This window comes from Melanotaenia boesemani, chromosome 8, assembly GCF_017639745.1.
Source record: "Melanotaenia boesemani isolate fMelBoe1 chromosome 8, fMelBoe1.pri, whole genome shotgun sequence".
Lineage (NCBI taxonomy): Eukaryota > Metazoa > Chordata > Actinopteri > Atheriniformes > Melanotaeniidae > Melanotaenia > Melanotaenia boesemani.
The window spans coordinates 21,171,511-21,315,689 of NC_055689.1; the positions used below are offsets into that span (position 1 = coordinate 21,171,511).

The 144,179-nt window shown below is 36.2% G+C and overlaps 4 protein-coding genes across 7 annotated transcripts; 2 read left to right on the forward strand and 2 right to left on the reverse strand.

Annotated features, from left to right (window-relative positions):
* Positions 1-7,427: 7,427 nt before the first annotated feature.
* Positions 7,428-20,691, forward strand: tmie (transmembrane inner ear). Of its 2 annotated transcripts, XM_041993067.1 has the most exons (5): positions 7,428-7,457; positions 7,583-7,930; positions 10,629-10,746; positions 14,289-14,438; positions 20,303-20,690. In XM_041993067.1, exons 2-5 carry the CDS (start codon positions 7,820-7,822, stop codon positions 20,605-20,607), a joined length of 684 nt encoding a protein of 227 aa, XP_041849001.1. In that variant the 5' UTR covers positions 7,428-7,457; positions 7,583-7,819; the 3' UTR covers positions 20,608-20,690. The 2 variants fall into 2 exon arrangements, with proteins under 2 accessions (XP_041849001.1, XP_041849002.1); XM_041993068.1 differs by lacking the exon at positions 7,428-7,457 and having other exon boundaries at positions 7,691-7,930; positions 20,303-20,691.
* Positions 20,692-20,780: 89 nt separating this feature from the next.
* On the reverse strand, positions 20,781-79,017 carry pth1r (parathyroid hormone 1 receptor). Of its 2 annotated transcripts, none has more exons than XM_041993065.1 (13): positions 78,447-79,017; positions 50,471-50,576; positions 42,168-42,278; positions 41,887-42,008; positions 37,652-37,746; positions 35,720-35,906; positions 31,183-31,336; positions 30,747-30,807; positions 28,133-28,199; positions 27,894-27,988; positions 24,742-24,883; positions 24,371-24,412; positions 20,781-24,285 (listed from the first exon to the last, which is right to left on the reverse strand). In XM_041993065.1, exons 1-13 carry the CDS (start codon positions 78,513-78,515, stop codon positions 23,923-23,925), a joined length of 1,614 nt encoding a protein of 537 aa, XP_041848999.1. In that variant the 5' UTR covers positions 78,516-79,017; the 3' UTR covers positions 20,781-23,922. The 2 variants fall into 2 exon arrangements, with proteins under 2 accessions (XP_041848999.1, XP_041848998.1); XM_041993064.1 differs by having other exon boundaries at positions 42,168-42,281.
* A 10,686-nt stretch (positions 79,018-89,703) lies between these two features.
* On the forward strand, positions 89,704-92,756 carry myl13 (myosin, light chain 13). The gene is made up of 5 exons (XM_041992569.1): positions 89,704-89,880; positions 91,331-91,358; positions 91,755-91,904; positions 92,109-92,282; positions 92,354-92,756. Exons 1-5 carry the CDS (start codon positions 89,779-89,781, stop codon positions 92,458-92,460), a joined length of 561 nt encoding a protein of 186 aa, XP_041848503.1. The 5' UTR covers positions 89,704-89,778; the 3' UTR covers positions 92,461-92,756.
* A 5,037-nt stretch (positions 92,757-97,793) lies between these two features.
* LOC121643770 (corticotropin-releasing factor receptor 2) lies at positions 97,794-141,312 on the reverse strand. 2 transcript variants are annotated; one of them, XM_041991292.1, is made up of 12 exons: positions 141,118-141,312; positions 140,843-140,962; positions 111,033-111,118; positions 110,159-110,265; positions 109,175-109,292; positions 108,854-109,007; positions 104,937-104,997; positions 104,783-104,855; positions 104,196-104,281; positions 100,043-100,178; positions 99,593-99,634; positions 97,794-97,980 (listed from the first exon to the last, which is right to left on the reverse strand). In XM_041991292.1, the coding sequence occupies exons 1-12, from the start codon at positions 141,236-141,238 to the stop codon at positions 97,840-97,842; spliced, it is 1,245 nt and encodes a 414-aa protein (XP_041847226.1). In that variant the 5' UTR covers positions 141,239-141,312; the 3' UTR covers positions 97,794-97,839. The 2 variants fall into 2 exon arrangements, with proteins under 2 accessions (XP_041847226.1, XP_041847227.1); XM_041991293.1 differs by lacking the exon at positions 99,593-99,634.
* Positions 141,313-144,179: the final 2,867 nt, after the last annotated feature.

Here is a 144,179-nt window from a genome sequence, read left to right on the forward strand (position 1 = left end):
GATGGATGGATGGATGGATGGATGGATGGATGGATGGATGGATGCATACATGGATGGATGGATGGATTACTTTTTAAATTTATATAATTAGTTATGTTCAGTAAACCTGTGTGCAATCATGTGATCTCAGTGTACATCCACCACGTGAAAGGGTCTGCAACATTACTACACAATGACAACCACCAAGAAAGCAGCACAGAAAAGACATTAAAGCTCCTCAAACACATTGGAGACAAACATTTTCAAGTATGAATTATATCTGGGTCATAAAAAAAATAAAAAAAAATTAAATGATAGATAGCACTGAAATCCTTAAGGAAAATATATTTCAGTATAACACAGAACAGAGACTGGGGTAGAGGTTTGCCTTTAATCATTCCAATTACCCTTAGTAGAAAAAACAAAACTCAAGTCTTGTAATCATCCAATCAAAGCCCTGACCACAATCTGATTGAGAATCTATATAACCCTTTAATGCTCGCGCTAAGAAAAAAGCAATTGAAAAAAATTTCCTTGAATTTTTACATTTCCTTGGGGCAATATGAATAAGAATAGTTGTTTTCTAAACATATGGTTAAGATAACAGTAAGTAATATCGTAACAATTATTAAAAAGTCAAAACTTAATACTTAATTTTTTTTTTTATTCATTATAGTCACTGAGACATTTGCTCTACCAAATGGCAGAGCAGACAGTTAAAGGATCAAAGGTAGCTGTGTACCAGTGAGATCCAAACAAATTTACTGAGACATACTCAAGGAGGTTTGTACCACTGACTGCAGGAAAAGGGGGGGGCTCCACAGCCTATTGACAAAGACAGCAATGCTTAGACAGCTGCTATCTTTTGACAAACTCTGCAACTTAAGGCTGCTCTCCTCCCTGGGTTGCTTTTGTAACCTGGCAGGCACTCTTGACATGTGGCTCTCCCTCATCTCATTCCCTCAAATATTTTGATTGAATTGCTTACTACAATTTGTTTTTCACCTCAATTCTGATGCTGGTAAAAAATAAACAAACAAACAAAAGGAAAAAAAAAAAAAAAAAACTTTTTATTTCATTTTACAATTTACTCTCTTGACATTGTTGTATATTAATACGTCTTTAAAACTACCACTGTCGGAGAAGAGAGACACACTGTGCATTTAAACTTTGTGCATGTGTAGTTGTGTGTATATAAAGATAAATACAGAGGGGACTGTGCTGATTGCATTTGTGAGGCAGGTGGAGCAGTAACATGGAGGCATGTCCCTTTGCGAACAAAGTTGTTTAACAAGTCCCTTATGTGCTGACACAATTGAATTGACATTTTGCTCACGGGTACAATCACTGCCTGTAAGATCAACAGCCTTCTGGAGATGTGTGCTTGAACTCACCACATAAGCAACTAGATTTACTTTTTTCTAATAGTTTGCAGTAGAGAAGGATAGAAATAATTGGGGGAGACTAAAGAAGATGACATTCCTGCTGAGGCGCAACGACAACCCAGGAGAGCTTATTGCTCACAGAAACTATGTATGTGCATTTCATTAATGTAAATATATGAATATTTGTTTTGGCTCTCACATCCACTGATTATGCTATGTGTCTGCAAGTTCACATATTGTAGCTCAATGAAGTGTTTCATCCAAAATTAGACTATATGGAAGATAATCAGGTTAGAATAAAGTAAAAAAAACAAGATGCCCTTTGATTTTATTCCAGACAATACTTATTTATTGAAATGGGCTACCATTTAAAAATTTTTAAACATGTCTAGTTTTGTTTCCAGCTAACTGGTATAAACTCAACAAGTGGTACCAAAATATTTGCTAAGGAGATAATTGTTAACTCTAAAGATATGCTGTAATTTAGAATTTGTAAGGCATGTTTAATTAAATGCAGTAAATGAGAATAAGAAAATCTTTAGTTGACCAAGAATGTAAGATTACAAAGAATATACCTTCCTAATTCCTGTACAACATTACAGTCCAATCCTCTTTTTTTCTTTCATTAAAGGAAAGGAAAAAACATGTGGTTGCCATTGTGCTCTATAGAAACGTAAATGCTGCACATACAGTATAGATATACAAGGACATTCCTCACACAGCCGGAGATTCTGTCCAGCATAGTCCATAAGGACAACTAACTCTAGAAGGAAGCGGTTTTCTTGTCTGCTTCTCTGGTCCTAAGTGGAGGCTCTACTACCTTTCTCGTCCTCTCCCTGCTGGTTCTACTCGTTAATGGCCCCAAGTGGGTTTGGCTTGCTCAGTAGACAACCATGTAAGAGCAAAATGTCAAACACTTAGAGAATCTTAAAAAAAGACAAGTAATTTGACCTTCTGTGTTTCAACCTGGGAAATAAAACATGTTTTTAATAAAACACATTTTTATAATAATAATCCAGCACAAAACATTAGTTAGAAAGTTCTCATAAAGTAATGAATGTCTTCAACTTATGAGTATTTTATATTTTATATATATATATATATATATATAAACAATGCTGACTTTGGGTATGTCTTCAATCATACAATATCACTCAGGTGTGTTCTTTAGACTCCCCACATTTACATTTACTTTTTTTTCTTTTGTCTTTTTTTTTTAACAGTTGTAATGTCCAACATCACTTCCACTGAGGCGAGTTTTGCCACACTGTGCCACAAAGTGATCCACCTCAACTTGGGCTCTTGTCCATCACAGCTGCAGAGTCATCAGAGTTTTCCTGCAGATGACAGGACTCCAAGGTGTATCAGTCTGAGGTGGTAAGTGGTGTTCCTGAGCCACTGACCACCTTAGGGTTGTTAACTGTGATTTATTCATTGATTTTTTTTTTTTTTAATTGCAATTAACCACATTGATATGTGCAAAATTCAACAACGAACTGATGAGAAGTGAATTGCACACTTATTTTAAAAGTGCTGCTATATGAACAAAAGTGCATTAGATTTTGGTTTACAAACACTTTAACCAAATAAGATGCTTTTTAACAGCAGTATTCCCTTTACACAGTAGCAGTTAAATTTTTCCTGTAAATTTCAACTTAAGCATTAATATCATAAAATCAATTATACATGACAAAGAAGGATTACCATTTCAGTATATTTGTCTTGTTAAAAGGTAAAAAGTCAGCAGGATAAATTTCAAAGCGATGTGAACCTGCCTTCCTTCTAAACACAGATCTATTTAATAATGTAAGTAAATTTCCGGTTTTCCTACTGTAAAAAGCAACAGTATATTCTCAGTACTTACATTGTTAGGGTGGAAGAGAACATACAAAAGAGTGTGTACGTAGACTCGAGCTCTTAAAATCACCAACCAAGTCTGTAACCTTGAAGTGCTGATAACATCAGATCTGACTTTCAGCAGCCACATGTAAGCTGTCATTAAACGTTTAATTCAACAGAATTAAAACTTTAGTTTCCCAGAAAGACCAGGAGAAATTCATCAGTGCATTCATCTCCAGTATGCCGGATTAGAACAGGACTTCCTAAAAAGAGCATTAAACATCTGCAGCTCATCCAAAATGCTGAAATGCATGAAATCTTAATGGTAACTTTTTTAACTTATACTGCTTTCAGTCATTTTAATGTTATTTATGATTTTATTGTGATTCTTGCTAATTGTTGCTGCCTTTCATTATTTCTTAATATCTGTGATGTTTTTAATGTTTTATGTAAAGCCCTTTGAATTGCCCTGTACATGAAATGTGCTATACAAATATACAAATGGTTTAATATAAAATGCTCTAATAACAATTTAAACAGGATTACGAGACACTTTTTTACTAATACTTACTAAACATTGGATACTTAATTGCATAAACAGAGTTTATTTTTTATTCATTCATTTGTTCATTATTCGTTTACAGAGTGCTAAGCAAGGAGCACAAACAGTGAGGTCTTTTATTTGCAGCTGAATGGATGTAATCCAATTGATAAGGCACTGGTATTGTAATTGCATGCAATGACTCAGACAAATGCCAATGTCTGGGAGCTATTTTTGCACAGATGCAGACAAGAGTTGTAATTATCAGCAAAATGCCTCAGGCTGGGGCTCTTGGCTGCTACAACAGAATACATTTCTCCTTAATCAGAATAACGAAAGTCAGATTCAGTCGTGCCATGTACAACTGTCATCCATTAATACAAATAATGCAAATTGCTCCAGTTTTTATACTGATTACAAGATGATTCATAATATTTCTAGTGAGATATTCTACTTTCATGTCTTCAAAAGACATGAAGATTAAATACTCGTTTTTTAACATCTTAAGCAAGATTACTTTAATATGTTTAAAAGAATTAAAGAGAACCACGCTACATAAGGACAATACATTTCTTTTTTGATGGTGTGGTGGTGATGGAACAATGTAGGTCAAGTTAAGGCCTTGAAGAACAAAAAGAAAAAAATCCAATAGAGCTGTGTGTACTCTCAATAGACTCTGCAATAGTTATACACTAAAATAAACCAAATAGATTGATACTTCAAGTTTGTATAAAGATAATTGGGCTACTTTTCTTAGTTCTTGAAAACGATTTCAAGAACCAAGAAACAGAAACTCTTAAGGTTACCATGACCTGAAAGACTGACAATCTACATCAGCATAAAATATATTTTCCTAGAATTTCTTAAGGTGTGCCAGGTTAGGATGAATATGGTTAGAAAAATGTACATGTCATGATTCCTCTTGGCTGTGGGGTTTTGGTTTTGCTTCGAGTTCTTGGTGGGGCTGAGCAGGTATCCAGGAAGTCCAGGGAGGAGTCTGGAGAGCTCCTACAAGCACACCTGCAGCTCATCTGCTTTCATTTAGAGCTGGCTTCTTAAGGACCTGCAGTAGCCCCCATCTTTTTTATTTTTACTTATATGCTTAAACATAAATGTGGAATATAAGGGCATGGTAAGCATTTTGAGGCATACTTTAATAATAATAATAATAATAATAATAATAATAATAATAATAATAATAATAATAATAATAATAATAATAAAAACTCCACTAGCATGCAGTGAGTGACGTCAGTTGACCTGGATGACTGACAGGTATAGTACATCACTGTTAGTGAGGATGTGGATGGCAAACAGTGTTATGGCCTCAAGAAGACAATATTATAGCAGCACAGAAAAGTGTTGGAACAGAAATATTGTATAAATATGCATGCCGGTATTTAGAATTTCTTAGTACAATGTCCAACTGACTGGCATGCAACACTAATGTGAGAAGAAAAAAAATAAATGACATTAATTCTCAGAAAGCAACAAAGTATGTCTTCCCAAGCACATAGGACAGTCTAATTTTGTATTAGTATTTTGCATCTGTCTAATGGGATTGTCTAATCAAGATATTGTATTAACAATTCATCAAGTTTAATATCTGTACTGATGAGAATTATTCCCAGCCATTTGGCTCCATATGGGAAAATAATGAGTTCATGTTTCATATTACGTATTATTTTCTGTCTGCTCAGGGGTGGTGACCAATAAAAAAAGCTTGTAGACCAAAAGTGCTCATGGCCAAGGTTTTGACACATTTTGCCATGTTTTATAAACCCAAAAATTATTCCTGATCTACACAATAGTTATCAGCATGGCTGCAGAAGGTTGTTAAAACTTAAAAACCGCTGCCATGCGGCAAATTTGACTGGACTGTGGCGCTGCTTATCAAATGAGGAAGGAGATGGATGTGATCTAAGTGTGAGAACGCCTGTCAGTTTTGTTGAAAGAAAGCCCAGCAGCTTTGTAGCAGTCAGTTTATAAGCTTTTTATTAGTTTTACCAATGAACAGCTATGTCTTCGTGTTGTATTGCAAGTTAGGGTTATTGCAGGTTGAGCTGCTTCATTCAGACACACTGCAGGGAACTTGTGATGACCCGTGATACACCACCGTTCGGAATTTTCTGCTTCACCTTGTCCTGCTCCTGACAGCAAATACTCCTCTCCTCTGTTGTCATGCTCACACACAGACTCCATGTGCTCTATTCCCACATCCATTAGCATCTACATGTAGCATCCAGGACAGTAAGAGTCCATTTGATTTTGTCATTGAGCATGAATGCACAACAATCTTTGGAACGTCACGTCACTTCCTTAAAATATGCAAATATAAGGATTACTATTCATCACCGTATAGACAGTTGTTGCAATATGTATATCACACAGGCTTATATCAAGATTAAAATAAATTTTTGCTATATTATGCAACTCTACTATGTTCCCTTTTTAATGGTCTTTGTGAGGACACAAGCAGTAACCAAAAATTCTGCACCAAAAGAGTCTGATTTTCCTCTCAGAATTTTGAGGAGAATAAGGAGAGCTACATCAAAAAGTGATATTGAACTCACGTTTACAAACTGGCTAGAAACAAAGCTCAACCTTTTGGGTAAATAAAAATGAACAAATACATAGGCAGGTGACAAATTAAAGGCAAACTCAGAACCTTTGATTTTCATATTGAATGGATCTGGTTAAGTCCTGTCTAGTTTGGATTACTTTTCTTCTGAGTTGGAAGAACCACTGAGAATCAGTTCAATGTTAAATGTGTGTCATCATTTTTATCCTGTTATAAAATATTTCTGTCCTGATGGAAGGTTTCTGTCCTGGATGGGTCTCCTCCTGGATGACAATGGGTGACATTAAGGGGCAACTTAATTTTTTGATTTGCTAAAAAAAATAATAGAAATCAAATACCATGGCCTTTGCAGTCATGATACCTCATTATAGTTGAACACAGCTGAGTCAGTGCTCTGTATCTTGAAACCGAAACACCAAGTGTGAAAGTAAGCTTTGGATGAATAGTAATAGGATTCCAGAATCAATGCTATACTAAATAAGCCTCTAATTAGACCCTTAAAATGTTCTAATGTTGTCAGTAGTCTGGAGGATTGTTCCTGTTTATTTGCTAATGTAGCCACTTTTTCTTCATATAAAGATTATTTGCACCCTGCTGCATCCCAAGTACATCAAAATCTTATTTATAGATCATCAGACTTAAACTAAGATTGTTTAAATGTTTTGCCTCTGCTCCATATTTATTTTTCATATATTCAATTGAGTATTTTTTTTTTTTTTTGTCAAATAGAACCCTTTTACTTGACAAATTTAAATAAATGGAAAAATTCAAGCGAAAAGATTATCTGAAATAAGAGTAGCCAGAACAAACTGGAAATAATTTCACTGAACTGAAAACAAGTGACTGCAGCCAAAGCAGTTTTTTTTTTCCTTGGGCAAGTGCCCACTGAAAACACTGGACTCAGCAGCAGCTTGGCTTATCATATTTTGCCACCCTGAAAGGATGAGGCTGTGAGGATTTTTTTTTTTTTTTCACTACAGCCTTCTGAGGCAATAAAGAGGATGACTCACAGCCATTTGCTTCTCTGTCCCTGCACAGGTCAATGTCCTCATAGTCAACTGCACTACCCATCCCCCCTCTCCGAGTTAACTGTGTGTCCACAGTAGGATGAGCTGGCTGTAAACCACACCAGGTCTGTTAATTAATTAATGTACCTTAACTGTGGGGCTGGCTCCCTCCATGGTAGTGGAACAGTTTTCAGCTGACTGCAGTGGTGACCAACAGTGTTGTTTTTTTTTTTCTTCTTTTCTCTTTTAGTTCCTGCAGTGTTTTGATAGAAAAGCAACAGATATAGGAGCAAAGAAGCCAACAGACAGTTGTGGATGGGAGGAGGCCTTCAGCAACAGTCACTATTAATCACCTATAGGGCCATTGTGGTCCTGTCCTATAAACGGCGCCAGTGCAGGAAGGCAGGCAGACAGAGAAAGAAGAAGAGAGCAGAAGGAAGAGGGGAAGAGGGGGCAGGGTGGCTGCAGGGAGAAAGAGGGGGAGAGAATGGTTGGGGAACAGCCTGTTTCCCCATCTCAGCTCCTACTGTGGGGCTGGGGAGCAGTGTTGCTGTCTCAGTGTTTGTCCTTCGTGTTCTCACAGATACCGGATCCTGAGGTAAGAGCCTAATGGCACACTGTGTCCTCCACAGGTCCCTCTCAGAAATATCCCAAGGGTTTTCCTGAGATGGGCGCAGGTGTTTCGCTATGTTTTAAAAGGTAGCTTGCATGAATGTAATTTATGGCATCCGCTTGGTTGCCAGAGTTGTTGCTTGCCTTACCATAAGCATTGGGTGAAGATGTAGTCAGACCTGATGGATTACATGGTGCTGATGCGGATAGCCAAGTCTAGTCCCGGAATAACCAGCTGTTGTTTTGCTTTCAGCAGAACAGAGGAGAAGAACATTTCAGAAAATTTACACAATGTCTTTGCCAATTATATATGCAAAATAGCAGCTAAAAGACAATACATTTTTACTTTTTCTGGAACTGGGCAATTTGTGCAGATCTGTGTGCAAACATAACAGGAATGTAACACATGACTGACAAAACATACATTTATAAAGCTAAAACAAGTCAGTTGTTGCAGTAATGAAATAAAGCCACATTAGATTCAAACTTTAGAAACAAATTACAAATTGCACACTGCAACTGAAGTGTGCTTGAATAAAAAAAAACTATCAGGGTAATGTACTTAATTGTGCTCATGTGTACAGTGACAAGAAAGCAACAGATAATAGAACATCTTTTTATTTATGCGTTTAAAAGCCCATTCACCAAGGGGCTATCCACACCCACAGAACTTCGATGTGCAGCGAATAGGCTTTTTAAAGGAGATAAGAGGAAGAAACTGTTAGAGACAGCACCCCTCTGGGTGCTCAAATGATGCCTTCATAGCTTTTATAAATCAAGTAAAAGATGCTTGAGCTTGTAACAAAAGATGGTTAGTGACTATATGCATTAAAATGTAGGACTGATCTATGTTAACAGGCAACAATAAAGACATCATAAAAATGGTTTTAAATATCACTAAACTGATTCTAACATACAGAATGCATCAATTGCATCAGATATCAATTTAGTAAATTATTACTTCATAATTAAGCAGTTAGCAGTTAAGCTCTTCCATGTGGAATCACAAACCATATATTTTTCTCTTTTTAGATGTTAATACCCTTCCAGTTACTACAAATCTCCCTTACTTACTCTTCCCAGAAAGAAAACAAACCAACCAACCAAGCATCCATCATTAATTATAGTTTTGTTTGTGTGTTGGAAAATATGTCACAACTTGAAGTCAGTTTTGTTGCTATTTTCACAAAAAGAAAACTAGAAGGGTTATGGCCACTAAACTTTATACATTAAATGCCCATTCAGTGGAGGGGGTTTAGTCTTGCATAATCACTCCTGAAGAGAGAAAAAAAAGTAATTTAAGAGCAGTACTAATTATCCTAATTAGTTTTAATTCCTCTTTTTAAACTCAGTGCAAAAGGAGCCTTTTTGTTTGTTTTGCTTTGTGCTTAACTGCGTAGGCCTTCTTGTGTCCTTGTCAAAGACTATGTGCCCTGAAGCAGCTTCTGTCATTGTTGCCATGTTGGCTTGCTGAAACCTAGCATGTCTTACATAAACGAACTAATGAATTAATGAATGAACAAATAAATAAACAAACAAAAATGAATGAACAAATCTCTTCCTGCGCTTGTGCAGATTTCGTAAGCTCTGGTAACATCTGATGGTTTAATAGATCTCCCATTCTTTGTCTTGCAGAATTGACTTTGCAGATCTCACCATTTGTTGAATATGAATAAAGAAATGCTTATAAACAAACAAAAGTGACAAAAGAAAAATTAACAAAAAGTACATCAGTTCACTTCCACATTAGATCTCCTGAAAACTGTGCAAGCCTTAATGTATACACAGGATACTTTTTCCTGTCGGCGCCATCTTTTTTTTTTTTTTTTTTCAAAAGATAGCGCTATCATTCACATAGGCAAATCTAATAAGCATCAATTTTTTAATGCATTGCCTACTGGTTTATGGACAAAAGTATAACATTTCCACAACAATCTGGCATCATCAAAATAATCAATATACAGTAGACAGGGAACAATCCCAATGATGGTTTTATCTGGAAAGCCTGCCTGATCAAAGCCACAGATCTACTCATTGTTCCCTGAGCCCAAGCCCAGGGAACATGTTGTGAAATGTTTGTTGTGGATCCCATATCGACATGATGTTGCCCTGGAGAAAACAAAGAGCTCTGAGGGCATTTTATAGGACATGCTGGAACAGTCTAGAAAGCAGCTTTACATGGTTTGTATTGGCTACTTGCAGAATCAACTTTGCTGATCTCACCATTTGCTGCTAATGAGTAAAGAAATGCTTATATACAAACAAAAGGGACAAAAGAAAAATCAACAAACAGTACGTCAGTTTACTTTCATTTATTGAAATGATTTCATTGCAGTGATCCTTTCATTATTTAGAATGAAAGATGAATTTTTACAAGGACTTCAGCTGTGTGTTAGATGGGAGACATAAGCTGAAAAACTTCAGATAGCTTCCCTTTTAATAAATAAGTTGTATCTTTCATTTCTTCTCTATTTTTCTGTACCTCTAACACAAGTGAAAGAAAAAAACAATCCTTTAATCTACTTTTATTTTTTCACCCAGAAAGGTAACTGAAGATCTAACTCAGTGGTTTCACTGACAGATCATACTGAATGAAGTGTGAAGAGTCACACAGAAAACAAAGCATGAGTTCCCCTAAGATTTGAGCTCTCTCCCTCTCTCTTTTTTTTTTTTTCTTTCTCAAGCTTTTACCCACAGATCCTCCAAAGAAGCCGGACCCTGTCACTTCAGAGACAGTTGTTTTCTGGGGGCTGCGGTTATGGCAGGTCATTGGCATCTTTTCAATGTTTGTTTTGGCAGTAGGTTAGTATGTCTCACAGAAACATTTTGTTATACAAACTCTCCTTCAATGTAGTCAACAATTGTGAGAAGAAACTGCACACCAAAGAAAGCCCTAAATTATGTCATCAATCACATTGTGATTAGCTAAACTGTTATTATTGTTTTGTATGTGAGGAAAAACTGATAATTTCCTTCCAGTGCCATTAGTGTTAGTTTAAACTTAATCAAATATTGGGTCATAATGTTAAAAACTAAACAGTTGCACTTACCAAGGCACACCTGGTATACCAAAGGTACATTCGGATTTGTTACAAAATGACAACAAAAATTTTGTACTGGTTTTAGTTTAAAATCATATGAACAGTTTTTCTCAGCACTACTACAATTAAAAATAAAAAAAAAAAAAAAAAAAAAAAAAAAAATCACCCTGCTAACATTCTATCGATGCTAACACTATCATATTTAGGAGGTACTTTTTTTTTTTTTTTTTTACCATATATACTTAGTTTAGCATGTTTCAATTTGCAGTTTAAATCTAAATTAATTAAATAACCACATTTTATACTGTATATGTTAGGGCTGGGTTAAAAAATCGATTTATCAATTTTAATTGATTCAAATTAAATAAACCCAATACTGATTTATAAAACTTGGAGATAAATTTTTAAAAATATTCCCTATTTCCTGTAAGTTATCCTACTCTTGCATGACTTACCCAGACTCGCGAGATAGTAGCATATATACACACAATTGGTTTCCTGTGTTGCCTCCTTCCTAAATCAGCTTCTCTTGCTAAGATCATGTCAAGTTCAGATGTTTTCATTCACCAGTGTGAATTACGTTCACTTGTAAAGTATTTTGCAGCATATTACCGCTTAGCAACTGATGCTAAGACTGCGGGTACTCATATTAACAGCTAATGCTAAGGGGCGCAGTCACATTCACAAGAAGAAGTGATGTCACCATGCAAGTAGTTTAAAATAAATCTGACATGGTTTATATTTCCTCTAAAACAGGTTTACTCTTCATCCTTTTATCAAACAGTAAACAGTCTGGTGCTATTTATCTGATTTACATGACGGCATGTTGTAGCTGCGCCTGCTCTCTGTGTCCAGCAGTAAGCACAGACATGCACGCACACAACTTTTTATCAGCGAACAGAGTGCACGCGTCGGAAAACAAGTCAACCAGCTGAAAATCAGACAAAAAAATATGAGAATTTTCTAAATTCTGTCAGGCAGGTGGAGATGGAAGCATTTTGCTCCAGTGAGGAGCAGATGGAGTATTTCTCCTGCTCCGGTGTTACAGTAATAGTGTCACGATTGTCATGGCATGAATCAACCCCAATTAAAGGAATTTCTGAGTTGTATTACGGCTTTAAATGGATATATATATATATATATATATATATATATATATATATATATATATATATAAATTAACATCAACACGTTATCTGACATCTGAACTTTCAGAATATTTAGAGCGATTCCACTGAATGACACAGTTTCATCAGGGGGGGATCAGTAAGCCTTAAGATGTTTAAAGAATTCCACAACATGATTAAACTAAAGCAAATTCACACAAAAGAACATATTTTATGGAACTTTATCTTCCTACTGCATCGAAGCAGGATGCAGAAGATGGTGGATTCAATTGACTTATTAAAGCCTTCAAGTAAATCTGTTTGCTTTTATTTTTTCCTTTCATACGTAAATATGCCTCAAATTTCCACCAGAACATTTTTTGCTGCAGTTGAAAGTGTCAGAAGTCCAATTGTTACTCTGAGCAAAGAAAAAGAGCTTTTTCAACATCAAATTATGTGTAGACTGAAGGTCTCTGAGGGGACTCTGAAGTGCTTTGTGGAAAATTAATCACTTGTATCCAAAGCACAATCAATCAGGACAAAAGTGCCTGCACTATCAGAAGATCAGCACATCAGACTTTATTCACTGGGAGACGGAAAAAGAAACTTTGTCATAGAAACAGAATTTTATTAAAAGAAAACTAGAATCATGGATTAACTGGGTATAGAAATTGGATAGATGGGTGGATGTAACAAGAGTTAAATATACTGTTGTAGCCTTAGACATATCAGTATTTTGTGATAATTCATTAAAAACTATTTATTGATAAAAGTCAGAAATTAATATTGTTACATTTGAAACTGTAACAGGTGTATGAAAGTAGAGAAAAGCAGAGGATCAAACTACATTGTTTCAAACAAAGAATGAAACGTGGTGAAATGCCTGTACTTACTTAACTCAATGACATTTTTGGCTTTGTCTGCACAACATTACCTGGAAAACAATAAAAGATCCCAATTAACCAAAATAGTGATCTCAAGTACGAAAGAACTGAACTGGTGGGAAGTTTGAGCAGAGCACAGGGAGAGAAACTACATTACCAAAAGTTTCTACTATGCTTACGTCAATAGCTTAAAACAGGGTTTCTAATATTGTACAAGATTGAGGCCAAATGTAATAAATAAATAGATAAAAATACATACCTTCATGTAGTTTCTCTCCCTGCGCTCTGCTCAAACTTCCCACCAGTTCTGTTCTTCTCACCATTGTCTCTTGGGTGAAAATGCACCTCATTTCTGTATTTGCAAAGCATTTGCACCTGTCGGCCACCGTAGTTATAGTTCTAGAGGGTGTTTCATCTCTCAGCCAACAGTCTCACCCCAAAACATGCAACAGCTTAAAAAAATTCTGATAGTCATCAGATGTACATGTAGAATTATGTGAAATGCGTTATGAGTAATGTTTGCCACTTTTGACATGCCAAACATAGGCAGAAAAAAATAGCCATTTAAGACAGTCGGGCAGAAGCACTGCAGTTGAGGCCGGTCAGACTTTTTAAATTTAAAACTGATTACAGCTATGTATGAAAGTACACCACGGATATAAATTGATAAGATATAAATTGAAAGATATATGGCAAGAATGAAACATGAAACAGAAACTGTTAGAATTTTAAATGAGATCCGGCATGTTTACGATCAGCCATATTATCTTATAATTTTATAAATGGTATAATAACATATATGTTATGAACTGAGACCATCTCAGGCCTTCACAGGAGGAGAGGTGAAATAAAAAAAAACAAAAAAACAAATACATCTTAATTTTATTTCTCCCCAAGATAAATGAATCTTAAACCATATTATAGACAGTGTTGTCATTACCACCCTGGTAACAGAATAGGCTGACCTAACAGATATAAATAAATTAAGCTCAGTTTTGTAACACTACTGAGTCAGTGCAGCTTATTGGTTTCTGTATACTGCTATGAAATTTAAGACATTTCATTCCATGACAGTTTCACAAATAGCAGCCAGAACGTGTTGGCACAGAAATCAGAAAACCAAACACTGCTCACACCTTTTCACACAGATTATTCAGTTAAACTAACACATTTTTAAACATAAAATCTTAAAAGAAATAATTAAGCAGTGATCTCACGCATTGAGGCACCACCGTTGTATTGCCTTCAATAAAATGTTATGGATAAATATGCTAAATTCACAGTGTCTATATTTTTGTTCTTATCTCCTTCAGTTATCACTCTGTGTTGTATATTCAAATGCCGAATCCCAAGAACCAAAAAGGAAATAGAGGCACGACATGCACAAAGGCAGGCTGCCAAGAAATATGCCAACACATTAGAGACAGTGCCACCCCTGAATGAGCTGACTGAGATCCCTGGATGTAAGTACCTCTCTCATAACATGTTTCAAATATTCATGTGACCAAACTGGATTGGTAAGAACAGGAAGCAGGGGCCTTAACTTTGATGTAGTTAAATGGAATCGTTCGACTTGTGCTTTCTCGCGCCCCTGCTTCTTAAGCTTCAAACACAGGTTGCTCCACAAGAGAAGAATAGCATGTGAATGTTTGATTACTTTTCCATACATTATTCCCACTACAACAATGAAACAGACATGTGCTTTGTGCTTCTGTTAAACCATGGGATGGGATATTTCTTTTTTTTTCAGACTTTAAATTCTCTTTTTCGAATGTCTTCTTCTTATGTAAAAAAAAAACCTAATTCTTTGCTGCCTTTCACTCTGTTTTTCTAAAATTTAATCTTCTCTTCTCTTCTCTTCTCTTCTCTTCTCTTCTCTTCTCTTCTCTTCTCTTCTCTTCTCTTCTCTTCTCTTCTCTTCCTCTCCAGCTAACCCTGATGCCTCTGCAGTCCAGACAGTATCTGAGCAGGTCCCTGCTCAGAGTGCTAGCAGCAGTCATCTCTCAGTAGCTAGGGTCAGCGAGGAGCACTCCACTTCTCACACTTTGCCAGAGACGGAATGATGCTTTTATCCTTTTCTTCTGCTCTTATCTTCCTTCTGACACCCTTCTTTGGATTAATCGCTTTACAACACAGTGTACACAGTGGCAGCTGCTCTTGAAGTCCTTTTCATGTGTTTATCACAAATGCTCAATTTGATTGCACATTCAGTCCATCTGGTTTTCTGCCAATGCCAATGCAGAGTTTAGGAAAAGTCTAAACAAAAGAAAATACATCTCTCATTCAGCTGCTTACCACATCCTTTTTTAAATGTAGCTAGAAAAAGATAGCACAGTTTTTTAATCCCCATACTTTCCTTGATAGTGATAAGCAACACAATGTGGATTTTTCAACCATTGTCTAAGACAAACTGACAACGGTTGCAAATACACATCATGTTACTATTGCAAATTTTTTGTCCTTGGGGAAGCTTGACTGTTGCAGTTAGCACTTTCGTATTTTGCAAGGTTCCCATCTTCCTATAGTAATACATGATTAATATTGTACCTGATGCAGGCATATTAATGAAAATTTAAAGAGCAAACAAATTTTTTCTTCTACTCAGAAATTCTTAGACAGAAAAGTGATATGTGTAGCCAGTGCACATGATCATGCATGAAGCACCTCTCATGTTTAATGTCTGTGGACAATTTATATCTGTTACCTTACCTGTCTGTTCCCTAGTTGAAGATTAGCTTTGAATAAAGCCGATTGTTCACACTGTCTGCTGTTAGTGTAAATTAATGATCACTGCTGTCAGGACAGGTTTTATCAGTTGAAATGTTCATACATCTATTCTTTAGTGTGTTACTTATTTGTATCTCCGCCATCTTTAATTGCCTGTGGCTTTTTAAACTAAATAATGGAAACAAATATAGACTGGCATCAATCTCGGCTGCTCATCTCTGTTGTACGCTTGTGTGAGCATGTTCAGTCATTGTTCATTGTGAAATTAATTCTTCTTGCACAACAAATGATTCAAATAAGGTTTGCATTTGAGGGGGAATAAAAACAATATGATTAAGCCACTGTTGTGAAAACATCCATATCTCTCCCGTCTCTAGTGCCATCACGGAGAGCTGATCCAATATGCTTTGGAGTAAACACTTATCTCTTGAACTACATAGCCAATTAACCATGTGGCTGGGAAATGGTCTGGAGATGAGGTTTATACTCACTGCAGCTGTAATAAAAACAGCGAGGACACATATTCTGCAGTGGATCTCAGCCCTGAGCTCAATACAAAGTACACTTTGCTTTTTGCCTCTGGAGTAACTAAACAGGAGGGCAACGTATCCATGCAAATGTGTAAATTGCTGCAATTCCCGTGCAAGCTGAGCTCATAATGCACTGACATTAATGGTTACATCTGAAGAAATAAATCTCTTAAGATAAAGTAAAATGAATTAATAATCAAAAATTGATCATGTAGTTGCTCTTCAAGTGTAACCAGCAATGAAACTGCTGAATATGATGGAATGGTTAATTACAGCGCTATGCTAAAACAAATAGATAAATAAATTCAAACTGAGTTAAAATAAAATCTAAAACCGTGAATGACTAACCTTAAATGTGAGAAAACATGACCTGGTTTCCATAAGGCAAGAAGTAAGAGATAACACAAATATTTTATGAAAGATTACTTTTTTATTCAAATCTTTTAAGGTTATATATAACAAAGCAGGAGAAGGGCCTGAGGCAACTTATGGGGTGTTTGTAAAACATCTTGTATCATAGTCTGTAAATGCTTTTTACAACCAGTTGTCAAACATGCAAAAATTCTTCCTTTTCTTTAATTAATTAATTAATTTTTTTTTCATGTATTTGTTATTTTCTGCCCTGCGATGAACTGGTGACCTGTCCAGGGTGTACCCTTCCTCTGACCTGCTATAGGCTGGGTTAGGCTCCAGCTGCCCTGCGACCCTTTATTGAACGAACAGATAATGGATGGATGAGTGTTTTTTGTTTGTTTGTTTTTTCTTGTTTGTTTGTTTTGTTTTGTTCTTTTTGTTTTTGCCAAATCACTGTAAAAAGCTTTTAGCTTTGTGATGATCTTGTAGTCTTTTATGCACGTTTCCCCTACTTTTTTCTAGTTAAATATGGCTTTTTATTTAGCCTTTTCTGCAATCCCTTATATATATATATATATATATATATATATATATATATATATATATATATAAAAGAAAAAAAAAGTTCTCTTGGTTTTCTATGATTTACAAGTTGACTGCCACAATTCCTTCTGGCTGCCATTTCATAATTAAGCCTCAACTTCATGAATACGCCTAACACTGCGCTTGCTGTCTTCCCTCAGCCCTCTCATGCTTTGTAGGCAGTCATTATTTGAATTTTTACTCTGTTTGGCAACTGTATAAAGGCCAGGACTGATTATTGTTAAGGATGACGTTTGAAGGGTCAGAGTACTGTATCTGTAAGGCTTTAAAATTTACATTTCTTGGCCTGTCCTAATCATGATTGTGAACAAGCCATAGCTCTAACAAGCTCAGGGAATTGAGATCTTGTTAAAAAGAATGTTTTTGTGAAGTGAAATAATTGCAGCTGTGTCCCTTTCCTACTTACCACCATAATGTTGCAAAAACTATATAAATCACAGGAGTGAAACATTCATCTTTGACATTATTTCTTTTGAAGAGCAGCTAATCTTCTACTCACTTAACTATTCACAGTAAATGATCATTTGATTTGTTGTCTAAATCTTTGTATGTCACTTCAAATGTTAAAAATGAGCATGGAGAAATGCCCGCCGCTATCTCACTAAATCTTCTCAAGACACTTAAAACATTGCATTCAGCAATACAACAATTTGAAAGAAGTAAAAGTAAAAACCTGTATGACTTTAGTTTATTTTTTAACATCTTCTACATTGAGTATGTCTTTTTGTTTTGATATACTTGAATGTGCAAAGCTGTTAAAATGATTTGGGATAAAAATAGTATGAAGTAAGAAAAATAATGAGCCTGTTCCTTTTCACAGCCAAAATCTCAAAACAGAGAAAAAAGCCACAAAGGTTCAGACTCTATCCATTTTAACTTTTTTTCCATATCCCTGAAAAGCCCTCACACCCTGAAGGAAATAACAGGGACTGGAAATATAGCTATAGTAAGAAATAAAGAGCTGTGGAACAGTTCCACCAATTTGGCATCTTCACATATCCTCCATCAGCTCTCTCCAGACCTGCTGCTTCCCCAAGTACAAAGTGCATAATTTCCAGTAGCTGAATATTAAAAAGTTCTCTGTGTCACTAAAGACTTACACCATATATATTTCTTGTACATCTATCCCCGACACAGCTGAACTGTCAGGAAACGTAATAAGAGGTTCTTGGAATTGTAAATGGATCTGTTTCACAATAGCAGATGTAAGGTATGTGAAACAGTTTTGTTTGCAAAAAAAACACCTCTCTTCTATAAATTATGTAAATTAGAGTTGGGATTATATATATATATATATATATATATATATATATATATATATATATATATATATATATATATATAAACTGGCAAGACAAGCCTTTTCCTGCTGCAGTGATGCACCTGCTCCAAATGTTTTCTGAAACTCATGCTGATATTTAATTAAAGAATGAAGAGGGAAGAAATAGGGCATAAACAAAGCGCTTCAGTTAAAAACTATGAGGCATGAGGAAAAATAGCAGGAAAAAACAAAAGTTCCTTCAAAACACAAACATTGTCCTTGATTATATAAAGTCAACTATGTTCACCAAAAACATCAAAACAGGGAACAAAAATAATTTCAAGTTTACTGCGATGCCCTCTGGCAGCTTTTGACATTTGCTGTGTGTTAGTCATTTAGCTTCTTGGCCTTTGTGTGTATGAACTGTAGAAAACTGTTTGCTACTGGAATAAATCATTCTAAAATATGACAAACAGGAGACTCCACTTACCTTTAAAAAAGATCAGTTGTGTAGTTTCTTAACTTCACAGGCAGAGTAAAACATATTAATTAAAAAAAAAAACAGTCTCAATATATATTAGCTGCATCATAAATTAAGCTACGTTTGAAACATTAAGGTCTTGATAAATCTGAACTTTAGTATTTCTAACACACAGAAAACATAGAAAAGAGGAAGAGGCTGTAGGGAACTGGAGTTCGTATAAGGCTTGGCAGACTGAAAATATTACTCTTAACCACAAGTAGAATACTAGATATCGCATTAGCTATGTATGTGGTAGGAACCCACTTTCTAGGCACATTTTATTCATATGTTGTCATCAAAGGGTGTGTTGGAGGTTTTCTAAAGACCTTCTTCAACATTGGACTCATAGTTGGTTGTAAAATGGGTCAGACGCAGCCATCCATTTGCAGCAACCAGGTATAATCAGGCTATCAGATTACATTTAACACCATGTCTGTGTGCCTAAAGGTATACATACAACTTTTTAGCTAAGATCAGATTATTGTCTTGAGCTTGAAATCATTAGTGGATTTTCTTGGAGACTGTCTAGGTGATTTCCCACTTTAGACGTGTAAAGGAAAACCAGCTTTCAGCAAGACAGAGGTCATGATGGCGTTGGTTGTCTGTCTGCCTGTTAGCAACATAACTCAAAATGTTAGAGATGGATTTTGATCAAATTTTCAGGAAATCTCAGAAATGGAATAATTAACAAGTGATTAGATTTTGGGGGTGATCCAGATCACTGCCTGGATCCAGAGAATTTTTTAAAGGATTCTTTACCATGGGTAGATAGGGATAATTCTGCTATGAGAGCTTTTAACTAAAAAATAATGTCTACAATCATTGGCAAAAAAATTAAATAAAAATAAAAATACATGGGCTTTGTGGCACTCCAAATAATTCTAGTTTATTTATTTATTAAGAAAACAAAAACAATACTAAAACATAGATGATCCAAGGCGGGACAGACAGGTTATCGAACCTCAAAATAAGGGAGACTATAAGGAAATAAAGACAGTGTTCTCTAATACTGAAAATAAGAAATAAACCTCTCTCTTTGCTTTTGTCTTTGTAGATTCTCATAACCATTTGTGTTATGAAGATGGAGATATGGAATTAATTATTTCTCTTTTTTCCCCCCTCGCCTTTGAAGTGCACTTAAAACAATCCTATTAAATTAATAATTAGATTATGCTTATTGGAGCGGCTTATATGAGAAGTACTTTTACAACCTGCCTGCTTAGCAAAAGATTATGTTGAAGTAATTGTCCCTCACCATTTCAGGCAAGACCATAATGGTCCCTGATGCTATTGGAAAGCCTCTAACCTTTTCATTTTGTTTTTGTGTAGCTGCAAAACCAGAGGAAAAAGAAGAGGTAACAACAGTGTCTGGAAAAGTGGAGGCTGAAAAGGGAGAAAAGAAAACCAAGGATGGCAAGAAAGAGGGCAAAAGTGCCAAAGAGGGAAAAGGAGATGAAAAGGACGGATCAACAAAGAAGAAGGGTGAAAAAGGTGAAAAAGGTGAAAAAGGTGAAAAAGGTGAAAAGGGAACATCCAAGAAAGAAGCTGGAGATGGCAAACGGAAGAACGGTGAAAAGGAGGAGAAAGGAGGAAAAGGTGGTGCTAAAGGAGGAGGCAAGAAAGCTCAGAAGTGAACTCTACCATCTTATGAACACTGAAAAAAAGGATTTCATATTTCACTGCAAAAAGTTTGTGCACTTTTTTCTAAAATGAAATTTATACATTAATGTATTTAAAATAAAACATTTAAACATTAGAAAAGGTGTTACAATTATTTTTGGACAAGTCAAAGTCATGCAAGTCAGAATACAGTAGAATTATAGATTTATTGTCTTATTCACAATTCACCAATGAACATAAGAGATCAGAAAAAAACAAACATTTTTTGCAAAGTTTACACTGATATTTACAACATGCCTCCATCACAATGAAAGAAAAGATGAGACGTGTTGAAGCAAACACTGCCCACACACTGTAGCCTATATACTGCAAAGCATGAAGACTAATGTTGGCTCCACTGAGTACATTTCTGCACAAGATAAATAAATGACAAAAAACACACTTTATACTTCAATGAGAGGTATTTAAAACAATGAAATACAACATCAGCTCTATGATTAATGGCCATTTTGTACACTTAATTCCAATCAATCAAAACATAATCATTTTACAAGCTACAATCAGAGCAGAATATGGTAGTTTGGGCATATTAAAGTGCTCAAATAAATTTTCCAAGTGTTTCCTGATAAAAATATTTCATGCTCTGATACTTTTTGATCTTATTACACAACAAAAAACAAACCCTTTATGGGTTTAAAAATGAAGCCAAATTTAATTTCCACAAAACTGCGTGGAACGCAATAAAAACAGGCTGAAAGTTAAATACAAAGAAAATATTTTGTGTGGCATGGGAATACTTTGTCATCTAGTGACAAAATCATCACTCAGACTCAAACTTTTTATTTTTCCATCTCTGTGGCCTGCAGCCACCAGTAATTATAGATATAGCCAATCCACTAAACCCACTCTTGTAACCGTGATGAATTCCCATGGAATTGTTAAAGCTGACTGTCAAAGACAGAAGTTCAAATGAGAGGTGGATGCTTCACAAGTTACTGTTCTCTATAATTCAGTCAAAGGGTTTAAATGACATGATTGTGTGTTCTCCAACACTTTAAAGTTGTCTCTCACCCTATCTTTGTCTTTCCAGCCACAGATCAATTTCCCCCCTGAAGAAGTGTATCTCTAAAAATGGGTTAGAAATATTTTTTGATGAAAAGCTTGCGTAATGGCAAAAACAGCAGGGCACAGTGAACATTTTCAGAAATGTGGTCTTTCAGAGTATTAGATCTTACTCATGTGGTGTTTGCAAGACAGAAAACAAAAATAGAAATAATCATAACATAAAATGTGATCCAATGTAAAGCTGACTTACCTGTGTTTGCAATATTTTTTTAGAAAAAACAATGGAATCCTTTTGCACAAAGGAGCAAACTATAAATCCCATTAGTTAAAGTTTGTTTTGGTCTTTTAACTGCAGGTATTTTAGGGAGAAAACGTGTACAAGATGGACCCGTCTGAAGACAGCTTGTATAATAGTCTGAGTTAAAAGTATGATAGTGTTTATGAGTGTGGTCTAATTCTTCTGGCATGCGTTTGACAGTATGATATAGAAGTATAATGATACATCCATCATTTTAATTTGGGCATTGAATGCAGAAGGTTCAGATAAAACCTTAAAAAAATAGCAAAATCTTCGGAAGATCTGGGAAATGGAATCATAATTTAGTGTGAAGAGCATATCAGAAAAACAAACAACAACAAAAAAAAATCTAATTTGTGGTAAATTATTTTAGATCTTAAGTTAAATTGAGAATTCAAGGCAAGTAATTAAATATAACCTTAAGATAGCCTTTAAAATGAATGGCACTGGTTCATAGCTGCAGATAGTTAGGAATGCTTTATTTCCAGCTTAAAGAAGATTTGCTCTGGTAAACGATGTGCTGGATGATGATACAAATTTATTTTGCCGTATAACCTTTATTCTCTGAAGGCATAGCATACCTTTTCTCTTTGGCATAAGAGATGATGTGACCTACATTGCCAGCCATGCAGGTTGAGTGCAGTAATTTTCAAGATAGAGTTAAAAATATCTTGTGGAATGCTTTAGTAAATAATAGTATGAATACCCACTGTCACCTGCAAATATGTCCACCAATCCTGTTTGGACTATATACATGATCAAAGATGACCAACATTCTAAAAACATACATATGAGCAAAAATACATTACAATAGCTTTATAATATTAACACTTTAGCTCACAATTAGAATGTATTTCTGATCTTTGTAAACATTGTGACTTGAATATATACATAATAAAAGCAGCACATCATTGGATTTTCTTTAAAATGATTCTGTTTTACCTTCATATCCACCACAAATGTCACTCTTTTGCTTCCAGAGAATTAAGATTTTCTTGGATTCTTGGTTTAATTAATATTCCACTTGAGTGAAAGGCTGCCTGCTGCACCAAGTGATTTTTAAAAGGGTTTCATATTTTAAAATGCTTGTGACAACACATAATAGATTTTCTATAAGAGCTGAAAACTGAACAACTTTTAAAGAAATATTCCTATATTGGCATTCTTACTTTGGTTATGCGTTAAAACGTTTCAAAATGTGAACCCAATACATTCATTTCTACCATTCAAAATCTATTATATTTAGAGGAATGAAAACTTGGTTGAAACTGTGGAAAATGTACAACATTAAAAAAAAAAATTGTTAAAAATCAACACAGCCTTACATAACGCACCGGCATCCTCTGAAAAGAAATGCAGAGTATGCTGAAACATCATTTAAAAAAATATAAAAAAAAAAGGTGTGCAACAACAGAGGACTACCATTACCTGAGTACCTTCCCTTTTACACTGAAGTGGATCTAAATCAATGCAGAACATATGAGATACAATGCCACCAAACATGAACAGATGTCTTCAAAATAGTAGTAAGCCAGGAACACACTTAATGCAAATCTTGCCCACGTTCCTGTTGCCATGTGCACTTAAGACCCACCTGGTTTTAGAGCAGGTGATCAAGGCTGTTCTTGGCAACTGCTGCACCTACCAAACCAAACCCCTGCTTAAATTATGCACAAAAGATGACCACAAGACATTTGCCACAGAAGCACACAAATGTAGATAAAAAACAGTCATGGCAGTGGAGGAGAATTAAGAAACGACAGTCTGTTTTAGCCTTTTACACATTTTCTGTGGCAGGTGATGCACCCTTTATGCCTTGAGCCCCATTAGTTGGCAATGTTCTGACTCGATTCACAGGAGAAAAACTGGCAGTGTTGATGATTGCAGTCATCCCCTTCAGATCATCCTGAGAATGTTTTATGATGCGTCTTTCCATGTTTCATCTTAATACAGAGTTCCCTAGATGTCACATGACTGTCTCCCTCTCCTCTTCAACCACAGGTGAGGGCTTCTCGTCCTCCCTCAGCCGTGTATGAGCAGGTTGCTCCTCTTTGGGAATGTGGAGCTCTTGCCCCGATGAAGGTATAGAGTTCTCTGAGACTGAGCCATTCTTCACATACCCAGGAAGGTTCCTGTGCCCATTCACAGGCACTGGTCCCAGCCTTGTGGTAAGATGAAGGGCCAGTGGTCCCCTGGCAGTGACATTGGTAACACTTGTGTGTGATACCATAGGTCCATAGCTGTAAGTGTTACTGCCACTCCGCGCTTTTCTTTTAAAGTCCAGGGCCAGGGTTCTCCTGCTCCAGGACTTTTTGATCTCAGCTTGTACCTTCGAGGACACAAAATAATTTAGACCTAAAAGAGCAGTATATTTAAAAAATAAAATTAAAAAGTAAAACTTTTTTAGTTCCTACCTCTCCGTTGCAAAAGCAGTATATAATTGCGACAAAAAGTCCCTGAAAAAGAATAGTAATTTTACTCACATTATCACAACTCAGCTACGTTTAGCATGCACTTAATGACATTTTAGCTGTATAATTTGGCATTATCTCTGATATTTTTCCTCATCAGTTACCCCTGCCATTTTCCTCATCTTAATTAGGATCTTACCACAAATCAGGAGCTACACAATGCAGAGGTTTGAAATTCTGTAACTGTCTTTTGGTGATAACCTTTATCCTGAGGACATGTTAAATCCAAAGAGGTCAATCAGATTTGAAGGGCGGACATAAAAGACCCTCAAAGATAAATTTGCATTTCCAGGATTTTTACCGGATTTCCTTACCTGGAAAGAGCTGAAAAGCATATCATAGTGCATCTGGATCATCCATGGAATTTCAGACATCTCTGTATATGGCATGGAAATGAATATGATGTAATGGACACCAAACAGTGGCATCAGCACCAACGTGGACTTCAAAAGTTTTCTGTAATGAAACATATCGTAATCTTAACCAAACAGCAGATCCACATTACAGAACAAAAATACAGTATTCAAAACTCTTAGCAGCCCCAGTTCAGTTATCAGAGATTTTAGCTTTAAAATAGCTTTTACTTGACCCTTACATTTAGTTCGGGTCAAAGTTGACCAGTTATGACATTTGACACCAGTGAAAATACCATGACACAGACAAAAGATCTGCAAACACCTGCAATGTAATAAAATAAACTACAATTTAATAAATTTGGTTTGAAGGGTGGTGGTAGGGGACTCTCAACATTATAAAGGTACATGAGGGGTCATTTCAGTGACGGACATCATGGCAGCAAGACATAATGTGCAACATGCTGTTTGTCTGATTCTCCATAAGGAGGAGGAGGTTAATAGTGATGTGAGGAAAATGTGTCAGAGCAGGGAGACAAAATGGAAGGAAAAAAACAACAACAGTGTTATTTGTTGATCTTTACTTTACACAAGAAGCCAACACTAACCAGAAAGTTCATGTCATTATTAAATTAAGTAAAATATATCTGAGTTATTATGGCTTTTATGTTTTTATGTTTTATGTAAAACAGGACATGAAACTGTGTGATAGATGTTTTTCTCCAAAAACTAGTGTTGCAAAATCTAAAGAATACACTTGCCTGCTCTCTGAAACATTTGTTAAGAATTAAGCATGCATTTATCTTTGTGACAGCAGTTGTTTAGACATTCTAAATAGATCTGTAGTTTAAAGTTTAGTATAGTCACTATGAAGGAAATCTTAGGCAGGGTCCAAACTGACCCAGATCATATTATGAAGGCACAAAAAGCTTTTTTTGGACTGGTTCTTCCATTTTTGGGAATCTCTGACTTAAAGTCATTATACCCTGCATTTTTGGGATTTTTAAAATATGAATGTCCATTGTATGTCATTAGCTTGGGAACAGAACATTTAGTTTTACTGACCCATCTGCATGGATTTGTCTGAACTGGTTTAATTTGAAGCCTTCTGCTTCTTAAACAACAAACAATTGAAAACCACTGGGCAGTGCTTATGCATGTTACTCTCATCTGTTGGTTAATGTTTATGTAGTTTTGCTGTTTATTGTTTTATGTTGACATGTGTTACCGACCTCTTATCAAAATCAACAGTGTGAAAGAAAACATGATCCCAGTCGGTTTATTTTGGTTAATAAAATATATATATATAAAAAAAAAAACTACAGGAGAACGCTATCGGGAGTTTCTCCAGGCAGTTTCCTTACTTCACAATGTCCTTAGGAAATAGCAGTTAAAAAGATTGGTGGAGATCAAAAGGAAGTCTGGAAGCTAAAGAATACTTTGGGAGAAAATGCACATAGGATTGCTGGAGAGGCAGATTAAAACCACAATATTCTTGGAAAAACCTTCAGGAGGCTTTAGCAGAATCTGGAGTGGAGGTACACTGTTTTACTACTTTGCAGCAACACCTGAACAAATATGACCTTCATGGAAGAATCAGAGGGAAATCTTTCCTGATTCTTCAACACCAAATTCCAGAGAGGAAAAAGAAATCAAAACTTCTAAACATCTAAGCCTGAAGTCATTTGGAAACAAGTTCTGTGGACTAATGAAAATCAAAAGGGCTGCAGAAACTGGAACTAGTGTGGGCTTGAATTTATTCTGTTTGGGATTATCTTGTAGCCAGTAATAAGTGGAACATTTACAGGTAGAGGGGGAATGGATTCAAACAATTACCAGCAAACTGTAGAAGTAAACATCACGTGTCTGGATGGCTGCTGCAACAAGACAGAGATCCTAAAAGAAAACTCAAAATCTACACTGCCAAACCTAGATTGGCTGCTGTTCACAAACCCCGGATCTAAGTAATGTTACATGTCAGAGACTTAAGAGGAGCAAACATAAAATGACCCAAAAATCTCACTGAAGCTGAACCCTTTGGCAACAAAATGGGTAAAAAAAACAAAACAAATGAACAGCAACTTCAAACAACAATTTAAAGACTCCTTGCTGGCTTCACTGAAATGTCAATAAAAAAAAATCACTGTCCAATAGGAGAGGACTTCTCAAAAGACACTCCTACCCGAGAGGTCTGTGCCAGAAGCTCCCTGAAAAAGTCAGGGAACACAAAGGAGAGTCAGGAAGTGTAACTGCAAAGATAGCAGCGAGAGCAAAACTCTGATCAGTTATGATGAAACCGAGGAAAGTGATGACAAAATATATCTTGCCAAACAAAGAGACGATAAAGACTTTACACAATTGCTCTAAGATCAGGATTGCAGATAGTAAGTTTCACTTTTAAAACTACTTTTTCGTTTTCACTAGTGTTTTTCTTTGTTTTTTCTTAAAGTCTTAATTTTATAGTGGGTATGCATCGTTTTAGTGTTGTGTTGCAATTTCTCTTCCTAATCTGAAGGTGGCAGCAGGGGTGGTGTTGGCCAGTAAATTCAGCAGGAAGGAGTTCTTTTGATGGTTCACTTCCGTTCCGGTAGGTAGTTCCTCTTTTAAAATAAAACAATGGCGTCAAATATAGTGCAGTGTCTTCTTGAGCTTGTGCAAGCAAACAAAGAAATAATTCCATCAGCCTCTCATCAACTTGATCCATTGGGTGTTGTTTTAAGAAAAGGCGGTTACCACACAAATTCAGGGAGAAGATCCAGAAATCTGGTAATTCCAAATTGACCAATCACATGGGAGTACCTCCACGTAATAGTCTGCGTAGCAGAGGTGCATGTCAGGTCTAGAAGAGGTGCTCGTGGAGCCTCTGCGGACCTACGGCAGTGAGGCTGTAACCGACCTTACGCAGATGCCATGCGAGTATAAATCCAGTTTAAGGACAAGAAAGGGGATGTCCTATCTTTTACATCTAACTGCATCTAATTTTCTAGAGATAAGCAAATGAGATCACAACCACAGTGGTTTGATGTTGGAAATTGGGTTATTTGATGAATAAATCTTTATTCTGGTAAAACTTCTAAACCTAAATTTATTTTTCCTATATAAATATACTGTACCTGTACTGTTGTCTGGTGTCACACCTTCCAGCATTTGTTTCTCGTAGTTTAGTTGCCAAGACTCTGATGATGTTCAGAAATAATACGAAATTAACCTGAAGAGAAAATAGGAACATAATGATATGATTACATGTCACTGCAAACATAATAAGGTTACCCACTGAGCAGCTATAAAGCAACAGGTGCCTGTAATTTCCTGCACAGCAAGGGTAAAGTGCAAGCTCTGAATATTTACTCACCACCACAGCCACCATGATAGGCACTTGATATATCCATTTCAAATCTCCTGCGCTTATGTCCCAACACCTGCAGAAAATAAACAACACAAGAGGGCTGGTAAGAGATAATCAAGGGTTAAGCTGGCAGATGAACCAGAATCCCTCTGTTTCTCTCTGGTGATCTCTGACATCTTTTTACAATATAATAAGACTTTGAGATTATATAAAGCATTGTCACTATATTCCCCTGTCCACCAGATATATCTAACACATCCAGAAGCATCATATGAAACCATGAAGAAACTAATTTCATTTAATTGATCATAGCCAGAATTAATTAAGGTCATAATTCTAACCTTAATTCATCTTTAATTAATTCATTATCCCTGAGTTTCACATACATCTTCTTGATGATATGGCTTTCAGAGGTCTAAAGACTTAATCACTTCATGTACAGCACAAAAAAAAAAAAAAAAAAACCTAAATATTCCCTTATTTTCTATTTTTAGCTGTTACATGTCACTTCATCTTTTAGCAGCAATACGTTTTTTTTTTTACCACAAGCATTGACAGTGCTTTATTTAGGTTGATTTAAATACATAGCCTCAATTTTACCAATTACTGCTGAAGGCACACGCTTGAGCTGTAGTAACTGTCATGCTTGGGTTGCTTTTCTGCCCGAGAAGACCTAGGCAGGCAGAATTGTCCTTCTGTTCGCCTTCTGACTAAGAAAATGCATAGCTTAGTATTTTGCAGATGCTGGACATAACACCAACCTAGCTGTAAGCTCTGAGCTCCAGAGTCTGTTCATTGTTTAGGGCAACATGGACACAGAGGAGAGCGATTTTCAGAGGGGTTTGAGGTATCACTCCAAGGTTGGTTTAGGGCAGTTTCCTCTCTGATGGCTTTGACCATTCAGAAGTTTAAGATGCATTTTCTTGAAGTATATCTTTAAAACCCACCCTCTAATTATGTGTCTATAAATGCAGCAGGCAAAGAGAGTCTGAGTTTGAGTTAATTAAATTTAAGGGTTTTTTTTGTTTGTTTGGTCAGCATTAAGTTCTTAGTTAAATATATTCTCCTTCCCCACCCTCTTTGTAAGAGACATAAGACATTCTTTGTATAGTCATATTTGAGGAAACAACCATTTCTTTTTTTAATATACTGTATTTTTAACATTTTGAGTGGTTTCATACAGTTTTGTCCAAATTGGCCAGAGGTGTAAACTTGCATGATTTCCTGTTTTTGTCTCAGTCTAATGATGAACCTAAAACCTGACCAGAGGGTATTCCACCTCTTATCCAATAGCAGCTTAATAGAGAAACATACTGTAATGTGACAAAGTACCCCTGTTTTTCAAATTCAAGGCTTTACATGTCAGAATATTATATATATACTGTATATATATATATATATATATATATATATATATATATATATATATATATACATATACACACAAACAGTGGCCATTCAGTAGCTTGCAGAACCCCTTAGCAACAATGACTTATAGTAATTGTCTTGTGTATGCTCTCAAAATGATTCTCCATTTCACTGAAGTTTGCAGGTTATTTATTTTTGCACAGATCTCAAAAGGGCCCATCACAGAATTTTAATCAGTTTGAGTTGTGGAAAATGAGCAATATCAAAAACCTTATTTCTTTTCCTTTTTAGACATTCTGCTGTAGGCTTTGTGATGTACTTGGAACCATTTTCCTGTTGCATGACCTACAGCTGTCAGACAGATGGCCTCGCATTTGACTCCAGAGTAGTTTGAAATACAAGAGAGTTCATAGTTGATGTCTTAGATGTGTCAAGGTCCTGTGGCTGCAAACATACCTAAAGAATTAGTCCTCCACCACTGTGTTTGATAAATGGTGTGAGCGATTTTATTCTTTTTTTTTTTTTTTTGTCGAACTTCATGGCTAAACATCTCTACTTGTTCTAAATGACATTGGATAAAGGGCATTGTTCCAGAAATATTATGGTTTTAAATGCAGCTTTGCCAGACTGCTGCATGTTCTTTTAAAACAGCAAAGGTTTGGCCTTTAAAACAAGCCAAACTTGTTCAGTCTTTTTCTGATTGTGAGCTCTAACATTTAGCATGCTAAATGAGAACTGTAAAGTTTGAGATGTTGTGCCTGGGTTTTTAACAATTACTTTTAACTCTAAGGGAACTTCCTGGGATATTTCAAAGAAAACTAGAAACTATCTTCAGCATACATTTGAATGCTGCAGACCAACAAACTTCCACAACTCCTACAATTAATCACAAGGATTTAATTAGCTGCACCTGGTTGTTACTCCCCTTCTTAACTTTTATGAAAGCAGTAAGGTGGGTTATTTTTTCACACCAGTTTTTTTATGTATATAAATAATGATACAGTGTACTATGTCATATGTTGTTGGTCTAAAGTAATATTCACTTAATTTCAAAATCTGGTGAGATTAAGACGCTCTTTTAATTTCTTACATGCAAAATCTTAGAATTGAAAGGAGGGGTGTATTTTCGATTTCACATACTTGTATCATCAGTAAAAACTGCACCATCTGAAAAAGAGAACTTCTGACTTTAGAATTTCTGCATTAAAGTTTAACAAGAGTGACATAAGCTTAAATCATGCAGATATCTTACTCTGTGTCAGCGTACGTGGCTCTCAAGGTTGCCCAGATAGTCACAAACACAGCTGGCACTCCTAAAAAAATTAAATCAAAACTACATTAAATTGCTGTCATAAAACAGATTTTAATAGGATAAAGTAACTTAAGTATTTAATTTGCTCAAAGGTTACTGTTTAAGTGGAACTGGGTTGCACAGCATCCACATTGTATGCGCTGTGCTTATGTAATCGATACGCACAGTGTGTACAATGCAGGAACCGTGAAGCCCACATTCATGCTGCATCTCTGTACAGATGAGTCATTCCCCACTGCTTTCACTTGTTTTGCATATTTCTTTGACCATTGAAAATTAAGTACCTTATATTATATTTTATTTGCATGGGATTAAGGCTAACGATTATAGGGTAATCATGTGAATGTAAGCACAATGCAAGTGAAGCAGAACTTACCCCATCCAATCAGGGTAAATCCCCAGAGATACTTTCTGTCCGAGAAAAAGGTCATAAAGATGAGGCTGTGGAGGTAAAGACCCTCCACAAGGATCCAGTAGTAATTGGTCGCCAGGAAGTACATGAACAAGGTCACGATCACCTTACAGCTAATCTATAGACAAACAGCAGACAAGGAAAGGCAATTAATCAGTTTCCCCATCGACAAAAACATGTTTTATTTGTGGAGGTTTTCTTTAAACACATAACATATATTTAATTTCTGTTGTCTCCACTGCATATTTCTCTTGCATTTTGGCTTCAACAACAGCTGATATTACAGTACAATCAAGAGAAATACTTTTGAATGTTTTACACCTCCCTCTTTTGTTATTTAGGTTGACTGATTCTGATCTACCTCGCACTTCGTGGAAATACAGTCTAAAGGAACCAAGAAACACTCAGTCTAACATAAAAACACCCTTTAAAATGTCACGTTTGCAGTTCAAACATCATCTAACAGTTGTGAGTGAGCAGGATTTGCAAATGGAGAACATCTGCAGTAATCTCTTCAGGAATTTTCCACTCCAGGCTGCTGAATACATGCTCCTTGGTAAGCAATTAAATACATTTATTCGAAGACCATTGAATCAGAGAGTAGCAGCTGATTCTGAACATTGCCACAGTCCTCACTGAGGCTTGTGATAAGGGCCACTCCACCTCTCTTATGTTTGTACTGGTTTTCCCTGCAGCAAGCAAGTGATTTTAAAGGACTACAATTGGCTTAAATAAACACTGAATGGATTAGTATCAAAATTAATTTCTTGCCTGCCGATACATTGTGAACCATTCTCATCTCTCAGGTTGTCTGGGAGAGGTTTGTTCAGTGTCCCCTATGGTTAAAACTATTGCACTCCATAACTGAAATAAGCTTAAAGAAAGGATGGGGAAGCTGAAAATAACTGCCTGCTCCACCTCCTTTAAACCAAGGCATTCATTATCTCTTTCTGTTACTAAATTACATGTATTCTTAAATTTACTACATGATATATATATATATATATTTGTTATTAGGTGTCAAACATTAATGTTCTTTCTCGATCATTTTACACTTGATGTAATATTCTTGCTGTTATGTGCATTTTATTGTCTTTATGTTAAATGGTGTAACAGCAATTCTTACATTATTCAAGGTCAGTAATGTTATGCAATTCATTTGAATTAGTTTTACTCTACAGAGCACTGATTATAGCTGATTATGTTTTCAAATCCTGGGATGGGATTCTGTTCCAGCGTTTTAGGCAAAACATTGGTCAGTCAGCAACTTTAGTCCAGACTGAAAATAGCCCCCTAACTAATTAACCCTCCAATCCACAGACTTTTTTTTCACATTATGACACACTGTTACATAAGCAGCTTAAAATCATATTGCTTTTAACTTCCTCACGGAGTAAAATGTACAATCACACACACAAAAAACTGTTTATTCATCTATGAAAATGAGTTATTCACAGATGTCTAAGTATGACTGAATTCAGTGTAGGTATATATTTGATGTTTATGCTCTTTAATCTTGCCCAACCTGCTGTGACCTAAATTGGTCAGAGCAGTAATCACTAATCACAGCTATGCGCTTACGATTATTGCAGTGTGGTTATTACTCACTGGTCCCAAGGGGGGCTGGGTAGCTTATTTTCTCCAAAGTTTTTTTTTTTTTTTTTTGTTCTTTCCCCCAGCTGAAGCAGTGCTGGTTCTGAACGAAAGACTTAAGAGCAAATCTTACAAGCTTTTATTTTCTCAAAGTGTAGGAATGTTCTCTAGGAGAGTGCATTCCTGTAAAGTCCAGATAGGCAGACTAGACTGAAGTGTTTTAGCAGCAGAGGTGAGTTAAAGTAGTTGGGTTAACTGCCTCAACTTGTGTGTGTTGAGACAGTTAACCCTTGACAAACATAGTGAATATTACTGACTATTAGTTTTGTAACAGAAGAGCACTATTACTAATTTTGGGTTACTTATAGCTAGACCCTACAAATTTTTAAAGGGAAGACTTATGAGATTTTTAAAGCATTACATAAAAATGTGTACTCACTTGAAATAACAGGGTGTTAAATATATCCAGGGGTGAATGGATTTCTATTGAAAATTCTTTTGGCATCTCTGGTCCCAAAGACCTTGTTGACTACTTGATTTGCCACCACCAGCACTCTTCATTTGCAGAGGCAGAATTAGCCTGACATGCCCAGTGGACTGTGTTCCTCCTATTTTGCAATTATATGGTTGACATTTTCAGCTCCCAGTTATCTCTTTTGAAAACAAATAGATTATTGATTGACCACCTTGAACTTAGCTACCCAAAAGTCCTAATTTAACCCATTTAATTGATTTTATTAATTTGAAATCTAGTGACATTTTGAGTTAAAAATTCCAGCCTTCTTAGTATAAAAAAAAAAAATAAAAAAAATTAAAAATTATCACCCTCTTCAGTGCAACTGCAGCTTGTGAAAGGTAGCTTGCTTACATGTTTATTTATTTTGAAATTTATTTGAAAAGAAAACTATATTAAATGTAAAGTTACATTATTAAGAAATGCAACCATTGCTATGCATGTATGACTTCTAGCCATAGCGAATTTGCAGTCCTCGTCCCTTTCTGTGTCCTTATAAATGTGTTGATCTATTTAACATTCAGCTCAAAGCAGAACTATGCCTCTTTAATGCCTCACAGTGTCTTTAAAGCTGGACTGGATTAATGGAATAATTAAATCAATAAAGTCCATAAAATTTAAGAGTTATAAAACATGTTTGCATTTAGAGCAGAAAAACACTGAAACATGTTAAGAAATATAGAGGACTGATATGATAAAATGGCTTTGAGAGCAGAGAAGTTTTTACGATGTCATCTCAAACTCTAAAGCATGAGTGAAAATCAGTTGCTCTCATCCGTAAAATTAATAGCTTTTAAATGGCATCTTTGCTTTTGTTACCCACAGCCTAGTTATTTTTCTCTGTTCCATACAAGGCCTTAATTCATTATCTAAAGTTGTGGAGGACAAAAGCATATTTATATGAAATTCATTAATAAAGTTGTACTACTTGGAATTTTAAATAGATTAAATTAAAAATAGATGGACTCTTTTATGTATGTTATGGAGTTTTGAAAAAGGGAGTGATTAGAGCATCATATAAAAACTGTTTTCTAAACAGTTTTCAAATGCCAGTTGTGTGTTTGATATGAATGCATAAAAAAGAAAAACTTAAAAGTAAAATCTAAGCGATTGATGTGGCTGTCTTTATAATCTTTTTCAATGGAAATTAATGCATTATTAATGCATCATTAGAATACAAAAGTGGTAACTATAAAAAGTAAATGAACCCAGGATAAGAATATTGGAAAACTGGAAGTATTACTGCAGTAAACAGCTCAAGTTCAACTTGTTTTCATTACTTTATGGACCTCCCATGGATATATTTGCCTTGTTTTAGTAAGCAGTTAAAAAAAAAAGCTCAACACAAGAGTTGTACACATTAGTGTTTGTGTTTGAAAAGAGGTTAATAATAATCCAGTTAGTTACATGCTGATGTATTGATAGGATGTGAAGTAGTCCCAGCAACCAACACGGGTTTAGTCATCCATTGATTTAGCTCTAGATGAGGTCAAAGCTCCTCATGGCTGCAGAGGTCGCTGCTGTGCTCTCATGCCATGATTAATTGAAGACAATGCCCTTTTTCTACGTTTTGTCTTAGTATCATCTCTTCCTTCTGTCGTCAGTTTGTGATTCCACAAGCACTGCTGGGAAACATCAGGGGTTTTACAAATAGACACGAATCACTGATCTGAACATGACCTTTTATTAATTTAAGAATTTAAAGATTTTCTACTGCTCATGATAATCGAGTTCCTGTCACTGATGGAAAAAGGTACTGGAAAAATGACCCTTTTCCATAGGGAATGGTCTCCATGTATTTTAGAATATTTCAAATAAAGGTTTGTGTAAATGAATGCACCCTGCTAAGGCACAAACAATGAAGTTCTGTCACTGTTTTACATTTATTGTAGCATGTTCTTTGAAAAAGATGTTCTAATACAGCATTACCTAATTTAAAGATTTACAGAATAAGATGTTTACCCTGAATAAATTGCACAAACTGTTTATGTATTAAAGCACCCATGAAAAGTATACAGTCTTTAAACTTTTTTATTTTTTTTGACTCTTAAAGGAAAAGCCAAGGACTGGCCTAGTAAAACGTTGGCACAGTGACAAACAGTATATTTGCTCCAGCACTGGAAAAGCAGGTGAGACTTTGCAAAATACATGTACCACTTCCACCTTGGAAGCAAACGTGGAACACCAAACTACACTACAAATTAAATTATACGTGCATGCAAAGTAATCAAATGTAGGTGCTTTGAGAAATAATTCTTGGCTTTTTTATATATTATTTGACACACTGAAAACATTGTAACATGAAAACACCTCTTTATCTTATAGTTCCCTTCTATTTTTATTCGTTAAATAAAAAACTGTATTGTGACTCCATCTATAGGTGTGTTCACTTACAAACTGTGTTTTGTTGGCTGGGGGAGGTTCAGTAATGGACTTGAGGTCTTCCACTGTGAATCTTTCAATGTTCTCTAATGGAGATTCAGAGTAGAGAACAACATCTTTCCCAAAAATGCTGATAGCTCTTAGCATGTAGGATACAAACAGATGCATGTGGATGTAGTTTCTGGTGCAGTGCAGACGCCTGAGGAGAAAACAAAACAACAGTAGCAATGTCAAACTGTGGATCTGTTAAAAATCGTGCCTGTGTTCCATGTTAGTTTGCACACCTTTCATGTAGGCATGCAGAAGTGTTTTAACACATACACAAATTATCCTCATCCTAATAAGAGCCAGCTGAGTTCCACGCTGACATTAACACATTCTTGAGATTTAGGAAAAACACACAAATATCAGATTGCTTTGCTTAAAGTGAGCTGTAAAAACAAATTGCAAGCATGTGTTGAGAAGTTGCAAAGATTACCTCTGTCAAAAATTCTCCCAGGACATCCTAAACATTTACTGAAGACTGGCCTTTGCCACCTTTATCCATTGCACTTAATTTGTTGGATCAATAGCCAAAAAGGCTATTGATTATAAAAAAAAGGCTAAGTTAATAAAATAGAAAGGGATAAAAAAGTTGAAAGATTAAAAGCTAAAGATTTATTAGGACCAAATATTATAAAAAAAATATATTTGTTAAACACTAATATGAAGCTACTATTATTTTCATCTATTTTTTTTTTTATACTAAATTCTCATTAATGAGCTGACAAGGTGCCTTCAGAGAGCTATTGATTTAGGAAAACTAATCTAGCGTACATTTCCCAGGTGAAAAAACTTGAACACAAGTGCTAATGTAAAATATCCCTTTGCTCTCCCTGGAAAACATTTATGAGTTTTCCTTTCTGAAAGCCGATGTGTTGAAGGGGAGACATGGTTGGAGCACTTCGGAGCTCAGTGCCAGAATGTCAGATGGGCCCCTGGGATAACTTATTAAACTCATTTGGCCCGTAGATTTCCTGGTGCCAGTTGGGAGCATTCCTAAAACCTTCTGACTGACTGCTTGTACAGTAAGTCATGCCGGTGGGAACAGTGGTAAACACTGCCTTTACATCGATTCTTGATACTCTTATGTGCCCCACAAAATAAGCAAAATGGTCCAAATCTGACCTTGGTATTAGCTTATTCTTTATGCTGGACGTTACATCTAAAATAAAAGACACAAGATAAGGTTTACATACAAAGCATCTGCAGAAAACCATTTTATGTATTTAGGAAAAGGTTGTTTAAATTAAATATTTTACTCTCATTTTTTTGTAATTGGTTGTGAAGTTCTTTTATCTGCTTTATATTTGTCTGTAGTGAAGGTTAAAGAATTACCTCTCCCCGTATAATGGCTTAGGAATCTATGTAAACTGTGGGAAACCACAAAATCAGAACACAACTGTTAGTAGTTTACTAATGAAATGTGAAATCGGCATTAAAATAACAAATAATCTAAATGTCAGACAATGCGACATGGATTACTATAAGCCTACAGGCACACTACTCCTCAAAAGGCAGATGTATTACGGTCTCTTAAAAGTCAAAGAAAAAGTCAGAGGTAAGGTTTGATAGTTTGCATGCTTTAAGTTGTTGCTGTGACACAAAGTGGCTTGTATTGCATGATTAACAATTAGGAAAATTGTGCAAATTGACCAAAGAGCCTCTTTTATCCTTAAAATAATCACAAAATGGACATGCTGTCTGCTTCCCAGTATGCTTACAACTAATAAAACTAAAGTTAAAAAAAAGATGGTAAACAAGCCATCAATTAAACTTTTAAGCTTCCCAATTATCTCTTTTGCTATTTCTCCACCCTTCATTTTTTGACCCACTGTCAAAATCTAATTATCTTGGGAACACCTGAGGTTGAAACGTTCAACTGAAAAAATTCCATAGACTCACCGAAAATATCCCAAGATGACAACGGCCACCATGAGTGATCCCAGAGAGATGGAGTACCCAACTGTGTAGATGATATACAAACGGTGAAAGACCCCCTGTTGGAGAGAGATCATTTGTTAGAATGTCAACAGGGCACCAAAAATGATTAAAACAGTAAATGAGAGGTTTAGCAAAAATCCCCTGTTCATTAAAATGTTAAATGAAGTGGAGGTCTTAGCTAAAATATGGGATTTTCCTAAAGAGAAAAATCTCAAGCTGGGTTATCATTTTAGAAATATTGATGGAAAAATATCAACACTAGCATGTTAACAAATAAAAAGAATTAGTGTTCATTTATAGTTCATATTGTAGTGATATTTTAGTAAAGCTTTTTCTTGATTTAGATATGAAAAAATATGAGTGTCAATTAAACACATTGAAGCAGAACTGATTCTCTTTTACTGAACAAAAGAAAAAAAAAGTTATTTCCTAAATTTGTAAGTTTTCCTTTAATAATCACTAATTAGCAACAACCAACAACAGCAATCAGTTAGTAGAATTTATATTTTATTTTATTTTATCTAATCATAGAACTTAAAATCAATACTTATATAAACTCTGTTTCGATAGGTTTGCCCAGCTTGCCCAAAGACAGTATGCAACTTGGTCTCATTATAACAGAAGTAACCAGTAAGTGGCAACATCCATGACTAAAAAATATATGGCACCATAATTTCAAAAGGAGCAGTTCCTTAAATGGGTTCCTTGGGAGACAGGCATGAATTGCAGCTGTGAGCCTATGATTATCCATATTATTGTGTCCTCAGACAGATTCACCCCGTTCAAGATTGGTCTGCCTACAAAACCTCAAGATGATATCAGCCAAAACTCAAGCCTCAGGGCGGCAGTCGGTTCCACAAACAAATGCAGTGATGTCAAGAGAGTATGTTCTCATTTGAAGGTCTGATGGATGGTGATGGAATCAACAAGTGCTTAAATTAAAATAACCATAAAGGTTGTTCGTTCACACCCTTAAATATGACCTATAGTGGTGTTTAATAAAATACAAGCAAGGAAGGAGGGAAATTTGCCTCATAAGTGTTTCCACCTTGGAGCAGACAACAATCCTGTTTCTTTTAACAAGCTACCAACTCATTATAAGGAAGCAGGAGGAAAGGTTAGATGGTGGTGTTATGCACAGCTCTTTGAATTATTCATACATTTTTAAATGAGCTCAAAACCAACATATGACAAGCTGTTTTTTTCACATCTGATTAACATTCAGTTAATACCACAGCCCTTCACTAAAATACTTAATCACTTCCTAGATGGTTTCTAAGGAATATCATTTGTCGATTTCACAATTACGTGAGTAGGGTAAGAAAATGATGAGTACTTTTCTTTTGATAACATGAACATCACATTGATTGATGCCATTTATCTTGGTTACATGTCAACACAACATCTAAAAAAAACTAAATAAAATAAAAAATAAAAAACTCATATATATATATATATGGGGCACAAGAACCCCTTGTGATGCAACCAGATACTTCACTGCTGTTATCATTTAGCATTAAGATCTTGGGTCTGGAAAACGCATGTCTCAGATGTGGCGGTGGTCTGCGGTATGGCAGTTTTGCTGTGTGTGCTTTAGTCTGAGCATATGTATTTGCCATTAACTACTGGAACGTTTCCCCAAGGGAAACTTGAACAACTGAAGTCATGATGGGGCAGCTGTACTGTGTTGTGTCATGGTAAAAATGTTTTTTCTTTTTTTATATACTTTTTCCTTCACTATGTCCTAAATAGCATGATTTTTTAAAAACAAGGACTAGAACGCGGGAAAATGGGACATTCATATCATTCTCATTGTATTCAAAGGTACAATGCCATGCTGAAGTATTTAATCTTTTTAGGAATAATCATGTTTTGTTGCCTTCCAACCTGAAATTACAAGACATTTTGTGCAGTTGTGTAATTTTATCAACACAACATACCCACCAAGTATACATCCCCACAAAGTTAAAGCCACCACTATTGCAGCAGAAAGTCTCCTGGGAAGTTTGACACATCTAGCTACTGGGATTTTTACCCATTCCTGAAGGCAAAACGCTTCTATCTCCAACAAGGTGGATGTGTTCTGATTTTGGTGTACATCAGTCTCTAAACCATTCCACAAATTCTCAGTGAGGAAGAGGTCCGTTCTGTAACTGTTTCATTCATAGATATTTAAATATTAACTCTTAAACCTCAAATCTATTTAGCAGTATGCTAAGGTTCACTGTTGTTCTGCATTCTGAACTTTTGTCAGTCTTAATTCTAAGACTTAGACAAGTTTTTCAAAGGAATTTGTTTGTTTCAAGCACTATCCATCATTCCTTCAACTTTGATGATTTCCTTAGCTTTAAAAAAAAAAAAAAAAAAAGAAAAAGACATGTTTTTAGTCTCTAACTTCTGATTTTCTCAACATGTTTGGGGAGTCCTCTTGGCTTTTAATGAGCTCAAAGCAGGCCAGCACACATGGATAAACTGGGTGGTTCAAGCGGGAGAAGTTAATTAACATAAATGCTATTTATAATGTGGAAAAACAAGGGAAGTAAAATAAACAAAATAATTACAGTATTCTCTGCTTGTTACATGCTTTTAATAATACACAGAGGGAATATCACACAAAATAATACTGACTGAACGGGCACGTCAGAAAGCATTATCTCCAAATTAGCTCTGACTCTGTAATTGATGTTTTCTTCTAAACCGTTATCACAAAAAATAAAAAAGAAATTAAACCCAAGTGTAAAGAGTGAGTACCCTCAATTTTCCAAGAATAAAAGAAAGAATAAAAAAGCATGGCCACAATTAGTATATCCATGCTATTTTCAAGATCTGTATCCAGTGAAAGAAAATTATATTTCAACTGTCTATAAAAGCATTTCTAACTTTTAATATTTGTTTAATGTTTCATTGAAAAGATGAAACATTAAACAAATATTAATGATTAAAGTGACCATTGTAAAGAATTGGTAGGTAGAGTTTAACAGGCCTGTGCAGAGCCCTGACTTTGACCCCATCAAACACCTTGAGGATACCTGGGATGGGTTGGTACCTGGGTTTGAATTAAAGGGAAGCTCAGCTCCCCTGAAAGGCAGAGGAGCTCCCCTAAAGACATTTAGCTGATACTTTAAAGGGGAGCCCTAAAAATAGCTCACTTTTGCTTTTTTAATAAGGTTGTTGATGTTTCTTGAAATTAATAGCATTAATTTGTTAACATTGTGTCTTTATTCATTAATTTATTTTATTGACGAATCCTTCCAAATGACGCAGGTGATCTGCTCTGTTTTCTTCAGCACCGTGGACAGCAGCATTGGTTGTTTGCTGTGTGCTGTGACCGTCCGTACAACAACCACTTCCTTGCTTCCTTTTATGGTTGTTAAAGAACTCGCCATCCCAGTTTCTGATTAAACAAGCTGCATACAGTAGCAGCAGATGTTTTTCTTTGGTAGTAACCATATTTTTTGCACTAATATATATATATATGTGCGTGACTTGCAAAGTCACAGTGCACGCCCAAAAATGAGGCTCCCCTGAAAGCCCTGGTGTAATTTGAGCCCTGGCATGTCTTATCATTAATCAGTGCCTGATCTCAGGGCTGTTATTGTGGCTAAACTAGAGCAAATTTCTGAAGCTGGTTTCCAGAACTTGAAATAAGATGTGCAAAAGTCCTGCTTTGGAGAAATGTTTTCGCATTAATGTAATTTTGTTCATGATGTAATTATATGATTGCATGTATTCATTTTAGAAAAGGAAAATGAAGAAAATTTAAGAAAAATAAGTATTACAAGTTTAGAGCCGAGACTTTTTTGATATGAATGCTCTCTAGCAAGATTAGCAATTTCCTATTAAAACTAACCCAACACTGTTTTCAGTTTAAATTTGAATGGAAATTTAACTTATTACAGACATATTATCGCAAAGTAACCACACTACATTTCTGCCACATCTCAATATATCATCAGAATTTTAAAAGTTTATGCACATTGCACATTACTGAGAACTCATACTGCAAATGTGTTAGTCATTTTAAAGGAATTGTAATTGCATCGTAAAATGGTGCAACACTAAATAGCTGTAATATCTAAAGAGAGACAGTTTAGTTTGGTGATGCATTCACTCAGACTATTGCTCCTAATTAATTTAAAGGGAAGGCATTGTTGTTGTGTCAATGGGTATGTACATGGAAATAAGATGGATCTCACATTATCATGGCTATGGTTGTAATGGGGGAAGAATTTTGAACATTCGCTATAATTGGCCCAAGTCTTGTTGGCTGAGGCCTGCTGCCACGTTCCATTGTTGTCACACCGACGGTATGCTTTTCCTAGACACCAGGGGAAAAAGAGAGTTTTTAATTAGATATTTGAAGCTTCATAATTGTAAAAATGACTTATGAGCTCTCAGAGGGAGTTGTGGTTATGATTTTATATGCGGTAGCACAGGAGTGTCACCACCTGCTGAATATATCAGAAGCCAGTTTTACCTTCATGGTTGAAGTCATGGATATACTTTGGACAGGGGATAGATACAAGATTTCCAGGAAGTCCTTTAGGCCAGCAAACAATGCCATCCCACTCTGGTGAGCAGAAACCATCTGCTGAGAGAAAAACAATGTTATAAAGGGGCCACAAAGTGCTGTTCTCCCATGGTGCAGCATCAAAAGATCAGCGGTGCTGTTTGTTTTCAGCGATTCTGTTGTCCTTTAAAAAGTAAACCGGATGCATGACCTGCGTGTGTTTATGTAAATTAGCACTTCAAGGCAGCTTTGGAGTTTGTGGCAAGTCTGAGTGTAAATGAGACCTTTTTCATTTCGCTCAAGGAAAGCATGGGTCATCCAAAGAACACACATACATACACCACTTCCCACCTGGTACAGCATAATCGAGACTTGCAATCATGGAATTCCCAGCATGCTGACAACAAGTTGTGCATTGAGTCCAGAGTGTTGGTTAGGGCTTGATTGTTAGTTGCTCTAAATTTCCATAACTGCTCCATTGTTGATAGCATCATGCTGGTTTTATGTTGTATGGAAATGAATTTCGCATGGATCTCATTTAAAAGATTTGCTCCAACACTGACTGCACTGTTGTACTCTAAGTAGATTATTATATATGAATAAATTGCTGTGTGGTAATAGTTTACTTCTAAATCCTCATCACTGTATGTTTTTGCACATTTTTTTTTTTGTTGCATCATATTCAACTTGACTAACAATGTTAATTTCATATGTTTAATTTTGTTAGATTATCCAAGCATGTAATACTCTACATTTTTAATGATTGTAGACACAAAAAACCCTAATAATAACTAAAATCATAGAACATTTAACAAACAAATCAGAATGAAGTCTCTCATTTAATCTATATAAAAGAGACGTAAAATACTTCAACATAAAAGATGCAACACATGCTCATTAAATCACTTTCAACATCAACAAAAAAAGTGGGAGTAAAGTCCCTTTCTCCAGAGTCCTGGCATAGCCCTCCCATTTGGCTTGGCATTTATGTTGTATTATTGAAAACAGCTGCCTCACTTGAACCACTAATAAGTAGCTAAGGATAAAATTTAAATGATCCACTCTTTGCAGCAGATCCATTATTTTCTCATTCCTGTAATCAAACTAGCACAGAAACATCTGACGCTATGGCGACTTGCTTTTTATTTGCTTGTCAGTGGGAGCATGAAATTAAAGAGCAGACTGAGTGGAGCTGACTGATTTCTACAGATCTCTGGTGGGAGAAAAGCAGAGTTTAGTTTTGAAAATCACACTGACCACACATCCTGAGAGTAAAAGTAGAATTGCAGCTCACTTTTGCCATAGGTTTTATTACCATAGGACCACCTACTAACTGGCCTAAATTAAGTACTAAACACACACAAGTATGTAATTTTCCGTAAATTTCTTAACCACGATTTTTAAAAAAAAGTGACTATGAGGGGACTTTGGTATTAGTGATGTCGCTGGAGTTTTTAAAGGGCTTCCTCCCCCCCTCGTTTATTTCTGACCTGCAGATGTCAAAACACATATTGCATTTTCTCCTGATACATGCAACCTTTTATAGTGATTGCTTATGTTATTCTACACCGGAACCACAAGCTGGAGGGCTGAGCTATTTTCACACTGCAAGGTCTGGGGATTTGAACCCACATCCCTCCACTGTCCTTTTCCAGGCAAGCCTCAGTGTTTCCCCACAAAGAAAACCTTGTCTCAGCAATGTAATGATAACTTTTTTTTGTATTTCAAGAACAAATATTAAGTTAAAACAAATAACTCAAAAAGTGAAACACAATAGAAATCTTAGCCTCACACAGCACCAAATCTTTCCTCTATGCATCTGACTGATTACTCTTAACAAGGCCTACATTTCAAACTGCACTCATTTTAAAGTAGTCATCAGTCATCATCTCCCACAATAGCTCAGAAAACCACAAGAAAAAAATGCATGCAAGGAACTATCATCTGTTAAACCTAACCCACAGCTTCAAGGTCACACCACAGCAATATAAAGAGTGTTCATTTACAAAAGTCTCAAGAGTAAATTTTGCTGGTTTGCATGGTTGCATGAATTGCACAAAATAGCTCAAACAATGTTCACCATTTTCATTAAAAAGCAAAAGTTATGGTTTGCATTAACTTTATCTAAAAAAAATCTTGTCTACATGACTTAAAAAATCTAATCATGCAGATGAAATTAGGACATAAGGTATGTGTTAAACCAGGCATACCACCATGTTTGGTTGACTTTTTTTTGTTGTTGTTGTTATTAAAGTAATATGTTTACTCTAATTTCTTTAGCTGTTACAAGATTGAAAAGACATGTGCAACCTTCCAAAAGAGGTCAGAAAACAGTCCCCACATGCAGGATGAGTCAGTGTAGCACAGCATCATCAGGTGTGCAGGTCACCTCTCTCTTGCTGATCTACTGATCTATCTCCCAAAACAGACCCTCAAGCATTTTACAATGTCTCTGTTCGGAGATTCCTGATGGGCTTGTCAGAGCCCACATCCAAAATCACAATCCCCCTTGATGCACAGACACTTAAAAGATGTAGATGAAAGAGGGCACAGGGATGTGGTGTTAAGTAAAAAGGCTTCAGCTGTTAACATCCATTTTCTATACCTGCTTATTCTAATGAAGGGCTGGGGCTGGAGTGTATCCCAGCTCCCAGTGAGAGAGGGAGGTAGGGTACACCCTGGACAGGTCACCAGTCCATCACAGTGAAGTGTTTTCTGTTTTTCTCTTTTATTTATTTATTTATTTATTTATTTATTTATTTATTTATTTATTTATTTATGTTTCAGCCATTGAGATGGGTGTTATTGTGATGATATTAGGGTGGATAATAAATACTTTAAAACTTGGTTTCCTTTTATCTAAATTATTGAAAGTTCACAGTATTAAGTGGCATCAAAAGTTTCTAATTATATTTCTTCTTATAAGCCCATCTTAATGAAGTATCTGAGATGTCTTTAATGACTGGTGAGGAGAACAGTTTGGTTCTATGAATTCATGGAGTAGTGCATTTTGTATCTTCAATAAAGTGATCAAATATGGTTCTTTAGCCAATAAAGGGTTACCTTTGGCTCTGTTAGCACTGCAGGCAAAAATGTCTCAAAAACAGACTACTTTTGCCCATATGTGACCCTTATTTGATCTTTTTATTACAGTCTGAATTGCATAAATCAGATTTTTTTTTCAAATCTGACACTTTATGTGGCATTAAATATGAGACATATCCAATCTTTTTCAAAGCAACCTCAGTCTGAACAGTCATGTTTCATGTCATCCAACTTTTACGTCGTTAAAGTGAGACAGACGTCAGAAATCTCTGCCATGGCTGCACAAAAGGTCATTGTTAAGATTTGTGCTCTTTTTTTGCTATCTCCTTCTTTCCCTTAGCAGTCAGCCATAAATTTCTCAGTTCCGACTGTGCAAGAACTTCCAAATTAATTTACAAACATGTGTAGCATCCATATTTACGTTTACTTAAGCAAGCTGCATGTGACGTCATGTCTTTTTTTGCACATGCAGATCACTTCAGGGCCTTGTACAGATCACACCTAAATGTGACGGAGGTCACTTGTATATGATCATGTGAACAACCACACAAACAAAACAGATTTAAGTCCTGCAGCGTGAACATACGCTTTATTACTGATTACATAGAGACATCAAGCTACAGGCATTGCCCCATAATCCATCTGAATGCATGAGAAGAATGTACAAGGGTACACAGGAAGGTGAACTTTGGTAATAGCTGACTTTTTCATCTGTTTGATCACTCTTTAAATTAAGCCATTGAGTTGTTATATGTAGAATACATATAACAACTTAGGTGGTGGCTGAGTTGCTCGACCAGCCTATAAGGACTTTGACTTAACACAAAGACCGTAAGGGGGACAGCAGCTGTCACTACCTGTGAGAGCTACTCAAAAACTGTGAAGTCACATTGTGTACAAGCAGAGGGCTGGAAAGCTGCACATTCCTTCTTACTTCCTCTTATTTCTTTATTTTATGCCATCATGTCTGCTCTCCCTTCCGCTTGGTGACCCAGAAATCACAGACAGGTGGAGGAAAGAGAAGCAATAACAAAGAGGACCTGCTAGAAGAGCCATGGGAAAGTGTCTATATACAGGTGTATTTTTTTCAAAGGTCTTTTTGGCAACTGTGACAAATTACGTCACATTTTGAAATAGGTGAAAGTAAAAACCAAAATGAAAGTGAAGCCATGGGCAATGTTATGCTGATGTGACAAATATCATGTAGGTGGTTGATACAGCTGTGCCATGTTATGTTTAATTGCTTTACCATCAGAGTTTCAGAGCAAAGATGTCTAATTTTGCTAGACACATAAAGACTCAAATCCTCTCAGGATGCAAGGAAATGATGTAGAGAAAGGAAACTAGTCTGCACAATCAGAGACAAAATGGGGACAGATACCTTAGTGTTCAACTGAGATCACTTGATATATTAACTTTATTTATAAATGACTATTATTCTACTATAAATAAACAGAGGCTATTATTTCTAGTTCATAGAGAATTCCTTTGGTTCTCCTCCAATAAGGTCAGCACTGATCTTGGTCTACTTGCAGTGACTGTCCCTTGACAATGGTAAGAAGGTGCTCAATGCTTTTATATGGTCCAATTGTCAGACTTCAGACAGAAGACATTATGTGCTTTAAACCGTTTATGGTTGCATGACTCACAACCCTGAGTAGTAAATGGTAAATGGTCTGCACTTATATAACATCTTTTAACCTTAGCAATGTTCTAAGTGACTTACAATGTGCTTCTCACTCATCTACACTTACATACACACACGCAAACACACACATACACAACAATGAAGACAAAAATGCCTCTCAAGCCCTCAAATGAACATTTTTCAAATTTATGAAAAAATTTGTTGAGGACAATCAACACAAATTATATTTTTTCTTGGTATTAGAAGGAATGACTGATTAGATTAAATTAGATTTTAAAAGGGGGTGCGGATCACTGCCTGGATCCAGGATTTTTTTTTAAAGGATTCTTTACTATGAGGAGAAGGGGATGATTTTGCCATTAGAGCTTGTAACTAAAAAAATGCCCACAATTGGCAAAAAAAAAAAAAAAAAAAAAAAAAAAAATCCATCTATTATCTATACAGCTTCATCCATTGAAGGATTGCAGGGAAGCTGGAGCCTAACCCAACATTTTAGCCGGTAAGAGGCAGGGTACACCCTGGACAGGTCACCAGTACATTGCAGGGCCAATATAGAGAAAGACAACAACCATTCGCACTCACTTTATTTAGAGTGATCAGTTAACCCATGCATACATGGAAAGAAAATGCAAACTCCACACAGAAAGGCCACTGTGTGAACCTCCCCCCAGCCGAGGCTCAAACCAGTGACCTTGTTGCTGTGAGGCTGCGGTGCTAACCACCACACCACCGTGCATCCAAAAAATAAATAAATTAATTAATTAAAATGGCTTGGTGGAGGTCTGCTCTCGGAGTGCTTCTAATAATTATTATGTTGTTGTAAAGACCAGTATTTATTTAACTGTGTAAGTCTTTTTAAAAGTCCTACAAATGCAAAGATCAGAATGAAAGGCTTCCATTTCTAGAAATGTCGACATGTGGGACGTTATCTAAAATGCATCAAATATATACATCTGTAGTTTGCCCATTAGCTTAGAACGTAGACACAAGTATAAAGGCTATGTTCTTCAATGTCCTCATTGACTAACTTATGGAATAATATACAAACAGGTGAGGATGTCAGGACTGGATATAGCAGGAGCATCCACCAAAAGCTTAGACTTTTCAAGCAAGGATGGGATTCTTACATCTGTGGTGCATAATGTGAAAAGATTAAATGAGCCTAGTTAAATGTCAAAGACAGAACCACAGTTGGAGCCATGCGACCTTCATGCTATCCGGTGGCACAGTGTAAGAAACCATCATGCTACCACGTTCAATATAGACACATTGACTGTTGAGTACCTTGAAAAGCAATTTTCACTAAACACATTCCACCACTATGCAGAAATATAATCTCAAACTATATTACTGAGTTTTTAGGGCAATATTTCAGATGGACAGAAAACACGGACATGTGTTCTGTGGTCAAATGAGTCTGCTTTTTAACTTGATTTTGAGAAAAGGATCATATCTTATTCTATGTGCCAAAGATAAGAAAGACTATCAAGAATATTATCAGCAAAGGGGGCAAAAGTCACTGTAAGAGAAGCCAGCAACATAACTTCATAGACTCAAACTGGGTGTGCTAGACTGACCTGCCTGCAGTCCTGATGTGCCTCCTACTAAAAATGTATGACACGCAATGGAGAGGAAAATCAGACAATACTCACCATAAACTCTTAAAAAGCTCAGATTTCTCTTAAAACAACACTGACCATTAGTAATATCTTCAGTTTTCAAACTATTAGTGTAATAAAAAGGAAGGATGGTGCAACTTGAGGCACTTCGAAGACACGTGTGTTTATCTTCTAGGTGCATTTTATAGAATGTCTTAACTGACATGTGCGAAGGATACATTACGTCAAGGCTGCAGAAAATGCTCCAGTATGGTTTAATGTCACAAATGTTTAAAATGGCAGCATTGAAGCTCATACTTCAACTAGTATGTTTGGAGGCGTATGCTGCAGAGTGATATCAGGACTGCCAGTCGCTACAACAGGCTAAAATGGATTAAGCATGATGGTGGTCAGATGAGCAGCACAAACTCTAATCTGAGAGTTGTTGTGCTCCACTGATTACTCAACTCTGCATTAGCATGTATGGGCATCTTGTTGAGTTTAGGAGAATGAACAGTGTGGCTGATATACCCTGGCCAGACACAGAATTCTTTTCTAAATGGTAGCATTTTTTTTTTTTTTCATTTATTTATGTTTTTAAAACTAGTATGAGATTTATGGACAGTTATCAAAACCATAAGAAGTTGGGAAATACCACACAAGGAATGTCACTGTAGGGAATAGTCAACAATGGCTTTTGTGTTCTAAGCTGGTACGTTTTTAATTATGTGTTTCATTTACAAGGGGTATCATCTGGAGGGTCAAAGAATTCAAGGCAACCACAATACACTGGAGTTGACGTGAAAATATTACGATTGGTTTGGCTGTGGAATCCAAAGTTCTCTCTGAACAATCAACTAGGAAAATGACAGTAACCGCAGATGCAGTAGATGCTGGGGTCTGCTGGAAAATGGGGTTGTTTGGATACCCTTAATACACAAATACAACCAAGGATCAGCTTTGCTCTCAATCCCAGCCTCATGAAAGCCACAGGGAGGCCAAAGGAAGTAGTGTTTTTAAACCTAACCATCAATGCACATTGAGCTGCCAAACAAACTTCTAAAAAAATGGATTTTACACATCAGCAATGTCTAAAATAGAGCAAAAAAAAAAAAAAGAAAAAAGAAAAAATTCAATCATATTTTTTAATGAAGCAAGGCAGCTTCTGCAAATAGCTGAAGTCTGCACAGCACTGGCTGATTAGAAGTGTTTAAGTTCCCATTTAAACAAGTCAACAATTACATTCAATCATGACAACAAAACGGTCTTTACAGTCTAATGCACTCTTGTGGTCGTCATGTTGTGCTGCTGGGAAATGCAGTTTATCCTCAGCTCTTGCCAAACTAGTGTATGTGATGTTTTGTTTCTCCTCTCATTTCACCTTCATCCTCCTGCTTTTCCTGCCTGTCTGATGGTCTCCCCGTGTTTTCTACTCTGAATCCTCTGTTCTCTCTGTTCTCTATAACCCTCTGGGGGATTTATTACACCCCCCACTGAAACTTTCTCTCAAGCTGGAATTTACTAAGAACCCCCACCTCCTCAGTGGCTCAGTCTATTTTTTAACAAAAACAAAACATAAACAGAAGAAGAAAGACAATGAAACATTTATGTTATATAAGGTTCATAGTTCTTTCACATAATCATCTCAAAGAAGGTTGTACATTATTGGGGGGGGGATGCAGTGCAAACATCCAAACTGTAATCCCCTTAACACTCTATGCTGGGATTGGAAAAATCCCAATTCGGTTAATTTAACAAAGAATGAACAAATAAAAGGAAAAAGACACATCTGTCAAACTGTAAATGGCAAAAACGAAGAAGAAATGGTGTAAAAAGATGAATTTAACAGTATTTCTAGACAGCCCTCACTTCTGCAGTCCAATTCCTTATGTTTAATTAAATTAATATGACATGGTTAACATGTAAACATGCATTGCATTGACAATAAGCCATGTGTCTCAAGACTTTCAAACACTTACCAGGAATCTTGGGATTTAACGTGATGTTCCTCTCACAACTTTGTTTCTCTTCAAACACCAGGCTTATCTGCTCTTCTCTTGTCACCACATCATCTGCTGCATGGACCTGCAAAACAAGACAATGATGAAGATTAAAGAAAACAAAAGGTTCAAGTATTAATGGTACTGCAATGCAAAATCCATGATAAAATCCAAACACTAAGTTTGATTAATTACATCAACAAGCAACATGATGGCTTCTTTGGGAAACAATAACGCAAAAGAGAAACAAGATAAAAATAAAAGTGTGCTGTTAATATTTGGTTGTGCTGTGACTCCCTCTAGATCTGAAACAAAAGTTCAGCTTTTTGATTTATAGCAATATTGAGAATAAAATGAATAACTCAGCTGATACAGCGGCATGATTTACTCCTCACATCTGCTTGTAAACCCAGTAACTGCTCTTTGTGCACCTGCTCATAGTGCTATGAACAGCAAAAAATAAATAATTGTAGTTTCCCTCAGGAAAGTGTACTTCAAAATGCACACTACTGACTTTTTATCATGAGAGCAGCATGGTTTTCTGGGATGTAAGGCAGCCGGCTCTGCATCTAGAAGGTCAGATGGCAGATTACGTTAAGCACATCAGTGTATATGTTAAAGCATTTATGAGCTAAGCAGCATATTTATTTCTGTCTTCACTGTGATTAAGCAACAGTGGGATATGCATGTTTTTTCATCTTGACTAAATAGTATCAGTTTCACATGCTGCTTATAGTCGTAGCTCATGTTCTAGAAGTTGTGTCTGAGATATTGTGACTAAATACATTAGAAAAGTTCAAATATTTTTTCCTAAAATGTTTCTTACAGATTATGTATTTTCAGCTTTTGAACTTAGGATTTGTGAGCAATGTGGTGCCTTAGGTGTGTATTTTTTTACAGTCAACAAAATATTTTCCACCCACCGGCATGATGTTTGCTCACAGATTTCTTTTAGACAATGACAAAGATGACTGAAAAAAACAGCCGCATTCATTTGTAATAGAGTATGACAACAAAGGTGGGAATGAAAACAAATAATTCAGTGTTAAAACTAAAGCACACACATAAATAACTACAATTTCTCTATGTTACCAGTGTATTCGCTGATATACTGCAGCAAAAAAATGGTAAAATGGTTCTCACACAATTAAAGCAGCTGACTCTTGGCTTTAGTTGTATTTGTCAGTTTCAGGCACAACTTGAAAAGAAATCTCATTTTACTTTCACACAGTTTCCATATTGACAGGAGAAAAAAAAAACAGAAGCTAATGGAAACATAGATATGCATAATTCAACTTCTAAACAAGTATAACACTTCCTGAGAGTTATATTGTTAAAAAATGTTTGTCATCATACTAAATATACACAACATAAAAACATGTAAAAGTACTCTATTGTGAATATAACAATAAAGTCTTTCGACCCCTGTAACATGCTGTGAAATAAAATGTGCAAGTTAGAGAACTTAAAATTAAACTGTAAACACTAAACTGTGTGGCTTTGCTGCATACATACCCACAATACCCCCATCCATCAATATTTTCATTACTTTCAGTGCTGCAATAAGGATGTCCAGTCTGAGAGCTGAATAAGGTTACAGAATGAAGACGTTTATGGCTTTGCACAGTAAACAACCACAGATGGAACAACATTTGACCACAGGCGAACAAGGATAGATACTACCTGTTTACTGTACTAACTATGCCAACATAGAATATTCCACTGACAGCGACGTTCACTCTATTTTCATCTAAATAACAGCTTGGTGTTCCTCAGGTGAAAGCTGATCCAATATAAATTTAGACAGTTAATAAAGATGCTAAAAGTACCCTTCACGCATATAAATCACAAAAAAAAAAAAAAAAAAAAAAAAAAAAAAAACACCCTCTGTATATGTGCATTTTCTTATTTATATGATGGTATGCCTCTAGTCAATGCCATATGTACCCAAAATGTCAACTAGATTTTTGTGTCAGTTACAGACACAACACATCAACGCTTTAAGAATGAAACCGTAACCTTCACAGCCGAGTTTAAGCCCCTGTGAAACATTAAACTAAAACAAGGTGCTGTGTTTCAGGGTTTGTTTTCTTTTTCAAAAAACCTAGACAGATTTTTTTCTCTCCCTCTGCAGACTTGCAGAGACATAGAAGGGTATCGTTTACCATTTCAAGAGAAGAATCCTAGGTAATAAGTGTGCCCCCTGATTATTTCTGAAAACTATTCCTCTTCCACTGGCCCGAATCCAAACCTCTAAAGTAAATACACCCTCTCAAGGGAAGAAACATGGACATTCTTATTTACTGTATTTCATTCAAACACACAGTATTCTTTTTGTCAACTGCTTTTGAATGTGTGCCAAAATGAGAATTAGAAAAATACACACCATATATTTGTGTGTTTTCATCACCGGTCGCTAGAATATAAACTTCACTTGATAAACCACAAGTTTGTATTTGTCTTCGCAAACTGCGGCTTGATGAGTTTAACTGCAGCTCTCTGCAAGAATATAAGACCAATATTGAGAGAACTGTATTTAGGCTGTTCTGTCAAGAGAGTGCTGAACCACGAGGACTTAATACTGACATTATGTAGTTTGAAAGTGTAACCCTATTTATGGTTCATTTTTAGCTTTCAGTTTTCTATCACTCACATTTTATTATATATATTTTTTTGTATTTTTGTATTCAGTACAATAAATTTATTGGTTAATTGGTTGAATTTGAAATATTTTGTTGTAAAAATAAGACTGTTTTTTTTTTAAACAAAAGGAGTCATGTGTATAGACGCCCTGCATACACTGAGTAGAGACACTGGGTTTCCAGTACAGTGCTATCAGCCCTCACGGTGGACAGACTTCTTCTTATTCTTCTCCTTCTTCTTTCAAGAAAGTTGTAGTTAACCAGTCATTTCCTGCAGTGCCCTGTACTGCAGCAGACAGTCAAATGTTGAAGTTTTGTGAGGTAAATTTTGATTTGAAAGCATAAAACATAAAGTTGACAATACAAAAAGTTAAAATGGACCATAATAACCTCAGAGTTAACGCTCATATGGCATTCACAGAGCAGCTGGATCAGCTGGATCACAATGACAAAGGGAAGAGTTTTTTTGAGTGGTCCAATAAGCTCCACATGGGTTAAAACCTTCCTATGACCTCTCTAAAAAAAAGAGCTAATACAGTTTTACTCTTTAGAACAGCTAAGCAGATACTGAAAAGGAAATGGTAGCTTTAGCTGAGATTACTGTCAAATCTATTAAAAAAATTGAATAGTTGACATTCTTGTTCCTGCCCATACTTATTTTTGCTACTTTGCAGAAAGATTACAGCTTAGCTTAGTAAAATACCGAGCACATTATGGTGAAAACTCCAGTGTAGTATTATCAAGTGATAGAAAACATAGCCTGAGTATGATTTATTTTAGAGTGTAAAAGGTGATGTAAATGGTTAAATAGGGAAAAGGCTCTCATGTGTAGACTACAAGGCTGCAAAGCAAACATTGTGTGTTTGGTGAAAGTGGCAATAGACAGCAGAGACTCCACAGAGATAACTGGCTCTTTGCTAACTGGATGAGAGCCAAAACAACAGCTGGGTTTAAGCAGCCTCTCCATCCTCATCTCCAACATTAACAAAACGCATTCAAATGCAGTTTGGAACCTACAGCAGATCATCAGAGGTGATGCTTGATAAATGCTGCAGTCTCAACATCAGTGGCGGATTTTACATGTTCTGGTACACTAATTTCCTTTTTGCCAATCAGTTATATCAGATTTGGACCAAATGTATAGTTTTTGCATGTTTTTAATAATGCCTGTCTGGAAAAGTCATTGCACAGCATGATTGTATTACAGTTATAAAGAGATACATTATCAAACACCCAAACATCTAATGTTAAGTCATGAATCTGACTTAATTAAGGGGTTATTTGATGTCTGTCCTTTCTGCAGACATTTGGTTAAAAGAGTGGCACAGAGCTTATTTCTTTATGATTGATTCATTTTAATTTTCATTTAGAAGTTTTTCCCAGTGCTATAGCAATCAAGCAGCTCGTAAATAATCTAGTCATGAGAGTGCATTGAAAGAATCCAAAATACACACAAACACGCACACACACACTGGCATTTTGACCAGAGGCACAAATGCATATTAATTCCTATCACTACAGGCTACTAATGCATTTCCCTGTTTGTAAGGATAAGATTCTTTAGATAAATGCTGCTATAAAGTGGAATTTTCCTTTCCAGATCACACTTCATCACACAGATGATAAATAATACACTGATAATATTTACTTTGGTGGCTGCAAAGCGCCTCTATTATGGAAATACAGTTGAATGTTTGTTTTATGTACTTGTTTTGGTCATTTGCCATTATTTTCACCATAGGCTAACATTGACTTCCTTGTTGTTGGCGTGCATTCAAAGTTTGATCCCAAGGGCTTTTGGACTTTCCTGTATGTATTTTTTTTCTTCATAAAATAGTGGAGTCCAAAAAATTATAACTTCACTGAATTTAGTTTTTAACAGCCTGTCCACTATCTGGAAAAAACATGAATATGTAAACTTCTGACATATTGCACCACATGAATGTTTTAGCGGATGAGGTTCCTGGATATTCTAAACTCTATGAGTCAGTGCCACTCCTCTTCAACTGTGCAATTTACATTTGATGATAAAACCCACAAACCACAAGACTGGCTGTCCTTTGGAAATGCACGCAGACCACATTCTAACTTAAAGCAGCATTTAGTTCCTAATTATACCCTGCTTCGGTTGTAAGCCTGAAGAACAGCCCTTTTGTCCCAGATGGAAACATTGTGTGTTCTCTGTGAGGAAGCATACAAGGCAGATAGCTGTGAATGTGTTGTTCTCTTAAATTAAAAAAGATAACTCTTCCATTATATAAGCAATTTAATGCACCAAGTATGGGATCCTGTACAGCAACGCAAAAGCATCATTTTAATTTTCATCAAAAGCTTAAAACTATACAGTTATGCAACAATCAAATCCTTTAGACATTTCATAATAAGGGATGTCACAAAACAACTAATAATATATGACTGATTGCTTGCACATCAGTGGGTTTCATAGCAGGACAATGAGTTTCAATAAATGTAAATTTATGCATGGATTATGAGGATTATATATAAAAAAATCTAGATTTTGAAGTGGATTTATAATCCATAAAAGCTCCCTTTTTTTAGATGCAACAGATCATGTAGTTTTACTACACAGACTGTGGTATTAGTGGAATGTGATACACTTTCAGTCACAGCTTAAATAAACAGTAATCCTCTGAATGACTGCAGCTGATGATAAAACATAAAATCATGTCAGTGTTCAGGAAATAACATGTATCATAAGAAATAGACTGTGTATTCACATTGGATTATTTAGATTAGTATCTGTTAAAATGATAGTTATTTCACTTTTATTTTCTTTCATTTTTTTTTGTCTCATTGACTTGGCAAACTGGAGCTGTATTTTCACTATGCAAACTTTTGTAATGACACATAAATAGGGGCTTATGTTGTGGGTCATTCTTATCATAAACTTGCAAATAGCACTGACCTACAATAACTGAGACTACTAAATAGGTAAGGAAGCAGAAAGTAGGGCTCTACAATATTTATTAACATGGACACATTCTAATGGACTCATCCATTTTTAAATGAGACGTTTACAAAAATACACGCAGTAGCACGAGAAACACGTGTTAAGTCTTAAAATATCTAAGAGCTTTCTCAAGGTAAATTCTTTTTTTTTTTTTAAACACAAAAGGTTTCATAAATGATTGATGACTGTGAGCTGAACATCAGGTTGTGTGGCTTTAGTGGTTCAGGTAAAGTACAAATGTTTCTCTCTTTCGACCTTAAAAAAAGAGCAGACCCACGTAATTTATAAAACCTTATGCCAGAGTCCTGTCTCACTGTAAGCATTACAATTAGATGCTTGAAAGCAGGTTTTAAATCCCAATTAAACTTGGGCATCAACAAGCAAGAGGTGTTAGAGACTGTTGCTGAATGAATGTCAACCAGCACCGAGCTTTCTCAGCATGCAGATCCTTCTGCAATCCTCAGTGTGGTACAATCAATCAATCAATTAGAGGTGGGACATTATATAAAATGAGACGAAAGAAAGAAGAAAATTACATAAACATTTTATATAGACTTAGCTATCCCTTTTATATCTCTGGCAGTATTACTCTACAAAAACATGAGACAGACCAATTCATTTTTTCACCAATTCACAAATGTACCTTAAGTAATTGTTTAATTTATTTGGTTAAAATCAAAACTTCATAAAACATCTTCCACATTTATTAAAGCCACAATTAAAGGTTGAAACAAACAGGAGCTTAAGAGAAATCCTATGGACAATACTCTGAGAAGCAATTAACCACATAAGGTGTTCATGAAGAGTGACTGTAAATACTCACTGAGCTAATCATCAGTTTTAAATATTTGGAAATTTGGAGCCTAGTATTAAAAGGTGCCACATTTAGAGGGCAACACTCCAATCATCATCTTCTCCCCTGTTAACCAAAGGTGCACCAAGTATCCTGTGGTCTGCAGAAAAAGATAAAGATGCTGATTTTGTAAGACCACTAATTTTGACTGTTCCCAATAAAGCTAGTAGATTGTAGACTAATTAGGCACCCCTTAATTACCCAAGGTGTTTCTCGTTGCCTGCTAATACTGCACCCTTCCGTTGTGTTATTTGAGAGGCTGCTGAGCGGCACCTTGATTGAAGTGCTTTTCTGGAGGGCCACTCTATTGCACATCACAAAGCAAAAACAAAGTTATGACAGAGTTCTCAAATTTAATAAAGTGGGAGAAAAGAGCAATAGACACCCACATACACTATCAGCAAAACACACACTGCCATTAAAGCCTTATTAATACTGACATGTGACTACATGAACTAAGATTTAGTTTGGAATAAGCTCATATATCATTATAATATCCTCTAAATACTGCCAAACCACATATTTCCCCACAGCTTAGAAATTAATAAAACATGACAGTAATTACAGTGACCTTCAAAATGATATCTACACTTTGTGTTGCAAGCCGGTAACCCTAAAGCATCCCTGAAAGGGTTAACATAAATAAATCAGAATGTAATTCCAAGCTTCGATTTCAGGAAGAACAACATTCAAGGAGCTCACTTGACAGGATGTCAAGCAAAAATCACATTTGTAGGTTTAATCAAGGAACAATTCAAGATTATTTTTTGTTTGTTGTTGTGAAAAAGGGAAACAAGGCCCCTCTTCTGCTGATATATTTAATTTGTCATTTTCTAAAAAGACTGTCTTCCTATGAGAAATGAACATCTAAAGGGTCCTGACAAGCTCTGGCAGTAAGTCATATCTTCCTCAGGGATTCTCACACCAACTTGTGTCTCTCATCTTATGTGGGAAGGGTAAGACAAGGCATTTCAACTGTCTGTCATAGTGGACGACCTTACGATCATCAAATCCCGGGTTCTGGCAGATCTGGAGAGAACTGCTTGCAGTACAATTTATTTATATTGCATAAGCTGCACTGAATAATGAGCAGTTTCATCCACTGATAATTTAAGGGCTTAGTAAAATTTAGGTAAAAGTGGCTTTACTTTCTCCATAATTGTATTTTAATAGTCATTTCATGAGTGTGGATTTTTGTTGAGTACATCTTTGTGCTCATATGGTGTACGTAGTTATGCATTTTATATTCCCAATGAGCTGCTGTCAGTCTTGGCAATCTTAATGAAAAATCTCAAATCTCAAAAGTTTCCTCCTGATAATTGAACTGAAAAGAAGATCTGCTTTTTAGAAAAATTGCATCATTGAATATATAAATAATAGGGCCTTCCAAATTTTCTTACTTCACCTGAACTAAGCAAGAGAATGCCAGACTGTGAAACGACTAAAATGATGTTTGCTGAAGATCCACTTTGAGTTCTTCTCACCAGAGACTCTCCAGTACAGTATGTACGCATGATAATTATGTGAAGTACTCTGCCCAATAAGGTGCCATTTTTCTGCTGCCTGTGCACAGTTTGCTCTGCTGTAAAGTTTGTTCATGTTAATAATGTAGTTTTGTGTTTTAAAATGTTTTCATTTTATTCATTAACAACTAACTATGCTCCTGGTGCACAGAAGGCATTTGCCTATTTAGCCTCAAAATAATGTAACTAAATACCCCTAAATGTTCAGCAAACACCAACACTTTATTTAAAATCTTGTCTTAAAATACATTTTTATTTCTTGGCTTTTAATTATGTATGGGAGTCTATTTTTATTATTCATTCATTCATTCGTTCATTCATCCATATGCTTATATTTGGTTTTATTTGATATGTCTGCTGTCTTTATCGCTATTTTTAATGTGCATTAAACAAACAAAATTTTTGACCTAAAATTATCTTTAAAAAATTGTTTGCGTAGGAGCTCTTCCTGAATTCCAAGAGTGCTCTTTGGATAGGACTAGATAGCACAAAAAAATTCAAGGCATTCTCCCTTAAAAGTGACTATTAGTGCCTTTATTTCTATGGCATGGCCTAGTGACTTTTTAAAACACCAACACATTTCAGCCCATTCAAACAGAAAAATGGACTTGATGAGTTTAAGGTGTCTTTATATTTAAATTCCAGTGATAGGAATTCTCCACCTGTAAGGGAACTTTCCATCAACAGCATCAACATCCTCCTATAGAAAACAGAAAAAAACTACAAAGAACTACAGACATGACTATTACACCAGAAGATAGCATAATATCAGGATGTTGCCATTAAACCAAAAAATACCCAATAGTCAAGAACAATACTGTTATCACTGTTTTAATGTACATTAAAGAGACATTGTCTTGAAATTACGTCCATCTTAAAATCATGTATCGCACTCTAACGTATAGTGCATTCTAGTGTTTAACTTTTTCAAACATGTATTGCAACAAAGGTAGTCGCCATGTCTCAAAAAAAGTGCGTCATCCAGTTCGTGGAGCGTTCACTCAGGTGAAGAGATTTGTGATTTCATAAATAACACAAACTGCATCCCATCAAACTCAGATATCGTTCCTCTGTGTTTAGAGGGAAGAATGGTTCTCACAGGGGGAACGGATCTCGACGGGGAAAGTGGCCTCAAAGGATGGCCTCAACACAGCACCGGCGTTTGTCACCGTAAAAGACATCTCATAAAGCCTTTCCATTGTCACGGTAAACACTGGCTTTCCGTCGCAGTATAGCCAGACTAAAAGCCAGAGTTTACTGTGACTATGAAAGCGACTGAAACCATGTAAACATACACTTCTGTACCAACAAGGCTGGTGTCTTTTAGCAGAAACTGCTGTTATGCTGCCATGGTAACGAGCAACACTGTCTAACAAAACCGAATCAAAAAATCTTTATGCTTATTTAGATAGTAGTGTAGACTTACTTGTTGAGGAAAAAGCTGGCAACTTTCAGTACCCGATATAAAATCCCCTCCTTCTTGAGCTCCTTCCACCTGGGGAAGGCTAGCCTGTTGTTGATTCTCCTTTTTTTGTATGGTCTGGCCACGCTGCCTTTTAAGTGTCCTTTTACGCTTTTTTGGAAATGGTTAAAATGGCTCGCGTGCTGCTGCTGCATATGCATGGTTCTATATTTTTGTGACTGTACCAGATTTTCCAACTTGCCAGGGTAGGAAGCCTCTCTCGTTTATCTTCTTCTCCCACGTCTCAGTCACTGTGCGCTGACTCGCTATACATGCAAACATTGACTTTGTCTAGAAAACAACAGAAATTGTTACACAATGTCCCTTTAAAGAAAACATGATTAGACCTGACTTATTAAGGTTAAAATTGTTATTTACTAACATATGGCAGGATATTGTCAGGTTAAATATGTAAAGTCAGAAATTATCCAATTTAAAAGGAATCCCTTATCATGTTTTTAATCTAGCTGCTTTTATTCTGAAAACTATCAACACTACAGTATGTATTTGTTTAGCAAAAATCTCAAATCACATCTAAATAAAAGGTGTTCACATGAGTTAAACAACATCTCTGTGGAGAATTGTTGTTTAGAACAAGGATCATAATCCCAAAAACCACCATGCAGTCTTTTTGTGAGGTTGTCCACTCTAATCAAAACTAATATTATAGATACCTTCAATAAGTATTTCATTTACGTTGCTCAGTTCCTGAAAACATATTTAAACGGTTACATATGGCAAAACGAAATTTTAAAGCTGTCTAGTCCTGCCCACCCTACCTGTGCAGTTTTACTCCTGTTTAACTCCAAAAGATAAGATATAGAACCTTTTATAAGTACGATATTATTGTAGAAACTTATCCTCCAACAGGCTAACCCCAACTGTAATATCAATGGGTTTCAATCTAGTAACTTAAAGAGACCTATAAAAAATACATTTTTAGTGACCCCGATCCAGACTGTTAAAATGTATTTGACTTTTTAAAGAACTTTCTTTATCTGATAATTCTTAGTAAACACACGCAAGCTTTAAATCAGGCCAAGATACTAATGATATATCAAATCCTTGTTTAGGAAAAATTATTGTGTTGCTGTGTTTGTTGATTTGCCCGAAATGTCTCACTCTGTTTATCCAAAGCACCTACTACAGCACAGTTCAACGGCAGGGTGTAACAAACTGGTGATTAAGTACAGCCGAGGACACTTTGTTAGTGTGTAATTTTGGTCTTTACTGGCTGAGGAAAAAACAAAAACAAAATAAAAAAAAAAAAAGAGAAATAAAACAGAAACAGGTTTTCTAGGAATTTCTGGGAAAATCTCAACCAGCAGTTTCCTTTCTGAGCATGACAGAGATTTACCAAATGAAAACTTGTACATTATCCTGCTGCAGAATCCAAACATCACACTGCCCCTTTACTATAAGCGCGACTGTGTCCTCCTGAATTGCTTAGTAAGCTAAAATGAAAAGTATTAAACAACATAATTGCTTCCATCACATGGAAACAATCCATGATTCTGCTGCTGAGTGGATTACCTCAGTTTACTGTCTGCGCCACAACTGTCAAGCTGGTATGGGTATCTCTATCGCTGATTCATGCTGGACTTCAAATGTGGTTATCTTCACATGCATGCTTCCTTTATGCCTAAGACATTACCAAACTACTCTAGTGGACCAAGGAGAATTCTACTTAAAGTTTTGTATTACAGATACTTACATCTTTGTAAAATGGATTTTAAGTGGTTTAAAATTTTTGTTTAAATAAAAACAATAACAAAGTAAACGGAAACCTCACCCCCAAGAGTGAGTACATCTTTAACCCCCTTCCTTATCCTTATCTATTTTTTCTCCATCCATTTTCTATACCTGCTTTTTCCTGTGGAGGGTCGGAGGGGGGCTAGGGAGAATTTAGAGACGACAATAAACCTAGAGTGCCTAGAATTCATGAATAAGAAAAAAATGGAGTTAATCCTGATTACATAGATTCAAATTCAGATGATACAACATAATCATCTGCATTGTATTGTAATATTGTATATTGTATGTAAAAATATACATACAAAGATGGCAAATCCCACTATCCTGACATCAGAAGATTTCCATACTGACAACCATTTCTTAAAGTAACAAACAGATTAATTAATAACAATTAATAAATAATAATTCATTTTTAATGCTCAAACTGATAATATACTGAAAAGGTTTAGGCCAAAACTAGCCTTTTATTTCAACATAATGCTTTCCTTCTTGAAAGTAAATTGCTTAAAGATCATTTTGATATGTATCAGTGATGTGATTTGCATGTACCTATCTTCACCCCCACTTAAAATGAAAGGATTCTTCAAAAAAGCTGTGTTGTGTTGGTGATAAATGTAGGCTCGCAAATGCTTCACATTTGCATGAATCAGAACTGTACTGCATCGCAGGAGAAAATACATGCTTGTAATTATTGCTAAGATATTTCTAGGTAACCTATCTCCTTGCACTCTACTACAAGCTTTGCATCCCATTATGAGATTGACTATATGCCTAGCTCTTTTTTTTATGTCCCCATGGTGCACTCAAAGCTTGATAAAATGCTTTTTCTTTGTAATGCTCCCTGGGCATGGAACGAGCTGCAAGATACCTTTACTTTAGAAACACTCTCTGCAAAATACCTTTATAGGTATTTAAAAAGAAATTGCCCTGAAGGATATATTTTATCTTTATATTTATACTTGTATAAATAGTTATACTTGTATTGCTTCTAAATATTGTAAAATTGTTACATAAAATGGTCTGGTGCTGCTGTCTTGAAAATGAATCCCTTGAAAAAGAGATCATGTATCCCAGTGAAACCTTTCTGGCTTGATAAAGGATAACTAAAAATAACTTCCAAACTAAAGCTTGCAAACCTTTTCACTCTGTTAAAGCAGTCATTTAACTAAACTGATTCTATAAAGCTGCTAAAAGACATGCTGCAATAGGAATTTGTAAATGTGTGTTCTTTTGATCATTTACATCCACTGGCTTGCAATGTGTCTCCATGATTAGGTGTTCATATGTTTAAGGGAGAATTCACACCAGGATAGTCTGAGGGACTCGGTTCTATTGGGCAGGGAATGCCTAGAAATTTTGCACCTTCATTTCGTTTGATTTGTTTTCACACAACACTCAAGCAGACCAACCTGCCTGAACAACGATATTATTTCCCGAAGCAACCACTGACCAAGAAGAAAGAAGAAGAAAATCAGGCTCATCAATGAGCCAGGGTCATTCACTGAACGTAAACAAAGAAGCAACAATAATTTTTTTGCAGTCTTGGGGTGTCTGTTTTTACTCTGGTTCTGTTCAAACCTATACAGTTTTCATTAAAAGCTGCTCAATATCCAGCATGTTGCACTATGTGGTCTACATCTCTTTGATCCACTGTATGGTCTGTTTGCTTTCACACTGCAAGTGAACTGCTTCAGGGTTCACTTGCAATTGAACTGAGACCCCCGCTTTTCAAGTAGACCAGAGTTTCCTACTATGGTCTGCAACAGAATGTGAATGCAGGTCCACACTGCCCCAAACAAATTGTACTATCATAACCTTAATGTAACCAGATAACCAATTCTCATTTACAATGAGGATATGGGCCAGAGGCAACAATAAAAAATACAATATGTCTTACAAAATGCTGTGAGTCAAATTACAAAGTATTAAATACATTACACAGTTTAATACAATTAGAAAAAAATGCAATAAAACAACAACTCCAAACATTAAGGAGCAGTTAATAATAGAAGCAGCATTCACAATTTTTTGCAACAACTTTGTAAAAGAGGAAAATGGACTGATAGTCGTGTTTTAGATTCTCTTGTAAATGGTTTCAGTCATTTGAAGCTGCAAACTGAAATGTGAGGTTGCCAAAAGCTCTGTGGGCTTTTGGGATAAGTAAGGTAATGTAGTTAGTGGAGTGTAACTTGCGATCACTGTTATGTATAATGAGTACAGAGCGGAGGTAAGCAGGGGTTTTGCCGATTAAGGTTTTATAAATAAACTGATACCAATGAATCAGTCTACGGGAGTGAAGTCATGGCCACTTGACATGAGAATACAAATTACCTTGATTTTAAAGGGAAGTGGACCAGGGTTTGTTTTAAGTGGACCATACAGGGCCAGTGTGAATATGTTCTAAATCAAGATAATGCAAAACTACTCACATCTGTGGCATTAATTAAGGAAAAGTAATCCTCAACACAGGATTTTTTGTTATGCTCTGTGCTTGCTTTATTGTTCCTTATAGCTTTATGGTATACAAAGCAACAGATTTTTCACTAACTACATTAAATTATTAAAGGTTTTCCTTTGCTAATAAAAACAAGCTTAACTACATCTTTTTGTTTGTTTGTTTTTACAGCACCACCCAGCTCCAGTATTATCTATAGGACTTGTCAGACTGAGGACAAAAAGGATAAACAAGAATGGATAAAATAACAAGTGATGCAGCAGAATTGGAGACACTGTGTTACTTACTCTGGACTTTCCTTTGTCCTGTCAAAAACTGTTGCCTGCACTAACTTTAACTGACAGTTCAGTCAGAGGTACAAATGCCCCAAGCTGCGATGTAGAGCAGTAAGAATAGGTCTGTAAAAACACACATTTTTTGGTCATCTTTTGCAAACACTAAATGAAGTAGCATCATTTAAATTAAGAATGGCAAAGTGTTTTTAAAAATTAATATAATTATACAATATCCTGTTTTAGGAATGCTATAACAAACATAATAAGCGTTGAAATAGGATACATACTTATTTATGCCTTATGTTTATTTTATTAAATGTTTATTTATGTATGCATTTGTCTTTGTAGATGCATAAAATGTTTAAACATTCATTTGTAGACATTAGCTTGTCTAAGAGGATTAGTTCAAAGCCAATCACAAATAAAAACACATCTGCAGTTAATAAATAAATATAATTAAAATGAAATGAAATTAAAACAATACCCTAATTCCAGGGAAAAATTATAAGATATGATGTAAAATTCTAGAATAACTTTTCTCTGTAAAATATAAAGTGAGGTGATTTTCAGCTCCTATGCTTTATAACATCTGATCAGGGCCAAATAAGTGACGCTCATGACAGAAACATAGAAAGCTGAAACATAATCAAAGTTTGGTTGTGAGAAAGTGAAAACTGGAAATTGTCATATCTGAAAATTGAAGATGCTTTGATCAGGTAGAGAACAATTATGTACTGTTAGTTTGATTGTCATGAACTTTTTGCTTATAAATGTTTAGATGCAAATTGTTCTTACTGGAATTCACGTTTAAATTCCCGAGAAAGTCAGTGATTATAAAGTAGTTCAGTAAAAATTGGTATGTTGCTACCATTATTTTTATGAAAGTATGGTAACATTACTACATCACTGACTTTAGCCTGCTTCATTGCTGTTTACATGATAAATGTTGTTAAAACCATTTTTTAGAGATATAATTATTTCTATTTTGAAAAGACATTTTCAAGAAATTCAATTTGGATAAGAGATGAAAATAAATGCAACAACAATAAATTGTATTAAATCTTCCAAAATAAAAAAGTCAGAAAGGAATCCATATGTACAGCATGAGCTACATTTAAATATATTTCTTGAATTGCTTCTGCTAACTTCATGACACAGTTGCTGAAGCAGTAAATAGCAGAAGTGTAAATAATAACCCACAGATGCTGAGACTGGAGTAATGCTCAAATTCAAAATTGATCTTGTGTCTGTCAGAGATAAAAACCTTTGATTTTTAAATGATAAAGTTAGTGTGATATCAATGAAATAATATGCAAATAATAGATTGATTTAAAACAGTAATTAAAAATATTGCTATGACACAATCACCCAAAAAAGTATCATGAATCCTTGAACAAGTTATTTTAAGTTCAGTCTGCCAGTCATTTTATACTTTTCACTACACTTATAGGACCACAGCGATGGCTGAAGCCTGCACCAACTGTCACCAGTGTATCAGCGAGAGAAATTGTGGATTTTCTTAAGTTTGGGGGTAGAACTCGTGCACAGCATTTGTGATAGCTCTTGGAATAATTCATATGTTATTCAATAGACTATCAACAACACACTTGGAAATGTCAGTCCACAAACACTATCTTTTGTGGATTGTAGATCCATCATCATCATCATCATCATCATCAACTTTGCCATCACATTCAGGGTTTTTGTTCTCATCGGCTGCCTCTTTAAATGCCATGAAGTTAACACAGGGAAGTCCGGCCAACGTTTGCACTGTTATCTGAATTTAAATTGGCCAAGATTTCCACTGCAGTGCAGTTTAAGTATTTCTTACTTATTACTGGAAAGTCTGGAGCTGTGAAACTGCATACTTACAAAACCATAAGCCTCAGAGTTTTGCAATGAAACTAATAAAGGTTCTTTTAAGAAATCCTCCTCCTCTCAGGCATAAGCCATGTGCCAGGGGAGAACTCTTGCCCAGAATCTGAGCTGCTTCCAATATACGTAAACAACTAGATTACACATGTGAAATCCTACTCTTTCTGCATTTGTTAATTTAGGAAGTCACTCAGAATATTCTGAAACTCATATTTCTTATTCCATCTAGGTGAGTTGGATGAGAGAGGAGGCTTCAGTATATTTGAAATTCAATCTGCTTACAAACAGTCGGGGGTAGGGCTGAGTTGAATTGTCCATCGATGGCAGAGGCATCTGCATAGCTGAGAATTTTCACATGTCAACTCCAACTGAGCTACTCTGAGACTCCAAGCATATTGCCCGCAACTAAGTCTGCATCACAATACTGATAGAGTGGGTAGCTCATAGGAAAAAAATGCTGCATAGAACGCTAACTTATCACAGGCAATCAGTGTGTCCCTGACTTCTTGTGCTGTTGAGTTAATAACATGCCATGTTCCTGATGCTTTGAAAACAGCGATTTTGCATCCTCAACACAGAGTTTATCAACAATAGAATCAGAGAGGAGAGGAAATGATCACTTTGTAAATGCACATGAGAATGAATTTAACTTCCCTGTGATGTTAATGCAGTTTAGCTAAAGTTCTATAGCATCATTAAACTCTGGCTCAGTTGTCTTCAGTAATCTTTGTCAAACTGAAGCTTGTTATCTTTTGAACATGTGCCATTCAAAATACCACTGAGCACAAATAAGCTGATTTGAATGCATCGTTAAATCCTCATGATTAAAGAAATAAAGGCAGGGAATGCGAAAAGATCTTACATTGCTACTCAGTACACAGCCAAAATAAACATTGTTGTGAATATTGAAGTGTATAGGGCAGAAGCACATCATCAAAATATCTTCTTTTCAGTGAGGTCTAAACTGGCATTGAGTTACACATTCTTCAAGTGGAAAAGTAAAGAAAAAAAAAGGCAGAGGTCATGCTAAGTCAAGAAAACAAACCCTTTCCTCAGTCAAACACAGCCATGGTATAGCCTTACCATGCTGGTGAAATTGAAGACTCCCTTATTAACACATGCGTTATGAGTCTGACTCAGAGGCCTCCATAAAAACCAAGAAATGTGTCAGTCAATACAAAAAAAAGATAGGCGGGGAGCAAAGAAAAAGTTGAAGAAATCCATTTATTCTGCAGTTATCTCAGGAATCCTCCTAGCTACTGTAAAGCTCTGTAGTAAAACACTAAGCATAAAGATATGTGTGTGAAGGGAGCTTTTCCACTACAAGTTGTCTCTGTGAGCTGACTCCCGTGCTGATCCTAGGAAAGTTCAGGCAAACATGTAAACTGTCCAGTGACGACAGCAAGTGACTCGCATTCTACGGCTACAAGCCACTCACAGCAGCTGTGAGAGTTTACACCTCCATACAGCTTAATAACACATGCTGTAGAGGCAGATTACAAAACAGCATGTCTCAAACCTGCCAAACACATAATCCAATTAGGCTGGGGAAATGATATCTTAACCAAAGTGATAAAATTATTATTTGTCCACTAGAGGAGACCCTCTCAAATCTTTGTAGATTTCTATTTCCTTTGTCTTTCCTGCACAGTTACATGACAGTCTCAAGGTTGAGAGTGAAAACATCATTTTTGCCTTGTTCTCAGTGACTCCACGATGTGACATTTTACTCAAGAACTGAGTGTAGAAGTGACTCCAGCTATCCTAGAAACAAATGAAGTGACATGAGGCAAAGTGCCATACAATGAGCATTATATCACACCCCACAACATAAAAATTATCTAAATAAATCACTTATCCTACTTGTTTTTGGTTGAATTGTTATTTTAATGAGATTGTGGTTTTAAGTATTTGGTTGTTGTGATTATCTTCAAGGATAAAAAGTCCTTTTTGACAAGTGATGATTCACAGTTATAAGATGCTAGTACTTTATAAGAGGCGCAATGTGTTTAAGTCTTGTTTTTATCTATTTTACACACAGAGACCCTTAACAATAGCAAACTGTACAAGATACACTATGTAACACGTAACAGTGTAATATCACGTAACAGTGTTACACATAAACTAAATTATTACAAAATGATATCAGTTGTCTCAATGTGGGATTAAGAAATAATGTCAATTTCTTCATTCAGCAACATTTAATTAAAATTCTGTTATTTTCTCTATAAAGAAAAGAGAAGAAAAGAAAAGGAATAAGGAAAGATAAGAAGAAACTGAACCATGCTTACGTGTACAGAAAAATAAACACTTAACTATAGACTAATATGTTATAAGCATAAGCAATGTCTAAATATAAATATAACAAATAAATATAGTAAAAGGTGCAATTTGTCTGGTTCGTACCCAGAGGTTTGAGTAACTGTAAGTGGGAGAACTTAAGCTGTTGCACACAGTCAAATAAACTTGAATAAAATCAGGTATCAACAGAGTAATAGTGTGAGAACAGAGTCAGAATGTGTGATGCTGTAAATGCCATCAGCAGTGGGACATACAGTCACTGAAATAAAAGGAAATGCACTTGACATGACAGTGGAAGCAAAATAAATAAATAAAATGCTTCGCTGAAATCAACATGCTCTCCGTGCTGACAACTGCGGGAAGACAGGAGGAACTGGCCGTCTCACAAGTAGACCTGAGAATTCAAGAAATAGCCTAATTGGAGCGGTGGCACTGACAGGTGTCCAGTTGGGCGCTTCACTTTGGCAGCGATGCTGCTGTCAGTGTCTCCAACCCCCAACACAGACAGCAATCCACTGTCAACACATCATGGACTTAACCCCCACCCCTAGAAGTGATGCATTTAAAGACACATCAACAATTTAAGGTACATTTTCATGTTCATGTTGAAGTTCTACTGTAAAAACACTGTAAAACTAATTTCACTACGTTTTTTCTCCTTTTTAAAAAAGTCTATTAAATTTTTTTTTTTCAACTGCTTCAAAAGAGCACTTAACCTATTTTTAGTTTTGGTTTAAACACTTGAACAAATTTCAAAGTCTAATTATTATAATTTGACACCCCATAAAAATTAGGGTTGTCAAATGATTAAAAATTTTTAATCATATTAAATCATGATCAATCACCATTCGTAACTATGCCTGAAATATGCCAGTTTTTACTGTATTGTATCAACAGAACAAACCAAAGCTCACTTGGGTTTTTCCTTGCTTTTTTACATTAGATGATCACTTTACCTTTAATATCCAGTTTAATATTACGTAAACAAAAATATCTCCTTTGTGCCAACCTTTTCCTGGCCAGTACCCCTACAGCCATCTTAATTAACAACAGGAGAGGAGGAGGCTGCCACGCTGTGCAGACACAGAGACAAACAGGACAATGACACTTGTGCGAAACTACGTTATAAGTATTTTTGTTTGTTGTCTTGTTTTATTTTTTTTATTATTTTTTTAAGTGTGGGTGTTAACTCCTTTGACCAGAAAAAGTGTCTATGTTAAAACATCTTCAAACCCTACAAAATTTGAACGCAATTAATTACATAAATTAGTTACCGCCGTTAATGCATTATTTTTGACAACCTTAATAAAAATATAAATGAACTATTCTTTATGTGTTTTTATGTATACTTTTTAATAATGGTTTAAAGCAGTTGACTGTACTTGTCATTTACTTAATGTTGGTTGCTACTTTGTTTTACTTGTGTTTGATAGTTAATGTCTGTTTTTATGTGGTATATTATATAAATTTGTGGTTGTGCGCCCTTCTTGGCCAGATAACTCTTAGAAAAATGATTTCTAATTTCAATAAGGTTTTTATCTGGATAAATAAAGGAGAAATTAAAAATAAATTAAGTCTAAAATTTAAAATGTCTAGTATTAAAGAATCATTTTTAAGTTTATATAAACTGATAGGAATGAGCATTTCAAAATACAGCAAATAAGAATTAAAAACTAAACAAATTAAGCAGGTGAAGGGCTAACAGTCTGAAGACTGTTGTCATCAAGCCCGACTGCATGACACTGCTAGAGCTACAGACTAAACTTTTTTTTTTTTTTACCGTTCTGTTGAGCATGACTGTACAAAACATTTGAAGAGGAACAAAGCGGTATGGAAGATTGATTGATTACAGATTTTAGGATCCAGTTTCAGGACTGCGGGAGATGTGGGCACACAAAACATGTGTAATAGTTGCCGATATCATGGAAAGATTCATCCAAAACATGTGATGTTCAGTTATAATGTTAAAATGGTGAGTAGCTTGGGATAGTACAAAAAAAATAATTCTTCAGTGAAACCAATCAAATTGCCTCTAGATCTTCTGTACTTATCAACCTCAACATTGAAACATGTATATCGTATATGTTCCCCTTGGGCTATTAAAACAGCTCTGATCCATGCAGACATGAAACCCACTAGAGGTGTTCTGGTCTATCAGGTAACAAGATGTTAACACTTTGACCTTACAGGTGGGTCTTCTATGGATGGGAGGTGTCTTTTTTTTCTAGCACCTTCCACAGGTATTTGATTGGACTGAGATCTGGGGAATTTTCCCCCGATATATCATTTAATACAGTGTGGCTGGCAGCTGAAAAAGGTCCCAGTCCTGAGAGATTCCTCGGCATGAAATAGCATATGTTGTTAGCAACAATGTTTAGATTTGCAGTACATGTCAAACTAAAAGGACACCTTCTTCTATTGCTCTATTGTCAAGCTCAAATACCCATTATAGGTGATGTCATGAGTGAAGATGGGCCCTTTGATCGATCTACAACAGCACAGCATCATACATGTCAAGCTGAGTCCCACAATTTGCCCTGACACCTTTATATAGCCAGCAAGTCATGTTATGATTGCTTTTCTAAGGGTTTATACAATACAGGCCATCCTTCCCTTCATATAATCATCAATGAGCCTCGTGTGCCCATGACCCTATTGTCAGTTTCCTCAACAAGACTTGCTGTTTTAGAGATGCTCTGATCCAGTCATCTACCCATTACAGCTCGGTATTTGTCAAAGTCTTTCAGATCTTTTCACGTGCCCACTTTTTCTTCTTTTGTTTTCCATCAACTTGAAGAACCGATGTTCATGCACTGCTCTTCATAAGTCCAAAATCTTTTCATTGTAACAGTATGATCATAGTTGTGCAGGAACACAGTTCAATCATTTCTATGATGGTGGTAAGGACTGATAGTCACTAAAAATGAAAAAGTTATTGCCACACCAACAAATATAACTTTTTTCCACTTATTATCCAATATCCTAGGATGGTTATTGCACAACAGGAAAATGGTTTTCAGATGACTGATAAAGTATTGATCAACCTAGCACAGCTGCTATCAGGGTACTTTCAGCCTCACGGTTTGTTCTCTTTGAGAAACATGACAGCTACAAACCTAAAAGATTTGAGATCTCTAACAGGGATCATCCTAATTATACTCTGTTTAAGTCTACAAAAACATACCCTTGGCACCTCATTTTAGTTTCTAAAAATCTACTCTGATCTCATCTGGATGTATAATTTATAATAGCGCAAAGAATGCTTAAAATTCATTCATCCACGTTTTGCTCTAACAATGGTGACTGTGAACTTATGCATTAGATCATCAATAGATATTTGTTGTATTTTTTCTGGGGTGAATTTTCATAGAGAGACACAGCCATATGGCCTGGTGTGAAGTGTCTTTCCATGAGATTTGCTAAAGCTTTGCAGTAATTACCGATCTGCTCCATAGATCCAGAGCTGCCAAAGTTGGACTAAATGGATAAAGAAAGATATAAAAAGTGCTAAGACTTTTTTTTTTTTTCTGTGCAGGGAACTATGAGTGGTAAATGAATATACATGGTATGCAAGCAACAACAGCATCTTCTACTCCTTTAGAGAATTACAGAAGTCAGTGTAAGGTATGGCTATGCATAAAATGTACACACATACACGGTTATATAGGTGTCTTTGTGAGGACATTAATTTACATTATGCATCCTCTGCTCCTTAACCTACGTAACCATCTATAAGTATCAGAAATCTACCATGAATCTACCCTGCAAAAACTGACAAATGTGCAGCTTTTATGTAAAAATGAAAAAAAAAGTGCAAATGTAGAAAACATAAAAAATGGATTTGCTATAAATAACGCTGTTTTCAGGGGGTACTATATAGGACATGACTGGGGCACACTTTTTGTCGCAATGATGACACATTTTATTTAAGTTAACTACAGAATCACACTGCTAAATTTGCAAAGACAAAAATCTTATCTCAGTTTGTGGCAATGTTTTCCACCTTGCACCTATTTTCATCTTGAAAGTTGAATTTATGTTAAGTATATTTGAGGGCTGGTTTTTCCTTTATTTAAAAAGAATTCAGTGGGACACTGAGCTACACAGAGTGTACCACTAGATGCAGTCCTAGCAAGGTTTTACTGCCTCTCTGTCTAATAATGGGGCCTAATAACAAAGAGAATCAAGATCAATGCCACATGCATATGTATACATGTCTGAGCTCTTGAGGAAATTAAATTAATTTCATATGCACTGGTCATTCCTGTTTAACTTGTAGACAAATCTAATTTTTATTCTTTATTTAGTCTGTATAACAATGTAAACTAAATAATATAATGAAATTCAATTCACTTAAAGAATATTTTCTTCATTTCCAAAGGGAAACCTGTACAAATTATAATTAAATAAAATTTCAGATTTAGATTTTTTTTTTTCCCTTGTATTTCAATCAAATTATATATGTGTCACCAATACTTAAGTCTCCATGACATGGCCAGCACAATGCTATTTGCCTCTGCATAGTAGAAGCTAAGGAGCCAGCCCTGCTTTCTATAAAATCCAGTGGTGTATGTTGATCATTTCTAGAGGCCTGATCAATGACACCATTCTGCCACAATTTTGGAGGAATGCCAATGTATACAAGGAATACGTGATAAGCAAGTTTTTATATATTTAAAAAAATACTATTTTTTTAAAGCCAATAAAAAAGTATTCAAAACTCTTATCATAGCAGGATCAGATACTGATGTATACTGTCAATGACATTTAACATTTAAACGTTTATTTAAATGCTGATTTCATGGAGACTTTTACCATTTACCATTTACCACCAAGTATTATTAGGAATCTATTTTATATGTTGAGCCTGTCTATCCTGACCCTTCCATACAGTGGTATGCTGTTGTTGATAAGTTCTAATACGTCAAAGGAAAACAACAAAACTGCCACTGGCCACATCTGAAAACAAACTGGGTCTGGGACACTTAAGAAGTCTCTGCTACTGATTACAATAAAAGTCTATTTTATATTTTGTAAATAAAATTAGTAAATTAATTCTGAATAACTGAGACAAAAACTCATAAATACTTACACTGAATTATCTTGACCCCCCCCCCCCCCCCCCCCAATATGGCCTGTGCCATAATCTTCTGATCTTTACAAAGGCATGTGATCCTCTGGTAAAACTGAAGATTTTCTATCTGTTATTTCTTTTAGGTGATTTAATGCATTCCAGTTATTTTTTCATCTTTGCTTTGGAGCTTTGTGTGGCACAGAAATACTTCTATATGAATATGACAAATCTGTACATCTCTGAAGACAAAGACGGGCTGAAATGGAATTAAATTTATTTTTTGTTTTGTTTTGTTTAGTTTTTGCAAGCCATTTTGCTTTTGTTAGATTAAGTTGGTACAAAAATCTAAGAATGATTTCATATCACATTGAAAAGTTCAGATAGTGATAAAAAGGAATAAAAACGGTTTTGTATATTTCCAATATGAAAAAAAATGTATTATCTAATTAAATGCTTAAAAATAAAAGGAATTCATTTAATCTACAGTGAAAGAGGAATCTACTCTTATACCACTACAGTTGATGTGGTACTAGCTGGAAATACACTGCCTGGCAAAAAAAAATGTCGCCACAAAAAACGTTACACACATTATAATTTCATTGGACCGCCTTTACCTTTGAGTGCGACACACATTCACTGTGGCAATGTTTCGATAAGCTTCCAATCCATGTGTGAAAATGATGTCTCGTACTCCCTGAACCACTCTTTCACAATCTGAGCCTGATGAATCCTGGCAGTGTCATCTTGGAATATGGCCGTGCCATCAGGAAAGAAAAAATTCACTGATGAAATTACCTGCTTATTCACTATATTCAGGAAATCAGCTGATATTGTTTGGGCACATAATGTTGCTGAACCTAGACCTGACCTACTGCAGCAACCCTAGATCCTAGCACTGTCCCGACAGGCTTGCACAGTAGGCACACGGCATGATGGCTGCATCACTTCACCTTCCTCTCTTCTTAACTTGATGCTTCCATCACTCTTGGAACAGGATAAATCTGGACTCATCAGACCACATAACTCCAGGGTGGCTACACAGCTGTTCATTCCAAATCTCTTCGCTATTAAACATAGCGCTGAGTTCTACTGTTGTTTCTTTTTAACCATCTAATTTGACCAAACGTTTAAGTGATCATCTATCACCATCATGCAAGATGTTTTTCAAACTACATTTCTTCCTGAAAGGTGATGGTTCCCCACTATACTTCTAATTTTATAAAGTATTGGACAGTAATTAACCCAGTTTTAGTAGTTTCTGCAATCTCAGATGTTTTCTCTGCTTGATGCATGCCAATGATTTGACCGTGCAACAGACTAACATCTTTTCCACGATCACAGGATATGTCTTTCCATGTGGTTTAAGAAATGAGAAGCTACTCATTGTATCAGTTGGAGTTAAATAACTTATTGAATAAACTGATTAATCTAACTTATCTTCAAACTGATTAAAGATAATCATCCATGCAGTGATTATCTGATAGGAGGCTCATACCTATTTGCTTAGTTAAATCCATGTTTTATTTATTTATTTATTTATTGGGGCTGGGCAGTGTTGTAATGCATTACAGTTTCACTAGAGAAAAGGATAAATTTTATTATTTCATTTCACCCCGTATCTTAAATTATTTTCCAAACATGTGCGAATGAAAACTCAGAATCTATAAATGCAGTGGCCCACTTTCATTGGTCCAATATTTCATATTTTATAACCGAATGGTGATTAGTATTGCAGACAAGAGGCAAGTTATACAACAATTTCACCTGTAAAAGGTGTAATTGGTTTTTAAAGTGGAGAACTTGAGCTGCACATGGAATTGGAATATACTTCCACCTTTGTCCATGAGTGTAAAGAAATTGCAGTTTAGGGTCAGCGGGATGGATTCAGCTGATGCTATAACAATTATCACTGCATCAGAACAACACCAGTTTTATCATTTAAACTGAAATAATCGACAAAAATGAAAGTTTATTTTACATCATGCCATCCGCTAGTCAAAATTATGGTTTTAGTACAATACAAGAGTCTATGAAAATTCTAATTCTCTGAACTTTCATTTGGAATATATTCTAATTCTTGCTAAAGATAAATCAGGAGATAAAAAACACTCAGACTGACAAAACATATTATATGTTATTATAGAGAGTTTGTTAAATAACTCTGCATGAAGTTGCAAATTAAGTATCATCACAAGAGGCAATCACACAGACTGTAGTCTCAGCAGTTTTTATCTAAATCACTGAGTGAAAAGAATATTTATGGAATACATTAATTAGAACATTTCATTTCATGCCCCTTCAGATGCACACATACGCCCACACAAACACTGACAAGTGGGGAAAAATTATCATAAGTCCTATTGGATATCAGTCAAAAGGCCATGCAAAACCAAATTTTAATATTAAAGTTATTTTACAAATGCAGCAGCAGTTCGTCTGAATTGGTGAGAAAAATATCCGCCACCCCTAATTACCAGAGACAGATTGAGAAGAGATTATCCATCACTCCAATCTGTATTATAAAGTTCTCCTGGGGATAATTTGACAGAGATGGATAAAGCTAAACTGAAAGGTTGTTAGGGGAGGCATGCATGTGTGCTGTTTTTAGTACCGTTATCTGAAAAGGTATAAAAATGATTACCCACAGGCAAAAGTAAGTGGTCACTTAAAAAAAAAAAAAAGCCTGTGCACCTCTCTCTTTATTGTGCCCATTCTGATGAAGCTGAAGGCTTCCAGAAGGCTCTTTGTGGTTTGATCACATCTATTATCTTCAGTTGAGACATCATCTAAAATAGGGAAATATAGAAATCTTTCATTTATGACCTCTGGATCAGACATTTCCGTTATTAAATTTGATAAATATTATGCTGGAAGCTGGTGGTTCCATGTCCAACACAGCTTCAATGCAACTATCTAATCTTAAGGGGGAAAAAAAGAAGAGAAGGAAACAAGTGGATACAACAGCAGATATTTTCCACATCTTGTAAAGCTGGTCAGAAATGCCTTGTGCTCAACAAAACATGACAGTCCCCCTCAGTCGTATTTTGTCCAGAGCTGACACAGTACTTGGCTACAGCGGTCATATACAGATACACTCCAAACACATGCAAGTCATCAGGGAGGAAAACACAGTCATGAGGTAAAAATTAAATCCCCACTAAGGTTTCCTGAAAGCACCGCTTCCTCTTAATAAATGTAATAACTGAGTAAGCGAGGCAGCCTGTCACACTGAACAAAGGTTCTGTGAGCTACAGCTCTGTCTGCAAGCTGTCACTGCAGCTTGCCTGCTGAGACGTAAAAACCTATTGGAGTCATCCCTCGTTTTATGTTAATTTAGATGAATACGCTGGGATCGCTGGGCCCAACAAATTCAGAAAGATTCCCTAGTTGATATTTGCATTTGTGATACAAGGATTTCTGTAGCTTTAATGTCTAGTCTGGGAATATCATAATTGTGTAGTTTGACAGCATCAGCTTAAAAAGCCTCATATTCTGCTTTTACAAACAGGCAACACTTTCCACTCTTACTCTAGATGCGGTAAAATCTGCAACCCATTTGGACAGAGTTGGAGAAAAAAAGAAGAAATACTTTTTTGTGGAGAAGAAGACTAAGCAAACATCGAGTTTAAAAACGGGTAAACATCATTCACAGACAGAGTCTTTTAAAAACTGAATGTTGAATCAGCTATAAATATATGGCTATGTTATAATTGTTTTCCTCTGCCATCTAAACCAATGAGCCCAGGAGTCCAGTGCGGTACAGTGATGGACCACATCACTGGGAAAATGCGCTGTACCTCAGAGCCTGGGCGAACTGCCTGTTGAATGCACAACAGCCTCAGCCAAAGCACACAGAACCAACTCGATGTGCTGCTCTGCCTGCACAGTATGTGTGTTTGTGTTTGTGTGTGTAAGTGTGTGTGTATGTGTGTGTGCAGCAAGCTTATAGGATACAGCTATGACAATATTGGAAAGTGCATTCATAAATGACAATATCTGGCAAAAATCATTGACACAGCTGTGAATCACAGGCGAAAAAGATTAGGTGTTGCTGCTAAATGAATGAATGAATGGATGGATGAAACTTTCTGTAAGAAAAGCCTCAGTTCAGCAGGTGACAGCTTTGCATAGTAATGAAAAAACATTTCACAAGCACAATGATCTGCCTATTACAGAAACTAGGTTACCAGACCCTGCTTTGCACAAACATTTATTGTATTGCAATTTCAATGATGCACATAATGGAACATGATTGTAATCACTCATCCCAGCTGTTTGTTATTATCAGTCTCATGTGCAAATGAAGTCCACTTAAAAACTGCAAATATGCCTGCTAAGAGATATCAGATGAATTGTTTTGCAATTCAACATACGTAAAACTGCTAATCCAGATTCTACATGCAACAATTATGAGACGCAATTAAGGGAGTTGATGTAATGTGAGTAAAAAGCTTTTTATTTCAACCCTAACACAAGCTCCACAATCAGAAGGAAATTAACATATTTAGTGGAAATTAAAGCCAATGGATCCATTTTACAGGTGTGATTAATATGCGTGTGTTGTCTATTTAAATCTTAAATAAAAATGCATCCTCAACATTCCTAATGCAAAACACATCTGGATGTTTAAAATAGCTGATTGCTGCTCATCTGCCTGCTCTGCTTGACATGCTGTCAATGATCTGTGCACAGAGGAAGAACCCCTGGACCTCCACAGTTCACGTGTACAACGTTTAGGTAAAATAGTGTAAATAAATTAAATGACTTACCAGACATAAACCGCTGAGGAGTGAGAAGAGAAGAAATTCCAGATTGTGGATCAGCAGAGAGGATCCCATCCCTGACCCGAGGCAACTCTACCTCCAAGAGTCCTTGCAGGGCTCAAAGAAACGCCGATAAAGCGCAGATGCAATTATTTAATCTACTTAACTCTCTTCAAAGTGGAGCGAGATGTGTCTTTTTACTCCATCTGGCCCCTCGGTGCTTCTGGTGGCTCGTGAAATCATAACTCTGTAATCGCCTTGCTCTGCCCTCGATTTAATTTCCTATAATCTACGATATTCTCCGACTCAACCCGCTCGCTTTATTTCTCTGCATCTGTCTTTTTTTCCTCTTCTGAAATTACATCCACATGTCAGAACTATTTATGTCGCTCTCTCTCTCTGCGGTGGGAAGTTCAAATGATTCTTTGTAGGGGAGAAACCGACGCTGTATTTTTAGGTCTTTTAAATTTCCCCTCAGACTAACTTAAACACTTCAGTATGGAGCTATGCGCCTTATGGTTTCTTCCAGTCGTCTCCTCCAAACGTTAGATCAAAATAGGATTTTTTTTTTCCTTTTTAAATCTCAAACTGTGTCACTCCATCACCAAGTCGCTGTTGAATTTCACAACTTCATTCCCTCTGACTCATGTCACCATCAACGCATTCATTTGGCATCGTGCAGGCGGCAGAATCTCACGCAGGGTTTACTTTTCACATTTAACAGCAAATAATAACAATATTTTGTCAGATCAGAGCGTGAAATTGCCAACTTTTCACAGAGGGGTATTTTATTCGCGTGAATGCGCCACTTCACTCCGCTTCCTTTTCTTTCGAGCCTTTTTCCTCTACAAAATAGTAATAAGATGGGTTGGATGTCATGTACAGAAATGACGCTGAACTATGATTCAAGCGTGGCTTTCTAACTGCAACTTAATGTATGAAAACTAAAACTAAGCGGAGAGAGAATAAGTGCCAGCTTGGCCTCAAGAATCACTTACTATGGAGAGAGAGGCACTTTCACCCTGACGGACAGATTATTCGCAAACGCCTGAGTGTTTGTGCGCAGATTTAAAGAAGAAGTTGAAGTTTCTCGTGTTGGGAAGCGTCTCCAGATGTGGCAGGCGCAGGTCGTGTTCAGTAGTGAGTATGTGGATGGAAAAAGGAAGAAGGAGGTGTGTGTGTGTGTGCGTGTGTGTGTGTGGTGGTGGTGGTGGTGGGGAGGCGTAAAAGCTTCTCATTGGTGCGCTCGCTCTTACGTTGGAATAAACCACGACTCCGAAATGACATATTTTCTCACCCCTCAAACAAACTCCACATTCAACAGATCGCAGAGCCTTTGCCAAACCACTTTTTCCCCCTGCAGTCTCTCAAAAGTTGCATCTAGTTAGACTGGATTACGGAGACATAATGCAGGGGAAGTCGGTTTTATCTGAGGGATGTTGCTGAACTGTAATTTGCGTTTAGGCATCAGAGAAGTATTTTCTCCAACTTTTTAAAAGTTTGCTTAGAAATTAAAGATGATTTGACATACTGTGCGTTCATGAATGAACACATTATTTAAGTCACATAATACAGGCTTTTTCATATGAATGTGCTAGAGGTTTCCATGACTCCAAACTGAATGTTAGAGCCTCCAGTGGTTTATATTCTGAAAGGGAGCAAGAGCTGATGTTATCATTCAAAATGTTACTTCTCTTATTATAGAGCTTTTACTGCTGTTCTTGGGTCAGCACTCAGTCAGTGGGGTGTGAAGATATCCAGCTGTGGAATGTAAAACATGCCTTATGTCAAAAGTGTATACAGGCTTAAATCACACTGAATGGAAGCTGCTTTTTTCACATCAACATTGTACTATATCAGTTGATAGCATAATGTATTGTTTGCATGCTTGGTAGTAAATAAGCATGTAACTGTAACAATATAAATGTAATATTCCAACCTTTAAAAAAACAGGTAGGGTCAATGCTAAAAAACAAAGAAATGATATTCAGTAACTCACGCACTGATTCTCTGCTGTTAGCAATTCAGCTTGCGAACGAAGGCACACTGAAAATAGAATTGGTGTAAATGTTAGAGCTGCTGACACTCAGAGATGTACTTCTTTTAGAAACTAAAGCATTATCCAGCATAGAGAATTGCATTTCAGCATTAAAGTGGTTGACTGCCATATGCTGTTTTCATTCGGAGCACAGGTTTGAAGCGGCATCTTCCCTGAAGTCATTTATCCTAAAGTGGTATCTTGTGTTGTTGGGAATGTTGTCACATTATGTGGAATCTTTTAAAAAATTAACTCCCAACGCTCATTATATGTGCACTTGAGTGGTAACGTTGAGTCATTGTCTTGCATACCTAAAAGCAGTAGCTAAGTAAATACTGTTAAATATATTTTAACTAATGTATATAATTTTAATACTAAAGTCAGTTTGCTGTTATAAACATAAATTACCATCATGAGTTTATAGTTTATTTTTTTGTGTGTTGGAATGAACAATATGATGACAACAGGAGATATATTTTTTTAAAATTCCTTCTTTACTCAAGGATTTTTTTGTAGACCTTGCTCTGGTATCTGTCAGTCTTAGCAGACCTTAAAGACTCTATCTATCTATCTATCTATCTATCTATCTATCTATCTATCTATCTATCTATCTATCTATCTATCTATCTATCATTTGCAAGTTTATCACTATATTATTATAAACTTGCAGAAGGGTGGGTGGAGGGAGGGGTGGGGGGCAACACACCCTTTTAAATAAACCCATTGAAAAGAAAAATACCAACAATGTGTCATGTCATGTCAACTTGCTCGATGCTGTTTTTAACATCTCTGCACATGCTGTAGATTTGTACATAAATACTGTACTGTATGATCTGATGAAGAGTGGCGCACAACAAAAATCAGTCAAGGAAAATCCCAAGTGAATGAAAAAACAAAATAAATTAAAAAAAATTCCAGAAATTTGAGCAACATTTACATTCTCTATGCAGAAGGGGACTCATCTGGCAAAAACATGCAAGCATAGAAAAGAAAAGAATCTCAGCAATGACAGGTGTACAGACTTCTGTTGCATTGAATTCCTGCTGCTGGACCTGTTGCTAAATTTAAATTTTCCATATTGACAGAGGTACACTCTTTTCCTGCATATTTATGCATTACATAGTCCATTTTTTTAGTGATAAGTTTTTCATAAATAATACTTTAAAAATCTATGGTACATACAATATTAGGAATAAAAAAAATTTTCCTGCATTTTCTGCCGCTTTGTTGTTGCTTTTGAACCAGATACATCCTGCAGACATCAGATTGCATCCACTGATTTATTTTTTACCTTGATGGGCTCAGGATTCCGTAGAATATCTACAAATATAAAAGCATTATTTTCTGTACGAAATCATAGGAACCATTTGTGAGAGCAGCCTTCTCAGAGTCAATTTAATTAAATTACAATCAAGATTTAAAAACTTTTTTTTTTTTTTCCCGCATTACAAAGCATAACTTGTGCCTTTATTTTGTTGTTCCGGAACCAGAAAAGTCGTGCACACACCGCGAAAAATCTCGACCATTGACCTAAAATTGCCCTGACTTCTGTTTCATTAAAATATATTTAAAATATGATAGTTTGGTTGTTGTCAACATATATTATAATTACATAAGTATTATCATTAGAACTTGAGAAAGAGATAGAGTTTCAGTGAGTTTGTGCAAGTGGCTAAATTGACAGTTCAAATAGCCACAACAACAGGGAAATGTGATATGAAAGTGAAGGAATTATCCCATTATAATTATCCCACTTGACCCTGAAAAATGCGGTTAAACAATATCCCTTGGGGCATGTATGCAAATGAAAGCTCTTCATATGCAGATATATGTGCTGAAAAGCTTTGGTTGCAGCTCATGAGTGGCGCTTTAATGAGAGCAGAGTTGTGACAAAACTGTTCCAGTATGTCGGAGTCTTTCTGTTTGGACACAAAGACAAAAAATGAACAACAAAAAAGCAATTCAGCCTCTTTTAAAAATATTAAATTATATATTGTATATATTATAGAAACATTCATCACTTGTTCTCCACCTACTTGACTGAATACAACAAACAATATGTTATGCAGCAATGTGGAGACTTGTACAGAACTAATTCAGGTGGAAATCAATTAACATTTTAAGGTCCACAATTATTTTCATGTTTTAACATATTCCCTTTTATTCTTTTTTAAACTTGTAATATTAATCTTTTTGAAGATTTGTTAAGCTTGTTCTTAACCTTAAGCAGTCCAGGCTTTTTTCCCTTATTTAATGTTTTTTTTTTTTTTTTTTTTTTTTTTTTTTTGTGAAAAATGTCATAAATAGCAACCACTCATTAACCAAGCAGGAGGAGGAGATAGCACCCTATAGTAGTAGAGGAAACTCGAAATACTGGAAGCTGCACTGTGTTCATGACAAATCTGCTAAAAACCCAAACTGTGTCAGAGTCTGTCTTTGTCTCTCTCATTGTGATCTAAAAAAAAGCATTTCTCTTGAAAGGTTCTCTTTGAAAGGTTAAATATGCCTTTAAGCCAATTACTGTTTTACCATGCCACTTCTGCCTTCACCAACATATTTATTACAGAAACACAGAGCTTCTGATCCTTGACGTCCATCTGGCATGATTAATACGCACCACCTGTAAATATATGCTAGTGAGGAACCATGCTCTGCAGTGACAGTACAGTCTGTCTCTCCATCAGTCTTCTCTTGTATACTGTGCCATCTATCATCCTCTATCTTCTATCTATTCAGCTGCTTAGGACATGGTATCTATTACAGGCAACAAAGTAAGCAAGAGCTTGTTAAGAAACAAGAATTAAGCATATTCTATAATGTAAAAGGTGATTATTACCTGAGCCATTTGAAGCAGATTAACTAATTGTAATATTCTTAGAGGGAGTCTGGCAATCTGCCATCGTAACCTGAATCCCAAGCAAATGCTTCTTTTATTGATTTTTTTTATTAGCAGAATAATAGGAGTCAGATCAGTGTATGGGATCACTTCCCTGGAGGTGAATGATTGGGAATTATCCAAGAAGTTGGACACAGGTTCACATGAAAGACAGTAGATATTACACTCTGGAAATAGATTTTTCTTTGTCTTCCTCTTACATCATTCATGTCACTTTGATATGACATCTATTCTACTTTAATACTTTGGTATTAACACATTTATGAATAGGCACATGGTTGTTTTCATGTGTGTATATTTTCTGTACTTTGTTTTTGTTTCATTTGAAAAATTATGTAAACTACAGGGCTTACCCTTCCTTTATTTTTAAAGAAGTCATGAAACCCCTCAAGGGAAGCTATTTCCAATTGGATTAGGGTCAGCTTGTCTCCTCTGAAGTAACTCTTGTTGTCTTGACAGCTCCTACACTCAGGTCTCCCAAAGGTATATTCCAGATATAAAGTGAAACAACAACAACAAAAAAAAAAAAGAAAACCCAAAATATGGGTTTCAGCCTTCTCATCACATTTAAAGGTACACCCTTATTGTAACATTCATAATATTTTTTATGAATAAACATAAATAATAGATCTGTGTGTTTGAAACATTGAGAGGCACAACTGTTAGTAAGGATGCCAAAATCCTAGTTTAAAACAGTTTGTGTTCTTACCAAGAACTTCTGCATGCACATAACTGACATAAAGCTTCTAGGACATGGTATTAAAAAGACACTGTGAAAGTTGGTATGGTTTGTAAAAAGGGAAAAAGATCCTCATCAGGGATCTAAAGAGCTTTAGGCTGACTTGAAGCAATCTGGAGTGGTCATTTCATTTAGTCACCATATTGAACCCACTAGGGTTTAATGTTAAAAGCCTAAAGAATAGAGAAAAAAATGTTTGGAAAGAAAAACACTTTAGTTAAAGTCTTTCTGGAATACTAGAGGAATCCAAAGCAGAGCTTGTTCGAAAACTGGTCGTGTATCAGTATGTTTAGGCAACAAAGACAGTGAAACCTGACGGAGGTTCTGCCATGCTGTGGGACCAGTTTCCTGTCTTTGGTACTGAAAGCAATATATGAGTAATAACTGAAGAAGCATTTTAACTTCTGCTTATTACTATAATGAATCCTAGTCATGTTGATAGGGTTCTCTAAGTTGTGTTCATAGATCAGTAAAAGCAATGGTTTAAACCACAGATGTAAAATTCTGGTCCTTGAGGGTCACTAAGATATTTCTCTGCTTCAACACACCAGACTGAAATTAATGGGCCATTCTGCAGAACTTGATGACAAGCTGCTGCATCCATTTCAGCTGAATCAGATGTGTTGGAGCAGAGAAGCATCTAAAAGCTGCAAACCCTAAAACCTGGTCCCACAGCATGGTAGTACCTCCACCATGTGTCACTGCTTAAAGGGAAAGGTGTTTTGTTTTTTTACATCCCTGGTTTAAACTATTACTTTTACTGACTCTTGGACAGAACTAAAATAACCCTATCAATAAGATTAGGATTGCATTATACTTAAAAAAATTAGATAGTTTTAAAACTATGTATATTGTTTCAATGCCATTTGGTGAAGTACACTTTTAGACATTAAACCCTAGTAGCATAATTCCAATAGAGCTCTTCACAGTTAATTTTCTCTTCACTGCCCTGAATCAAAGTCTGCCTGATAAAGTATTATAATGAGTGCACAGCAGCATAGGACATTTAACTGATCAATAGCTAACTGTAACTAAGGGGCTGCAGTAAACAGAAAAAACATTTAAGAGAAGAGGACTATTTGTTTCCCTAGATGCTGTTGCTACATCGTGCAGAGATCAAATCAGACAACTTAACAAGAGCTTGTCACAAAGCGTTGGTGTATAGCCACTGTCGCCTCACAGCAGGACATCGTAGTCAGCGTGACCCCCCCTGCTGTTCTGCTGACTTAAAGAAAAGTCCCAATGTGAATCAATATATAGAATAAATCTTTTCTTTCTCCTCACCGACTCACATCAGTAAGAGTTATAGGTGTACAGAGAAGTTACTGGCAGATAATTATACATAGAACATCGAGAAGGGAGTCTTTGAGGTGACACTGAGCTAATGCAAGGATAGTTTTATACAAGGTTGTCTTAGAAAAGTCAGAATGGTAAAGTTATGCTACTCAACAGAGATCTGCATCAAAATGATCAAATTATGTCACTTTATTTCAAGTTATTAATTAAAAACCATCTGAATTTAAAAGAGATTAGATGTGTGTGTGTGTGTGTGTGTGTGTGTGTGTGTGTGTGTGTGTGTTGGCGGAGGGGGGGGGCTTTCTTTGGCCCAGTAACACTGTGACCATAGGGGGGCGGTGTGGTTCAGTAATATCTGACAACGCCCACAATGACAACCTCTAAGGAAGGCTTGTAGACTGACATCCTGAGCCTGATTATTAAGTATATTTAATTCCTGAATTAATAATACCTCTAATACCTCTCACTTATTACAACTCAGTGTTTTTTGGATCTGTGAACTTTTGGTTCATGAACTTGTGAAAGAATGAATTGTTGAACTAGGATTTTGTAAACTGTGTGTTGTTCATTAGTGACACAAATTCTCACAAATGCACACATAAACAGGAATGTTGTTACTGTTTTTACATGAATGTTTTTTGGGGAGAAAATAATTCTGTGAATACCTAAAAAAAGTGTTGATTATCTTTGCTAAATAGGAATCCCTGTTAAATAACATTGCAACAGTCTATGTTGGAGTGAAGCCTGTACAGCGTCAGACTGCCACAATCATACTCTAAACTGGGTTCCACTCTAGGTGCTAGTTGGACAGGAGACAGTGTAATTACATGATTTTTCACTTCACTGACTGCCTTGTGCACCTGACAATGAGCTCGCCACATCTACCCAGAATAACCACCTTTTTAGTATTAACATTTGCATTAACATGCTGTCTGCTTTCAAATGATTGCGATGTTGTGTCTCCCCTGCTCCCCAGAGTTGTAAAAGAAGAGTGTGGTTACTGAGAACTCTACACATCTCAACCTTCACTTTGAAGATGTCAAAATACCAATAAAAGGTTTTCCCAGGACTGAAACCTGCTAGGGTTAGGGTTAGGGTTAGACACAAAGTGTGATAGCTGATTGGTCAAAATGATTGAATTTATGTCCATTGTACAAAAGTAGTAAAAATTATACTATATAAAGTAAATCAAATCAAAGCTATAAAACCTGCAATGATCATAAAGAATTTCCCTGGAAGAAACAAACATTTTGTATGTATCACATCAATGAGACTAGATTTTGAGTCAGAATTCATATTACAGATTCAGATTTGTCAACATTGTTGTCTGATTGTCTGTCTTGTTATTTTGGTGCCAATTATATGTTTCCACCTAGTGATCATAGCAGGATTTCACACTTAACCGTTCATATAGCAGGTTGAGACATGTTGCCTCAGAATGAAGCTGATAGAAGATCATAGATTACCTCTTAAATAATAAATTTTTCTAAACATTTTTTTGCCATTTTTTTTAAAAGTAGGATGGTTAAATAAGAGTCTTGCTTTTACCCCAGCACAATGCAGCAAAGGTTACAGCTGTGCTGAAGGTCGTGTGATGTGTCAAACTAACAATCGGCTTTGTGTACAAACTGGAGCCTTTCCAAGCTACATACCAGTTAGACAACAGACCAACTCTAAAATAGCAAACTGCACAGGTCTTGAATGTTTTAAGATCTTGACTGTATGCTGCTGGCCATGTTGCAAATTGTTGCTGCAGCCTGTCAATGACAATCACCTGGCAGGATCTGAGTGCTGGGGGGTGGCGGTGAACTACGCAGCGTTGGATCCATTTTTACTCAGATTGACATTCACTCTTTCCATCTGTGTCTAGTGGTTTATCTCAAGCCAGACACTGACTCTTTAGTCATGTGTTGTTTCTGAAGAATGAGCAACAAACTGCTGCCATGACTTATTATTTCTTTAGCTTGCACTAAAGTAGCGATTATTTTAAGACTTTATATCCCATCTATTAAAAGCCACAACAGGCCACAGGGGGCGGGACCAGGAGAGGCAGAGCAGAGCTAATAATCATTTGTGTGTATGTGTGTGTGTGTTTCTCTATATTTTACTCAGAAAATAGTTTTCTACTGATTGCAGACAATGGTTTAATGTTTTCATTATAAGTCATATGTTAAACAGTTTCGGACGTCTGACAGACAGACTGTTAAAGTTAAGTTTGTTTTACAAACTGGCAGTGTGTCCTACTACTATGATCTAAACAGTCTCTGATAACACATTCAAGATAATTAATATACTTAAGACTTTTGATAATTTTCATCTCTTTCTCTTCATACTTTTAGATTCAAACAAACAAAGAACAAATAGATGGTGATTTATCAATTATTGGAACTGTATCAAAAGGAAATGTGTCAACCAGTGCACAAATGAGAGGCGCATCTGGAGCATTTCCTGACTATGGATTTGTTAAACTCACCATTTGCCTCTACTGACTTGAGTGGTGAGCCCTTTTGTCATATGACCTTGAAAGGAACCCATGGTTTAAAAGAAAAATCTAGTGTGGCAGCTGCATCGCTGCATTTAAGACATAAACATCAAAGAGATGTAATAACATAGTAATGATAAATCAGAATAGAGATTAAAAAAAAAAAAAGAATTGTTAAAGAAGGCAAAAAATGTAAGAAGTGTTAGATAAATTAATGTGCCAGACATAATTTGTATCTTTTTCTTCTAGCAGAAGGTTTTCTTAAGCTGTCCCAATTGTTCAGATCACAGAGGTACAGATTCTAAATAAACTGCTGCACCAGTCGACTACCTAATACATCATGACAAGAAAGAAAGAAAGAAAGAAAGAAAGAAAGAAAGAAAGAAAGAAAGAAAGAAAGAAAGAAAGAAAGAAAGAAAGAAAGAAAGAAAGAAAGAAAGAAAGAAAGAAAGAAAAGGAAAGAAAGAAAATAGTGAACTTATCTATGAAGCATTTTCAGTCTGATGGTCAGATGATTACTATATGTGACTTTGGTCTTACCTGCCGACATGAATTTTGAATGAGCTGTTCCTTTATGAATTGAAGCAATTCACCATCCTGTGTTACATTAAGAGCAACATCCCTCAGTTTCGGGACCTTTACTCAATTCATGCAAAAAAAAAAAAGGAAATTAGCCTTAATGAAGTATTTCCACATATGAGTTTTTTTCGCTATAATCAAGTTTATCAATGGTACAAGTTTTATAGATGGCTGGAGCAGCTACCACAGGCTTTTGTGAGATGTAAGATTAGAACAGCATACTTTCCATCAGTACCAGGGCAGCATTTTACTGAAGCAGTTTCCCCACGTCTAGCATGAACAATGAAAGCTTTGCGACACAGTGGCATTGCAAGATCAAAAAATAGCTTTTTACAATGGGCACATCCATGTGCTGTTACTGGGAATTAACATCTTAACCTTAATTTGTTCAATCTAAAAATTACAGGAGCCACCGTGCGATTATGATTGTCAAGCATAACCCTTGGAGGATTCCTCACATTAATTTGCAATTTAATTGAATGTTTGCTTGAGTTATTATGAGTCATGTGATCTTTGGGTCATATGAACAACAAAAACATTACCCACTCGTTCACCATTCAAGTGTTAATCTAAGCTTCTCAAAGTGGCGCTTTCCAGGCTTCTAGCCTTTTGACACTCTTTTTGAGAGGCTTGTTCACATGTAGGCATGTTTTAAAAGGCTCAGATCAGACAGAAACAACATTCTTTGACTCCTATTTTGAGATGGATTGAGTTTGAGCCCTGAAAATCCCTCTGACCAGACAAGATAAATGGTCATCATCATAAAGACTTTGCCTGGCACATCATTTGAACAATGGGCTCTCACTGGTTGTAAGTTTTTATAATAATCAAGGATAATTGCTGCTCATCACACAGCTTTGTGGCACATGAATTTCAACACCTTCCTCTCTTGTTCAGCAATCATCAATTTCTTCATCCCCTCCTCACTAATAACCTCCACACTTCACCCTGCAAGGTCAATGGTTGAAGATTGTTGAGGTTGCAGGAGGCCTCACTTGTGCTGATTAAAATAGCCTGTTTAATAGAGGGTTCCAGCCCTGGGATTTCAGCTAATATAGTTTTCCATTATCTATATCCCAATGTGTTCACACATACACAGACAGACACACACAACAACAACCTTTGTCTTAAATAGAAGCACAAAGGCATATCCTTTTATAGTCCTCCCCACTGTTGTTGGCAGAATGGTTGGGTATGAAAGGGGGGTGGAGGTGACACCTGTGAAGTGGATAAAGGGGCTTTAATTGCCCACCTCTGCCCACAGTGTCCAGGATCGCTCTACTGTGTCAGTCTTGAGTGCCCTTAGCCATGGCCCCTAAGAAGAAGGAAGAGCCAAAGCCGGCTACACCAGCCAAGCCCCCAGAGCCAGAGCGCCCCAAGACTCCGGACTTTGACCCAGCAACAGTGACGGTAAACCATTAAAATCCATATTTACTGATGCAGAGATAATGTACATTAAATGAAGTAAGAGATAGTGTTCAAGTTATTTACCCTGCTTCTTTCTCTCTCTCTCTCTCTCTCTCTCTATTTCCAAGTTAACCACTGTGCAGATAAATCTTGCAGCTATATTCTTAGGATTGTTTTTAGGATTTATTGGAAGTGGTTAAAGATTATCAGTCCATGTTTGAAGTACATCAGAGACCCCATGTGACTTAAACTTGCCACTGCAAGCCAAACTGTACTAATTACAAGACTTTTCATTGTCCTAATCCTTATCTTTTTACAGCTTTACAGAATATGTATTAAACTGCAGAAGCACCTCTTTATATGTGTTCTGCAGTTAGAAAAGATGTAAATGGTGCTTCAGACATCATGGAAATTTTGTCTTCTGCTGACTTGGCCCCTTCCTGGTGGATAAATGTTTTCCTGGTTGAGCAAGTTGCCATGTTACAATGGACTGCGGTTAAAGCCACAAAATATGATTTTCATTATGTTGTGAATGGCAGACCACCCGAACCATTCTTCAGAGGGCAAAAAACGGAGGAAAAACCAGAAGAAAGCAAACACAGATAATTATAGCCACCTCCATCCATCTTTAAATATGCTTAGATAAGGTTTAGAAAATGTTTTCACAGCTTTATAGAGGTTTGTAGAAAGCCAGACATTTGACTGAAACTTAGAGCATGGGCCGAATGTAATCCAAAATTTATATTACCTATGTAAAGTTAAAAAAGTAAAATACTGGAATTGTTACTTTTTAACTGGAGAACAGTGGATTTAACATTTAGATTTTTTTTAATTAAAACACCAAAATGCTATCTTGCATAAGTTTAGGAAACTTCTTCCTATATTCTTTTATATGACTTTACTATATTCACCTATATTCACTTATAATATTTTAGGTTGGTTATGTGAAACTACTCTTATACAGAAATAATTTCTTTTCCAAATTTTCACTTTAGAAAAGTTAGAAAAATTTAGGGGAGAAATAGGAGTTCTTTAGTCACATGCTTTGTTAAATCTTAGTAATCCATGTTGTTATAACTGAATAATTTAATCCATTCTTTAAACTTAAATTTGCAAAATCTATAACACTATTAGGAGTATATTATCATAATATCCCAACTATGTTACATTCTGGTGGAGTTAGAGTACTAACAACTCTTGCCACAAACCTAAAAATAATTCAAATGAAGCTGAGAGTAGTGGCCAGGTCACATCTAGAAAGAATGGGGCATGAGGCCCAAGGTCACTGAGAGGCAATGCACTATCATCAGACCACATGATGCCCGTAATTCAATCTATTGGAGTGGCATGATGAAGGTGGGGGCAAGATCATCATGCTTTTTTGCAATGATTTTTTTTTCTGCTCCGTTGCTCTGTTTACTCTAACTGCTTTGTTTGCTTTATCTTTTCTCAGCTGGAATTCACCCCGGAACAAATTGAGGGTAAGGCTTAGATGGCTGCTCCATTTGTCATCTGCGTTGCATGGACTGTCAGTTATTTATAGAGAGAATAAATGGTTTATGTGATCATGCACTCCATCAAAGTGTGAAAAACATTCAGCAACAGCTGGTGATACACTAGATCAGACATGGTATTATTTTAAAATCATCACATCCATCTAAGTCTATCCCCCAAAAAGGTTTGAGGTACACATCAGCCAAATTAGAGCGGAACTCTTCTGGCTTTGACATACTTGGAAAATACACTTTCGTCATTACTTTGCCAAACAGGCAGCATCTTCAGGGTCTTTCCATGAAGATTCTGCAAGTGCTTTCAGACGAGGAGAAATGAGAAGAAACCAGAAGTAATAATCTCCTTTATTTTATTTTTTTTCACAGATTTCAAAGATGCTTTCCAACTGTTTGACCGAACACCAACCAGTGAGATGAAAATCACTTATGCCCAGTGTGGCGACCTAATCAGGGCTTTGGGCCAGAATCCTACTAATGCAGAGATCATGTATGTCCTTGGAAAGCCCAAAGCTGAAGGTTAGTTGTTTGGCCAGCTGGACTATTCTGCTTTATGTGCACCATTCAGACTGGTGTTAATGGTCTGCGTTGGATGTGATCCAAAGGCAGTGCCCTACAAATGCAGACATATCAAAATGAAGTTTTACATGACTGTAAAGCTGCCTAGCCATTTTGTTTTTCCTTTTTCGACCTTCAAGTCAGCAAATTTACCACTTTCCACAGATATGCAGACTAAGATGCTTGATTTTGACCAGTTCCTACCCATTCACCAACACATTTGCAAGGCCAAGGACCGTGGAACATTTGAAGACTTCGTAGAGGGTCTGAGAGTATTTGACAAGGAGGGAAATGGTACAGTCATGGGTGCTGAACTCAGACACGTTCTGGCAACACTAGGTGAGTAGAACAGTCTTTATGCAATAAAGTCATGAACAAATTTACAAAGCTGACAGTTGTCTTGGTTTCAGGTGAGAAGATGAGAGAGGATGAGGTGGAGCAGTTGATGCAAAACCAAGAAGATGCCAATGGTTGCATAAATTATGAAGCTTTTGTAAAGTACATTATGGCATCCTAAAGGGGTACATGTTCATTTCAGCCTCATCGTCATTCTGGTGCTACATTCAAGGACATATTGAAATGAGGGTGTAATGAGTTTGTTTTTCCTCCCCTGGAAAAGCAAGAATTCACAACAGCAGAAAATCTTTATATTTCTGTAAATCACATCCTGTATATTTTTCATTTTCATACATCATGAATAGATCTAACTCAGAAATATTTCACCTTGTTTTTCTAATGCTCCTTATGCCAATGTTGTGCACCCCTTTACATTTTATAAAACATGGTAAATAAATCCATTTATTTTAATGGTGACCTGTTTTACGGACCAAAGCTCCGTAGCGCCTCATTGTGTGCTTTTTTTCACATAACATCCAAACTGTGCTTGAAAAGAATCTCAGCAAGACTTCTGATAGAGGGAGAGAGGACAAAGAAATCAACTTTTTTTTTAGCTTCCCCAAAACAGTCAATACAAGAAAATGGGTTTGAACCAACCAGCTACAGCAATATAGCAAAATAAGAATATCTCTGTCTCTACAAAACTATTGTAGCCTACTATTGTACTATTTATTAGATTTACATACAGTTAAGTGACTCTCTCACACAGAGACATACATATATAAACTTATTTATTTATTAAGGGTGTTTCTCAACAAAAATAATGTGTTTGCATAGAAAACGTTCAAATCTTAAGTTGAACATATCTCAATAAAACATGTAGTTGCATACAAAAACACAGTGTTTCATAAGCAGATTACAAAATATTCTTTGAAGCCAGTAAAATATGAATATCCTAATTTTGAAAGGACTTTTAAGGGCAAGTAGTACTTACCTAATTACGCCAAAAGATGGTGTTGTTGTTCAACAATTTCTCTTTGATTTTAAACGGAGGATTTCTACATACACTTGGATGAAGTCAGTATCCGTCCTTTAGCAGAATTAATGGGAAAATCTTGACATCTTGCTTGTGGTCTTTGATCCCTTTATTGCAGAAGCAGATTCACAGCTTTAGCTCAGTTTTTCTCAGACAAATGTCAGAATACCAACGCTCTAAAGTTAAAGTGTCACAACCCATCACATGTCACGAAATTCAATTAAATTAAAAATGCATATAAATTTCCATTTGATCCTGTCAGTCACAGACTTAGATTTACCTCAGAGGCGAAATAGCCACTTAAACTTTTCCTTAGCTTTGCTTGTTTATCTCCATGCCTTTTTACCAAGCAGACTTAAACCCCTCTACTGGTATCTCAGTAAGAGCAGATTTGCGCCAGCTTAGGTGTGTTCCAAAGAATGGTTTTAGTAAATGCCACCACCAGATAGGGGGAATGTTTTTGTTCAAGAGAGGCAAGTCAAACTGGGTCAGCTCCTGTAATAACTGTGAAAGTGACTCTGTGTGCTGCTCAGAGCTCAAGTTGAGACTCAGAGCTTGATGAACCTGCCCTCTGGAACGCACCCCAGGTGACAACTAAAACTAGCTAATGTGAGTCTGTTTGTTGTAAATGGGATGACAGTTATTATTACTCAGTTTTGTAAGAAGCTCAATGAATGTTTCTTATATTTTCCACTATTTCCTAATGTAGATCCACTCAAACCAATTTTCTTTAGTCAAGATAATTACAAATTAGTCACAGATCTGTTTCTGCTTTCGCTATTCTCTTCTCCTTTAATATAAGAACTGGAAGAAATTGAAAATATCCTACATGCTCTGATTCATATGATCACATTACATTCTTAATTGAGGAATTACACAGTGGGAAACCACACCATAAATAGTAGGCTGTATTAAGTTGATTTAAGCTAATACAGACTGATTTATAGTTTTACAATTAAGTGGACAGAGAGAGAGAGAATCTCAGTCACTTAGGATCAACTAGAAAACTCTCTAAGATGATTTAGTCGAAAGATATTCTAATAATTTTCTTTTTTCTTTTTTTTTTTTTTCTCAATAGTTTTCTAGTGTGAGTCAGGCTCTAAATTTAGACCTTGGATCTCCCAACACCAGCAGGAACATCTTTCTTTTTAGACCCTTCGGCCTTGTAAATATGTCTCAGTCTTTTACACTCCCACTTTGTGATGCTGCAAGCTTACTTTAACACAAATGTGTTGTCTTAAGACTGTTGTTAACAAAGCTCCTCCAGAGCTACAGATTATATTTTTCCTCCAAACTACTTCTATGTGTAAAATTAGCAGAGAGGCCTTATAAAGGATCAAATTAAATGTCTGCGTTATAAAATAAATAAAGCTTTATGTTGATAACAGATTAGTCTTTGATTACATTACACGTTTTGTTCTTTTGGGTTACAGGGTGTACAATATAATGTTTTTGGTTTAGGACAAGCCTTGGATTACCCGTCAAATCTTTTTAGCTGAGTTCAGTATTGGTGAAATGCAATCTTATATAGAAACAAGATAATTCAGGTCAAATAATTCATCCTATGGGAGACCCTTTCATACTACTGATAACAATCAAAAGCATTAGTTAACACAACAAGCCTGCATTAGAATCCTGCCTCTTTATTTGAGGATGTATAAATCGAGGAGTCCTGAGGGTCTTGGGCAAAGGCTGTAGTTTCTGCTCCATTTCACTCCAATCCAGCCTGAAATATTTGAAACTACATCTAGCAGGCACTCTCTCAGGGCATCTTCCCTTCCATGATTAATTTACTATAATTTCATTTTTTTATATCTTTATTTGCTATGTTTACAAGTCAGCCGATTGCATGCCACAGAGATAGTGATGCTGGACTCCTCTCCATCACATGAATGATTGTTTGGATGAACCAAAAGTGCTGAATTTATTTGATGGTGTACTTGGATTTGAGTAGCAAATGAGTCACTTAGATATTCATGTAATCTGTGGCAAATGTCACTGACAGCTCAGCATCAAGGAAGAAAAATGATGCAACGTGAGCTAAATTTATTATAACATTTCTCTCTAAAATCATCCTTAAAACAAAGAGTCAAAGAGAAAACATTAACAGTATATTTTTTATTTAAATGAATGTTCTTCTTTATGTGTACAGGTACAGGTGTACAGCTATAGCACAATAATACATAAATGTATAGAGACAATAACTTCCTTCTTACAAAAATCCTTTTGTTTATAAGGCAGCATGGGTGGTTCAACAAGGAGTTTTTATTAAAATCGGCTAAAATACATCAAACTGTGTTGATTACATTTCAGGTACAGTAACTAATGTATAAAGATCAAAAGATTTGGTCAACAAAGTCCAGTGGCAGTAAAAAAATATTCAGATGATTAAAAAATGTGCATTGGTAAACATGGGTTGTCTCTTTGGTGAGTTAGAACTAATTATTTTCTATGTTTGTTTATGAAACTGTTTCACAGCTAATGTTACGTAGTCCTTTAATGTTGGTGGAACATAATGAGGTCGTGGAAAGTTGTGCAATGTTGCTGCTGCACAAATTGACGTCGCAGCTATGCAGGTAAAATATTTACATCAAATCACTCTTAACTGATCAATATTTAATATACCAACTACCATCAGTCCAACCAAGCAGAACACTGACAACTGTCTGCAACAATGTACAAAATACAAATATTTACAAAATACAAATATCAAAAGCATATTTTACATGAAGAGGTGATAGTATTTTATAATCTGTACAACACCCTTCAACACGTCTTTAAAAAGTTTTTTGTTGGTTTTCTTTTACATTTTTAAATCCAAAATCAATGCAAATGTAAATAAATAAATCAATTTACTCTACTAAGACAACATTGTACATTTTGAAAAGTGAAAATCTGGATAATTAATAGAGATTAAAATGAATAAAAATATTTTTATTTAGAAAAAAAGAGAGGGGGAAATATCACAACTGTGGAGAAAACAGCTAACCCAGGTCCAGAGTTACTACACACACACACACACACGCACACACACACACACACACACACACACACACATATATACATATATCTATACATATACATATATATATATATATATATATATATATATATATATATATATATATATATATATATATATATATATATATATATATATCAAAACATCAAAATGCACAAACATATTTTGCAAATGTAATTTTTTTAACATTCTGAATCATACCATCTTACATGAAAGACAAAGAGTTACGCAATTAATGTGGTGCCACACTAAGGAATTTAAGCATAAAAACTTAAGCTTGCAACATAATTTGGGCTTTTAAATCTTTGTAATCCCTTTCAAAATACATATTTCCTGTCCCCTGTTAATCGGCAGCAAAAAATACAAGTTTATTTGTAGTTTGCCAAAGCAGACACATGACTGTTTGCATTACTGTTGTCTGATAAGCCTTGGGAGACATAAGAGCTGGAATTACATTCAGACAGTACTGACCACAGCAAGTCTTTAGAGGAAGAGAGTCATTTTCTGCATCAAGCCTTTTATCTTTAGGGGCAGGAGCTTAGTTGTGACACTGATTATGAGAAAGCCACAAGGATGTCACAAAGCCAAAAGAATTTAATCTGCTTTTACTGTGCATGTATGGTAAATCCACACTACTGTATGCATACATTACATAAATGACTAAGAATAACTTTCTCTTAATATATATATATATATATATATATATATATATATATATATAATTATATAAATATATAAAATTTTGTCGGGAAAAGAGCTTTGACATGGGGCCGCTTACCTAATGGCCTAAGGGAGCTCAAACACTTCATGCATTAAATTGCTTTTTCTGTTGACACCCTCTTGTCTTTTCGCTCTTACAAAGAGGAAGTTACAAATTATGGTGGGAACAAATAGCTGGAGGACAGTTGAAGTAAGAACCTCCTGTTTTATAAGAAATCGCAGAATTAAAGAAATAGGACTTAACTTAAAGTCGTCTGAGAACACATCAAAAGAAAGAAAGGAATAAAAACTTGTTGGTGCCAAAGCATCAGAGCATTTAGCTCATATTTAACACTTTGATGATAGACCAGTCAAATACTTGCATTGTGGTAAATCAAATCTCTAGTATAAGTGGTTGTCTTCTTTTAAAGTCACAATCGAGCAGTATGGATACGAGTATCAGCTGCAAATCCTGTGGGATTACAGTGAGCCACTGATAAACTCTAAGCAGCAAGATGGCAGGGATAAGAACACAGAACAATTTGCTGCGGTGTGATGATGATCCCATGCTTCTGTTGTTAATCTTCAGACAAACTCAAACCCCACACCTATGTATTAAACATTATAATAAAATGAATAATCTGAGAAATAGCTTACTTAATGTTCAATGGAAATGTCACCAGGCAGAGAGAAATATCCTCAGCATTCAGGCACATTAAGTTACAGTAGAAGAATCTGTCTGTTTTGAAAATCACTTGGATACTAACAACATGTCAGTGAAGATAATGTGTTTGTTCCCTGGCTCACACAGCTGTAGTCTGTTTGATGCTGTGAAAGCTAATCCGGGTAGGAGAAGTGGGGATGGACATGGCTCGTGCTACTCGAACTCGAAGAGCATGGTTGTCCTGCCAGCGATGCCAACGTTTCCTGACAGCAGAACGGACCTGAAATGTTGAGGACGAACAGTACAAAAATATATTGTGAATCTTACACAAATACAGAGATGAAGAAAAGACACAATAATGTAATGTTTTTCTTAGATGAACAACAATTTTACAGAATTCTTTTAATGTGTGAAGGAGAAGATTTGCACCAATCTTCCCATTTATTGGATATGAAGCTTCAACCAGAAAGCTGAATGACATTTATAGTTTAATGTTGGCAGCTATTTAGTTTTATTGCATGGATTAAAGACACAGATGTCACACATCATGTGCTTTAAGCTAGTGTGCGGGGGGGGGGGGGGGGGGGGGGGGGGGGGGCTGTATTGTCACATCACATGACCCGTGTGTCTCTGAGCAGATATAGGGGTGCCACATGCATAAAAAAAAAGTTTGCTGTTGTGCTGATAAATTAAACAGTTGCAAAGCTGTTCCCGTTTTTAATTTCTTTTTCCATGAAATCCAACATGGCAGAAAAATACAACCTAGGTTTATTCTAATCTGACATTGTTTTAAAAAGTTTTTAAAATTTTGTTAGTATGTACAGTAAAGATGGTGGTCTATCTGCTTGGTATTATTTGCCCGCCACACCTCCTCCAGTGTCCTACAGGGTCCTCATCTGGGTCCACTGATTATAGTTATCAAGTATATGGTATGATCTACTGGTGATGTTTTGGTATTCATTTAGCAGACATTAAACATGCTGAGGCAAATCAAGCTCTTACCAAAAGAAATGGAGAAATGGAAAAATGGCATAAAAACACTACACAAGTAGTTTCCTAATGTTATATAAAAAAAAGCTTAAGTGGTTAGCATTAGAATAGACTGGTGGACTGTTTCCTTGTTTCCAAAATGCCCAAGTATTTTGATATTGCTGAAGCCAATAGAGAGCACGGACTTAAAACGACTCTGGAATAGTAAATATTTATTTCAAGAAAGTTGGGAAGAAGATAAAAAAAAAGTAATCTAAATGAAGTTATTTTGATTTACACTAAATACTGGCTTCCCAAAATGACAGAAGGTGTAAAAGAGACATTTTGAGATGAGACAAGGCTATTTCATATTAAATAGGCTTGAAATGGTGGTGGTGAGTACCAAAAGTGTTCCCAGAATCCACCACAATCACTTTTCATAAACCGTTTTTAATTAAAATAAACATTTATGCAACAAGGGATATTCAGGTTATTCCTAATTCCTCATCAAAGTCACAAACTCTCCATCCCCAAAAGGCATGGGGAGGAGCAGCAACAGGATACATAATTTGTCACAATTAGCATCAAACATGTAATCCTTTTACTGGCTTTAATCACTATCAAACAGCTGCTGGTATTCTGGGAATTTGCTTTAATTTTAATCAGAAGGGAAATGATAGTGCTTAGAGAAGGTTTTCTATCACAGTTAAGGACCATCATATAACATTTTCAATGACAAACAGAAAATCTTTTGGCATTCATTTCAGTTAAAGCTTTCACTGTCTGACTTCTGCAAAAATTGTAATTAAGAGTTTAATTAGTAAAGACTACTAAGCCAATCAATCAGATCCAATTAGAACTGTATTAATATCATAAATCAGAAACACATTACTGACAGTCTTTTGCCACACGCAGTAACTTACCTCTCCGTTTAGAAAGCAGTAAAACACTGAAACAAAGAAGCCCTGCAGAAAAAGAAACATTGCCATTAGAAGCAGAACAGGACTATATTGTCTCATTCCAACTTACTTAGACATTTCAGATTGAGCTGTTACTAAAAAAAAAGCACTTAAGCACAGAAGATAGGAAGATATATATATATTAAAAAATAGCCATAGAGCAGAAAGCATGCCCACATGGTCCTGTTAATCTTGACAGCTGAGAGCACTGAACATAAGGCAGCAGGGATGTGTAAGCACAGCCAGGATGCTACCCTAAATTATCCTCCCACAGGAAGGCTCAAAACCTGCTTAAATACATGATACAGCTCTGCAATCAAACCCTCAGATTAATTCACATGGTAATTTGACACATTGTGTGTGGGTTCATAATTGTTTGCCACTCTTCTAATGCATTATTAACAATGTTCTCACCTGAAAGGACTGTAAAAAGGAGTTGAAATAGATGAAAACAATTTGTGAGATATCGTCCTCCCCCGGATTCACAAAAAACAGCATGTAGGTGATACCCAGCAGAGGTAGCAAGACTAGTGTGGCTTTCACTGCTTTTCTGTGAAGACAGAAAAGGAACATCAACAGCCTCATTTCCATAACAACAAAAATAGAAAGCTGAATGTCAACTGAGTCAGCTGAGTTATATATATATATATATATATATATATATATATATATATATATATATATATATATATATATATATATAATGTTATTTCTAAGTTTCCTTATTGTAAACCAATAAACAACTAATGAATTGATTTTAATTTATACAATAGCACACCATTTTTTTCCAGAGGGAACATGTTGATTACTAATGAGCTGTCAGGAAGGGCAATAACACAAGAAATAATCGACATGCCTTTCTACTTTTCAACAACAAAGAAAATATTTACAGTAATATCAATGTAACATGTGGCAGGGCAACAATCAACAGATGACAGAACATTGTTCTTACAAATAAGCTTTCACAGTTTACTTGAATTCTTTTTCTTCCACCCACTTAAATCTTTATTGCTCACAATGACAATCATAAATCCAAACAAGCCTGAAAAGCCTGAATTAGAAAAGTCTAGGCTGTGACACTGCAAGCACTACACATTCTTGAAATAACCTACGAAGGAGACAAGTACACTTGACACACTGGCAGCATGTGTTAAAAACAAGTTTACCATCAGATGCACAAGAAGTCTCTTTCAGGTTCACACCAAAACTATTATTGCTCACTCATCAAGTCTTGACATATGAGTGGGTTTTCACTTTTTTCCCCAACAGTTAATGGAGTGAATCTTGCAAAAAGCACTCTAACCGCCTTGCCTTCACTCAAATACAAGACTTAAGTATGACAGACATATTAAATCCAAAACCTTACAGCCTTCACAGTATTAACTCAAAACTTAATCTCAGCCAATGGCTCTTTGTTAGGTTACAAAATAAAATAAATAAATAAATAAAAATAACTTCGTACAAGAGCCAAGAAGCTAAAAAGGGAAACAATCCTGATGGCAGCTTAAAAAAAGCAAGTGAAAAATTGGATGAAAAAACAAACAGAAAAAAAAAAAAAAACATGTGTTTTTCTTATTGCAGATCCTCTCCATAAATGATCAAATGATTAAATCTTTTTAAAAGCATCTGTAATAGATGCATCCATTAATTTTCCTCCGCTTTTTCTGGGTCCGCCAAATCACATCCCAGGGGATAACGAGTATTCCCACAGCTGCCCAGCACCTCTCACCAGGAGAAACTCCAGAGTGGAAGAGAGTCCAGCCATTCTTGAGGTTCCAGAGCTCAAGCTGTGCATCAGGGTGAGTCCAATTGTATCTAGTTGGACTATATTCCAGTCTTTGACCATTGCCCAACTCACATTGCACTTGCACATTGGAGGGGGGGCCCATGTTACCCTTTTGGGCTGAGCCCGACCAGGTCCCATAAGCCCGGCCATGAGGTGCTTGCCTCTGTGCTCCAGGAATAGATGAGCTTTTATATACAACATTTGGAGGTAATGCAGATCTCACTTTCACTTTGATGGCTTTACCACTGGGCTTTAATTGGTAGACAGTTTTAAAACCCAAATCCATTTGCTAACTTTTTCTCACCTTCCTAAAATAATGGCCTATGTCATTTTTTTACAAAAATTATTTCTTTGCCCAAACCATCTTTTTGTGATGCTGGCACCTCTGATAATGTCACCAACATCCACACATGAACAGATCATATTATGAACTGTTCATCTGACTGCCTTAAAAATTTAAAGGATTTGATCATTTTAAACTTTGTAAAGAGAGGTGTGCTTGTTGGTTTTTACCCAGGAAAAGTATGCATTTTCAAGAATAGTAAAGTTTGTTTTTTTTTAAAGACACATTATGTAACTTTCCCACCTTAACACCATTCCCGACTTGTTTGATGGCACAGTAACATCTGTTATCTGCATTTCTGGAGCCATTGCTGCCCAGTGGCACCCCAAAGAGGAGAAACTGCACTATGCAACTTTTTTACTCGGGACGCTGTGAATTTGCATGCGAATTTTGCTTTACGCACGCATCGCATGCTAGCAAACGGACATAAACACACCAGTCATTTTTAACGTGCACTGTGGCTGATTACGAAAAGAAACACAAGAATACATTACCAGAGGAAGAGAGGAAAAGAAAGAGAGAAAGAGACAGGACAAGAGTCAAGTTAAGACTGTCATTTATCTCACAGTACAGGTAAAATGCAAGATAGATGCTAGATGATAGATTAGCCATTGAAAGGGGGCAAGTCAGTGAGAAAATCACAAAAGGTTTGTAGTGAGTCTTTAAAAAATATAAACCAGTACTCTACAGTGGTTTTATGGCGGGTATGTTTAATATTTTTACATTAAAATTAACTACTGTCTTGACTTTGTAGACTCTAAAAGCTTAAAAAAATCAGGTTGTTCGGTCATGTTGTCATAAAAGACAAGGGTCCTGAAACTGTGCTCCTCATACTGGAGACCTCTGACATTGCATGAGTATTTCTATTTTGGGCTGTGGGGTTTTTGTACCAAGTTGGACTGTAATATAACAGCTTTGTCAAAATATGACTTCACTTCCTGCTTCAACAAGTTTGGCTGCAATGGATATGGGGTTTGGGAGTTTAGAGGACAAATTTAGCTGGTAGGTAAGCATTTTTCAACACAAAAACTGATATGAAACGTTTATTTCAAAGTGGTGTAACTCAAGGAATTATATCTCATTTGTGAAGTTGGTGTAATAATTTTTGTGCATAAGTGATCTAAATTCAACCTACTAGTTGTGTTAGAAGGCTTAAGGGGGGTAGTCATAAACATGGTAAAATTAATCTGGGCCTGTTCCCAGCCAGTGTACCATTGTTCTAGATGGCAGATGGAGAGGGTGTTGAAGCAAAGATGTTGGACTGCTTAGTATGGATAGCTTTACTGGTGTGTTTGGCTTGGCCTTCAATGAAATTCAAATTAGACTGTTTAGGAAATGGCCACAAAGCTTAATATTACTATTAAGCTTGGTTTTTAATAATATCTGGCCCACCAGATTACAATGATTTAAAAAAAAAAAAAAAAAAAAAACGATTGCAAGACTTAGGTGTCAATGTTCAGAGACATGGTGCTGTTTACACTGTGGCCCAAAAACAGTGTGGCCCCTTTAAGGAAGGGCAAGAAAGGGGGAGAGAAAGAGAAACGTTTAGCACATCAGCTGGTCTGACACACTGCACAGATGTTTAGTTCACCTAGAAAAGCAGACACCTCAAGCGCTACCAGACCATGTACAATCCCAATGTTTCCCTGACCAACTTTCTCATCTACCTGTTAAATAATAAAGGACACTAGTTCCCACAAAATGTTAAAAATATACCATATATATATATATATATATATATATATATATATATATATATATATATATATATATATACATATATACATACATACACATATGTATATATTTTAGAGTAAACATCCTTAAAATGAACAATAGGCTACGTTAGTTGGGCTCAGAAAAGTATTTATCATTTAAAATAGTTATTGTAAGATAGAGTGTTAGTGGGTAATTACAGAAAGCAACATTATAATCACCAGGCTGATGTGTGTTTTATAACGCAGACACAGTGTTCAGCCAAAGCAGTAACACAGTAATTTGAATAAAAAAAAATGGAATTATTCTTTTGTACAAGATTAAATAGTGTAGATATGAAAAGTTTTGTTTAATTAGGAAAAACAGCTTGATGAAGATGTAATTTTGGCCCACCATTCAGATGGCCAGAAAAAATTTGACCCCAAGGTCAAATATAGTTGCTGACCACTGATAGAAATAGGGTTGAGGGTATTGTTGTTTTTAATTTTCTCCAATAATTGCTATAGTACTTAGCCTAAAATGACCTGGAAAATAACTAAATGCATATATCTATTTAGACAGACAGTACATTTAAGCTCACTGCATGGTATGAAATTCAGTCACAAGACACTTTTTATAAATGAGCCTTCGCAGACAAAATGTATTCTTCACGGCACTAAAAGACAGTCAATAGGGAAAAAAAAACTATAGGAAAAAGCATAATGTTTTACACAAGTGCTTACCTGTATTGTATTGTTTCAGATGTGGTTGAGGCTCGTAATTTGGTCATTAGAATTCTCACTATGTTGAAGAGGAATACAAAGTTTATCTAAATAAATATAAAAAGACAAGAATTAATCAGTTTAAACCTGAGGTAATTTCTTGCATTGGAGTATACAGACAACAATTATCTGGTGTGAACAGTCATCTCATTAAGTACTAAGCAGGGGGAAGAGAGGACAACACAAGTCAAAGTACAGCTCAAAGCACAGTACAAGGGGATACACACATCAGAACTGCTTGTTATAATACTACATGCTGGTGAGGGCTTTTCCAAAACCATCGTGTATTTCTATAAATGCCATTGCTTCATGTTTGAAAGCACCTCAAACTGACAGAAAGTTTAATTTCACCTGTCTAAAAGCTAGAAGCTGCACAGAAATTACTTTTATTATGACACTGAGCTCGCAGCTTATTTTCTAATCAGCTTACACCTTAAACTATGAATCATACATCTTATCCTACTAGCAAATGTGTGCTATAGGCTAAGAAAAAAGCAACCAAAAAAAAAGGCCATTGACGAAAAAGGGTAAAAATTGTTGCTGCTCACCAGGAGCACAAGGATAACTGGTCCCTGATAAATGTAGTCCATATATTTACCAGGTTCTTTTCCAAACCAACATCTGCTCACAGAAAAAAAAACAGGTATGTTAAACTGCAGCAAACATTCAAGAAATATATGGCTTTAAACTCCTGATACTCACTGTTCATTTTCATAATACAACTTTCCAATTGCCCAAGCTATGATTATAGGACATGGAATACCTGAAATAGAAGCAGTCATGTATGTGAGATATAATATGTAAATATTGCTGCATATGGACAATGAACATTCTTATAAAACAATAGAAAAGTTGTCTTAAACAACTAAATAACCTTTAACAAAGCTGAAAAAACAGAAGTTAAAGCTTAATATTTTCATAATGGGTAACAGGCATTTTCTCATTCAACATTTACATCACAAAATGTTGCTGGAAATTAGCAAAATACAACTGTAGAACAGGTCCTTGTGTATTAAACAGTTTTTTTTTTTTTTTGCTAATTTCCAGCAACATTTGGTGATGCACTGGACAGTAAACACTAACAGCTAATAGTTCGGGAGACCCTGTATCTCCAAATGTAATGCTTGGTGTACCCCTCCTTTAAAAACTGATGCAGGACACTCCTGACCAAGTTTCAGAGTAACTTAGGCCAGAGGTAAAGGAAAGATTTAATCTACTCTTCTTCATTTACTGCCAAGTGGATTCAGGTTCAGTGGCTCTAAAGTGGGTCAAAAGCTTTTTCAGTCTCTTTAGTCAGGTTTTCAGAATGTGCAAGTGGTAAAAATTAACAAATTTCCTTATATCACATTGAGCATTTTCATACCGTACATATTTCCATAAAGTAGTTACTGGGTAATATGACATATTTTCTTCCACTGGATATTTTAAAATTTGATTCTATGGTTTTACCCATAGTCATTTCTATTCTACAGGCACAAGCTTCCCAAACATGTCATCCATCTGTCATCAAGAATCTCATGTCATCTGCACAGCTAAGATCTATTTATTATGCCTCTGTGCAACAACCACAACAACAACAACAGCTGCAGCCAGAGGCAAAATGTTCTCTGACTGTCCATCTGGCCCATTCTGGTGAAAGCCATATCTCCAAACAGCCTTGTGGTAATTTCTTCAAATATGGAACACATGTTCACTTTGGCTTCTTAAATTTTGACATTTTTGACAAATATCTAAAATGTTGTCTACACAAATATACTTCAGATCTTATATGATCTTTTATTAAATCTCTTTACAAATCTGGAGCGATTTGGATGTGAACTATAACTTCCCATGTTGTTTGTTTTTGGTGTGCTGCAGAGCATATAGCATTCATTATATAAACACAATGAGAAAATATGTCTGTCTGTTAAACATATGACATGAAGAAGAAAAATTCTGACAGTGACATACATATACAAGACACAATATGCTCCCATTATCAAAAATGTGATCATAGATAATTTATAAGCTCATAAGTAAGCATCTACTGCATATTCAAAACAAACCCTTTCAGTGAGATTCATGCACAAAAATATATTTTCAACCACACTACTCCCCCTCAACTCACCCCCTATTATTTAACACATAGGCTCAAATCCAGAAAATTAGCATGTTTTGTAAGTTCTTGCTAAGATGCATTAGATTAGCAGATAATGTTTAGCTCTTTGCCACCAAGTGAATTAAAGGCCTAAGACTCAAACAAAAATGATAAAATAAATCAGCAGCCGGTGCTGTCCACATTTCTTAAACCTCCTCATTTTTGCTTTTGTAATAGAAGTAAGTCCATCTGTGGGAGCAATGTTAAAATGATGTTATTTCTTGAGGCAGGTGTGGAAAAGATGGTTTGGAGGTAAAAAAAAAAAAAAAAAAGGTCTCCAGACACCAGCTTGATGAATAATAAAAAGGTTTATCACGAAAAGTCTGGCATCTTTAACACATCTGCAGAATCTGTGAGGTATACTAAAGCTAACTGTCTCTTCTTATATAGAAACACAGACAAAGACATTCCTAAGTTCACTTCTGGACCAATCATAAGACTTGTATACAAGGGACATATGCCACTGTCCATGCATCGAGCCTGGAATTCTAGTAATACTAACAGAGAACAGAGCAGAACAACTAAAGTTGGTCAGTGCATCTAAATTTTTTCATTATACCTATGTGATGTTACAGAGCAGACGCTACAGTAATTTTCTCTCTTCTTTTCCACAGGATAATTCTGATGACTGGAAAGCAGGACAGCTGTAGAGGAGCATTTCTCAGTATACAGTATAAATCAGAGATTTGTGAAATAGATGAATGAATGAATAGCTGTAGTTAGTTTTACATTTGTTTTTGAAGCACTGTGACATTGACGGCATTGGAAATCTTATCAATTTTATCTTTATTTCTTTTTTCTTTCTCTCTCTGAAGCATTTCAAACTGCATAAAGAAAAGTGCCATGAAAGATTCATTCAGGATCATTTCTTGAAACCACTTGTTTTAAATAGCATAATTAGAAAAATTGACACAATGAAGGCTTAACTAAAAACTGCTATCACAACAATAGTAAGTCTGTACTTTAATTACATTCTTTTAGGCTGTGAGATGTCCCAAAGCTGACAAACGACAGACTCTAAATAAAACTACTTAATAACAAATAAGTATTAATGTAACTGTGACGCAGCCTGTGTCTTTTTAAGTTTTTGTGTTAATAAATCATGTATAACACCTGATCACACTTTGCCATTATGACCATTAGAATATTTAAATATGCAGTGATTATGATTGATTTATGATTATGATTGATCATTTGTTTGATCTTTTCTTGGTGCTCTCCTGGCCCTTGGTACCCTATGTGATGCCAGTGGTGGGAGCGGTGGCTCTGCAATGAAATAGTTAAAGAGATGCTACAACGTTTTGTGCCTATGTTATATGCATTTTCAAATGAACAGAAGTAAACTCTTTATAATGATGTTGGAAACAGGCTTATGAGTTGTACAGTATTTTACTGTACAACGGTAATAATAATAATAATAATAATAATGGATTAGATTTATATAGCGCTTTTCAAGGCACCCAAAGCGCTTTACATTGTGTGAATCCATTATTCATCCACTCCTCACTCATACCTGGTGATGGTAAGCTACGTGTGTAGCCACAGCTGCCCTGGGGCAAGCTGACGGAAACGTGGCTGCCAGTCTGCGCCTACGGCCTCTCCGACCATCACCGAACATTCATCCACACATTCATACACCAGCGATGCCAACACTGGAGGCAAGGAGCCTCTGCCGCCCCCGGTACATATGCCCTGAGTCTGAAATGTGACAAATCTCCAGCCATTTGTGAGGGCTATGATTCACAGGATGGCATAAAGAAAAAACCTTTAAGACTTTACAGGTTAGTGGACTTGTTGGAAAATTTTGATTGCTTTTAGCTGTAATGCTAGTATCCATTTGTGTTGACAGTATTAATGTGCAAACCTCATCTCTGCATTACAACTCTTTAGACTGAGCACTTCAAAGTCAATTAACAGTAAGCTAAACCTACCTTACTCCACAAATTACTTCACATTAAACCTGTGTGCAATTAAAAAAATAAATAAATGAAAAAAACTGACATATCATGAACTCACTGGGAGTTATGTTTTACTTACTAGGGTGAAATATTTTATAAAATAATTGTATCTGCTCAGTTTTCTTGTAGATTTTGATTTTGGTCTCAATTTATAGAGATGGTTTGTACATATTTTCATACATTATTTTGTTTTATGTATTTATTTTAAGAATTTTATGACTCAGGCCCACACGAATTTCAGTGTGCTTGTACTGAAGCATACCTGTGCAAATAGCAAATAAACTTTTCACACATACAGTATGGTGTTTCGTATGTGTGACAATCAAATCACTGCAGTTTTCAGTTCAAACTGTGGACCCGTTTTCTTTCTTTTTTATTGTTCTAAAACATGATGTCATGCACTTTAAACATTAAGAGCTTATATATGAAATATCATTATTCATGATTGCCTTGTTTTGTCTACAGTCCAACGCTATGAAATGAGTAAAGCATTTTTAATTGCAATGATAATAAAAAATACTTACACCAACCAATGAAGAGAAAGACCCACTTTCTCAGCTTATCAGTTGAATAAGTCATTACGATGGCTGTGTGAAGATAGCATCCTTCAACAAACATCCAGAAAAAGTTTGTCACCACAAAATAGTTGTAAATTGTTGTGATTAGTCGACACCAGGGCTGAAAAAGAAAAAGAAAAAGAAAAGAATACAAGAAAATGTAAAATATGTTTAATTACAGAACTAGTTTATGTGTTAAATTACATTAGCAAAAGTTTGGATTTACTTTCTACACTTTAACTCTGAGTAATGAAACATTTGCAGCACATAATTTATCAATACTGATACCTCATTGCTCTCGTGGATATTGTGATCAATGAGCTGAAGCAAAAACCACATCACATTCCTCAATATAAAGGTGGTGATCAAATTCCAGTGGATGATGTTTCGAAGACATCTTATGCTCCTATAAAAAAGGGAGATGATTTATTGTAATGCATATACCTATTAAGTACAGATTAATTACAGGAACATGATGCATGAGGTTAGACTATAGTAAAAGTCTGCATGCTTACTGGCTTCTTTATCGTTCTTACATTTTTGGGTAATCATTACATTGCTAAAGAAGCTCTAAAGGTGTGCTTACACACAATCTAAGATGTTCATCTAAATTAACTGTTAGCAATTTATGTTTGAACTAGATTTACTTTGATCCTTACAAACAAAATATAAGTCTTAAGGAGTGTATGTGTGGTGTGTGTGTGTGTGGGTGTCATGGGCATGTATTTGATTGGACTCACTTAAGACTCAGAAGGAAAAGTCTTTTTATGCTAATTAAGGTTTCACATCATGAAATGTGGACACTGTCAGCTTGCTTTTGTGCTTTTAAGAGCTACTTAAAATTGAAACGCTATTTATGCTAAAAATTAACATAATGTTTTAGGAGCAGGTGATGGTCAAATGCTTCAAATACAAAAGGCAATATGTAAATAGAGTTCATCTGAACAGAACTTAAAACAAATACCTTAGGAAAAAAAACGAAAATCTATATCTGCTTTTATAAGCCCACATCCATCAACCTTTAGAGAGACAGAACAGCTGAGGCTATGCATGAATTTATTTATACCAGGACATGAAAAGAAGTACAGCTGCCTCCAAGACAAGGCAGGCCCTCTTAACCAGAGTGGTCTACTGAGCTGAGCTGCAAAGATCTGTTCATTTGACATAAGCAAGTTAATGATAAATAGTCTCAGAACATGACTTGAATTTCACTGATTATCCTCTATGTGGTCTCATGCATACAATCCCCATTTAGATTATTTCTGTACTCGCCTTAAGCACAAGAAGAGAATGAAGGCCACGACTAGAGCTCCCACAGAGATACAGTGGCCTAGGTAGTTGATGATCAGTGCTATCTTATAATGCATGGGATATTTCCTCTGGAAAGACAAGACATGAATTACACTTTTTAATATATCACAACTGGATAATAGGTGAAAAAGAAAAGCTTAAATACATTAATGCATTGAAACAAGCTTCTTTTGTCTATTTGACATGTAAATCAAGTTCCTTTTCTCTTCATAATTATGCTAATTTATGTTCAATGTACTAATCGATCATCAAAAGCAATTATGCACATAACTTGTGACAGCAATTAGGAGCCAGTGGTACATTGAGTTCATTTTGAGATTAAGCTTTTCTTTTACTAATGCATATAGTGTAACCGCTGATCTGTAGTAAAGCAATCAACCAGTAATGTATTCCATGCCCGGATTGCACAGACGTGACTTGACTGCACCCTGCACAATGCTAATCTGTCTATCTAAGCTTGAAAGTTTAACTAACATGAGAGAAAGCAAATGTCATTGACATACTTCAGATGTCTTCGCTTAAATTATCTGAGGAAATAGAGCAAGACCTAGAAATGTACCAAATTTGGAGACACAATAAAAGGTAACCAGGCCAGAGCTCACTATGTACAGTAACATCACTCTTACACTCTTTCCTCCGTTTGCTCAAATTAACACAGACAAGACTTCAGTTATGTATTTGTCTTGTAAATATGATTGCTTAAGTCATTAAACTGCTGCACAACATTAAATACATGTTTTTCATAAGCCATTTAAGTAATGAGAAACGCAGGATTAGATTTTTCTGTCAGGTGGCTTTGAGAATTTAGAAAATCCTCCTGTGTTACTACACAAACCTTTTCCTCCAAAATGGGCTCGCAATTGGAGTAATTGATCTTCATCGCCCATGTTCCATTATCCATGCACTCCCTGTAAGCACTTCCTGTAAGACAGGAGGAAGAGATTGTCATAAAATTTTTAAATACACAGACAGAGTTTGTGTTTTAAAATCATAGTTTAATTCTGAAAAAGGAATTACATTAGGCAGAGACGTCAGCAAAATTAGTGCTGGTGTGAGGCAAAGTTGACGTGAAGTGCCGCATAGGTAGGCTACAAAATCCTTGTAATTTCTTTCATGCTCAGTTTAAAGTTGAACTATCTATCTGACTCTTGCACTGAATACAAATTCACCAACACACATTTTTATTCATAGGATGTAAATGCAAAGCCTCTTACTGTCAGTTTATTTGCATATCTTTTAAAAACCCGCTTTCCACAATCAACTTTAAAATGCATTTTTCATTTTGAAGTTCCTTGTGCAGAGTCACTGCGCCCCTTATCTTTAAACACCCAAAAAACACAAGAGTTAGGCAGAAACACACCAGCAATAAATGTGCACAGGTTATTTCCGCTATTTGATTAAGACTATCCTCTTAAAGTGATTATTCTAACCACTCCACAGTGAGGATACACAGTCTACAAAGAATTTATTTATTTAATAAAGAAAGAAAACTTCAATTCTGTTGGTGTCTGAAACCTTTTGAAAAGGTTCCATATGAATGATTTTTTATTATTATGAATACTAGAATGAATCAAATTGCAAAATTATATTTCCTGTGAGTAAATCAGCCCTTGATTCACAGTGATGTTTGCCTAAATGTAGAAATGGATAAATGTATGATTAAGGTAATCTCATTGCAAATTTGCCTTTCCTTAGCCTTGGTGATAAGCAATTATGGCAAATCTCACACAAGTATTCACATAAGTCATCATCCATGATCCTAAGATTCATGTTAACAACAAAGAAATATGCTAGAAAGTGAGAGAGCCATCCACATCAGGGATGCCCTTAAGAACTTGTGAGCGGCAGCAGAGTAATATCCTTTGCATTTAGATTAGTGTTATATAATATGATGTTTTGTTGTTTGAGAGCAGAGGCAGAAAAGTAGCAACTTGGGGTCAGCATTAAAAAAAAGAAAAGAGAAAAAAATCCTTTTTAAACAGCCTCACTTTGATCATTAATCACATATTGTTTTGCATGTCAATGATGATTTAGTTGTGCTGTTTATAAATGTATCTTCCATTTTCAGTCATTTGAAAAGATTCTGTTTGCATAATGAGATAGATAAACAAAAGACAACTTCAAGTACTTGAATGAAAGATATGGATACAGAAACCTATTTTAAGGCAAACTGCACAGTGAGAACTGTACCTTGGCATTTTCACTGATCCTTGTACAATCCAGGCATGATTGGACGAGTAATGTGAAAAATTTGAACTGATTGTAAAACTGAGTACTAGATTTTCTTTGTACCATCAATGATTTCCAACAGAAACCATTGATTGCATTGTGGCAACAAATCACAGTTATTTGAAGCAATTATGAAACTTACTGTGGTGCAACTTGTGTTTTTATGTGCAATAAACAATTGGAGTGATTTCATACTTAATGGGGAAACTTTGTCAATTAAAAGTTTTGCCATATGTACAAAAAAGTTTATATTTGGACTGGATGCACAATTTTCAAATAAGTTTACAAGATTTTTATACTTAAAAAAAGAGATGCAGAATATCCTGGTCACAATTCATTTTCCAAAGTGTTGACTTACTTTCTGTTTTTAGTGCATATTATGCTTGTTTACAACTTCATACGGTGGTTTTCAATGCCATTGGAAGAGGTATAATGGCTTTCATAATCAAAAAACATTTCTTTTCATTAAAAGATTGTGGTTCACACAATCTTCTTACATCATGTGTGAAACATTCAGTTCTTAAAAGCACATGAAGGCTCAATCAGCTTTGATCTGGAGATCAGACTGTTGCTTAGCCAAAGTGGCAAAAAGGAGGCAGCTGTTCATGCTTTGTTTGAAATATGTTAACCACTGGAAAGGCATTAAGTAAATACGTGACATGTTAATAAAGTGGAGTAAGTAAAAAGAGCTTCAACAAGAAACTGATGCAGTGGATCAGCAAGCTCAGCCATCAACCGCCAAACAAAAGCTGTATCTTTCTGCAAGATGCTGAACCCCACGTTGTCCTTGGTAAAATGCAGCTGTGTGTGTGTATTACATTGCAATCAACTGAATACCCAGCACCCTTCACTTCAAAATATGTAGGATGAGCTGTTATGGCCACTATGACATTCTCTTTTTGTAGAGTTAAGAGTTTTACCTCCTGGTTCATATCAGTTTTGTTTTTTGTTTGTTTGTATGTATGTTTCTATAAAAATATTGCATTAGAATATCAAGCACAGTATATTTTCTAACTGTTTTGGGGAACACAGCTGAAATAACATGATGGCGCCTGCAGGATACTGGCGTGGCTTAACGTCCTATTAGACTGACTGGAAAATCGCGAGGGAATCTCTGGTCCAGTTCTGAATGGGCTTGAATCCCACTTGAAAGACAACAACAACTTTATATCTTCATTGGTAACTATAGATTTACTAAAACAAAGACAACATGCGGAGTTCCCCAAGGCTCCATTTTGGACCCCCTATTGTTCTGGATCTTCTGTTGTCATGAAATTTCTACAGGTCTCTCTAAAAATCACTAAGAAGCCTGCAACTAATCCAGAATGCTGCTCCTAATGTCCCACAAAGACCAATAAAAGGAAGCATATCACTCCAGTTCTTAGATCTTCACACTGGCTTTCTGTGTATCAAAGAATTGATTTCAAAATGTTGCTGTTGGTGTACAAGGCACTGAATGATTCTGGTCCAAAATATGTATCTGATCCACTGACGCCATGAGCCGTCATCATCGGATTCAAGTATGCTTTCCACCCCAAGACTTACAACTAAAGATGGAGAATCTGCATGTAGTTTTAAAGCTGCCAATATCTGGTAAAAAAAAAAAAAAAAAAAAAAAAAAACTACAGTTTTGAGTTTCTTTTTCTTTTTTGTATATATTTTCTTGCAAATGGACATTGACGATGATGATGATGGTGATGATGTATTTTCTGTTTGTATCATATATAGCTCCCTGTATGTGTTCTCTTGTCTGTTTCACTTAATTATGTACAGCACATTGGGTTGCCCTTTGTATGAAATATGCTATACAAATGAATTTGCATTGCCTTACCTTGCCTTAACTTAAAATTATCAACAAGTAAAAAACTCCTCCCATCACAAGTCTACAGCATTTGAGGTGACAACCCAGTCAACATAACAGACGTTTTCTACCAATACAAGAATTCAGTGTCCTTGAGGAAACCCTTGTATTTTAAAAAAACATCATAAATTTAATAACTTTATGATGATTATTATTATTATACTTCTAAACAGTCTAAGCCAATATTACAGTAGCAGACAAACGATAAAGTTCTCAAACTCCTTGGGAAAAATCACACAGTGTTTATGAAACAAGCAATGATGGTGTGCATGTGAAAAAATGAGCAGGTTATGAGGTTTGTCACTGTAAGTCACTCTGCTGAGGCGAAATTAATTCAAAGCACGGGTGCAGGGAAGCACATTCCTGACAAGCCATCTGTGCATTGTGCATGATGAGTCTTTTCAACATTTTTTATCACACTGTATTATACAAAAATTGTCAAAATTGTATTTCTTAAAGTGGTTCTATTATGCTCATTACAGGCTAATTTATTTTAATATATGAGTTCACAATTCAGGAATCAATTCACCATTTTTCCACATAACACCTGTATTTATTTTATATGGATCCTTTCAGATCAGCCTCTGCCAGAAACAACCTGAATGAGACTCTTCCGCCCTGAGCTCCACCTCCCCCTGATGCGGGCTGCTTCTGATTGGTTACCTGCTAGGGGTAGTTGTTGGGAGCGCTTACTATTTTCGTCATTGAAACATTGGTAGAGCTCGCAAACAATCCGAAGTAATATAAATACTCAGTAAACAATGTCAACATCAAACATAGCCGTACATGTTCGAGCCTGAATCAGATCTTGAAAATGAGAGTGAACAACTCAGCAAACCACAACTAAGAATGCAGCAGGACGTATCTACTTGCTTAATATTCTGCTTACCAGCTATAGTTCGTTATAACAATGTTTGCCATCTTTCACTCGCCTTATATATTTGTACACGCTGCTGTTATAGGTGTACATGCAGCAAATGTACCACAATGCCAACAGAGGTGGAAAAGGTGTGCTGCAAAGAAATACGCAAGGTAATGATGCTATTTGCTAACAGTTTCATGCATTGTTACTCTATAGTTAGCTGTATTTCTAGTCATTCCAAGTACATCTATTGTATCATGTGGCTCATCAGTTGGGTGTTTTTTGCTTAGTTGTTACGTTTTTAGCATTTCCATCTACAGTGTTGATAGCTAACTTTCTGGTCATCATTACATGTGGGTTACCTGCTAGTTGTGGTAAAGAATGTGTTAATTCTTTTAGTTTGATCATTGCTCACACACTAACTATCGAAATAAACAGACAGCTTATTCGGTTTTGCTTACAGCTTGTGGGTCAGGATCAGAAACACTGTCCTTGATTTTAGCAACAGACCCTCCTTTCAGCTAAAGCCTGGCCCCAAATCCTTCATTATTCATCTAGCAGTCTTCAGTGAAGTAACTCTGGTGCAACTCTGGGGCTGGTTCCTAGAACAAACTCCATCCACTGCTGTCTAACCGTTGTTTCCTTTGGGAATTTGGACTAATCTTGCTTTCACTCACAACTGAAGAAGCATTTTTTGTGTGACATGTTGACAGCAGTGTCTTCCGCCTTACAATGAGCAGTGAAGGTGGGTGTGCCTTTCTTCTTGTGAATGTGCACAATCTGGAGAAGACGACCAGTAACTGAGTTGCCCCCTAATCTGGGACTCTCAAAAACCTATTGTTTTTAGTACTATTGAAACTGAATGTAGAGACACACTGAAAAACTCAAACATGCATTTATGTGATAAAAAAAAAGGTGGTACTCACTTGTCTAATGAGTAAAGCTCAGAACATCAGAAAAGTCCAGATAGCATAATAGGGTCCCTTTAATGACTCATTCTGTGTGTCATTTAAGTGGAGGATAAAGTTAGCTTCTAAGGTCTTAATGCTGTAAGCAACCAACACTAATAACGGTATGTTGTGTAAAGTTTTATAAGAGGGTGGAAGAAATGTGCAATCTCCTGCCACATGGTCCGTGCCAACATTGCCCATCTCATCTGCCAGCCATTCTGCTTTTCTTTCACAAATATATACCCATGCAAATAAGCACCATATGACCATACCATACTCTTTCTTCAGCAGTATCTTTTTGATTGTTGCTGTGCATGCGTTGAAGTATTTTCATCCACAGGTTGCAAAAGTCAGAATTTTCTTTGTTTCTTTTTAGTTTATTTGATTTATAATTCAGACTGTGAATGTGCCTTAATATCACTATTGATATTATGCCAGTTTGTTTTTTTGGAGAAGGGGATCAAACAAAACAAAAAAGTGAAAAAGAAAAAGACTGCTAGACCTCCTACAAAATCAAAATGCCACTTATGTCCCATAACAACATAACTTTTGTTCAGTTGTTTTGTGGAACAGTCAGTAAACTGAAGCTTAAATTTGGATAAGTTTACAATTATTAAAGGTAACGGTGTGTAATATCTCATAATTGAGAGATAAAGCCATTTCATCCAAGTCATAAACCTGAGCCAGTTACTGCCATGGTTTCTTTAAGCCATATGAAATTGAATTTCATGAGCTGAGCAGAGAATAAACTAGGCCATTATAAACCATGGGAATGTCACAGCTCACTGCAGTTTGACATTTCAGTTAGGAAGCAGGAACTGGAGCAAAGCCGGCATATTACACGCATCTATGTCACAGTCGGCATGAGGGTATAAAGTCAAAGATTAAGCATAATATCAAATTATGTTGATAGCCAAATGCAAAAACATTACATTTTTATTAAACCGGATCCTATTTGCAAAGACAGTTGTAGAATTATTATGTATTTCCTAAAAGTACCAAATTTTCCACGAACATGATCTAATAAATGATGACCATGGAGTACCTCCCTCCAATTTAATTCCCTCCATTTGTGAAATGACAGTGTTCTGGTAGACAGTTTCTTCATGTAGGGCTTAAATCACATGAGAACACTGACTACTGATCAGACTGTGACATTGTATGTTTTCTAACCATTTTTATGTATTTTTAAATATCTAAACCTAACCATGCACATTAATTCAACCCCTCAGCATGCACCTCCTAATCATAACCATAAGCAGTTGGGAATCAAAGACTGCAGAAAAGATTAAACAAGATGGGTTTTAAACCTGCACTCTCACTTAAAGCTCAGGGGTTTAATGCAAATTCTGCATTAAACGCCTGTCCACCAGTCTGGCAGAGACACTGCAAGAGCTGGGAAATAAAGAATTCTCCAGTAGTGTGAACACAAAAAGAAGAGGGAACAAGAGAATGATAATAATAATAATAATAATAAAAACACTGTAAGAAAAGAAAACCACAAAAACAAAATATTAAACCTGTTAGAAAAAATCTTTTAAAATTCATTCTTTTAAAAGCTCAGTTTTTTTTCCTTAATCTTATTCAGTTAGTTAGTTTTTCATTAAATACAATACTTCCCAAAGGGCAAATAGCTATGGTTGTTGATTTTGTTGTTTTGTCTTTTTTTTCCCTCGCGTGTCACACAAAAAGCAAGGCTATGAAGGACGTGTTGGACCACGACACAGAACTGTGTACATTTTGGAGCTTTGAATTATATATGACAAATGAGAAGGGACACTCTGACTGCAGTTTTATGAAAAAAAATCTGAGAAATGATTTTGATGTGGTAAGTTTCAACATCGTCTGTCTTCGATGAGCCGAACCTGTCATCCCGAACATTTCAACATGACTTCATTAACATGTTACTGCTCCAAAACCCTTGAGTGACCCAAGTCTGACCTAACAAAATGTGACAGTTGAACAACTTGACAATAAAAATACAGTCCTGTCCTTGTCACATTCACTTTATTGTACAGTAGATTTAGTCAGAGGTTCTGACCCCTGGCTCTCTGGCATTATCAACACACAGCATGGCTGTTATACCTAAAGTAAATCTGGGATGTTCATTTTTTGTACCGAGTGCCAGGTTAGTGTTACATCAGAAGTCACAGAAGCTTCAAGTAAGAAAGTATTTAAACTGAATCTGTTAAGAGCTTTTTGACACGGACGCTATTTCTATGACACTCTCAGATATAAATTTATTAGGACATAGATGTCTATAAGTAGTTATCGTCTTAGATAATGAAAAACTGACTTTACCGCTGTCAAAACTAAGTGTATCTTCCAGTTTGACTTGTGCATTTTCTTTGCAGTTGCTCTTGGAGAATTATCATTTATGAAATAAATGTTAGATGGTAAATACAAAAGTTCAGAAGTGTAGAAGTCGAATACATGCTGACCAACCTCAACTGAAAATTTCTATTCTGTGATCAAACTCCTCTGTGAAATCGATGCTCACTCATGGGTTCTATAAAGAGAACAGCCCGAGGGTAGGAGCAACTCTGAAAAGAGACACACATCTTTTTTTTGTGCCATCCAGGGTTGTGCTGCACACAGGCTTGTGCAGAAATGTTACTGGCACATTTCCACTGACAAAATTAGTCACCCGCTGCTACTGTGGATGCTTCTTTTAGTACAATATATACAGTATCTTGGAAGTGTTGCAAATGTGGGTTTAGATGTTGGCAAAATGTTTCATTTTTATAAAAAGAAAAAAAAAATCTATGTTAAGTTGTAGTAGAGAAGCCTGATGCAACTTTTGTTTCTTAGAGTGATTGTAAGCCTCAGTGTCATGTGACAGTAGTGGCAGTCAGAGGTTCTGCCAAAAATGCTTCACCAGATTTTGCAGCAGCTGGGTACACCATCTAACCACACAAGCAATGATTGACCTCTGCTGAGCAGACAAACAAAAGACATCCAGGGTTTTTGTAAAAGCCCTGGCAGCAAGAGTTGCTCACCCAAGCAGCAGCAGCTGGATCAATTTGATGCTTTTATTCTACATTTGTGCTGCATGCAGTGCAGGTATATTTTTCCACTGCAAGTTATATGAAAGGTAACCCCTTAAGCCCAATACTATTTTTGAAACTTTCGCATAAAAAAAACATCTTAAACTCCTGTTCTAAAGGTCAACATCTGCAGATTTGGTGTACTGATGTTGCTGAACTTGCTCTAAAAACTTTCCTTCACTTGGGAATTTCTCCCACATGTGTGGCACCAGAACTGATGCACACAAGTATACTATTTTAGTTAGAGAAACAAAAATGCCTCTTAATGTATACATTTGATGGAAGGACAGTATTGCTGCATTCTTGTAATATGGTGCAACCAGACCCACTAAAGTTAGTACTCCACATGTTCTTAAAATAATTTAATGGGTTGTGAGTTGATTGCAATGCAAGAAACAAAAACTCTGCTAATGAAAATGATGTGTGTTTGTCTTTTCTCCTTTTCTGTATTTGTAATCTGCCATACTAAGCTGTTTTTCCATTTTTCCAGAGAGACATTAAATGAAAGATCTGACAGAAAATAATGCTACTGGATTTTATATTTTTTAAGAGCATTAAAATGTTTTTGGGTTAAAAAGTTTTTTTCTTCACTAAATCATTGATTTAACTGGTTTTAAAACAAAAAAATTAAACTTGCAATTATCCCTTTTAGCCATTGGAAGCTTCTGTAGTTCACATTAAAAGAAGGAAAAAGATGCTAGTGTAATTAAACAAACCTTTTTGCTTTCCATAGTAAAGAGACTGTGATCCTCCCAAAACTGTCCCCATGGGTTGCCTCTTAATGCAGGGTATTATGACCCCTCATTATGTTTCAAGAATACAGAATATCCAGTACCTCTAGTGGTCAGAGAACGAGTGCATGTGTAGTGTCAAAATGGTACCCATGAAACTGAAGGGGATTATGTAAAAAGAAGGTATTTTTGTCATAACCATGACATTTCCTCAACTCCAACCAAGTACTTTCAAATGCTGCCACTAACTATGGAGTTGTAATGTCAACACTCATATGAATTATACTTGTAGAGGTAAAAAAAAAGATTTGATGTTTTAAAAAAAGATGTTTTAGTTCTGAAATATGCAGTACTTCCTGTCACCTGTAGAGGTGCTAGTTTAGAGGACAAGCTCTGGTTGTATTTAATTGTATGAACAAATGACCTATGAGGTCATATAGAGTGGAGAATTTGTTGGAAGAGACTTAACTAAAATTTATTAACTAAATAAATATATACATACATATAAATAAACAAAATTAATGACAACCACTGACATCTGGCTTTTATAGAAAAAGGCTTTTATAGAAAAGGTATTCAGTCATCAGATGACATTGCATTATTCAGGGGTCCTTATCAGCTCAAGTATCAATCAGCTGTAATGGGTGCATTGTGATACAATCAATGATCTCTGTCATGTAGGCAGTGAAGGTCTGCTACCTCCATTAGTAATTTCTGTGACTGTCACAAAGAACTACAAATTTCATTAGACTGTGTGAAGAAAAATAATAAAAAAGGGACTGTTCTTTGCAATGACCATAGGATATTACTAGCTTATATGGTGCTTTTCAATATTTGAAATCCTAGTTTTCCATGGCTCATAAGCAAAACTGCAGAGCTGCCACTCCCACCATGTACATTACACACTGCATGTGTAGGGTACAAAATCCTTTCTTGTGGAAGGGCAAAGCATTAGTCAGTATTTCTGATGGTTTATTAACAGAAATACATAGGCTGTAGCCATGCCAAGGCAACCAAAGCTCTGCAAGCAGCTGCTAACAGCTAGAACATCCCACACAAAGGCAAGGCCAAAAAACCTGTATATAGACAATATAGACCTTCTAGTCTGCAAGGATAAATGCCTCATAGGGATGTATGTAATGGCTGAAGACAGTCAAAAATTAAGAAAACTCTCTTCATTGAAATTTGGTATTAAGGATATTAACACTTCTTGGCAATATTGTGACATGCACTCTACTAATAGACCTTCATCAAGACTCAAAGCCCCTGACATTTAAATCCGAATCTCCCGTAAGCAAACAATAGAACAGCTGAAAGCACAAATAACTGTGTCTATGTGGGTTGTCATATATTAGAGTGAAAGGATTGATGCTTTATATTAAGATTATGAAACAAGCCAGCTCTTTGTATTGCACCGTGTCCACAGGTAAAAACAGAGACAAAGACTAGTTCATTCAAAAGTCATTTGAGAAGATATCAGCAGGCAGCTGAAGGTCAAAAACAAGAGTGAACATTTTTAAATCCTCCGTGGAGGGAAGGAACATCTATGATTGGTACCCTCATTACACTTTTTTGTGGTTCATTGAATCTCAGGAATAAACTAAGAAGCAGGAGCACAGTGTACATACATATATGACATAAGTATTAATGCCTTACTTGTGTATGCCCTAAAGCATTGTAATGCCATTAAAGACATGCGTGTATCTAAATAACCCCCCCTAGTGAAACGTTAATGAACCTGGGATGAATGTTGTTGATGTTGTTTTCCGATTAGCTCTGCAGATGTCTGATGAAGAGTTTATTGTAAAGATGGAAATAAAAAGTGAAAAGAAAGCAGCTGTTCTCAACTGGACTTGGAGGAAAGGGACAGCTTTTGTTTGGGTTTTAGAGTAAGTCAGCTGGAAATGCTGGAGATACGGAGGGAGGAATAGCACAGCATTCAACTGATTTGTCCCCTACATTTTACAAGTTAACATTTTCTTCATAATAAAAAATACAGATATAGAAGGTCACAGAGGTTACTGCATAAACCGAAGATTATGCACATTGCTAGAGAAAATGTCAACGGCATCATGGAGGGTGCAGTCTTGGATTCAAATGATAATTATCTAAGGCTCTTTATTGCTGAAGAATGCAAAAATATTAAATTTAATAACAAAGGACTGTGGGAAAAAATATTCAAGCCTTCCCACCTTAAACATACACTGCTCAAAACAATAACAAGAGCACATCTTAGATCTTGAATGAAATATTTCAGTTGAAAATCTTTATTACCTAGTGGAATGTTTTGAGAACAAAAAAACATAAGAATGATCAGTGGCAGCAGTGGATGGAAAGAAACACGATGTCCCAGAAGTACTGGATTGGATTCAGGTCTAGTGAATGGGCAGGCTAGTCCATAGAATCAATGTCTTCATCATGCATCAGAAGGAACCTAGGTCCTACTGCAGCAGCATATGGTCTGACAATGCCAGATGATGGCATGACCTGATGGCAGTCAGTGTACCTTTGGCTAGCACATGGACGACTTTGCATCCCTCCAAGGATATACCTCCCCAGACCATCTCTGACCCACAGCCAAACTGGTCATGCTGGAAAATGTTGCAAGCAGCAGAACGTTCTCCACAGAGTCTCCAGATTCTCTCACGTCTGTCAGCTGTGCTCAGTCTGATCCTCCTCTCATCCGTGAAGAACACAGGACACCAACGGCGAATCTGCCAGTCCTGGTGTTTTCTGGCAAATGCCAATCAGGCTGCATGGTGTTGGGCTGTGAGCACAGGTCCCACTTGTGGATGTCAGACCTTCATACCACCCTTATGGAGTCTGTTTCTGACAATTTGAGCAGAAACATGCACATTAGTGGCCTGCTGGAGGCCATTTTGTGGGGCTCTGTTAGTGCTTCTCCTGTTCCTCCTTGCACAAATTAGCAGATAGCTGTCCTGTTGCTGGGTTGTTGTCCTTTGATGGCCCCCCTCCATGTCTCCTTTTGTACTGGTCTGTCTTGTGGTCTCTCCTCCAAGCACTTCACACTGTGCTGAGAGACACAGCAAACCCTCTTGCCACAGCAGACACTGATGAGCCATCCTGGATGAGCTGCACTATCTGAGCAACTTTGGTGGGTGATTTTGTACACAAAACAAAAATAAAAGAAAAACAAAAAAAAACAAAAACAAACAAAAAAAAAAAACGGATAACTCATTTGAGGCAGCAGTGTGACTCAGAAGTTGTCTTTCCTCCACGTATGCTGCGTTGTTACCTCGTATCTGCCGACATGGAGAGCAGCATGAATAGCTGGACTGAAGATATTAGTGGTTCGGGTTCATTATTGGATTTTTTGTTTTGGATTGAACAAACTGTTTCTTTGTTTTTTATCTTTTGTTTCAAATGAAAAAATGAACTGCCTGAATGTACACAGACATTCTGTATCTCAGAAGTTTGAAGAACTTGCAAAAAAGGACTTGTGAACATCTCTGGCATGTAACTCAAAGTCCAAGTTTGTTGTGGTGAGTAATCTACCTTCTGGCCTACTTAGAAGGCTGCATTTTAATATCCAAGGAATTTAAAATCTGTACTCAGCCTTTATCAGCATTTACTAAGAACCTCTGTAGCTTAAACTGACAAATGCTCTGTCCCTCTCTTCTGGATGATTTCTTTGCTTTACTGAATTGGGAAAACCTTTAGATGAACATGGAAATTTATTTATTTAGTAAATGTGTAGATATATCCAAGAGTTTTGTATGTGAATAAAAATCCAGGTTTTAGACATTTCCCTGCAGCAACACACCCGATCCAAGTGACAGCTTGATGTCAAGTTCTGCACAAGCCTCTAAATGATCCATTAATAATTTGACTCAGGTGTACTGCAGCTTGTAGACATGTAAAATCTGCAGGACAGTGGCTCAAGAGGTCCACAGTTGGTGATCCCACACTAGTGTATCAGAAATTTCTTTTTATTATTTTAAGGGCTTTGAATAAAAGAGATGAGTACAGAAAATATTCATTTGGATTTTTAATCTTATTTTAAACATTTAAAAGTTTGATTTAAAAAAACCTCAGTGTTTTCATTACTTTAGATTGAATACTTGAAGGTCCAATAAATATACCTCACATTCCTAAATCAGCAATAGCTGTACTTTTCTAATGAACAGACCCAGTAAAACTGCATTGTTTACAATGTGTATGATCCCAGTTTAACATCATCATGGAAAATTCAGCCGTTTATGTAAACTGTTCCGTAAATGTCTCGTTCTTCTGATCACATTCAGTGGAGCCAATCTGATGGTACAAAAAGTAGAAACAGGATAACGTTTACAGCACTGTGGCTCTAAGCTCATTGCTAATATAGATGCCGACATTAGCTTTCATATTACAGTGACTAAGCTCTTCAGGGGTGTGTTTTAGGATGAATGAAGATGGGTGTGGTGGATCCAGCATTCTGAATTTTTATACCACAGATTCTCCAATTTGCTGCTCTTATATTGGTCCCTTTTTATTAATCTTTTAATACCCAAAGGTTGTCAAACAGCAACAGCTACATTTACCGGTGCGGACTGATTGTGCATGTACTGCGGACGGGTCTGTGTTTGTGTGTTAAATCAGTGGTACATCTAAAGAAATAACAGTGGACAGGAGAAGATCATGAAAAAAAATGATGTTGTTTACAAGACTCAAATGGTGAGTCTAAGTTGAGTCTGAATTCTTTGTGAGTCCAAATTGAGTCACTGGAAATGTGACTTAAGTGCGACTGGAGTCCAAGTCCTGGACCTAAGTCCCCATCTTCAGTTACATGCAAATAATTATGTGTTGAAAGCTCACACGCTTCTGACAATACAATGACCAAGCCAATTAAATTTTATTTGGAAAAATGTTGAAACTTTTAAACAATTTATAATCCCGTTTTATTTTTCACAGTCCATTACAAACAAACTAGATTAATAATGCACAACTATCAGAGCCTGTGGAAACAAACTGAAGCTGCCATCTGTTTACTTTCAGTAGACTTAACAGCCATGCAATAGCTGCCAGTCCAGAATAGGACACACGTCTGACCTTGTTTGGCTGCAAATGGCTGGGTTAAGCCCTGGGAAGATGGATTTCCTATACAAAAGGTCATGCATTTCTAAAGCGTACCCTAAAAAAGGCTTCACCTATTCAGCTGGAAGCACTATACAACTCACTGAGCATGGTCTTTCTGGACGTAAAGACTCAGTTGTTTAAGGAGCATTTCCACATTTAGCTTAACTAAATGAGTTAGTGCACTTATGCCCAAGATTATATTATGTGATGAAATCGTGATCTTGTATTTAAATAAAATAACTTAAAAAAAATAAATAAATAAATAAAAAATTATATGCACTGCTAAATGACTTTAGAATAGAATAGAATAGAATGTAATGAAGAGCTCAGTTATACAGTTATATATCAGATATACATTCTATTCTTTACTTTCCATTACTATACACTATAGCCATTTTATATTTCCTCAAATATGTTTGTATTGAAAACAAATTACATTTCTGCTATAATGAATCTAAATGTGAACCATAAACATTTATTTTATTTTGGAGATCAATTCAGTTACGTTTTAGGTTCAAATAAATTATCACACAGTACTAGTGAACATTTTTGGCATACTTAACCATTAAAAATGTATCAGACAGCATATACACTTAATGATGAAACTGTGTATGGTATGAAATTTATCACAGAAACTGGGCAGTTGTTTTAATTTAGTTGTTTTAAATATTGTTCTTTCTTTGTAGACACATTTTCACAAGTCCACTTAGCCTATATGAATATCTTTTAATTAAGTTAATTCTCAAGAATAGAGCATCATCTCACCCTGTTAGCTTACACTATTGGATAGAACAGCACAGCTGCACCACTAGGTAAGAAAAGCCAGAAATGGGGACTATAATATACATAAAATATTAACTTAATTGCAATGAAATAATAGCCAAGAAAAGATAGTTAGCTAATGTAATTATGATAAATCACTAGAGTAATTATTGGGACCAAAGTGACAACTCAATTAAGAGACACTCTCAAGTCCTAGAATTGATTTTGACTGGTTAACCAAATGAGTCTTTTAACATCCAATTTGGAAAATTTAGTTCAACAAACAGCAATTCAGATATGAGTATTAGTACTTCCTTCACTGCACATATCTTATAAGTATCACACCATTAACAATTGGTGTGAAAGGGAGATTGGGTTGCTGTCAGTCTGTCTCCTCCTGTTTAGCAAGGAACACTGAATCCCTCTTAAGAAGCCTTGAGTAATGACCACTGAAGCAGACAGACCAACAGAGCCTAAGGAAGAGACACTGGGTAATCTTCGCCTCACAGCTGTGTCTCTTAAGCTTTCCTGTTTCTCTCCATGCCCTCATGACATATTAGGTAAAAATGCAAAAGCAAACACTTGCTTCCCCGTTTGCCGTCAAACTGTAAACCCTCGCAGCTATTCAGAAGTCACTTGGTGAGAGAAAATGAGCAAAAGGCTGTGTACTAAGTCTTAGCCTTCTGGGGATTTTACATGCCAAATGTGGAGGATAGTGTGTCTGGATAATAAGAATACATTATCCAGTACCATGCAACTGAAGAGCACGCCATCACATTTCATAAGCACCTCATCCATGTCAAATTTGTAGTTGATCACAGAAACAACAAAAAGTTATTTTAAATCTATTATCATTAAAATCAAACAATGTTTTTGTATTCTCAGATACCCAATAATGCCATTAGATGGTTTTCCAGCCTTATTTTTCATGGCCAAAAATGCATAAACCCACATTGTTTTGAGAACATTTTGTTGGGTAAATTAATTGTCAGAGCAATAAATACAGTATTTTTTTTATCCAATCTGGGAATTGTTTCATTTTTATAAAGTCAGGTTATGATGAGAACTAGCAGAAGAGATCATATTTCTCCAGTTTTAGCTTCTCTTCATTGGCTTCCTGTTAAATCTAGGATATCATTTAAAATGATTCTCCTCACTTTTAAAGCTCTTAGTGACCAAGCTCCATTATACATCAAAGATTTAATAGTTCCATATATTCCCAACAGATCACTTTGCTCTCAGATAGCAGGTTTACTTGCGGATGCACTGGGCTCTTTCTTCCATTTTCATCTGTCTCTTTATTGTTCATGTATAAACTTATGGCAGTATTGGCATCATTAAATTGTATTTCTCCTCTGCTCCCTCAGGTCTCCCTGGCTAAAAGTTGCAGTGCCTGTTGATCTCTCGTTCCTGTCCTCTCCAGCCCAACTGGTTGAGGCAGATGGCCACCCTCCCTGAGCCGGGTTCTGCTGAAGGAATTTCCTTTCTGTTAAAAGGGAGTATTTTTCCTTTCCACTGTCACCCGCCACCCAGTGCATGTTAAGGATGGGGTATTGAATCGAAGTCATGATGCAATCCAATCTGTTGGTTTTCCTTAGCTAGGCTATTGTTTATTATGAACTGGCTTGTATGAATACTAATTGGATGACATTGAATTGGCTCAAATGAATTTGTCTGTAAAGTGCCCTGAAATTATGTTGTTGTGAACTAGTGCTATACAAACAAAGCTGCAGAGGTCCACGTGTGGACGAGGATTTGTTAAGTTTAGATGTAATATGAGTAAATTCCTTTTATGTTATTTAGAGTGTGGAGTATGGACTTTCTGTTTCTGTAAAATCACAAGGCACAGCTCTGACTTCACCCTTCCTCTGTTTGTGGTCTAACCTGGAAGGCTTCTGATTTGCTAATAATTCCTCCTCAAGTACTTTGTCATAAAGATTTTTCTGGTTAATGGCTGACAACAGGCAGAATGTATCACTATTCATTCTGAATATACAGGCATATAATGGTTGACAGACAGACGGTTGGTAGAAGTTGACAAAACTTGACTGGGATGTCATGTGTTATGACTATGGCAGCTTCCTGCTAAATTTCATTCCCTTGAGTCAAAATTTGGTTTTCTGTTCTACCTTATATCCACCAATATAAACAGGTTTAGGTCTTGGTCTCTTTTGTCTAAAACCAATAATCTGCTTTGTGGTTTTGTTGATGTTAAGCGGTAGGTTTTTGTTGGTGCATCACACTGCAGAATTGTTGATTTTCTCCAAATATGAATTCTTGTCATTGTTTGTTGTCTGACTGATTTCATATCCAACTTCATGTTAGAGCTTTTTTCATGTCTGAGCGTGCAGCCCTGGGTGCACAGTGTGAACGGGAGGGAGCTGAGTAACCAACTCTGGAGGGGCATCCATGTTGAGCACTAAAGTGGAGGAGGTGCAACTGATAATCCAAGCTGAGGGTGTGTGAGAAAGTCCAATATCAAGTCTAGAGTGCAGTACAACAGCTTCACAGGGCAGATAGCACTGAACTGAGCGGAAATCAACAAAGAGAATGCTGATATAGAAGTTATTATTTTTCAAGCTTAGCAAAAATTGTCTGAAGGGCAGTGAAGATGGGATCTCTATATATCTCTTAGTTCTGAAAGCAAACTGGTCAGGTGTTGGCTTTGATGGACTGAGAATCAAATTTACACCTTCTTTGTTTTCAGCTTTTTTTTCCCCACAGGGGTTGCCACAGCGAATCATTCTCTTCCATCTGACCCGGTATGGAAGTTGTAGGATGTATTCGCACATACATTTGGCACATGTTTTACGCCCTTCCTGACACAACCCTCTGCATTTTTTAGGGCTTGGGACCAGACCTCAGCGCTGGCTCGTGCCCCCCTTGGGCCGCAGATGCCGGGGATTGAACCCAGGAGCACATATTTGCAAAGCACGCGCTCTACCACTGAGTTACATCCCCGGTGGGAATCAAATTTACACCTCATGGATCTTTTTTTTTTTTTTTTTTTTTTTTCCATCAGCAGGGTATATTTTGTTTTGGCCCAGTAAGTTGAGAAATAGTCCAAAAAGTGTATGTAGGAGGGATTTGTAGCTACCAGGAATGTTCATATGAATGTTGCCTGGAGCATTTTTTTTTTTCCTCAGGGAGGAGTATGAACATGGTGGTGGATTTGGATGAAAGAGTTTTCTGTTTGATAAAAATCACTAGTTAGAATGAAAATACCATATGCTTGTTTTATGATTTGACTGCTGATGACCTTATAGTAATCCTGCAGTGGACTTTCTGAAGTTGCTTATTGAGGGACATAAACAGTGGTAACCAGCACACCAATGAGTTCTCTGGGAAAATAACATGGCCAGTGACTCAAACATTAAAAGCTTAGCATCTAGTAGATACTGTCTGTTCTCCTTGACTGTGTTTAAACACTGAGCATCACTGAAGTGAATACACACAGTTTTCTTCCTCCTGTTATACCACAGTCTTTTGTTCAGTCAGCGTGGAATACAGTCTGCCCATCAACAACATCTGGGATGTTATAATAGAGCCAGTGCTCTGTAAAAAATGTAGATAACAGTCTCTGATTTTTCTTTTGTTCCTGAATGAGCCTGGGTCTCATTGCATCTATTTTATTTTCATTAAACCATACATTTGCCAGAAGAACTGCAGTATTGGTGGAGGAATAGCCTTAGGTGAACTGCTCTCAATCTTCTTTCTGTTTTAGGGCCGATCACATCGCTTGCTGTGACATTTCATCCATTCTTTCTGGCTTGCTTTTTGAAGGATATACTAAAGACGTAGATGGATTTAGACTATTCCTTCCTTTTCTAATGCTGATAAGCCTGATAAATGTCATGATTTATAAATGCTTCAGTAAAGGTAAACAAAATCTAATAAAAAATTAAAACAAAACTATAGCAAAAACAGTGGTGTGTGTGTGTGTGGGGGGGGGGGGGGGGGGGGGGGGGGGTTACTGATGTTCTTGATAACTTCTAGAGGTTAGGTTAGGTTAGGTTAGGTTAGGTTAGGTTAGGTTAGGTTAGGTTAGCAGATTACTTTATATCAGTCACAGCAGCAGCACCTCAGTTTTCACAGAAGTGTACCACTGAAAAAACTGTTTACTCTGTTAACAGGTGTGGAGATTTTAAGCCTTTCTTAACAGACAAATTACTCCATTCTCTTAGTATCAATGTGAGAATATGCTAATTTAAAAAAGATTGGGGAGGTGATGGTGGAACAGGGCTCTGAGACACAATACACTCATTTTAAGACTTGAATACTTTACTGCTATTGAAGTAATTTTTGAAAACAGGGATGGCAAATGAATGTCTTTGGAAAAAGTGCTTAAAATATCTGAGCTCAGATTATTCTGAGATGTGTATGTTGATGAGTTGATTTAAAGCCTTCTTAAAAAATAACACTTGAACAATATTGTGGATCATGATTTCAATTCTTGTGAAAGCCCACACAATAATGGACTGATTGCTGATTGGCATTTAAAGGAGAATACAAAACTGAGACATGAACATCATCTCTTTCACACCTGTTTCATTTAGATAAAAAACATGATACTAAATCAAATGCTGAGAGCTCTTTGCTCAGCAACAGTTTCTGCATGTATGTTTAGCTTTAATATGTCTGCTTAGATTTGCCTTGTAGTATGTAATTTGTGGATGTAGAGTCAGTAATGTGAGTACAGCAAGAGAAGGGTGCTGACTGGACCCCCCAGGGGGCTTGGTGTGCAATGGGTAGTGAAATGTTTGTTACATGTATGACCTGAATTTGCTGACTGACTAACTTCCTACCCAGTCTAACTGCATTAAAAGTGCATCAAAGGTTTCAAGGCGGTAAATGCACTGCAGGAAAGGTATTTTACACCTAGCTGTGGTGAAGCCACTGAATTCTCAAAATTAAAAAAAAAAAAAAAACAAAAAAAAACACAGCCATAAGTGCATGTTTCATTAGAAGCCACACTTGGGATGCCAACTACAAGAGAAGGATGTACATGTTAAATGAGATGTCTAGAAATGTACAAATCAATAAATACTTATATTAGTGAGTTATTATGACAGCTATGTCTGTATCATTAGTAAATTATTCTGCACAGAGTAAGTTTTTCTACAAGTGGAAGGGCTTCTTTTGTGCTGCCTGTAAATACAGTTTACTACTTCTTTGTGAATTAGGAGTAAGTAGCAGTAGTGCTGCAAAATCATCAAGTTTAAACACTTCTTAAAAGCAAAGCTTTTGCTGTAAGAATTCTGTGTTAACACAATGCCAAGAAGGAAAGACATCATCAATGATCATAGAGAGGCAGCTCTCGCTGCCTGTCAATCTGTGAAGTGTAATAAGGCCATTTCTAAAAAAAAAGTCCATCATTCTACAGAATGAAAAAATATTAAAAAATAAAAATATATATATTCAAGATAGTTGCCAATCTTCCCACCAGAGGATGTTCAAACAAGTTTACCCCGAGGTCAGATGCTTGGCAATGCTCAGAAAAACTGCAAAAAACAGACTTAAGTCAAAGTCAAAGTCAAAAGTTCTTTATTGTCATTCTTTATATTAATATTACATTAAAATAAAGAATGCAATTTGTTCCTCTAAAAGCCTGGGAGAACACCAACAGTAGATAAAAGCAAGATCAAATAAAGAAATAAAAGATACTAAAAGCAATAAAGGATTTAAACAGGTGTTCCACCTGTGATCAATAAATAAATGTCAACTTGCACTTAGTGCGAGGCCACCCCTGCACCTAACTGACTGAGTGTTGCTTACTGTTTATGAGTCTGACAGCCACGGGGAAGCTGAACCTCAGCTGGGATGTTTTTGCTCTGATGCTGCACAACCTTCTCCCAGATAGAAGGGGAGCAAACAGTTTAGCTGAAGGGTGGGTGGGATTGCTCATAATCCGAGAGGCCATGGTCCTGCAGCAACGGATGTAAACATCATCAATGGATGGAAAGCTGCACCCACAGATTTTTCCCTCAGCTTTGACCACCTATTGCAGTGCCTTCTTGTCCTGTCTAGTGCAGCTGCCAAACAACACTGATGTAGTAGGACAGGATATTCTCCACACCACATCTGTAGAAAGAGGCAAGGGCTGAGGGACCCAGACCAGCAGCCTTGAGCTTCCGCAAACGAAAGAGGCATTGGTGTGCCTTCATTACTACATCAGCTATGTTGATGGACCAAGAAAAGGTATCTGTAAGGTATTCACTCAGATATTTGAAGCTGGACACTGCCTGCACTTGACTGCAATAAAAAGAGGTTAGTTGGGGCCGGCTGCTCTTCCTGAAATCCACAATAATCTCCTTAGTTTCCACCATGTTCTAGCTGAGATTATTCGCTTCACACCAGCTCACCAGATGCTGGACTTCCTCTCTGTATGCTGATTCATCGTTTTGGGAGATCAGTCCCACCACAGTTGTATTATCAGCATACTTAACAATATGACAGCTCAGTTAAGAAGCTGAGCAGTCACACATCAGCAGAGTATATGAAAGGGGGCTTAGGACACACCCCTGGGGGGAGCTGGTGTTGATTGTCAGTGGTAAAAACAAGCAAACATGGATCTTAACAATCTGTGTTCTGTTGGTGGGGAAGTCCAGCACCCAGTTACACAAAGATGGTTAAATTCACAGAAGTGCTAGCTTCTTTACCAGAATGATCTTATTAAAGGCCGAGCTGAAATCCTGGAAAGAAACCTGACATAAACCTCTCTGTTTTCCAGGTGGGTGAGAGCCTGATGGATAACAGTTGCCACCACGTCAGAAATGCTCCAATTGTTCTTGTATTCATATTGGTGAGGGTCCACACTGACACTAATAGTGTTGGTTATGTGCGTTCTTAGGTTCTTATCAGCCTCTCAAAGCATTTTATAATCACAGATATTAAGGCCACAGGGCGGTAATAATTCATGCAGGTGACTGTGGAGGTCTTTGGCACAGGAATAATGGCGGCTGTCTTGAAGCATGATGGTGCAACAGCCTGCGGGAGAGAGATGTTAAAAATATCTGTCAGCACCTCCATCAGCTGATTTGTAGCATCCTTCAAAACCCGCTCAGATACTCTATCTGGTTTTGCTGCCTTCTGTGGATTAATCCTGAACAGGGATCATCTTACTTCCTCAGGACAGACCCTGAAGGGGGGCTCGCCTGTTGGGAGGGGGTAAGCTGGGAGCAAGAGGAGGTGTTGGAAGCCTCAAACTGAGCATAAAACTTGTTTAATAAATCTGTTAAAGAAGGATCAGCTGATAACACAGCCTCCTTTTGTTTACTGTTCAAGATGGTTTTGATGTCCTTCCACATGCTCCGTGTGTTGTTGGAGGCCAGGGAGCCCTGGACTCTGTGAGAATAGCTGGCCTTTCCTCTCTTTATCCCTACATCCAGGTACCTCCTGGCACCTCTCAGCACAGATGTAGCCCCAGACCTGAATGTAGAGTCCCTTGCTCTCAGGATGGGTGGCCTTCTGTATTCAGCCATGACTTCTGGTTGGGGTACCTGGTGACGGTTCTGGTGATGGAGGCATCCTCAGCACATTTATTGATATAGCTGATAACGGTGTATGCATATTCCTCCAAGATTACAACACCGTCATATGTCGCTTCATCCTTGAACAGCTGTGTGCATCCAAAACAGTCCTGCAGCATGTCAGCAGCCTCACTGGGCACATCTGGATGTTTCTGTGTTGGCCTGTTAACTCTGACCACAGGACAGTAGGAAGGTACCAGCATCATAGAAATGTGATCGGAAAGGCCTAGATGGGGGCTTGGCCAGGCTCTGTAGGCATCCCATCTGTTTGTAAAAAACCTTATCCAGTATGCTGTTTCCACAAGTTGCCATGGTGATATGCTGGTGAAACCTTGGCAAAATGTCCATCAAGTTCACATGATAAAAGTCACTAGCAAACATAAAACACATCTGGGTGTTTATTCTAGAGTGGGCAGATGCAGTCAGGACTTTAAGTGCTGTAGAAGTGTTTGCACTGGGGGGAATATACACGCTATGAAAAAAACCCCCGTGAGCTCACGAGGCAGAAAGTGTGGCCAGCATTTATTATATATATATTTAGTGGCCTCTGAACAATACGTATTAATCAGAACAGAGTCTTTACACCAACCTATGTTTATGTACAAACAGAGACCACCTCCTTTCTTTTGCCCTTAGAGGTGAGTGCAGTTGACTCGGAAGAGTTTTGGCCCATTGATGTAAAAGAAAGCATCCGGCATATCGTCCTTCAGCCAGGTTTCCACCAGTAGAAAGATACCGCCCTCACCGGGGGAAATCTAGGTTTTAGTCAGGCAGAGAAAATCCAGACCGCAAGAGGAGAAGAAATCCTTAAGAATAAAAGTCTTTTTTGTCACCGATCTAGCTTTAACTGATCCCATTATGATGGGCACTGGCTTGCAAGGTACAGTAGCAGGCAGAGCTTGTGCTACCAGCCACAGGTTATGCAGGTTCACTCCACACCAGTGTGGGATACAAGGAGAAAAGAGCAGAGACTGAGACATCGGATTTGGTCCCACAACAGGAACCAGCCAGGAATCAACAGGGTTTAGGGAGCGTCATGGAACCAGGAGTCAAGGGACTCCTAAAGGGTTAACTTTTGCTTGATTTCCATGTTCGCAGCACGTAACAATTACATGCCTCAAACATGTAAAAAACATGTTGAGACTTTGTGGCTATTTTACATACTTCTGTGAGATCAGGTTGATACACTGCTTTTGCATTTTGGGTTATCTTTTGTTCAATAAATGACACAAATGCAATGCAATATGTGGTTAATCTGATGCTTCATTTATTTAAAGAACTGTTTGTTTTATCATATTTTCATACTTTTATGTCCTGATATATAAAAACTTACAATTAAAAGTACTTTTCTCTCCTTTATAACTGTGCATGAAGCACATGTACATACATGTGAACTTGTAGCATCTTAAAAATGCATCTACTCTCAATAGCTTCAGAAATTTCAGTCTTTGTGTCTGATTATGATGCCTGTCTCTATTTAATCATCATCCATTTCAGAGTCACATTTGTCTCTGAAAGGCAAGGCAGGGTTACACAGACTCATCCTCTCTGATTAAAGATAAAGTGACACTGCTCTGGGAGGAGGAGGATACGCCCTGTGCCACTGATATGTCTAGAACTTTATTAATCCTGATAACAGAATCAATAAGCTTCTTTTGTAAAAAAAAAAAAAAAAAAGTGGTCTGGACTTTGATTTGTCTTGACTGGAAAGGTACATTATGTACAGACAGGATGTTTCCTCTGTGACAAACAAGAAAAAAACACAGGGATGAAGTGTGTTTACAAAGCTACAGTACTTGATTCACTCAATAATCATACTTGCACCCTGGTCTGGACTTAACAGAGAAAACAAAGAAACCACAAGATATTGCTTTCCTTTGTAAAACATATACTCAGTATTGAAATCATTCATTTATCACAAGCAGTTTGTCTTGCCTGAGGCCTAACAGAAAGCACATCACATGACTGTAACAGGCGATGAATATCTTTAAGCCACATGTAAAACTTCATCCCAGCACTGTTTATGCCCATTTCATGTAAACTAGAGAACTGAATAAATGCCCCTCAGAAACAGGGGCACAGAAAGGTTTAAAAAATACATAAAGCTCTTAAAACACTCTGAACTGACATTAATATTAATTTGAACTGGGAGAAATAGTAAAGAATTTATAGCCACCTACCTGAGTTGGCTTGTTAAATATATGAAGCCGCTCATTTTTGTAAAGGAACTTCCACATTTTGCTGGCACCAGGCTTACTCGGTCATTCATTTGAAATTTCCAGAGGAAACTTACAAGAATTCACACATGATATTGCATTTATATTTTTTAGTGTTCAACAGCTGGGAATTCAAAGCACAAGGAAATGGAACTCAAATATAACAGAAGGTCAAACATTTCTAATTCACAGGCCAGTAGCATAAAATGTTTGGCTCTGAGACCTACCAGGCGAAGAAAAGAATCTATTGTTACTTCCATTTTGTAGTCACAGTACATGACCAGAGTGAGTGACTTAAAAATTTATTTAATTCAACTTCAAAGTGTGACATTATGTGCTATGTCTTCACATCAATTTAAGTCTGTTTTAATGCAGTGTGTTAATTAACACCTGCTCATGGGAATGTTGGATTCTACTTCTATTCTTAGTCTGACCTATTTTACAATTTTAGATTCATCCCTTGCTGCAATTGGATGCTGCTGTGACCCTGCAGGATCTAAATACTCACCTCTATTGTTTCTGGAGTCATGTCACTTCATTCTGCATGTTTGCAGAAACATGCAGCGCCCTGTGGTTCAGATATTAGTTGTGCAATTAGTTTATTTATGTAGACTCCACTGTTGTGTGAAGCAATATTTTTCTTTAACTATACTGCTTTACTTGTACAAATGTAAAGTCAACACAAAATTTAATGTGACAGAAGTGATGTTTCAAAAAACCAATAATCCGCTCATATTCTCTTACTTCTAAAAGCCCTTTCATATTTGCTTCATATAATATTTAATAAAATTTGAAACTGTAAAACAGTGTCAACAGAGAAATAATCTTAGCATTCCCAAGCTTATTAAATATGTTACATAACAAAAATGACTAAAATAAATACCCAGCTTTGGTGTCTTTGGTGACACAATTGATGATAAATGTTTCTGTCTGACACCTTAAGCTGCAGTTGCTTTATCTTGCAGCGGCTCACAGAGAACTCCAAGCTGATATTTATCTAGAGGTGGAGTAAAACCTGGACATGGAGGCTCCAGACAGCAAAGTTACTGCTGATCAGCAGGTTAATGTCAAGAACCATTTGCCCATGAGATGATACTGTGTATCATTGCTCCACTTTGCCCACTTTCCTCGAGACTCATTTCAACACTGAGCTCTGGGGTCAACCCAAAACATGATACCTTTTGTAGCTGATTTTCAAAACAAAGTAATAAAACTTGTAGGCAGCAGAAGAAGGAGTGGGCCCATTTACTATGTGCCTGTTTAGCCAATCACTACATGTGTGATCAGCATGTGTGTGTCCCATGAGCCTGTGAGTTAAGACATACACAAATGATGCCAGTGTTTTGAAAAAAGGACAGATATAATGGGTTAAACTGGGGTTTTGTGAGGAAAGGGAGCCCTTGTTTAGTGAGGTTGGGGTCATTGACCCCATAAATACTGCAGACAGTAGAAATGAAGACTATTTCATGGGAAGCAACCCCATTGAAAACAGACTGTTTTTTAAACTGTTGACCGTAACAATAGCTCTGGCTCTTGCAAGAGGAGTTGACTTAAATTATTTTAAATGTTCTTTTCACTTCAAGGAATGTCATTTGCATTTTATTGATGGTTCACACTGAACCTTCTGTCACTCATGCAAACATATTCTTGCAAAGACCTAAGTGAGGAGTCGAGAATTATAGAATGAGTATGAATAAGTATGTTTTCCTTGGTAAACTGATGTTTAGATTTTTTTTTTTTGTTTGTTTTGTTTTTTTCTTTCTTTTTTGTTTGTTTTTGCTTTTTTTTGTTTTTTTTATTAAGTGATTACACAATTTAATGCTTGCAATAATGCCACTAATGCAAAAATGTTGTATTTAAGCAAGTGTTATTGAAATTGTTATAATACACAAGAGAAATAATGTAGATAATTATAACTGTGCTTTTGTGCTTTTGCTGAGAATAAAAGCCGCTAGAAAATCACTTGGGTTTATTAAGTAACATCACACTGTGGCACATCAGATGATCTAGCAAATTAAGCTATTTGCTGCTGCAGTGGTTTAATAAAGGTAAATAAAGGCACAAGTATTTAGCACTAGACAAAATTGAATACTACTACACTGAATGAGACTGTTAAGTCCAACATGCTGTGACTGGAAGATGAATATGCGCAGCGTATCTCCTTTTTATTGGAAGTCACTGAAATGTACTGCTTCACACTTGATAAACAGGCCAACCCATATTACTACTTACTTACAATTAGAGGTGGAATCTCTCTGCACTCTTTTCTGCGCATGATATCAACGCCCCCTTAAGACGAAGGCCAGCTGACAGTGAAATAAACCCTAACACCTACTTAGCAACACAACCAACTACAGCAGAGCAGACAATCCCTGCTGCTTATTCAAATTACTGCCAGTGATGTAAAAGCTTACATAATTTTAAGCTGAAATATACACATCTGCTCAGCGAAACAACTTTCACTTTGGCACTGCACCTCTCAAGGCCCCCGCAATGACCCGGAGACACCAAGGACACTCTTATAAAATGCTTTCAATTTCCACCACATCTGGCAGACAAACATCTGGACAGTAAGATCAATTTAACAAAGACATTTTTGCACTGAAATAAATATCATCAATGCAAGCAAAAGATACCCAATCATCAACTTGTTAAAAGTACGATTATGTATCAATTACATCAGCAAGTGTGACGACAGCAATGATGCTATTAGTCATGAGCCATGTTGTCATGGCTAATGGTTTTCCCAGCAGGTGGCTCAAACCAGCTGGCATGTGCAGCTTCTCAAACACATAATAACAATCTGATCCATCAGCTGCATATTCACTTTTACTAACCATAGATTTTAGTCCCATTATCTTATATTGTAACTGTAGGTGATGTCTGTTCCCATCCAATATGTGTCTGATAGCAAATGTTCCCATGCTTATTAATATTTTACAACCAAGTCCCAGTTTGAAAAAATCCCTGAATTATCCTTTAATGCCACTGCACCTGAACCTATTACCAAGATAACAGCTGAGTTAAATGAAAATATCCAGCCTTGGACACCAGAAACGTAATACTTAGGGTACTACGGGAGTGATGTTATTTTTTGTGAAGCGTGTAGCAACAACTTTATTGGTCTTATGGTTAAAATGAGAGCTTTATAATGTGACGGTGTTCAGGGAGTTGTGATAAACTGTTCTCAGCTTGAACAAAAAAAGTGGTAGCTGGTGGAATTTGGTTTTTATATTGCTCAGCCTTTCAAGCCAGTAAATAAACACCATTCATTTCATGTCTTGAAAGCAACTAATATTGTTATTGGTGGGGATCACACAACATGACTTTGGTTAAGTTTAAGTTTGCACCTGACAGTCTGAGGACATTCTGAAACTGATGTTTATCTCAGTGATTTTCATATTAGTTAACAATCTTTACCATATTAAGTTATACATCTTATCAGTGAGATGATGAAATTTCTATCTCAGATTATAAATTGGACCAGATTATAAATTGGGCCTGTCAAAACTGATATTTAATATCATCAATTTGTTCCAACTTCTTTTCTGTATTCATATAATCACATAATCTTCTTTGTTCCTCTATAATGCTTTACTTTATAAGCACCTGAGTAAAGAATTAGTGCTGAAAATAGCTTATCTCAGTGCCCTTACATCTACTATTCCACAACTGCATGTCAAAAGGCATCAATTGATATTACATTAGGGATTTACTTGAAAAGATGAACATCATATCATAATAAGGGCATGTTTTGGTTTTAGGACTTAGGAAGCCCAATAATTTGAAGATGGCACTAATACCACTTATATAGAATAGAAATACTTTATTAATCCCTTTGGAGAGCCCTCAGGGAAATATATATATATATATATATATATATATATATATATATATATATATATATATATATATATATATATATATATATATACATACATATGTATATATATAGATATGTATGTATATATATACATATATATATATATATATATATATATATATATATATATATATATATATATATATATATATATATATATATATATATATATATATGTAAAACAAAAAACAACAAAAAAACTGTTACCTCAAGGTGTTTATATTATTGATCATACTTAATTTATTTATCATGCTATAATAGTTAATTAAATAACAAAAAACTATTTAGTAAATGTATTTAAAAATATTTTGTTATCATGACAGCTCAGCTGCAAGGTACAAAATTACAGTCATCCAGTACTTTCTATTATACTTCTGTCATATTTTTCAGGCATACAATCAAATAGCCAAAAACTTAAAATAGAGATCAAAGTAAAATAAGATAATAGAAAAAAACAAGTACTTCTGCCATCATGGTTATAATAATGAGCTTAGCATTACAACAAATATAGTTCAACATTTCAAGTAAATACTATGTTTAGAATATGAAAGAGTCATGATTAAAGTGTACTTTATTTTTCAGAATATGAAAGAATAAGTGTATAATAATCTTGTGTAATAATCAAGTGTTTTAGTTCCATCCTCCACCAAAATCTACCATTACAGCTCTGCACTGGACAAATAATGGGTTGTGTTTTTCCATGCATCCATCCATCCATCCATCCATCCATCCATCCATCCATCCATCCATCCATCCATCCATCCGAGTAATTTTTTGTACTTAAGAAAATTACAAAGTGCAATCAAATCTGTGATGTGTCCACTAGTCACGACAGTAAAAAAATGCAGAACCTCCAAAACACACTCTAAAGACAACATTTAAATCATGCACACACAAGTGGACCCTTGCATACATTCATGGACATATAAAATTACCTATGCAACCCTGTTACAGCCCCTCTCTTTTCTTACTTATAATATTACAATAGAATTAATGATCCATATAAAGTAGGCTATTTTCTTTTACTAACAGCCTCTGAAGTCTGGAGATAAGATGTCTTTTTCTAAACCCCAACCTTACAAGCATCTCCACTTTGTGCCAATAATCAAAAGTCTCCCATGGGCCATAAACCAAGCTCGTCACGTCGTAAGTATGACATTTACTGTAAGTGATTAAACAATGCATGAAAAGCACAGACTCTCTCTCAAGAAGCTGCTCCTGTGACAGCAGGTGTTATGGTTTACTGTCGCTGCTGCTTTACATAAGAACAGAAGAAATGACCTTTGAGAAATTAGCCAGTTACAAAAGAAAACTTAATGGGAGATCAGACTTGATTAGGTTATTTTAACTGTTTATAATCTGACATAACACGACATTTCCTACATTTGCACCTAAATCGTTTTTTTTTTCTTCTTCTTCTTCTTCCTTCTTTTTACTTTACCTGAAGCCAGTACATGAGGCAATACTGTGTGATCGTTGTAGAACTTATATTATCTTACTCGTTGTGTTGTACTTGACCCCATTGATGAACGCAGGACAGGGTCTTTCTACAATCCTGCCGGTGATGCTCCGCGGCCAGCAGGTTCCAATCTCGTCGGTTGTTGCAGTGCAATATAAACCTTAGGGTGAAAAGGAATGTAATAAAATAAAATGAAAAAAGAACAAAAAGAAAAGAAAAAAATTGTAGGGTGAACGCTTACATCTTCCCTTTCCCAGGACGCAACAAAACTACCTCACAATCCTAAAGAAAGAAAAGAAAGCAATTCCAGTTTACCTTCAGCGCTCATCAATGATAATGAAGCGTTTTCCAAAAAAGTCTCATGAAAAGCCTCTACCAAACTACAGTTCACGTCCCCGAGCTCTCCAAGTATGATCTCGTAAATACTCGCATCCATGGTGCAAGCTGCCGCTTTTCAATTAAATTAGACTGGTTTTAAGTTCGAGAGGAGAAGCGCACACTGGGCTCAGTGGTGTTCTTGTGAATCGGAGCAACAGTAATGGCAAGTGGAGAGCCCGGCGCGCCTTCTTGGAGCGCGTGCCTGCATGTCCAATCACACACGCCGACGCGCTCATCCATCCACGTGAAGGACAGACGACTCACCGAACAGACCACATCATGAGCGTTTGACATTTCACACCTGCAGCGCGACTGTCAAGTTCATTTATGTTGGAAAAGTCGAGTGCAATGAAATGGCAAAGAAAGCATAGTGTGCGTGTGAAATGCTCGGTAAAGTAAAAGAAAGAAAAAAGGCGCAGTATAGGCTACCTGTTGATGATTACTGCTAACACATGACATCAATGTCATGTATCATTCGCCAGTGAAATTACTTATGTAGCCTAAAGGTTTCTCTGAAGCTAAACACACGGAAAGGTATAATCACCTATTAGAAATAGCACTTAAGATGGCGTGTTTATTTTCCATCACTAAAAATAGAAACAAAAAATTATGAAATCGTCAATAGGCATGTCTTCTATTCCAAAAGCTTATATCAGCTGCATTGGGCCACTACAAGACCATTCTCTGTTTTCACATCAAATCATTGTCACTGCGTGTATTTGACCCACAATTATAGCAATGGCATTTTGACATTTAATCAAACCACACTCCTGTCTGCACTGCCTTTGAAATGCCCAGTATTACAGTCAAAATGAGCCTACATTCTTATAAGTCAGAACTGTAATTAAAGTTTTTTTCACAGTGACCATAGGCTATTTCAGGTTAAACTGGTCAAAACTGGATATTTCTTTAAAAAAAAAAGTAAGTGCCTGTTATAACATCTAATAGCAAGACTGAAACTGCTTTCCAGACATTCATAATCAAATAATTTTAATTGAAATTAACATTGTAGATCTCCATGGTGGCATTCTTCCTATTAAGGATAATATTTTCAGATTTCAATTAACTTTCTTCCAGCAATCAATACCATTTTTTGCTAATCATGTTCTGTCCAGTCTCAGAAGAAAATGTGTAAATGTTTATCCACATGACCAAAGGTATAGCATATTAGGTGCGAAAATTGTGACATGCAAAATATGATGCATACATTCATAGCTAAAACATGTCATTTTTTCTCTTTATAATTTTTAATTATTGCTATTTTTTATTATTAATATGTAATCCTGGCCATGTATGTATCGATAACAGTTTTTATGTATAACCTCATAGATTGTAACTGACAGTTGAAAAAACGTAGCTACAGGTTTTTGACAATAACCGGTCAGCTTTAACTCAGTTATCTTGTGTGACAGGTCATAATTCACTATCCAACAGCTTAAACCTCTTTAAATTATTTTAACTTGTTATAATTGTATTATATTACTACTGAAATTTCACATGATGCAAAACCTGTTCATGTCCATCAGTTTCAAGCTCATGTTATGATTTCCAAACAAATATATAGATATGCACTTTGAGCCCAAAAGGTAAAGTCATTTAATTGTTCTTTTAACTTTACTGTAAAAGTGAAATGTTTTATCATTATTGCACATTCAGGGGAGCTACTGGGATTCAGTTACAAATATCAACAATTATATTCTCAGTTTTTAGCTTGTTTTGAGGGTTTGTAAGTATAATAATTAGGTTGTTATTATACTTAAAAAAGTAAGGAAATTTTTTTGTAATAATACATCTTGGCAATAAATTTTATACTATCTGTTAAACTGTTTTATTTTTATCTTAAATGGTGCCATATTTGTAAGGAAATGTATTTGTGGGATGCACAACACAACTGAGTGAAACTAACTAAACGAAAAACTTTCTAAATCTTCTTTACCAATGCCAAACAGGTTGAGGTTCCCGAGGTGCTGATAGTCAGGTGCCTGTGCAACATGTGTGAGCATGGACCCTTCTACAGCAATCAACTGATATTGTAGAGTGAAAGTGGGAAAAAGACAGAGAATGCTACACTGATTGCTGCACCGGTAGGATAACAGCTTTCAGTGGAAACAATGATGTTGTAGGGCAACATCTCACTTATTCGAAAAACATGGCTTGTTATTACTGGAGACAATCTCAATGCAGACAGATCAGATTCTACAACTAGTGGCAATCCCAGATCACATCAGTCTGGGACCAAACCCTCCAAGATAACAACAGGAGACTACCTTCAGAATTTGGGAGTGCAGAGGATGCATCCTGCATTCTGCAGTCCTGACCTTAATCCAGGTGCTGCACTTGTAGGATAAGCTTGGGTGTTCTGTTTATGCCAGAGTGACTAACACACACAGTGACTGACTTGTAACAAATTCCAGTTGAAGAATGGGATGCCATCGCACAGCAGTGTGTGACCAAGCTGGTAACCAGCATGAAGAGGAGGTACCAGGCTATTGTGACTGTGTATGGTTTTTCCACATGCTACTGAGGTCCCTGTTTGTTGAATGAATAAACTGTTAAATTGCTAGTGTGTTTTGTTTCTTTAGGCTTTAATCATCCAGTCTAAGTAACAACATTAAACAAGAGTCAATAGCAGAATAAATTACTTGTGGCAACCCACATCCTCAACTCTGCTGCTCATCACTCAAACAGTTTCCTTACAAACATGGCAATTTATAAAGCAAATAAATAGACTTTCCAGTGGTATTAGATTACTTCCCAACAAGCATTGTTACTACAAAGAAAAATTCAACCAATAGCACATCTTCTTACTTTTTCTGCTAAGTTTAGATGTATCATGGTACTTAACAAATAAAAAGTGTTTAATATTCCTTAATACAGCTTCAAGTAAATTATTAACAAAAATGGTGTCCATAGTTGAAAGAAGCTTGGGTAACTTGAAAGGATGTTGTCAAAGTCTTCTGATTTGTACTCCGAACAAATGACTGACAGTTTTAAAGATG

Bases quoted from the DNA above. Each gene is read 5' to 3' on its own strand.
- tmie (XM_041993067.1), top strand. From the start codon at position 7,820: ATGGTTGGGGAACAGCCTGTTTCCCCATCTCAGCTCCTACTGTGGGGC. The intron at 7,931-10,628 runs GTAAGAGCCTAA...TTCTTTCTCAAG, and splicing joins CACAGATACCGGATCCTGAG to CTTTTACCCACAGATCCTCC. The intron at 14,439-20,302 runs GTAAGTACCTCT...GTTTTTGTGTAG, and splicing joins GCTGACTGAGATCCCTGGAT to CTGCAAAACCAGAGGAAAAA.
- pth1r (XM_041993064.1), bottom strand. From the start codon at position 78,515: ATGGGATCCTCTCTGCTGATCCACAATCTGGAATTTCTTCTCTTCTCA. The intron at 28,200-30,746 runs GTAAGATATCTG...TATTTTCTGCAG, and splicing joins GCCACGTACGCTGACACAGA to GTGTTGGGACATAAGCGCAG. The intron at 24,413-24,741 runs GTAAGGAAATCC...ATTCTTTTTCAG, and splicing joins TGCTTTTCAGCTCTTTCCAG to GGACTTTTTGTCGCAATTAT.
- myl13 (XM_041992569.1), top strand. From the start codon at position 89,779: ATGGCCCCTAAGAAGAAGGAAGAGCCAAAGCCGGCTACACCAGCCAAG. The intron at 91,359-91,754 runs GTAAGGCTTAGA...TTTTTTTCACAG, and splicing joins CACCCCGGAACAAATTGAGG to ATTTCAAAGATGCTTTCCAA. The intron at 91,905-92,108 runs GTTAGTTGTTTG...CACTTTCCACAG, and splicing joins TGGAAAGCCCAAAGCTGAAG to ATATGCAGACTAAGATGCTT.
- LOC121643770 (XM_041991292.1), bottom strand. From the start codon at position 141,238: ATGGATGCGAGTATTTACGAGATCATACTTGGAGAGCTCGGGGACGTG. The intron at 140,963-141,117 runs GTAAACTGGAAT...TTTCACCCTAAG, and splicing joins ATCATTGATGAGCGCTGAAG to GTTTATATTGCACTGCAACA. The intron at 110,266-111,032 runs GTTTGTGTAGTA...TTGTCTTTCCAG, and splicing joins AGCCCATTTTGGAGGAAAAG to AGGAAATATCCCATGCATTA.